The sequence below is a fragment of the Odocoileus virginianus genome, chromosome 5 (assembly GCF_023699985.2).
Source record: "Odocoileus virginianus isolate 20LAN1187 ecotype Illinois chromosome 5, Ovbor_1.2, whole genome shotgun sequence".
NCBI classification, from domain to species: Eukaryota; Metazoa; Chordata; class Mammalia; order Artiodactyla; family Cervidae; genus Odocoileus; species Odocoileus virginianus.
The window spans coordinates 72,941,186-73,071,278 of record NC_069678.1 but is presented as its reverse complement, the minus strand read 5'-3'; the positions used below and the strand labels follow the sequence as shown (position 1 = coordinate 73,071,278).

The 130,093-nt window shown below is 42.5% G+C and overlaps 3 protein-coding genes, 1 long non-coding RNA gene and 2 other non-coding genes across 13 annotated transcripts; 3 read left to right on the top strand and 3 right to left on the bottom strand.

The window, feature by feature from the left end:
- Positions 1-12,747: 12,747 nt before the first annotated feature.
- On the bottom strand, positions 12,748-23,896 carry LDLRAD1 (low density lipoprotein receptor class A domain containing 1). The gene is made up of 6 exons (XM_020871453.2): positions 23,781-23,896; positions 23,219-23,273; positions 20,397-20,525; positions 18,169-18,306; positions 15,906-16,034; positions 12,748-14,479 (listed from the first exon to the last, which is right to left on the bottom strand). Exons 1-6 carry the CDS (start codon positions 23,799-23,801, stop codon positions 14,331-14,333), a joined length of 621 nt encoding a protein of 206 aa, XP_020727112.2. The 5' UTR covers positions 23,802-23,896; the 3' UTR covers positions 12,748-14,330.
- A 7,866-nt stretch (positions 23,897-31,762) lies between these two features.
- On the bottom strand, positions 31,763-55,949 carry TMEM59 (transmembrane protein 59). 4 transcript variants are annotated; one of them, XM_020871428.2, is made up of 9 exons: positions 55,611-55,949; positions 51,957-51,989; positions 50,865-50,970; positions 49,254-49,348; positions 46,254-46,406; positions 44,127-44,208; positions 42,980-43,064; positions 40,502-40,610; positions 31,763-32,408 (listed from the first exon to the last, which is right to left on the bottom strand). In XM_020871428.2, exons 1-9 carry the CDS (start codon positions 55,797-55,799, stop codon positions 32,253-32,255), a joined length of 1,008 nt encoding a protein of 335 aa, XP_020727087.1. In that variant the 5' UTR covers positions 55,800-55,949; the 3' UTR covers positions 31,763-32,252. The 4 variants fall into 4 exon arrangements, with proteins under 4 accessions (XP_020727087.1, XP_020727088.1, XP_020727089.1 ...); XM_020871429.2 differs by having other exon boundaries at positions 42,980-43,061; positions 55,611-55,948; XM_020871430.2 differs by lacking the exon at positions 51,957-51,989 and having other exon boundaries at positions 55,611-55,941.
- Positions 48,073-48,144, bottom strand: TRNAY-GUA (transfer RNA tyrosine (anticodon GUA)). The gene has a single exon. It is a non-coding gene; the product is annotated as a tRNA-Tyr (tRNA).
- TCEANC2 (transcription elongation factor A N-terminal and central domain containing 2) lies at positions 54,842-99,180 on the top strand. 5 transcript variants are annotated; one of them, XM_070468130.1, is made up of 5 exons: positions 54,842-54,989; positions 56,930-57,073; positions 73,521-73,662; positions 90,614-90,807; positions 98,145-99,180. In XM_070468130.1, exons 2-5 carry the CDS (start codon positions 56,972-56,974, stop codon positions 98,331-98,333), a joined length of 627 nt encoding a protein of 208 aa, XP_070324231.1. In that variant the 5' UTR covers positions 54,842-54,989; positions 56,930-56,971; the 3' UTR covers positions 98,334-99,180. The 5 variants fall into 5 exon arrangements, with proteins under 5 accessions (XP_070324231.1, XP_020727095.1, XP_020727092.1 ...); XM_020871436.2 differs by lacking the exon at positions 54,842-54,989 and adding an exon at positions 56,188-56,318; XM_020871433.2 differs by lacking the exon at positions 54,842-54,989 and adding an exon at positions 56,188-56,364.
- LOC139035229 (uncharacterized) lies at positions 69,589-71,151 on the top strand. Its single transcript, XR_011487860.1, has 2 exons — positions 69,589-70,547; positions 70,611-71,151. It is a non-coding gene; the product is annotated as an uncharacterized lncRNA (long non-coding RNA).
- On the top strand, positions 75,582-75,712 carry LOC139035362 (small nucleolar RNA SNORA42/SNORA80 family). The gene has a single exon (XR_011488025.1). It is a non-coding gene; the product is annotated as a small nucleolar RNA SNORA42/SNORA80 family (small nucleolar RNA).
- Positions 99,181-130,093: the final 30,913 nt, after the last annotated feature.

Here is a 130,093-nt window from a genome sequence, read left to right as displayed (position 1 = left end):
TTGGATTAGATGACTTTCAAAGTCCTTTCCAGGCTTGGAAATCTCAAACACTTAGGTTTCCCTGGTCGTCTCAAAGAATTCTGTGAAATGATCAAAAAGACAAGTTTGGTTCATACATATATATTTTTAAATCAAGTCACATAATGCTCATGAGGTTAGGAACAGAAAGGGATAACAAGATAAAACATCCAGCAAGTGTACATCTTGGGAGGAAAATTGCTGACTTAAGAGTTTGGATTAGCGTTCACTGAAGTTCCCAGAGATCACTCAAGTGAAGTCGCTCAGTCACGTCCGACTCCTTGCGACCCGTGGACTGTAGCCTACCAGGCTCCTATGTCCATAGGATTTTCCAGGCAAGAGTACTGGAGTTGGTTGCCATCACTCAAGGAGCCTGTAGGGGAAGAAAAAAAGGCAGGGATCTCCCTGGTAGTCCAGTGGTTAAGACTTTACCTTCCAATGCAGGGGGTACAGATTACATCCCTGGTTGAGGAGTTAAGATCTCATATGCCTTGTGGCCAAAAAACCAGAACATAAAACAGAAGCAATATTGTAACAAATTCAGTAAAGACTTTAAAAATGATCCACATTAAAAAAATATCTTGAAAAAAGTGCAGATAACCTCCACCCCTCCATTCTGATTCTGGAAAGTGAATTTGCCCCAGGAGCATGCATTTTAATTAATCAGCACATTCACACCCCTCCCAAGACTCTGATGTGGCAGATCCCAGGACTCCTTTTTGAGACACTGAATGAAGATGATGGGATGAGGGTAACAATGATCTTCTAAGTAAAGTGCTCTGAATTTCAGTGTGCTTAGAAGATGGGAAACTAGTCTCAGAGATGTGAGGGGGTGGTCCTTTTTTGGGAAAGTCAAGATGTAATCTCAGATTGATTCTCAGGTTCAGTATTTCCCCACAGCAGAGTACAGGTCAAAAGGGAGAATTTTGTAGGCCTTAATCTCATTCATTCCCATCTGAAAAGAATAGGAGTTTTGAGTCATTGCCTAAGTCTCCCAACCTATAAAATGAAACAATGATGGTTGGATCTTGTCTTCTCAGTGAATGAGGTAGGACAAATCTGGAGGTATAGACCTCTGGCTTGGTGGGGCTGAAAAACTCTGGTAAAGTATCTCCCTCTGCCTTACTCAAAGGGTTCAGAAAGCAGTCACAATGCAATAATGAGCCCAGCTTTTCTTTCCTGCCTGAAACAACCAAAAAAGCAGGCAGAATATATGAAACAACAGTTTAGAAATACTGGCAATAAAGGACAGTGACTCCCAAGAGACAGGATACAACATGAGCCCTAGGATTGCTCCAGCTTACTGCCTAGAGAGATTTCCTAGACTGCAGCAGAGGGACAGGGAATCCAGGCAGAGCCTAACATAATCCATGAATTGAGGAGTTAGAGCTTAGAGTTCAGGAAAAAAACAAGACAGCTAGAGTTCACAGGACAGAGCAGCAGAGAGGAGAAAGCCACAGACACAGAGAACTCGAGATGGGCAGAGAGTGCCCCTCAAGAATTCCAGAGAGGACCAATCAGCACTTGCCTGTAAGGAAACTACTTCAGGCCAGAGAAAGAACCACCCAGAAGGATTAGAGGAAGCAGTACTTGATGGCCACACAGGACTAGGAATAGTAGATTATTCACAGTATTGAATTCAGAAAATTCTTACCTCCGTAGTGGAGAATAACTAGTCCCAGATAGTAATTAGCCAAGATGAAACATGGCTCTGGGCTTCCTTGATGGCTCTGACTGTAAAGAATCTGCCTGCAGTGCAAGAGACCTGGGTTCACTCCCTGAGTTGGGAAGATCCCCTGGTGGAGGAAATGGCAACCCTTTTGAGTATTCTTGCCTGGAGAATCCCATGGACAGAGGACCCTGGCGGGTTACAGTCCATAGAGTCACAAAGAGTTGAATATGACTGAAGCGACTTAGCGTGCACTCATGCAAACATGGCTGTAGTCCTGCGCAGTAAGTCTTAAAAGCAAGACCTTAAAGAATCAAGTGTTATGAGTAACTTAACAACATTTCAGAGCCACATCAAGAATACAGGAAATCAAAAAAAAAAAAAAAAGAATACAGGAAATAAAAAAATGTAACACTCAACAAACTAAAATTCACAATGTCTAGCATCCAATAAAAATTTAGCAGGTAGAGTCTAAAAATAAACCCTCAATTTACAGTTAATTGATTTTTGACAGGTGCCAAAATAATTCAATGGGGAAAGGATAGTCTTTTCTACAAATGGTGCCAGGCATCTTGATAGCCACAAGCAAAGAATAAAATTAGACCCTTTCCTCATACCAAATACAAAATTTATCTAAGAATGGATCATAGACCTAAACGTAAGGGTTAAAACTATAAAACTCTTGGGAGAAGGTATAGGCATAAATCTTCATGACTTTGGGTTAGGCAAAGTCTCTTCAGATGTGACACCAAAAGCACAACTGACCAAAAATGAAAATTAAAGACGAAAAGTTAGACTACATCCAAGCTAAAATCTTCTATGCTTCCGTGGACAGCAGTGAAAAGACATACTACAGAATGGCAGAAAATATTTGCAAAGCATGTATTTGATAAGGTCTTTAGTATCCAGAATATATAAAGAATTCTTACAACTCAACAGTAAAATAAATTACTAAAAAATGGCAAAGTAGCTGAGTAGACATTTCTCCAAATAAGATAGGCAGATAGCCAATAAACACATTAAAATATGTTCAACATAATCAGTTATCAGGGAAATGCAAATCAAAATCACAATCCACATGAGTTGCCACTTCACACCCACTAGGATGGTTACAATAAGAAAGGGACAATACCAAGTGTTGGTGAGGAGGTGGAGAAATTGGAACCCTTGTACATACACTACTGGTGGGAATGTACTATGGTACAACCACTGTAGAAAACAGTCTGGCACGTCCTCAGAAGATTAAACATATTTATGACCCAGCGTAAATATGTTTAAAGATTAAACATATGCCCAGGTTAAACATATGACCAGCCGTCCCACTCCTAGAGAAATTGAAATGTTCATACAAAATCGTACGTAAATGTTCACAGTAGCTCAAAAGTAGAAACAACCCAAATGTCCATCAACCAAGGAACTGATAAATAGAATGTGATATATATATATATATATATATATATATATATATATATATATATATTCACATACTGGAGTATTACTCAGCAATAAAAAGGAATAAAGTACTGATACATACTATGAAATGGATGAACTTCAAAAATATGTAAGTGAAAGAAATTAGCCACCAAAAAACCCCCACATTTTGTATGATTTCATTTATATGGAATGCCCCAAATAGGCAAATCTACAGAGACAGAGTAGTGGTTGCTTAGGGAGAGAGGCTGGGTAGAAAAGACAGCCAATGGATACGAGGGTTCTTTTGTGGGTGATGAAAATGTTTTAAAAGTGATTATAGTGATGGTTACACAACTCTATGAATAAAGATTATTGCACATTTTAAAGTAGTGAGTTGAATGATATGTAAATTATACCACAATATAGTTGTTCAGTTCAGTTCAGTCGCTCAGTCATGTCTGACTCTGCAACCCCATGAATCGCAGCACGCCAGGCCTCCCTGTCCATCACCAACTCCCAGAGTTTACGCAAACTCATGTCCATCGAGTTGGTGATGCCATCCAGCCATCTCATCCTCTGTCGTCCCCTCCTCCTCAATCCCTCCCAGCATCAAGGTCTTTTCCAATGTAGTATATGAAAAGTAAAATTATCGGGCATGAAAAGAAAGAAAATATAATGGGGTTGTAAAGAGTCAGGCACGACTGACACAGCCATAGTGAGAAGAAAAATCTATCTAAATTCACCCAGAACTGACAGATGTTAGAATCATCAGAGAGGGACATTAAAAGTAATTGTGTTCTATGTGTCAAAAGAGTTAAGTAGAGACATGGAGGATACAGGAAAGACCCAAATCAAACATATCCTTGTAATGAAAACAACATTGTATAAAATGAGAATTATTGACATTAATGGTAGGTTAAAATGGCCTGAAATGAGAAGAAATAAAAGGCATCCAGATTAAAAAGAAAGAAAACTGTCTTTATTCACAGACGATATGATTTCAAGTATTATTGTAAAGCAACCAGAATCAAGATAATGTGGTATTGGTACTGACAGTCAATGGAACAAATAGATCACAAGTATATGAATCACCATATTTTAACAGAGATGCAAGGACAAATGAAGGGCTTCCCTGGTGGTTTAGTCAGTAAAGAATCCACCTGCAATGTAGGAGGTTACCTGCAATGCAGGGGATTACCTACAATTCAGGAGACTGCTTGCAGTGCAGGAGATTGCTTGCAATGCAGGAGACTGCCTGCAGTTTAGGAAACCTGGGTTCGATCCTTGGGTTGAGAAGATCCCTTGGAGAAGGGAATGGCAATCCACTCCAGTATTTCTGCCTGGGAAATCCCGTGAACAGAGGAGCCTGGTGGGCTACAGTCCACGGGGTCACATGAGTCAAACACAACTTAGCGACTAAACCACCACCAAGGACAGTCAAATAGAGAAAGGACTGTCTTTTCAACAAATGGTGCTGGAACAATTGGATTCCATGTGCGAATACAAAACAAAAATAATATGGATTCATTATTTGCACCATATACAAAATTTAACTCAAAGTTAATTGTAGACCTAATTATAAAACTAAAACACTGAGGTTGCCTCAGAACTGGAGAAGACAGGCTTTCAGCTCTGTGAAAGAGCTTTGAAAGTACTCATGGACTTCCCAGGAGACTCTTCTTCCAGATGTGATTCAACGTGGAGGATGAGTCGTTGGAAACTCCTGGATTCTTTTTTTAGGCTTTAAAAATGGCTTTACTGAACAAGTCTAATTGCTCAGTTTATTTGCCAGAATTTCACCAGCGGTTAAGAGAATTCACTATTATTCAATTCAAAGTGATATTTTGAAGTTTAACCAATGAATGTCTAAGTTATAAATCCTTGCAAAGAATTGTTTTACTTCAGACCTTCAGGATGAAACCAAATTGAACTTGAATCGTTTTGTGTCAATGGCTTTTCAAAGAAAGAGTATCTTTTTCTCCTTGTGGAGAAATCGGCTTAGACACTACTGAAATTTATCTAAACAAAAGAATGGAGCTTTTTTATCATTCCATTATGAAATGGAGTTTTTCTTAGAAAGAAAAAAGCCCTAAAATTATAAACACTCTAGAAGAACACATGGTATAAAATCTTTGTGACCTGCATTAGGTAATTATTTCTTAAACACAACAACTGGAAGCATGATCCATAAAAGAAAAAATTTGACAAATTGGACTTTTATCAAAATAAAAAAATTGGCTGTTTGAAAGACACTGTTAAGGGAATGAAAAGACAAGCCATAGACTGGAAGAAGTATTTGCAAATGATAATCTAATAGAGAGTGTGTGTTCCAAGTATATAAAGAACTTTCAAAACCCAGTAATGGGGTTTCCCCGTTGGCTCAGTGGTAAAGAGTCCACCAGTGCAGGAGACATGGGTTTGATCCCTGGTCTGGGAAGATCCCATGCTGTGGAGGGGCTAGGTCCATTCACCACAACTACTGAGCCTGTGCTCTAGAGCCCAGGAACTGTTACTGAGCCCATGTCCCACAACTACTGAAGTCTGCACGCCTTGGAGCCTGTGCTCCACAAGGGGAGAAGCCACGGCAATGAGAAACCCTAGCACCTCAACAAAGGGTGGCCCCTGCTCATTGCAAGTAGAGAGAAAGTCCGTACAACAACGAATACCCAGCACAGCCAAAATAAATTAAAAATTTTTTAAAAAACCCTATAATTAAAAAACAAGCAATTAGAAACTGTTTGAACAAACTTTTCACCAATGGAGATATATGGCTGGCAAATAAGCACATGAAAAGATACTCAACATCATTAGTCATTAGGGAAATACAAAGTAAAATCACACTGAGATGCTGCTAGGACTCCCTGGTGGGCCAGTGGTTAAGACTCCATGCCTGTGCTACAGGAGGCACTGGCTTATCCCTGGTCAGGGACTAAGATCTTGCAGGTCCAGTAGCACAGCCAAAAACCCCACAAACCAAACAAATAACAGCAAAACAATGAGATGTTACCACCTATCCATTAGAACAGCTAAAATTAAATAGAGACCCATCTTACCAAGTGTAGGTAAGAATATGATACAACCACATTGGAAAACAAACTGTTTCATAAGCAGTTAAACATACACCTACCACATCCAGCCATTCTGTTTTCCAAGATAAATGAAAGTAGATGTCCATATGAAGATTTATACAAAAATGTTCAGGGCAGCTTCATTTGTAATAGCCCAAACTGAGACTAGCCTAAAACCTATTAGCAAATGAATGGATAAATGGAGAGTGCATCTCTTAAGCCTGGAATTCACGAATGATGGTATATCCATACAATGGAATACTACTCAGCAATAGAAAGCAGTGACTATGGGCATGCTGCAACGTGGATGAATCTCATAAGAACTATTCTGAGTGAAAGAAGCCAGAGAGACCAAAAAAAAATTATATTCAGTATGATTTCCCTTACATAACATTCTAGAAAAGTGCAAACTAACCTATACTGATGGAAAATCAGTTCAGCTAAGTTCAGTCGCTCAGTTGTGTCCAACTCTTTGTGACCCCATGAACCGCAGCACGCCAGGCCTCCCTGTCCATCACCAACTGCCAGAGTTTACCCAAACTCATGTCCATTGAGTCGGTGATGCCATCCAACCATCTCATCCTCTGTCGTCCCCTTCTTCTCCTGCCCTCAATCTTTCCCAGCATCAGGGTATTTTCAAATGAATCAGCTCTTCGCATCAGGTGGCCAAAGTATTGGAGTTTCAGCTTCATCATCAGTCCTTCCAATGAATACTCAGGATTGATTTCCTTTAGGAGGGACTGGTTGGATCTCCTTGCAGTCCAAGGGGCTCTCAAGAGTCTTCTCCAACACCACAGTTCAAAAGCATCAATTCTTCGGTGCTCAGCTTTCTTTATAGTCCAATTCTCACACCCATACATGACCACTGGAAAAACCATAGCCTTGATTAGACAGACCTTTGTTGACAAAGGAATGTCTCTGCTTTTTAATATGCTGTCTAGGTTGGTCATAACTTTGCTTCCAAGGAGTAAGCATCTTTTAATTTCATGGCTGCAGTCACCATCCACAGTGATTTTGGAGCCCAGAAAAATAAAGTCAGCCACTGTTTCCACTGTTTCCCCATCTATTTGCCATGAAGTGGTGGGACCGGATGCCATGATCTTAGTTTTCTGAATGTTGAGCTTTAAGCCAACTTTTTCACTCTCCTCTTTCACTTTCATCAAGAGGTTCTTTAGTTCTTCTTCACTTTCTGCCATCAGGGTGGTGTCATCTGCATATCTGAGGTTATTGATATTTCTCCTGGCAACCTTGATTCCAGCTTGTGCTTCTTCCAGCCCAGTGTTTCTCATGATGTACTCTGCAGTGGTTGTCTAAATATGGAAGTGGGGATCAGGGTGGGGTGAGAGTGAAGGATTACCAAGGGGCACAAGGACTCTTGAGGGTGGTGGACATGTTCACGATGGACATGAAATTATGTGATAGTTTCATGGATATATATGTGTGCTAAAACTTATGAAAGTGTACATTTTAAATATGTATAGCTTACTGTTTGTCAATCATACTTCAATAAACCTGTTTGTTTTTTTTTAAAAAAAGAACTTGATTGTCCGGTTGTTAAGAATCCACCTTGCAATGCAGTGGACACAGGTTTGTTCCCTGGTCAGGGAACTAAGTTCCCACAAGCCATGAAGCAACTCAGCCTGTATGTCTCAACTGCTGAGACTTGTGCCACAAGCAGAGAGTCCATGAGCCACAGTGAAAGATCCTCCATGCCACAGCTGACCCAACGAAGCCAAAGAAAATAAAAAAACTCACTGAACTACACACTTAAGATCTGCGTATTTCACTAAATGTAAATATAACTATAAATGTGTGTTTTGTTTTTTAAATAACTTTTTTAAAAAAGAGAAATCACTTTTTTTGGAAGAGAAATTGCTCTTTTTAGAAGAGAAATCGCTTCTGCCTGGCCTGGAATTGCTGGGTGGCCCTCAGAATCCCAGAGACGGCTACCAGGCAGTGCCAGTTTGGGCTGGTCCCCTCCCTCTCTACCTCTTCAGGAAGCAGTGTCTTCCTACCAGAAATCTGGCTGGACTCTGAGCTCCTTACCACCTCTGATGCATGTGGTTCAGTGAATCTAAGGATGAATGGAGAGCCCCAGTCAAACAGTGATGGCAGAAGGTTAAACCAGGTCAGATTTCCAGTCCAGACTCTGTGGCGAAGCCTGAGTCATTTTAAATTCCATTCATCTATCCCTGCGTATTTGCACAGAGAAGAACCTGTTGTACTTAACGTACTGATCTTGGAGCTGGGGCCAGGGAGGCTGGGACATGGCAAATATTGACGCTGGCTGCCTGAGTTCTCTCTGCAGGCTGTGGCATTAAATCCCCTGCTCTGCTGATGTGAACCAAGGGAGGGGCCTGGCTGATCACCCTGGGCTCTGCGTCTTCCTGGACTAGCTTATGGAATGCTGTTTGGGAGGTTGCTACAGCACCTGCTTCTTTCTGAAAAGAAGAACCAACAAACCAGAAAAGAACAAACACCATTCTTCTGCCAGCACCAGCCACCTCCTGTTGATAGGCTGCCTCCCCTGGCGTAGGCTCCAGCTTTCTCTTCTAGGGAGTCCTGGCTAAGAAAGAGTGAGCCATCAAGGAGTGGGGGTAGTAAGCTCTGGGCTTGGGCCCATCAAGGTTTGATCCTGGCACCACCTTTTTAAAAACTGTGTGGTCTTAGTCCAGCAACTTCATCTGTCTTAGCCCCTGTGAAGTACGAATACCAAGCCAGGTTCCTTTATAAGGAGAAAATAAAATGAGGTACAAGAGCTAACACATAGAAGCTTGCAATAGTGCTTGGCATGTACTAAATGCTCACCAAATATTGCTAATATTTGTAGACAGGGACTGTTGCCTGCCATCCCAATAAACAAAGAATGGTGCCTACTATACATACCACTTTTGTAAAGATCAAGCCATTAGCCATTGCAGCCTCCCACCAATGGTGCGCCATGAGGGGAATCCAGAATGGAGAAAACCAGGAAATAAAATACTCTGTGCTTTGGATACTGGTCCGAGATAGTTATAATGCATATGTAAAGAATGATTTCGGTGAACCCAGAGTCTTGTATCTTCCCATGAATAGAAAAGTGCCAAAATCATTCATTTGAGATGTGTGTTCTTTGTGATTAGCAGTAATCTTTTGATGTTCAACTACCTGTGTGTGTTTGTCTTCCCAGCAAGAAAGAAAAACAAACCTGTATATCCTGGCTCCTCCTTTATCTCTTCAGAGTGGTTCCTCAGACCTGTCTGAGAGGCTGTCTCCTGGACTATAGTTTTCAGTAAGGTCCCTGAGTAAAACTTAACTTGCAACTTTTAGTTGTTTATTTTCCTTCTGTCGACATGCTCATTAAAGGCCCTGCCCTTTCTTCTGCTGAAAGCTTTACTGTTTCCCAGGGGAATTCACCTTTTGGCTTTCCCTCTCCCCTTCCTGCCTGCAAAGTAGTCTGGTCATGACATCCATGTACAAAGGAAAGCCTTCTGAGGAGAGCCTCTCTTCCAGAAAAAGGAAGCAAATGTGGGTTTTTTTTCTGCTGAAAACCTCTGCCAGCACCCTGCATGTTCAGGGTCAAGTTCACCCCTCCTGCTCTTCTTTACACTCCAGCCACGAGGGACTGCTTCTCATGCCCATGGGCTCCCTCCTTGCAATGGCAGCCTGCAGCTCTTCAGCCTGGTCTGCCCCGTCTCTGGCTCCTCCATGGCCCTGCTCAGGAGTCTCTGCCACTGGAAGCTTCCCAGACCTCCTGAAACTTAGCATGAAACAGCCAACCACCATAGCTAAGTGTCCAGACTCCTGGTGTTGTCAAACCCAAGTCCACGTGCCCAAGGCACAGGAAGGCCAGATGAATGGAAGTATCAGAGTTTAGAGCAAAGAAAGGTTTATTGGATGGCCAAGCAAGAACAGGCAGCTCAGGCTCAAAAGACCCGAACTCCCCAATGGCTTTCAGGGGAGCATTTTGTTTTTACATGGGAGCATTTTTAAAGGCGACATTTGGGGATGCAGGCTCCAGGATTCCTGATTTTCTTTTCTTTGATTGGTTGAGAAGTAACAGTGTGGTGTTTCAGGAATGTTAACCATCCACCCTCTGGTTCTGAACAACCCGGGGGTCTAGTGCTTGTGCTCGGCCTGTGGTCACCAGCCTCCATCTGACTTTGGGGGTCTTAGTTGCTACAGAACAACTCGAAGATAGGCATCAGATTGTTATGTTTATTCTTTGAGAAGGAAGTAGGACTCTGTTTTATCCCTGAACTATTATTACTTTTCTTTCTTAACTTTTCTTATTTTCTTGTTATTTTTGTTTAACTGTTGTTCCTTTGTTTTGATATTCTTCCCATCCCTAGTTATTAATAGTAACTGCTCGAGTCTGCTCTTTGTAACTCGGGAAAGACCTAGGAGACCAAGTGAGAAATGAGGGGGTGAGGCACGGAAAGGCTTTTGTTCTGGGAGACCCCGCAGGATTCTCAGTTGCCCTGCCTCTGCGCTCACCAGTCATGAGTCTTCAACAAGCTGCCTGGCCTCTCTAAACCTCGCATAATCACTGTACCACCCTCGGAGCCTTGCTGCAGGATGAGAGGTGAAGTTTTTAGCACAGTGCCTGGTTAGTAGTGAGCACTCAGCAAGAGTCAACCGTGTGCACCTAGAAAGCTGGCTTTTGGTCTCCCCCTGCTACTGACATGCTGAATGGACTCAGGCAAGTTGGTCTCAGCTTTGGTTTCTTCATCCTATAAACTGAAACATCTTAACCCCACGGGCCAGTTAGGGAACAGTTGACTGAAACCATCCACCTTGCCCAGACACAATGATAACTTTGCTCATGTGTTGTCTCACAACAGGAGGTCCCATCAATAAGGACCCTGAGTCAGACCAAATATGGGCCAAACACAACCGCTAAATTAACCCCATTACCACAATACAACTGGAGCCATGTGGCAGAGCAGTTCTCCTGGGTTCCCTATTGCTCTCCATCCTGGGGCCCCTTCACAATAAAGTTTTGCTATGTCAGTTTGTGTGTCTTCTCGGACAACTCATTTCTGAGTGTTAGGCAGGAGCCCACTTTCAGGCCCTGGGAAGGGGCCCCCCTTCCTGTAAAGGCCCTTGGATGGGCTTGATTGGGAGCGGAGGGTAAAATGTGCAACTGAGTGCCTCTGAGCATTTTTCTGAGAAACTGCAGCCCACTGAAGAAGCTCAAGACTGAATGAGCACTGAGGTCTCCCCGTCTCTCTGCCACAGGGGCCAACCTTTGCACCACCAGCCCCTGGCGGGAACGGGGCCTCTCCGGCAACTGAAACACCGAGGCTGACTGGTATTGAAACAGGAGGGAAGGAGTCAGCGCACAACCTTTAAAAGCATGGCAAAGCCCTTGAGGATACAACATAGACTGATTAGAACTGTTAGGTCCAATTTGGCAGAAGATTTGACTTCCAGTGGATCTCACTGTACACTCACATTAGCATGTGCTGAATGATGTACCCACAGGCGCCATGACAGTTCCAAGGTTAACCATAAAGGGTCAAAAGGTGGATGGTGGGCCAATTCCTGGAAAGCTCCCCTTTCCCAAAATAGTTGGAATAATCCTCCCATTCATTAGCCTATGAAATTACCCATCCCATAAAAACTAACCACCCAGTGTTTCAGGTCCTTCACCTTCTGAGATGGCCCATGCTCTGTGTGTGGAGTGTGTTTCTCCCGGGGCCACTCTCACCTTTTGCGATGGACCGCATTCTATCTGTAGAATATGTATCTCTCTAAATAAGTCCACTTCTTACCTATCCCTGAATTCTTTCTGCAAAGAGACCTAAAGAACCTGAGCTTCATTAAGTCCTGAGACCAGGCATGTGACCTCAATTAAAAGACAGTGGGTTCAAGTCCCAACCTGGGTTTTGGCTGAGTATGAGCCCTAATCTAAGTTGTGTGGTCTCAGTGGGAGCTAGCATAGGCTTCTGTTCCCATGGCCTCTCCCCAGTGACCTTGTTTTCAACTCTAATGCTCCGGGTATCAGGAACATGTTGGCCTGTGAATGCTGGGAATGAACTGCTGGACCTTTTCTTGTTCCTCATGTTATTCTTAGTCGCTCAGTTGTGTCTGATTCGTTGTTACCCCATGGTTTATAGCCTGCCTGGCACTCTGTCCAAGTGATTTTTCATTTCTTCCTCCTCAGGGGTCAGTCAGTTCCTCTGGATCAGTCTTAGGAACCGAGGATGCCCCGAGCATGCTGGCTGTGCCCCATTTGTGCTGCCCTTGGAAAGAAACTCAGCCAAAGGTGCCAGATCCCAGGGCTGGGCCTCGCTCGGGCGGGATCTCTGAGGCGTCCTGTTTCACGAGCCGGCCCTCAGGTCACCTGAGTCAGAAACATAGTTACATCCTGGCTCTCCAAGTCCCCTCCTTGGTGCCCTCAGCCCAGCACTTCCTGCCGTCCCACCCATCCTTCCAGTGTGAGACGCCTCCTCCGTGACACCTTCTTCTCCTCCAGTGCTGTCTGTTCCCCTCTGGGTGCCTGGCACTGGGCTTGGCACAGAACAAGCACACAGAGACTGTTCAGTAAGCAAATGAATTGACTCAGGTGGCAATAAAGAAACTGGAGCTCATCTGTCTCTCAGATGCCCATTTTTAATTCAAAACTCACAGGAGACTGATACATGCTGCTGCTGCTGCTGCTGCTGCTAAGTCGCTTCAGTCGTGTCTGACTTTTTGTGACCCCATACACGGCAGCCCACCAGGCTCCCCTGTTCCAGGGATTCTCCAGGCAAGAACACTGGAGTGGGTTGCCATTTCCTTCTCCAATGCAGGAAAGTGAAAAGTGAAAGTGAAGTCGCTCAGTCATGTCCAACTCATAGCAACCCTATGGACTGCAACCCACCAGGCTCCTCTGTCCATGGGATTTTCCATGCAAGAACTCTGGAGTGGGTTGCCATTGCCTTCTCCAATATAGGAAAGTGAAAAGTGAAAGTGAAGCTGCTCAGCTGTGCCTGACTCATAGCAACCCCATAGATTGCAGCCCACCAGTCTCCATCCAATGGATTTTCCAGGCGAGAACACTGGAATGGGTTGCCATTGCCTTCTCTGAGACTGATACCTAGAATTGATTATATTAATTTCTAACAGGGATATGTATGTCTCCATCAACAGGAACCCTCTTATTAGCCAGATTCCAAGTCCATGTTTCAGAATAAGGGTGGGACACTTTCTGACCCTCAAGCTACATTTTTAAACCCAGAGACTCTGCCTTTACCCCGGTCAAGATAGGGTCACATTGGTAGCAGAAACGACTTTGGGGTTGGGACACCATGGACCGTGTTTGAGTCCCACCTCTGAGCCTGACTTTGCTGTACGATCCTGGGGGCCACAGTTTCCTCATCTGTTTAATGGATATATCCATCCATGCCTGCCTGGGTGTTGTAAAACTGGAATATATGCCAAGAAACAGCTGGTTCACTCAGGCTTTGGGACTGAAATACAATCCCTACTTGAAGGAACCTGGGCTGTTTGGTTGGGCAGGTGGTCTTGGGGTGAGGGTGGAAGTCGTTCAGAGGAGAGGGGATGGAAGGGGTTGAGGAGGGACTCCTCAAGCTGTTCTTCCTATAGCTCAGAGCCTCCTGGGGATGGTTTCCTTGTGGCAGGGTGACAAATACCCTGCCTCATGTACATCTCATGTGATCCATCAGTGGGCCCCACTAGGAGTATTGAGCTGGGAAAAACACTGAGGCTATATCCAAACCTAGCAACATGTGCCTTAGGTACCATAGGGGCAGGAAGTGGCATATATATTATATATGTGCCATCCAGAAGGGCTAAACTTCTCAGCTTGGTGTTCAAGCCCAAAACTTATTTTTTCTCCAAGGAGTGACAAGGTCAATATCTATAAGCCTGTCTTGGAGCAAAGGAGCAGATTTCCTCTGTGTGTCACCAGAGGCAGGCCTCAAATCATAGAAGCAGATTTCCCTCATCTTTGTTAGGAGTTGGCTAATATGGTAATGAGCCCCCCATCCCTGGAAGAATTCAAGCAGAGGTTGAAAAACTTGAAAGCAGGAGAGGCAATTCCTATTCAGAGACAATGGTGTATAGATTCCTCTATGTAATCTCAAAGACTCCTTTCTGCTCTTGGATTCATAACACATGTGAAGGGTTATCAATACCATTCCAGCCGGCATTCCACTCTGGCCTGGGTGACTCAGTCAAGGGCCAGGACAGGAGTACTCATCGGACCAGTCGGAGCAATGCTGCACATGATCCCGGCAGAGGCTCCTGGGGATACAGCTGCAGTATTTGAAGACAGTCGAGGGGCAGGGCCACCACCCAGGGCCGCAGGGCGGGCAGGTAGTCACTGGGAAGACAGAAGAACAACTGGAATGCCCCATGTACCAGGGCACTCCTTAGCCCTGCAACTGGCCATAGCCCCCACAGCCCCACTCTGTCTGACACAGGTTGACTGTATTCCTTATTTCCTGCAGAAGAGAGGATCTAGACTCCCCAACTCAGCTCAGAGCCTCCTGGGGTGGCTTCCTTGTGGCAGGGTGACAGGTACCCTGTCTCATGTGCATCTCATGTGATCCATCAGTAGGCCCCACTAGGATTATTGAGCTGGGAAAAACACTGAGGCTGTATTCAAGCCTAGCAGTATCTGCTGTAGGTACCAAAGCACCAGGAAGTGGCATATATATCGTATATGTGCCATCCAGAAGAGATAAACTTCTGTGTGACTTTATGTGTGACCTCAAGCAAGTCTCTCAACCTGTCTGAGCCTCAGTTTCCTCATCTGCTCAAGGTTGTTACTAAGAAAGATAGGCCAAGTGCCAGGCCCACAGTCAGTTTTCAAATATTATTGGGTGCATGTCATCTCCCATCCTCCTCTCTCACCCTAAATTTGGTCCCACCAGCCCACTTATGACTCCCTGAGGGAACCTTGCAGGCCTCCCTCCTTTACCCTGGACCCTGGGTCTCCAGCATCCCCTGCTGCACACCCAGCGTCTACCTGGTGAAACCCTGTCCATTTTTTAAGGCCTGTTTGATTACAGCCTCTTCTGAGAAATCTCCCTTGATGATTTCTTCTCCCCTTCTCCCCAACAAAAACCTCTCCAGGACTCCTGGCACTACCTTTGGTCACTAGCATGATGTAAGTCCTGGGGATAGGACATATGTTTGACCCCTGGCTGTCTCCCAGCAGGACCTGGCACCAGGCCAGCCCCCCACCCAACAGTGCTCAGAACATATTAGTGGGTTGAATGCCAGGGAAGAGATTGGGAGCAAACTCTGGGGCAGTGAAAGAACTCAAATCTTAGAGTTGGGAGACCTGGGTTTATACCCAAGCTCCCTCTTTATCACTCATTTTACTAAGTCACTTCTCCCCTCCAGCCTCAGTTTACCTACATGTAAATGGGGGCCAGTGATTCCTGCCCTGCTTTTCCTCACAGGATTGTTGGGTGGTGCAGAGGAGATGAGGGAAGCCCAGGTTCAAACCCCAGTTGGGCCATGTACATACTCTTCTTGTGACTGCCCTCTGGGCTCCCTGGCTTCCTCATTTGAGACCTTGAAAGTAAGTTTCCCACCACAGAAGAATAACCCTCCAGAAGGAACCACTTGTAGTGGTAATGAACACCCTGCCACTTGAGGCATTTAGGCAGAAGTGGAAAACTTCTTCCTAGAATGCCAATAGGGGACGCAGGGGGAACCTCAGAGATTCTCTGGCTAACTTCTGCCCTCTGGCTGCTGCCTGGCCAATTGCCCAGCCCAGCCTGTGCCCAGACCCCCACCTGGGCTCAGTTCATCTGAGCAGTCCCCACAGTTGTTGATCCCGTCACACATTTGGTCTGAGTAGATCCAGGAAGCAGGGTCTCCGCAGTGAGCCACGAGAAAGCCAGGGAGGCTCCGGGGCACAGTTCCTGCAGAGGGAGAGGTGAGGCAGGAGCAAGTCCACATTTGGCTGCCGTTCAGGTACATTCAGGCTGCAGGTGTCTCACGGCTAAATGGAGGGGGATTGTCCTGACCACCCTGGCAGCTGGTAAACCCGGGGTCACTGAGCATCCAGGAAGGGCACAAGGAGAAGGTCTCCTGGGGAGGAGGTCAGTCAAGGGGAGATGCGGGTTCTTGCCCTGTTTATCCAACAGGATGCCCAGAGCTGCTTCTCCCTTCCTCACTCCTACTCAGCTCTTGCTCCTTCCCATCCACACCATGTCTTACTCTGCTCCTCCCTCCAGAAATGTCCTTCTCGACACCTGTCCAGAACCATCCCACCTGCAAGTCCAGGTTCAAGTTCCTTCACCTCCAGGAAGCTTCCTCCACTGGAACACAACAAGAATAAATGTGGGGTTTCCCTGATGGCTAACCAGTAAAGAAATCACCTGCCAATGCAGGAGACATGGATTCAATCCCTGATCTGGGAAGATTTTACATCCCATGGAGCAACTATGCCTGTGAGCCACAACTATTGAGCCGGTGCTCTAGAGTCCAAGAGCCACAGCTACTGAGCCCATGTGCTGCAACTACTGAAGCCCCTGCACTTAGAATCCATGCTCCACAGCAAGAGAAACCACTGCAATGAAAAGTCCGAGCACTGCAACTAGAGAGTAGCTTCTGCTCTTTGCAATTAGAGAGTAGCTTCTGCTCTTTGCAACTAGAAGAAAGCCATACCAGCAGTGAAGACCCAACACAGCCATAAAGAAATAAAATAAATAATTTTTAAAAAGAACAAATGTGAAGTCTTGCACTTGGGTCCCGGAATTCAGGGGATGTGGGTTCACATGTTTTGTGAGAGGGAATCAGAGAACCCTTCTTGAAAGTGAGTTCTGTGTTAGAGAGCAGTGTGACAGGGCTACCAAAAATTAACACTAACTCAGGCCACATCACTAGAGATATAACCCAGACTTAGGAGGGGAAAAGTCTTTGTTCCTTGGACTGGCCAGAGCCAGCCAGAAGTGTCACAGATGCTTCTGAAGCTAGTACAAGGAGAGGGACATGGCAGTTGGTTTGTGTTCTGTGGATGCTGGTGGAGTGGGAAAGACCAATCACAACAGGGTGACTGGGAGTTCAAAGGGTAGTTCAGGGAAGAGTAGACTCATGTGAGACAACAAAGCAATCTCCAATCCACGCAGTGCCACCATCACGGGAAACAGATTGACATGTGGATCTTGGAGGGCAGGGGTTGATGAGGGGTTAGAGTTGGAACTAGTCAAGGGTGCTATTGGGAGGTAGCCCTAAACTCTGTACATCCCCATGGGAAAACCAGAGTGATAGGAGCAGCTGCCTCAAGCTGTAGTGAGCTTCTATCCTGGGAGTGTGCAAGCAGAGGATGGATGGCAGAGGGGATTGGGGCATGAGATGGAAAATGGGCTAGATGAATTTAAGATCTCTTCTGGTCTTGAGGGCTCATGATGCAATGACCCTCCCCTCATAAGCTACCCCACCCCACCCACTGTAACTCACCAATCTCTTTTCCTCCTCTGTGGCAACTGCCACGCTCCTCTCTCTTGAGAACTGTCAGGTCTAAGGTCTGGGATTAGACCTTCTCATTCATTCCTTGGTTGATTCACTAATTTCATCATTTATTCAACACATCATTCCAGATACTTCTCTGTGCAGAGCCCTGTGCCAGGCCCTGGGCCCCAAGATCAAGCAGACTAGGTTTGCCTCAGAGGAGTTCACAGTCTGATGGGGGTGGCAAACATGCCAGATGAGACTGAAATCAAGGCGACTGGGGCTGGGACACAGGTAAGCACAGGGGCTATGAGAACCCAGTAAAGGGAACGTCATCTAGTTTGGGAGTCAGAGAAGGCTTCGTAGAGGAGGTAACGCTTGAACTCTGCCATGAGGGTTGCATAAAATTTCTCCAGGCCCAGAATGGAGGCATTCCCTTGGTGGGCATATGTGTGTGCGTGTGACTGGGACAGGGTGGGAGAAGCAAAGGCATAGAAGCATGCAAAGGTGCCTGGTACGTTCAGGGTGGTCGAGCTTCAGTCTGGCTGCAGGGAGAGCTGGAGTTGGGGGCAATTCCCGAGGGGCCCTGGCGTAGGTACTCACGGCACAAGGCCTCCTCCTCGTCCTCGCCGTGGGCACAGGTCCGGACGCCGTCACAGACCCTGCTGGCCGGGATGCAGCTGCTCCTGTCGTTGCACAGGAAGCCTGTCCTATTCATCTGCGTCACGCAGGCCTGGGCCCCTGGGTGGGCAGGGCAAGCCCCGGAAGGGTCAAGGGTGGTATTCACAAGGGCATCACCAAGTTCTCCCCCCTGAGCCCCACCTGAGCTGGAGCGAGGGGCTGGGGCCACGGGGAGGACACTGAACTTGGCATTGAAGATGGTGTGCACGCCCCAGTTCAACCACTGTGTGACTGTGCTGGCTGTGTGACTATGGGCGTGTGACCTGACCTCTCTGCACCTCAGGTTCCTTGTCTGCAAAGTGGGGAGCATGGCACACACCCCGTGGGGCTGCTGGGGAGATTACATAAAAGCCTCTGTGTGCGTAACCCTAGAGAGAGTGCAGAGAAAATCATGGTTCCCATGTCTATTGAACAACCACCTCGCGGGAAGCTCCCCGGGACAGGCCTAGGGTCAGGGACGCGGTTCTCACGGCAGGGCTCCTGGTGCAGGTGAGGGTGTCAGAGGCAACATCCGGGGCCAGCTAGCGACCCTTATGCCACAGTCCTTATGTCTGGGACAGCTTGACAGGCTGCAAACACCTTCCCATTTTTATTCTGTTGTTTCCCTGAATCCTCATGCAATGTGTCATCGTTAGCCTCATTTTATAGATAAGAAAAGTAAGACTCGGTGAGGTTCAAGAGGCCTGGCCACACAGCTAATAACCAGGCTGCTGCCTCTGTCTTTCCTGAGGTCGGGCTGCCTCTGCAGTGCCCAGGAGTGGTGGGGACCATCTGAGCGTCTGTCCCTTGGAGAGTCTTCCCTCTGTCCCACTTCGTGGAGCACCCAGCCCTGGGGCTGCTCCGAAGAATTAGGGGAGAAAAAGAAACTGACAGAGGAGCTGGGAGGTCCAACTTTGCAGGCTGTGCACGCACACACACATGTGTGCAGGTTGGAGGTGGGGGCGAGTTTATGTGGGTTGCATCTCATCTCCTGGAATAGCCTCAGCTGGTGTGAGGGGCTGGCTCTCAGAGACACATTGTAACACACACCCAACTGCTCACAGACATACACGCTTGGACATACTTGAGCAAACACAGACATGCACACACAAGGGCAAACACACACACAGATATGTTCCTGCACATAAAAGCATGTGCACACACACAGATGCTTACACACATGTACACACAGGCACACAGGTGCATGCATGGAGGCAACTCTGCATGTGTTCACATCTACCCGCAGTGTCCATGCACAGGCACGAGGATGCCGTGGATTCTACCTCTACACTCACTGTGTCCCCTTAGCACCTCCTGCTAGGCAACGGACATCTCTCAGAAAGGTAGGTCTGGTGACATTCCACCCCTGGCTTAATTCCTTCCCATGGCTCTCTAGATGGTGACCTCCTTCCCCAGTGCAGCCTTCGAGGCGCTGGGCCCTGGGCCCCTGGCCCTACCTGCTGCCCTGTCCATCGAGTCCACTGACCTTCTCCTCATATTTCCTCCCACCCCAAGGGCTCCACACATGCTGTTCCCTGTGCCTGGATGCTTTTCCCGCCACCCCCTCCACCAACCAGTCCTGCTTTCCCTTCATGCTTCAGTGCCTTTAACTTCTCAAGGTGCCCATCCTGACCCCTGAACTGGCCAGAGCCTTGCTCCTGACTCTCAGAGCTCCCACTAAGCCTGCCTTAAAGTGCTTATTGGTTAACCTCCTTGTCACTCTGCAAACTGTTAGCTCCATGAAGTCATGTTTTGTGTTGGTGCTCACTGCTGAAGCCCTGGCCTCAGGGCTGCACTGGACAGGTCCCTGTCCTTTGTGGTGGAGACAGACACACAGGACAACATCACTCTGGGTGATAGGGCCTGGGGGAGAAGAAGTGTGAGAGTAATGGGAGCTGAAACAAGGCTCCTAAACAAGGCAGGCAGGGGAAGACTTCCTGGAGGAGGTGGCATCATAGCTGGGTCCACTTCAATAGCTCAGGCTACAGATGTGCAGATGGAAGCTTAGAGATGTGCGCATGTCAGGGTCAGTGTATATCTGTACATGCGCCCTAAGGAACTGTTCAAAAGTCACTTTGTGGAGAAGCCAGGCAGGATCAGTTTCCCCCATCACTCTGTGCTCCCTCTACCCTCCCAACAAATCTGACCCACTCTCTCTTGCCCACCCTGACCTGGCGTGCGAGATGGGGGTCCAAGGATGGCGACCAGGGTGATCAGAGCTGCAAGAGTTGTCAGCAGGAGCATCAGGAAGGCTGAGAGGCAGGCCCCTCGGCGTGAGTAGCAGCAAGGGCTGCAGTCCGCTGTGTGGGGTGGGAAACCAGTGATGAAGCAGCCAGTGCCGGGGCCCAGGGATCCCCCACCCTGAACCCTACAAGTGATCCCTCTTCACTGGGGTGCTGGGGTAGGACAGGCTTCCCTGGAGGAGGGCACTCCCAAGCCCACTGAGATGCTCTCGGCTCTGCCGGTGGACTCACCCCAGCAAACACCTGGCCCTGGCCTACATCCAGGTGAGTGGCAGTCAGGACGAGGGTCCCAGGTCTCTGCTCCACCCCCTAACCCTAACCTTGTGTCCTTCCATGAGTCTGTCTCCTCAGGAGATAGGGAAGGAGACATGTACACCTGCTTACTAAGTTCCTGCCACAGGGCAGAAACCAAAGCAGGCCCTTCATAGCCATTATTTTCATTATTCAAGACTACCTTTATTTTACAGATGAGGAAACCGAAGCTCAGAGAAGGAAAAGTCCAGGCCCCCTTGTGTGGAGCTGTTACATCAGTCCACATCTATCTGCTGCCAAAATTGGTGCTCTTTCCACGATGTCAACTGATTGTTCATTCTGGAACCTGCCAGGATGCTGGTTGGAATCCCAGCTCCAACACTTTTCAGCTGGGCCACACTGAAAAGCCACTTTATTCTCTGTGCCTGCTTTCCTCATGTGGGAAATGGGGCTCTAATGCCTACATTAGAGTTGTCGAGAGGATTAAGCTAGGTACTGGATCAGAACAGGGTTGGTGCATAGTAAGTGCTATAAAGGTTCTAGCTACTATTTGTCTTTACTGAGCATCTGCTGTGTGCCAATCTGGAAATGACGGTGACGCCTTTAACTGACTTTGCTCCTGAATTTTTCTGGCTTGTGAAATAATGAAAGAGAATTGTATTGGGGACCTACTAAGTTCCCTGGTGGCTCAGATGGTAAAGAATCTGCCTGCAACATGGGAGACCTAGGTTCAATCCCTGGGTCAGGAAGATCCCCTGGAGAAGGAAATGGCAACCCACTCCAGTAATCCTGCATGGAGGATCCTGGCAGGCTACAGTCCATGGGGCTGCAAAGGGTTGAACATGGCTGAGCGACTAACACCCTGCTCTGTAGAGGACGTAAAAGCAATCACAGCTCTGATCCTTGCCTCCAAAAGCTTGTCGTTCACTTAGAAGACAAGGTCTGGACACGTTAAAAGGAGAGCGTGAGCACTCCTCTGTCCCCCAGGGACTATTATCTGAGGGAAGGGGCAGGAGCATGTGTCTCCAGAGGTCAGCCCAGCAGCAGGCACACAATAGGTGCTTTGTGAGTGTTCTGACCTAGAGATCCAGGGAAGAACCCAGTTCAGGCCAGTTCAGGTCACTTCCACACGGTCCACTGACATTTTCAGAGCAGCCTGCTCTGTGCTGGTCCATCAGTCAGACCTGTACCTGTACCCCAGCAGCTCACACAGCCAGGTGACCAGTGTGGTGAAGGAGGTGTCCTGGGTGTGTAAAGGAGGATGGCATTTCCATGGGCGGGTGAGGGGAAGGTGCAAGGAGAAGGCGGGACAGGTAGAGGGTGCAGGAGGGTAGAGGTCCTGATGGCATGTGGGGGACAGCAAGTGTGGCTGAAGCCCGGGGTGGGTGTACCTTGGGAAGGGAGACATAGAAGGAGATGCAGCATAAATCTGAAGCCCACATTCCCTGCAGCGTTGGTTGGTGGCTCCCTTGTAAACTCGGGTAACCAGGGAGACAGCGAGAAGGCTGGCAAGGAGAAGCGTCCTGGTAGGTCGGCCAAGCAGCTGCTTCTCAAATATTTGCGCAGCACAGGCTGGGCAGGAGGGGTCACAGGAGCGTCTCGGGGTCCACGGCCAGGTGAAGTTTGCACTTCAAAGCCTGAAAGCCCTTAAGTGCTGACCCCCCTGGGGACAGATGGGAAAAGGAGGCCATTTTCCCACACCAGGCCCTTCATGAAGCAGGCTTGAAATAAATGAGCGCCAGCATGTAGCAAAAAAGATTCTGGGGCTGTGCAAGCTGAGGGACCCTAATTCGAACTTGAACCCTGCCTCACATCCCCCATCTGTGCGGGATCCCAGTTTGGCTGAACCACCCGACCTCACGTCACCTCAGCTGCCTCGTCTGCTATTGCACCTAAGAGGAGACCCCCTTGGAGCTGACCATTGGGTATAGAAGAGGCCCCATGGTGCTGGGCACACAATAGGGCCTTGATCCTTGATAGTTATTAGTAGTAGCTACCTCTCTGGGTCTGTCCCCTCAGTGGTCAAATGAGAGTCAAGATTGGACACATAGCAGGTGCTCAATAAAAGTGTTCTCTTCTTCTTTATTCCACGGAAGTAAAGCACACTGTCCTGGTCACTTGGTGAGCCAGCAGCCGAGAGCAGGTACTCAGTAAATGTGAGATCCCTCCCACCTTATCCCTCAGAGGTAAAGAGACCCACCTGGGTCACCCTTTGAGTCAGGGACTGGACTCTAGAGCTCTTTCCTCTATGGGTTTTGAGGGGCACTGTATGTCTGTGAGGTGGGCAGCACACAGTTCGTGCTCACATATGCTTATGCATTTAGCAAATGGCCGTCAGTACGGATGGCCAGGACCCTGGGAATGGATGACATCAACAACAGGGCAGAGGTCTGAGAGACAGAGGGAGCCTTAGGGAGCTGCTTTTGTGTCTCCATAGCAACAGCCCAGCATCAAGGGAGTATAGGGGAGGGGCTGGCCCCAGGCCCCCCAGCCTTTACCTTCCCCTCCAGGGAGGGCTTTGCTTCCAGCAGCAGCATTGCCATTGGCATCCCCCTGCCCAAGAGAACAGAATGTGGGGTGGGCTGAGATGAGGGGAGGTCCAGCCTCAGGGAGCTAGACTGAAAAGTTTTTCAGAAGCGTCACCAAGAGCCTTGGGGAGAAACCCTGGCCCTCCACTCGGATGCCCCACACTCCTGTCTCCTTCACGTTCCCACACATCTGCCTGTACTATGCCCTTTGCCTGGAAAGCCTTTTCCTCCACTGCCCATTTGGCAAACATTCACCCTTCAAACCAGCTCAGGGGTACCCCCTTGGACAAGCTCCTTCAGGCACCCGCCTTAATGTCGATCGTTCCATCCCTGGCCTCCTGGCCCCTCCCAGCTCCCACTACCTGAACCATGTACCTGGTTCACCTGTTGTGTCTCCCTACAACCTGGTAGAGAGCCTCCGGGGTGGCGGGGGACCCGAGTCACCTCAGTGTCTCCCCTCTTGACTGCCCACCCTTAGCCCAGGATTTGCACACCCACCCCAGGTCAGGAGCCATCTCAGGGCAGCTCTTACCTGAGGGAAGATCTTGTTCATGTCTGTGGCTCCCAGCTCCAGTCTCCGGGCCCTAGGCAGTGCAGAAAACTAGGCAGGTTCCTGGCCTGTCACCAGGGGCAGCCAGGAGGTGGGATGACAGGAGGCCTCTCCTGGCCGCACCCTCCCTGTGGGCAGGCTCCTCCCAGGCTGCCTCCCAAGAAGAGGAAAGGGCAGGAGGGCCCTGCTCTGACCTGGCCTCTTCCCACTCTGCAGACTGACAGCCACGCTCCAACGCCAGAATTCTCTATGTTACAGAAGAGCCTGAGGTTCAGAGAGCGAGGAACTGCCTTGAATCACACGGTATGGGGTTGAGAGGGAAGTTGAACCCAGGAATTTTTCAGTGTGTGATTTTTCTCCACATCAATGATGAGATGGAGGATCTCAGGTCTCCCCCGGCTGCATGAAGATCCAGGCAGAAAGACCCAGAATTAAGGTTCCAGTGGCTAAAGAGCACGGGTCACATTTTCATTGATGTTTGTCCAATGAAATACATAATCTATATGGAAAGAATATGTATTTTCCACTAAAATGGTAGGTCACTTAACCTGAGTTTCAGCTTTCTCATCTGTCTCTCTAAACTTCTTTTCCCCTCATTCCTCAAGAAAGGTGGTGCCCCTGTAGATGGATCTCTTTGTCCTCCCCACTCAATGCCCAACACTGTACCAGACCCACTCAGTCCACTTGCTCTAATGTCTCCCTTCTTCCCCCTCTCTTTCCCTGAAAAACAAAATTTAAAAACGTATGAAAATACAAAAAACTTGGAAGAATAAGGTAACAAATAAATAATGTAACAAACAAACGTTTGTGTGTTTAGTTGTTCAGTCGTGTTTGACTCTTTGCCACCACATGGACTCAAGCCCGCCAGCCTCCTCTGTCCATGGAATTCTCCAGGCAAGAATACTGGAGTGGGTTGCCATGCCCTCCTCCAGAGGATCTTCCTGGCCCAGGGATCAAACCCAGGTTTCTCGCATTGCAGGCAGATTCTTGACCATCTGAGCCACCGGGGAAGCCCACCTTCCAGAGGTAAGAAATGTTAAAATTTAGTCATCTTTCCATCAAGTATAGCAAAACTGTCAGTCAGTCAGTTCAGTCACTCAGTCATGTCCTACTCTTTGCAACCCCATGAACCACAGCACACCAGGCCTCCCTGTCCATCATCAACTCCCAGAGTCCACCCAAACCCATGTCCATCGAGTCGGTGATGCCATCCAACCATCTCATCCTCTGTCGTCCCCTTCTCCTCCTGTCCCCAATCCTTCCTGGCATTAGGGTCTTTTCCAATGAGTCAGCTCTTCGCATCAGGTGGCCAAAGTATTGGAGTTTCAGCTTCAACATCAGTCCTTCCAATGAACACCCAAGACTGATCTCCTTTAGGATGGACTGATTGGATCTCCTTGCAGTCCAAGGGATTCTCAAGAGTCTTCTCCAACACCACAGGTAGTCCTCTTTTTTTACCCAGTTGTATTATTCCTTCTCTCCCTCCCCAGAGCCAACCAGTTTCCTGAACATGCCGTGTATGCTTCCAGTGGCTAGGTTTTATCCACTCTCTAGAAATATACATACACATACATCTAGAATCACACTGCTGCTGCTGCTAAGTTGCTTCAGTCGTGTCCGGCTCTGTGCGACCCCATAGGCAGCAGCCCACCAGGCTCCGCCATCCCTGGGATTTTCCAGGCAAGAACACTGGAGTGGGTTGGCATTGCCTTCTCCAGAATCACACTGCAGGGGCCCCCCAACTTCATCAGATATTGCCCAACCACTCTTCCAGGAGGCTGTACTGGTTTGCACCCCCATTAGCAGTGACGAGAGTTTGTCTCCTCAGTCTTGAAAGTGTCAGACATTCTGACATCCATCTTCCTCTGGTGGGTGTGAAATGGTGTCTCACTTTGGTCTAGTTTGCGTTTCTCTAGTAACTCCTACGGCCACCACCAATTGCTAACATTTATTGACCATTTGCTTTGTCACATGCTGCACTGTATGTGTTACGTATGTTAACCCACTTAGTCCTCCCAACTACAAGTGATGGAGGCTGTTACTATCTCCATTTCACAGATAAGGAAATTGAGGCACAGAAACATTGTTACTTGCCCAAGGTTCACAGTTGAAAGGAGGCATAGCTGCATTATAGACATGGGTGTCTGAAAATTTCACACAGTACCTCTACCTATCCCCTCACTTCTCAAAAGTATGGTCCTCGGACCAGCAGGACCTCATCATCTGTGAGAGATGGAATCTCATCTAGGCCCACCAAGCCAGAACCTGCATTTTAACAAGAGCTTTAGGAGGTTCAAATGCATATTCAATTTGAAAAGCCCTGCCCCAGCCCATGCTGTTATGTTGCCCTCTTAAAATGTATTGGTCATGTGGATTTCTTCCCTGGTGAAAGGCTTTTTCCTACCTGTTGTCCATTTTTCTATAGGTGGCTTATCTTTTTCTTATTGACTTATGGGTTTCTTTATGCTGAATTTGAATCCTTTGTGGCATGGATCAAACACATCTCTCCCAGTAGTAGCTTGTCACTTGCTTAGAGTGATTTCTGCTGGCTCCATCCACCTTTCTAAATCCATCTTTCTTGTCCAGAACCAGGCAATAATCTCATTCCATGAAGCCTTCTCCAACTCTCCCCCCGTTCTCAGATCTGCCTTTCCTTATACTCCTCAAGGTCTAGGGCTCTATCTGACCTCGGCTATGGCTGGCGGAGATCCTCTGCCCATAAGATCAGCAAATCTCAGCTTGTCAGACAAACCTGGGCTTTTATTCTGATTCTGCCAAATTAATACCTACCTAATTTAAGGCGGCAAGTCACAGTCTCTCTGTTTCCTGATCTGGAGAATGGAGATAAGAATACTTACCTCAGAATTTTGTGGTTAGAACAAAGTAAGTGTGCATACGTGAAGGTGTTCTGCACCCTGGGAGAGTACAATATTGTTTCTGAATGGCTTGTTTATATATACAAAGAGATCTGCTTGAGGGCAGGGACTACTTTGTAGTCCAGGGTGCAGCTCAGGGTTGGTCAATAGTAAGTGGGCAGCACAACTAGATTGACCCCGGCACCTGTCACATCGACTTCAGACCTGCCTAGAGGTGAGGCTCAATCCCTGCTTCAGCATCTATCACTGTGCCTTCCGCAACTCTGAGAGTCCTGGCTGCATGCCTTTCCTCACTGAGACTCTGTTTCCTCAATTCTAACATGGAGATGGTAAACCCCATCCTGCTTTCCCAGAAGGATGCTGTAAAGACACATTTAAAGGTGACAGTGAGAGTACTCTAAAGGGCTTTGCAAAAGTCACGGGGAGTCAATATACAAACTTCTTCATGAAATATCTAAGTAGACAGTTTTACAAAATAGCATTATAATATTTCTCAGTGCAGCTGAACCAAATTTTATTTGGCACATCCATACTTAAGCATTATGAAATTTTCAGATGTGAGGCTCCAATAATGACTGCATGATGGTATCTCTTAAGGTAACATTTTCAAGAGTTTTTGTTGAAAACTTTCATTTCTAATCAGTTGCTGATTTCTTTCCACCCAAGCCTTCAATTATTGCTACAATGTTGCAAAACAAGTCAAGTATACAAAACATTCGTAATAGTAAAATAAGCCCAAATCATTTAGAAGTGAACAAACAAATAAAAATATTATACTCTCAAAATAACAAAGTAAAATTACTCAACCCCCAAACCAGAGATTCAGTAACTTGGAAGAGAAAAAAAGTTAAATATTTTCACTAACTTCTAACTGAAACATAGCATGTCCTTTAATTATGAACAGTCAACGATTGATAGTACTGTGAGTAGTTCCTGTGACTTTATCACCAATAGAAATCAGACATTTATATGTTATAATTGTTGCAGAGATTTAAAAATAAAATTTGAAATTGCTTTGAAATTCCAGTAGTTTTAGAACCACCGCTAGGCCTTATTTTATGTGTTAATAAAGAAGTACATAATCGAAAATTTTTGAAAATAACTTAATTGTATGTTAATATGATTAGTTTTCTTTGCAATCCTTTATGCTTGGTTTTATGCATGTGAAAACATTATTCTGAGGAAAGTCAGTCCATAGACTTCACCAGATTATCCAAAAGGTCCATGGCATGAAAAAGGTCAAGAACACCTGCTCTAAACAGATAATTCATTAACATCACAGGAAGAGAATACTTAATAGTGACATATGTAAAGTTGACTTCAACAATTATACATTTCAGAGAAGGTATACAAACAACACTTCAGAGTTTAATTATTGCAAAGAGTCAGAAAATCTATACTAATTGAACAATCTAGCTTCTCACAGAAGGCTGCGTTTCCCACTAACTCAATCTTTTGTCTCTGTACATACTGTAGGGTAAGGGAACTAGAGAAGGCGAGGTTCAGAAAAAGGAGGAGACTGGCACTTTATAGGAACAGATCACCTTTAATGAGGTGAGAAGGGGCAGCAGTCAGATTAGCGAGCAGCTGCACTCACCTAAGAAAAGAGTAAGTATATATAGGCATATATGTGGAAATATACTGTCTTAAGGGGGCGTGTTCTCCAAGATTGTTCGGAGTAGTTCTCTGTTAAACGTCTGGGGTAAGGAATTCTGGAGATCGACCAGAGGCTGGACCGGCTGGGAGCTGGGTGTAATCAACCTTAAAGTACATTTTTTTTCCTTTGGGTGAGAGAGTTTTTTGTTTTGTATAGAATGGTGGGGAGGACCGGGAAGGGAGTTTTAACTCCTGGCTTTTTTTTTTAAACTCCAGGCTATTTTGAGCCAGGCAACTTTCCTTCACATACCTCCACCCTTAGACTCTAGTCTAGAAGTAGAAAGAAAGATAAAAAAGGTAGCTTCTACTGATGATACTCAAATGCAAACATAACCTACTCTGCAACTGGTAATGTGGAAGCAAGGACTCAGGAACACTCTGGGTTAGTAGAAGCTGGGCTGGCAAACCTAGAATTTGAGGACAGTAATAAGTAGACCAAGCATTGTGGTTTAAAATGTCAGCCCAATGTAAAAAAAAAAAAAAAAGTTAGCCCAACGTGAAGTCTTGTAAGAAACTTATGAGTCCATGGGACAGCCTTCCAGTTTGCTTGGCAATACTCAGATTGTGCCTATGACCCAATGAGTAGGCTTACCATCCAAACAATAATGTGGAGCAACAGAGAGCCTTATACTTGAGAGCTCAAAAATATTAATATATGTCAAAGAAAATGAAATAGGGTTATTGGGCATTAAAAAAAAAAAAAAAACCACACAAACAAAAATACCAACCCTGGGAAGCAAATGGAATTTCCCATTTCTCTGTGGCTGGATAAACACAAAATTTAATAGATCCTGGAGGTAACTACAGAGCTAAGACATTGCTGTCCTCTCAGATGACCCTCTAGTCTATCAGGCGCACTGTTGTCAAGTGCATTGTTCTAAAGCACTGCTGCTCTCATGCTTAAAACCTATGCTTGCCATCTTGCTCAGGACCAGGTCCAGGTTTACTAAGGTCCTTTATTTTGTGGCCTGTCTAGCTCCATCTGTTGCTATGTTTTTGCATGTGCTATCTCAGGCTGCTAAACCATTTGCAGTTCCCCACCTGTTGCCTCTAGATGTGAGCATAGAGCTATCCTCACTGGTACACTGCTCCCTGTATTTTGTCTGGCTTTCCTTTTCCCTCTAGGTTTAAGCATGGGTATCACTGAAGCTAGGAGTCCTCCCATAGTACTTCATGCTTATCTGGTCACATCACATTAATAACAGTTTGTCTCCTTCTTTAAAATCTGAGCAACCAGAGTTGGGTACCGGGTCTTTGTTGTTGCAGTTCCATCATCCAGCATAAGGCCTGACACTCAGGCTCTCAAGTGGTTGTTGAATGGTTAAACTGTGGATCTCTAATAGGATATCTTGGCAAAATCACTGCCACGGTGTGGTGACAATGGGGACATAGCTGAGAATTTTATACATTGTTCCAAAGGTTGGTGGGAGGGCTAACTAGCTTTATTTAAAAAGGTCTACAAATTTCTGTATTAATGATTCCCCTCGTGTGATCCTAAGATACATAAGAGCCCACAAAAATTATAAAGGGAACTATTTTATGTATTTAAAAATATCACAGTGGAAATGGCACATTTACCTAAAATAAAGCCAGACTAATAATGAGATAAAGTTGTTTGCTTTTGGCTGAGTCAAAGTACCAGGTTTCAACATGCTAATAAGCAGCTCAGATTAACAGATGATACATCATAAGGATTTCTAAAATCAACAGACCAGATAATCTGGTAATTTCTGATTTACAAAAAATATACCATATTGAGAGGGTATCCATGAAGTTTTGTGAAAAGATTGGGAATCTTTGGCCTAGATCATTCATTAGGATTACTACCATCTTTGTAATCATCCGAATCAGCGTATCTCTTAGATCAGGGACCTGAACCAAGTTCTTCTGGCAGGATTGAACCAGAGACACCAAGGATTTTGATAATTTGCATAGGAACAAAGGCAAGCTTCTCAAGATGTTATGTGGTAGGAAAGAAGGTTATACCTAAGGGAAACTATAAGTACACTTGGGTCCACTGAAAGGGCTAAACTGTTACTTTAGGAAAGGGGGCCAGTTTTGTTGCTTTTGTTGGAATTTTCAAGTCAAATATTTTAATGCTGTATACATTTGGGGGAAGGGGTGGTAATTTTTCTTTTTTTAAAAATGTTTTTGAAAATGTCTGGTTAATCATGCTAAAATAAAAAGGATGCAAATATTTGAGTGCCTACTAAATAGAGGAATGATTGGGTATTTCTACATACAAGGAACTGTCTCATAAACAGAAGGGGAAAATCTGTCTAAACTTGGATCAATACTTTCAAGAGGAATGACGGTGTCTCGGGGTACTTCATTCAGGAAGCAAAGAGAAGGAAAACCAAGGGACGGTGGAAGAATATAGGATAGTCATATAGTTGCTCTCTTGTTCAGTTTATCTTTTGTATTGTTTTGTTTTGTTTTGATAAGGGAGGACTTTCCTAATTGTAGGCTGACTCCTACAAATCTGCAGCATTTTGAACATATCCCTGTTTTCTTCACCTGATGCACTACAATTAAACCTGTGTCTGATTAATGAACATACGTGTGTGCCATAAGTGGTAAATAAGACAACTGGGCTTTTTTTTCCCCTAAGGTAAATCCAGTCCATTTCTTGTGTTTTTATAATTGTATTCTCATACAAAATAAGAAAGAGACAATGACTGCTTGGCAACCCCTGAGTAATTTCCTCTTTTCCCCATTTGAATGTGTTCACATACTTTCTAACGCTCTATCTACCAAATCTAGACAACCTACTATTTAGAAAACCAAAACCTATTATCTTGTGACCAAAGCCTTACTTGGTTAATTGTGTTTTCTTTTGACTCAGAGAAAGCTAACGACTAGGCTGAAGGTAAGTTAGTGACTCACTCTTCAGTCAATTGGCACTATTGCAGTTGCCAGTAATGCCCACGTGAGTGAAAAAATAATGGTTTGCAAAGTCATTTAAGATTTCATGGTATAATGACACTGAATCACTTTAAGACTGTAGTATATTATGTTACCTGATGCCATTCTTATTTTTGTACCTGTATTATTGATAATAATAATAATAAAGGAATGATAATAACAACCATTTTCTACAAAGTTGAATCTAAACTTAGTCCTGCATCACTAGAGTCAAAGTCTTACTGTCAAAATGAAGTTTTCTCTGAAAATATCTTTAACATACTTGACATGCTTTATAACAGAGAAAAATAGTTCTTTGGAAAGATCCATCCAACAGAAAAATCTATAGTCTGTGCAAAATAACATAAAATACACTTGTGAGAAGATCATTTTTGCTTTCATTTGCTTCCTGATCATATAGCAATAAACAGACACAGAACATTTCCTGTTTATTTTCTGGGTTGGGCAGTGGAGAAAGGGAAAATCTGGAAAATCAGCTACATTATTAACTCAAATTTCAGCACATAATTATTCAAAGAAAATTTTAATGATTTCAGTTCCATACAACTGAAAATGTAGTGTATTAAAGGGTATTTTCTACTAAACTTCAAATTACAAGTTGTCGGCCATTTCTGAGCAACAGCATCATTTCCTACTGAGTATTCAGCTTATTAACTAAGGTGAGTGACATGGCAGGTGGTGGGGAAGAACAATGATCAGCTCACAGAATTTGGCTAAGAAAGGAAACAAACAAAAACAATGCAAATAATAATTAAAATAGCTACAGATATTAGTAAAATAAAAATACAATCCCAAATAGCCATCTCTTAAATTACTAGAAAAAAATTAAAGGTAAAGTTACAGCAAATACAGTCTTTACAGATTTGGGTAACTTTATTTGCATTTAATAGTGATTTTTAAGCCCTATATCCAATGAAACCATTTTAAAAAGCTCTATGAGGAATGGAAATTTAGATGTCTATTCCACTTTTCTTAAAAAAAAAAAAAAAGAAGAAGCTTAAATTTCTGAATGAGCAAGATTCACTTTTGCAGGTAGAGGCCCTGCTTCTTCATGATCTTCAGCTTTAGATCTAACAACCACAAGAGAAGAAGCTGGATATCTGTTTAGCTTTTGTTCATTCATAAATTCCAAGTCACCATAGATACTCAGCTTCTGCAAAAGGAAAAAAAAAAATCAATCAATGAACATTAGCAATTTGGATAATTAGGAACCTCTCCAAGTAAGGTTTTAAATAGCAATTTAATATGTTAAGATTTGGTTTAAAAAAAAAAAAAAGGAAGAAGATTATAGATATGTGATTCAATTCCCAGTGGATAGTCAAATAAAAATTTTCCATATGTCCTGACTTAAAATACTTACAAATTAACAACTGAGTATCAGGAAAAATTGCTCAGGTTTAAATGGAGTAAGTGTGGTCATACCACACCTGGTATTGATTCTGGAGCATGGATTACAGATGCTTGATGCCTTGAGTGATCAATTCCTTTGAGATCTTATCTCTCCAACCAAGTGGTCAAATGATTTGGAGTAAGTTCCTCTGCTATTAAATGTTCTAAATTAACATATATGGAAAATGGTATGTACGATTTTAAGTCTGTGAGTAGAACAAAAAATATACACGAAATAGTTTAACATTGACAGAAAGGTCTTCATAAACATATAAAAGTTCAAATTGTTACTAACATATGCAAAAAGATACTAAAATGAAAGAATGAAAGCATAAACAGCATCAGGGCAATGTCATAAAACTCACTGAAGTATAATGGAAATGTCTAATATCTTTTGAAAGTACGTCTATTTAGATACAGGTTAACCTTCTAAAGGTAGAAAAAGAAAAGTTTTTACTAAGAGGTGGGGTAGATTTTGTTGTTAATGCATGTGGCAATAAATCTCTGATTCTGTGAGCTAAAAACTGAAGTGCTGACATTATTGACAGGGCAACTAACTGTATTAAAAAGATGGGGACTTCTGTGCTGGTCTAGTGGCTACGACTGCACTCCCAAAGCAAGGAGCCCAGGTTTGATCCCTGGTCAGGGAACTAGATCCTACATGCTGTAACCAACAGTTCGCAAGCCACAACTAGAAGATCCCATATGTTACAACTAAGACCCAGTGCAATAAATAAATAAGTAAAAAACAAACATGTATTTTAAAAAAACAGAACCATATACAAGTATATTAATGTTGAAAAGATGCTTTTAGTAGGTGCTGAATAAAGAGCACCCTCGAAGTTTAAGTATCTACAATATCAATATGTACAACAATATAGAGTGTAATGCTCAGTGAAAGAGGCCAGTCACAAGAGACCAGACATATGGATTGTCTATGGCTGGTAAAGATGCTTGGAGGAAATGGGGAGTGACTACTAGTATGAGTTTCCTTTCTGGGGTGATGAAAATGTTCTAAAGGTGATTGTCATGATGGCTGCCTACTTGAACACATTTCTGACGTGGTCTACTGTCTACTGTTTCAAGGTAACAATAATCCTTCAACAAGGAAGTGGCCCAGTACTTGACACTTTTCCAGTTAAGAGAAAATTTTCAAGACAAATTCAATGGTTGATGGATTGGACATGGATCTGATATAGTGAGGCCTCCTTAAAATCCAAATTAATAATTTGGGTTTTATTTGGGTGATAATTTGCTCTGAGGAACAATAAAAGAAAAACTTTCACAATTCTACTTAACATTTAAAAGCCTTGAAAAACACTACTTAACATTTAAAAGCCTTGAAACAGTGACAGAAACTGTTTAAATGATTTCAAACATCTGTATGGAAGAAGCTATCTAAAAGAACAAAGAGAGTAAAATTTGTGCAGAGAATGGATGGGAGCATATGGATAACCTCTAACCAGTACGTTTAGTGATTTTGTGGCTACTCTGTATTCTCAAGTGAAAATGAAAGTGGTCGCTGAGTTGTGTCTGACTTTGCGACCCCATGAACTGTAGCCCACCAGACTCCTCCGTCCATGGAATTTTCCAGGCAAGAATACTGGAGTGGGTTGCCATTTCCTTCTCCAAATTATCAAACAAATACAAAGGTACAAAAAAGGTATTTTCAAATGTGTTAACTTGTAAAGTTTACTGCCCAAGTATCTTTTATGAAAAAAATTACTTAAGGAGGTATTTTGAAAGTAAAGAGGAATCTAAGGAAGAAAGAAACATACAAGAAACAGTGGCAACTGAGCTGACTTTTATGGGAAGAAAGCCAGAACAAAACAAAAAAACAAACATTCCGTTAAGCAGAGAGATTTGGAAGATTCTCCTGGGAACACTTTTAAGTAATTCAGGTTTATAATTTGCTTTCATGTGACTCTAATCACCACTGTACTTGGTTCTATTTTGAATACCTACATAATCATAATATTATAAATATGGATTTTAAATTTTCAGATCAACCAATAGCAGAGTCTGAAAGCATATATACAGAAGAATGAATTTATTTTATTTCTCAAGGATTTAACTAATGAAAATTGAGAGTTAAAAGTATAGGAAGAAAGTGAAAAGCAGTAGTAAGGAGTCAATAGAAATTTATAAAGCATTCACTAAAGGTATGCAAAATAATAATACACATTATAAAAACTAGGAAGTGAAGAGATTTAAGTGAGAGACAGTGTAAGGGAACTAAACTCCTCATCTATAGTAGAAGGACGTCAGATAAAAAGCAAAAAATAAAAAATTTTAAAAAGGCAACTGCATGGAAAAATGTTTTAAAACTACTGACTGGTTTATCTGAGAATTGAGGAAGAGGAAATCAATTTTATTAGTCGCTCACTGTTAATTGACTACTCAGTCGTGTCTGACTTTTTGTGACCCCCCTGGACTGTGGCCCGCGAGGCTCCTCTGTCCATGGAATTTTCCAGGTAAGAATACTCAAGTGGGTAGCCATTCCCTTCTCCAGGGGATCTTCCTGATCGAGGAATCAAACCCAGGTCTCTGGCATTGCAGGAGGATTCTTTACCGTCTGAGCCACCAGGGAAGCCCCTTATGTCACATGTATTACTTCTAAAACTTAAATTTAAATACTAAATATGTATTTGGGCTTTAGGCCTGGCTTTTCACTAACCAGTTAAGCAATCTTAGGCAAGTTATTATACATAAATCTTTTCCTAGACTCAATTTTTTTTCTTTCTTTCTTAAATTATGAAAGTAAGATAATACATTTATAGAAGACTTGGAAAATACAAAGTTATGTATAGTTCCACTATATATTACAATTATTTTTTAAGTAGATAGATTAAGATTTTTATCTGGAGTTTCAGTATCAAATTCTCAAAAATTAATAGAACGAGTAGAAAAGTAGAAGGATATAGTAGACCTGAAAAGCAACTATGAGCCAATTCATCATAATTAAGGTTTATAACAGTTTTCACACAGTAGAACACAAATTCCATTCAAGTTCTCATAGATATAAACCAGGAGACCCTGGAACATACGCAGAGGAATAAAACAAAGGGCAAAAATTTCATGGTCTAAAGGTATTAAAATCTTACAGTCTGTTCTCTTATCACAGTGGAATTATGGTAGAAATCAGTATCAAAAGATATCTGAAAATAAGTCACGTATTTTCAAGTGCAAAGTGATATTTACCAAGAGAGATCTCAGACTTAGCCATCAAAAGCCCAAGTTAAAAGACTGAAAAAACTGCAGAGAAGCAAGCATTTAAATGAGAAATAAATATCAAAATGAGAAATTAGTATTAAAGATACTTTTAAAACACCATGTATTTGGAAATTAAACGTCCCTTTTAAATGATGGATGTACCTAAGAAGCCATAACAAGGAAAGTTAGAAAATATTTGTAACAGAATAAAAATGAAAATTCTGACTTTATCAGAGTTTGTTGTATGCAGCTTTAGCTGCGCAATGCAACTAGATACAAGGTGGAATCTTGAATAACGTAAGAAAACAAGTAATGGATTCTAGCATAAAATTTTGTGAAATCTGAACAAAATCTGCACTTTAGTTAATAATAGTATATCACATGTTAATTTCCTATTTTGTGCTTTGTTTTGTTTTACAACACAGTATTTCTTTATATTCTCAAATTGGATTAGAAATTTCAAGCCTCAATTTTAAAAAATCACTAAGATAATAATAAGCTTTCTAGTCTTTAAGCAATATATTATATACCAGAATAAATGGAACTATATCAAAGTTTTGAGTGAATATAAGTTAGAAATTTAGCGTTCTATTCATACGCAGACAAGTGGAATCAAAATGTCATACATTTTTTAGCTAGGCAAAAATCCATAGGTTTTCTAAAATATATATATTATACAAACTATTTTTATATGTATGTATAAAAAAACTTACTGCATTTAATAAAGGCTTGAGAAAGAACAAAAATCCACAAAACTAAATTTCTTAACAGAATTTAGATTAAAAAGCTATGGCAGTTCTGACATTTATATAGTTTTTTGATTGTCTCTCTTGAGACTTAAAGATCCAAAACAGCAAGATTCTTGGTCTTTTTTTTTTAAAGACAAAGAAAATAATGTTTATTATAGTTTAAAACATGTTTCATTCTACTCGAGTCTTGAAACCTTTAACATTTAACTTTGTTCATCCTGATCTTATTCTTTATTGTCTAATTTCTTGAACAGGGCCTGGCACACTGGATGTTAACCAGTAAGTATGTGTGATTTACTAACGTAAATATTATTTGGAGTCTTCTAAAAGTTTTAACTGACCATGTGAAATCAGATGATCATGGGTTTGGCAAATAAAAAAGGAAACAAACAGATAATAAGATAACAGAGGCAGCATTTACATGATTACTTGTTGCTTCGGTACTTTTCTGAGGCTGCCTGATCTCTAGAAAGGAATATCCAATACTGCTGAACCCTGTTTTTATAAGTCAGGTTTGACCTGCCTGACAAGGATCACTGTGAATGACAACTCTTTACTATCTTAAATAGGTAGTTAAACAAGAGAAAGGCATTATTATTTCATGATGTTTCCCCAAAAAATGACATCTTAAATGTGAAAGAACAGGGGGGAAAAGTGGAGAAATAAGGATCAAAATCTTTATAAGTCAAGTTACTCAAAATGATACTGCATTAAGATCAACCAATGCCCACTCTTTCTGGCACTATTATTAAATAATGTATGATGACTATTTACTATGCAAAAGAGGCTAAAGATAAGTTATTTCAGAATTTTCCTAAATAAGAAGAGCAAAGCTGTTCATAAGTTTCCAAGACTACATTTCTGGCCTTTATTACAGACATTTTAAGCTTTATTTGTAGTGACTGAAAAGGAAGCTTTTAATATTTCATGTTTGAGTTCAAGATACCAGGTCTATGCTGAAGACAGACATATTCTCTCCGCAGGTTTCTGATTTCTTATAAACACACAGGATTATATATGCAAACTATATTAACAAAATATAAATAGTATTGTTCTCTGCTTATACAGGTTAAAATGCACTCTCATGTTACTATGGAGAGGGGTCAGAAGTAATTTATGTTCCAAAAATAAAATCAATGAAAAGGTTTTATGAAAGTAAATTTTAAAGTAGGTGACTTAAGTTCTCAGCTATTTTTACAGTAAATTAAGGAGAAAATATCAGAAAAGGAATATCTACATTGCAATATTTTAAAAACATTAATATGTATTGATATAGTTCAGTAAAAAGAAATCCACTAAAATGGCAATACAAAATAGTTCTGGATGAGTGATTTTTTTTCTGCTTTTTTTCCCCTGCTTCTTTATATATAACTTTATAAATTCTATGTCAAATATATAGAATTTTTATAATTAAAAATAAAGTTGAAAAAACATTACTTACTTAGCTAGTGTGGTTTCAAATACAAAGTAAAGCCTAAAAGCAGTGAATACAAACAGCTGTCTTTGATACATTTTTCTTGAAAATGTATCTTAGAAAAGTATATGTTCTTTGAGGGTGTCACCATATTCTTGATTGTTAAGGACAAGAAGAAGAGTTCTAGAGAGGGTCAAAGTGACACCCATATGCAGATATCAGGAGGGAATGTAATAACTGCTAATATGACTCCATATGTGGTTCTAATGCTTTAGGCTTCATGATCCAGGGGTGTGGGGGGCATATGTGGAAACAGTGAGATGCTCTACAAATAACCTGGAAATAAGGGGAGAGAACTTCTCACAGAATTAAAACTATACAATCAAGACAAAATTTATCACAGCAGAGACAACATCTAAAAGAAGAAAGCTCAAAAGTCATCTGAAAAGGAGGGATGGATTCCCAGGTCTGTAAGATGTCATCAAACACCAATGAGAGGCATTGCTATGTCTAAATAACACCAGAAGATGTCAACTCTGTAAGTCAAGTAAGGAGATTAAGAGAGGAAGAACTATGAAATGTCCATCTAGGAACTGTTTTAGTAAGCGTTTGAGCATCCTGGCTCAAAAACATAAACCATGTGGTACTGGTGGTGTTCAAATTCCTAGTGTCAAAGAGGTTACACAGATGAGCTCCTGATAGGAGTCACATTATCAATTTCCCTAGTGATGGAGGGTAAAACAAAAATTTATTACTACAGGTTTGTAGCTTTGCTGCCATGAGGATTTAGAGTCATGGGGCAGTTCAAAAGTAAGTTAACAGGCAAAGGCAATCCTATATAAGATGTCTAACTTCTGCTTTATCAAGAACAAAAAAAATGATTAAAATATCGACATCAGAACTAAACAGGAACACAAGTAGGTAATAAACAAAGAGGATGTTCAGATGGTATCATAAACAGATGAGTTCTTTAGAAATTTACCCACCCTCTGATATTTCCACAATTCAAGGCAACCCTGTCTAACTTTATCCATTTGTTTAAAAACTGTCCACTTTTCTCTCTCTGCTAATCCCTATCATTCTTCAAAGTTCAGGTCAAGACCCTCATGACCTATCCTGACAATCCAACACATACTCTCTGCTTTCCTTAACACTTCATATATTTATTATTTGTACCACTTAAATAGTTGATCAGCTGGAGGAAAGATAGTATATAGGAAAAGACATAGGAGGTGCACAGTCAAAAGACAGGAGCTTAATTCCAGGCTCAAAACTTTCATAGCTGTGCAACCCCAGGAAAGTTATCTAAACTTCACAGGCTTATTTACTCATCTACAAAATGAATAATAAAACCTGCTGTAGAGTTGTGCTGGACATGTAAGATTCATGAAAACTTTGTAAATTTTGAACAACTATATAAATATCAGTTATCAACATTATCCTATCCCAATTCTGTGTGCCTATATCCCATATGGTCTTAATAAAAAGATGAAAAATATTATCTGAATCATTATTCATGTGTAAATCTTATAGCATATCTTTATAGTCTGTGAACATAAGAGTACTGTTCAAGCATCATGCTTGGGACATGCTAACTACTTAGTATCAGATTCTATTTTAATTTCCCTCCTTTCTTCTTTTCACTCTTTTTCTACTGGAATTTGAAGGCACATAAGAACTGAAGTTTACTTCAGTTGGATGTGATGTCAATAGAATTTATTATCTTATGTTTAGTTACATAAATAATTTTTCTTCCTTTAAAGCTAAGTTGAATCATTAAATTAGAGGCTTTTTCTGAAACAAAAGTCCTTTGCCTCATGATTCCTGGGCCAGTTAAATTTTAATTAACAAGAAAGTCAAGATAGTGTTCCATCTCTCTCAGAGTATAGCAAAACACATTACTCAAAATCAAACACTTCAGCCTTGATGCTTCTAAAGCAACAATTATTCCTTAACATTTGTGGCAATGTTAAATTTAAAATTTGAAGTAGTTCCACAAGACTTCTTTCTTATATATCACCTTAGAAACAGGTCAATGGGTTTTTTTCAGTCTCTAAGGCTTACAAGGGGATGCCCTGGCAGTCTAGTAGTTGGGACTCTGTGCTTCTACTGCAGGGGGCAAAAGTTTGATCCTTGGTTGGGGAAATAGGACCCCTCAAGCCATGTGGCATGGCCAAAAATAAATAAATAAATAAAAATTACCAAAAAAAGACCTAGGGAGAAGAGAGACATTGAACTCAAGTCAGCCAGTGTACACTGGTCACTACAGTAGTTAGCACAACAGAAAATTGGGAAGTGATGCTTATGCTGCAAATCTGTAATTCTCATGTGTGCCAACCCCCATGTGTGTGATTAAAGCCGCCAAATTTTCTCTTATTCTATTAGCAGAAAGGTTTTGCTTTTCTAGTTAAACAAAACATTTAAAAAAGGAAATGACATGGCTCAGTCTTCAGATGGCCTAAGGGTTAGAATTAAATTTACCTCAGAGGGCACATACTGCTCCACAGCTGTAGCGACAGTTGCACAGCAGATCCAGAGCAACACCATCACAGAGAGGACAAGAGTCATGGTTAAAATCCACCCAGAGTTACTGGGGAAAAAAAAATCAATGGTTTTGTTAAAATTGCATAACGTTAAAAACAGAAGGTTCTTAACAATTAAAAGCAATCAATTTTGTATACTTAGTTTAATACTACAAAATTTTATGTGTACTACCCTTAAAACTATTTAAAAAAAAATACAGAAGAAAATATTATAATAGCTATTATATTAGGGTAATATAATGTCCTTTCCTCCATTTCTCAAACTTCTATAACATGGCTATATAACTTTTATAAATTAAAAAAATCAGACATATTGGCTTTCTGTTAAATATATAAAATTAAAGCAAATTACTGTTAAGGATTTTTTAAAATTACTAAATGAGATAAAGCAAATCAAAGTGTTTTGTAAACTGTATACTGCTACACAAATATATATATTTTTGCAAGGTATTATGATAACACTTGCTCTAAGAAAACCCAATACCAAAAAGAATTAATGTACAGAATAGGTAAATTATGAAACAATAACTTGTTTTATAAAAGGACTCACAACAGGCTTCCAGAAGTTAACTTCTCTATTACATTTCAAATATTTAACTTGCCGCAATTTACTTGAATTTCAATTTACAAGAGTATATCTATTATGAGGCATTCTGTATTTATCACGGCATATCTTAAAAAAAGATAGTTATATTTTTCTTATGATTAAAATATCTCAGTGTAGAAGGCTAGTTACAAGAATTAGTAACTGGAGTTTTTTCCATTATTGACCTTTGTTTGCCAAACTATAAGATTCAAAGAAAAAGCTACTCTTAAAACGTTAGATTTAAAAGAACAACATATAATGACAAAATGTTAAAGGGCAGTAAGGCATCAGTAAGATGCTAGGTAGTGTAGTATTAAGGATAAACTGTAGGGAATTCCTTGATGGCCTAACAGTTAGGACTCATTGCTCTTACTGCTGGGGCCTTGGATTCGATCCCTGGTCGGGGAACTAAGATCCTATAAGTGATAAGTCTAGTGACGTGACCACAAAGGAAAAAAAGAATAAACAGTAACTTAAGATTAGGCAATGACTTAGGTTTCATAAAACTTATCAAACTGCAACAAAAATCCAAAACACTGAATGAGAGAAAAAGTCCCCATTTTGGTACAAAATCAAAAGCAGGTTTAGAAGGAAAAGGAAGGGAAAATTTGAAGTTCAGTTCTTATTTTCTTACCCAGTCTTTAAAATAAAAAGTATCTGATATCTGATTAAAACCTGTCAAGAAACGATTTCTACTCTAAGAAATTACAGGAAGCATGCAGTGTGGACTACTGAAGTGTTACATTTGAGACACAGCCCACTTGTTCACCTCTCTACTCAAGTGCTTGACCTGGTATCTGACATGGGTAGATAACCATCACTAAGTGCTACTGTCCCTTTTTATGGCAAGGGGCTGCAGGTGGTTGTAGGGGGAAGGCTCATATCAGAACTCCTTGGAGGAGTAGAAGGTTGCATACTTTGATAGAACCCTCCTCACTCTAGAAGTCTTCATATTTCTTCCCAAGAGGGCACAAGGTATCCATTACCCTCACCAGTCCACTTTCCCTTGCCACCCTTAAGAATCTTTGGCATGGAGATGACACTCAGTATAAAACACAAAGCCCTCCTTAATCTATAGCCCTTACCCACCTCCCCTAGCCCCCTGTCTGGCCATGGAGATATAAAAATGAAAATCCAACCCTCAAACCATTCAAATACAAAGTCATCCCTTGGTACTCCCAGGGCAATGGTTCCAGGACTGCAACCCCCTCCTACACCAAAATCTGAGGGTGATCAATTCCTTTTTATAAGTGGCATAGATTTCCACATAACCTATACACATCTTCCTATACACTTTAAATAATCTCTAGATTACTTATAATACCTAATAAAATGCAAATGCTATATAAATACAGTTGATCCTTGAACAACTTAAGTTTGAACTATGTGGGAGAGTTTATTTTTATTTTTAAATATTTTGTTTTTTAATTGAAAAAAATTCATGTGAATTTTTTTTCAATAAATATACAGTTGGCCCTCCAACTAAATTAATTAAAGCTTAACTGAGATGTCTGAAGAAGTGCATATTGTAACATAAATCAAAGACCCCCAATGAGAACAAGAGTGTTTCTGTACTGCTGAAAAAAAACCCTTGGGTTTTATTAAAGTAGAGTGAATATCACCTTTTATTTTTTTTTTGAGTATCACCTTTTAAATAAACCAAAATATCCAAAAGTACAGTTTTTGTAGGGAAAAGATGAAAATAAAAGTTGTTTTTTTTTTTTTACTTTTGAGTAGTTAATATAACTTTAAAATAATAAAAAGGACTGCATCTCTCTGATACAAGCCAGATTTTATCTTCTGTATACATAAGTGAAGATAAATACATACAGAGACAGGCATCTTAAAAAGCCATCACTTTCTCCATCTTCAAGATAGTTCCTATGTGCTTGTGAACTTCTCATTTGCAGATCTGCTGAAATAATAAGGTACAAGTTAATGATATCCTATATTCCAAAAGGGGGTCTCAAATGACTGCTTCTATATATACACACTGTACCCAGTTATTTCTGTAAATGTAATCTGGCATATTTATAATGAATGCAAGTTTCTCTGGCACATTAAAAACCAACTGGATACTATACAACATTATGAATTTCCTAATTTATTTTCAAATTTTTATTGACATTGATGCTTTCCATGTCTGAATGTAATAATACAATGGTTTGTTTAAATCTAAAGTTAAAGATGGGGTTTTCCTGGTGGTCTAATAGTTAAGAATCCGCCTGCCAAGGCAGGGCACAAGAGTTCGATCCCTGCTTCAGCAAGATCCTATATGTGGCAACTAAGCCCATGCACCACAACTACTGAGTCAGCAGTCTAAAGCCTGGGGGGCATAAAATAAATAAATCTTTAAAAAAATAAAAGATACAGTTAAAAGATTATTTTGGTGGGTGAATGATGACAGCACACTGTGTGCTGTCATCATTCACCCACCAAAATAATTAGAAAGTTAATAAAATCAGTATCTAAAATAAGGAATGAGTTAATACATTTAAAAAGGTAAGCCATAGTTTTAGCTTGATGTTTTATATTTCTGTGAGTTTAAATCCACTTCTAGCATAGAAATAAAGAGAGAATAAAAACATATTTTCAGGGTAGTTTCACTATTTGGTTAGTTTATTGGAAGATACCAGGACATCTCCTTAGTTCATATTCAAAACATCCTTAAAGGAAAACGAAATGTTTTCAGAATAGTGATTCTCAAAGTGTGATCCCCAGACCAGCCAACAGAACCCAGCAATCTGTTAGAAATGCAAATTCTCATGTCTTATCCCAGATAGAGTAAATTGGAAACTTTGGAGGCGGGGCTCAGAAATGCTTTTAATAAGCTCTCCAGACCATAATTCATAATAAAGTTTGAGGACCACAGTTTTAAGTTATTTATTCACCTTCCAACAATCATACAACCAGTTCTACCACCATCAGATCAGACTGCTAATGTTTTTAATCCTAGGCTACTTAAAATAAAACTTACAGGACATTTTGCTTAGTGACGATTCTTTCAAATTTGTAGGCTCCTGCTCCAACTGTGGTGCATATTGGATTTCTGGTTTAGACTAAAACGATAAGAAAGCAATTAGGTCGTTTGTACTTCATCTCTATAGACATTCAAATTGAGAAAAAGTAATAGAAGTATGGTATAAAAAATAAAACACAGTAACTATAATATATTTTAATTGCTTGTGCTAAGCACTAGATCCAGTGTCTTGCAAAGAAACAGATTTCCATCATTGTCAAGAATAGTCAGTTTAATTTCCTGACAACATTAAAAAAAGAAAAAAATAGATTACAACATAGTGCATTAAGTATCATACCCGATAAAAAATGAGTTCTAATTCTGGTTGATCAGGAGTAACTTGGCAGACTGCCAGAATTTCTGGTTAAACACATCTCTATTTTTTCTCATCTAAAACATTCTATTCTTTTCTATGTATGAGTAACTCATAAATTTTAGCTCAATACTCCGTACTTTAGGGCTTCCCTGGTGGCTCAGCAGTAAAGAATCCGTCTATCAATGCAGGAGATGTGGGTTCGATCCCTGAGTTGGTTGGGAAGATCCTCTGGAGAAGGAAATGGCAACCCACTCCAGTATTCTTGCCTGGGAAATCCCATGGGCAGAAGAACATGGCCGGCTACGGTCCATGGTGTCGCAGAGCCGGAAACAACTAAGCAACCAAAAACATGGCAAACAACTCCATACTTTACATCTTCATGTAGCTCTGATGCTCTGGAGTAGGGGGTTTCTCCATCATAATCATTCTTAAGTTGACACAAAGAGAAAAACAGTTAACCATACATCTAATCAGGAATGAAGGACTCCACTCTTAAGAGTCAACTTAAGTAGCTTTAGGAAACAGAACTTATTCATGAACTTAGGAGAAAATTCCTTCTGTGTTTCACATATTACCAAATCACAGGGTACCCAAGACTCAGGATGATGCTAAAACTCACATACTAGGCTTACAGTAAGCCACTCACTTGGCAATGATAATTAAAAGGTTTACTTTATTTCCTGAGAAAGCATCATAACATAATTCGTTGGCTGGTAAACTTGAGGAACTTAACCACCAAATTAAAAAGAAGACAGCATGGTAGGGTGGTATATGAGCCTTGGAGCTAAAATAACCCAGGTTTGACACCTAATTCTGTTACTTCTGGCAGTGTGACCTTATACAAGTTAACCTCGCAGTTTCCTCATCAATAAAGCAGCTGTAATGCAACTTCATGAAGTTGTTTGGAGAGCTGAGACAATATATATAAATGTCTAGTACACATGAACCTTCACCAAACAGCAGCTATAATTATCAAACCCCATGATAAACAATGAACTGGGAGAAAAGTTCTCTCTCTAGAAGGCAGCATGCTTCTTCAACAAGCTCTCTTATCAGAGTTAAGAGGAAAAGCACTATTAATAACTAAAAATTATGTCCCATTGCTTTTCTCTCATATCCATATGTGGTAAAATACACACCATTATTCATATTCAAACTACATTAATTTTTCTTATCTCTTATATCTACTGCTGCTGCTGAGTCACTTCAGTTGTGTCCAACTCTGTGCGACCCCATAGATGGCAGCCCACCAGGCTCCCCTGTCCCTGGGATTCTCCAGGCAAGAACACTGGAGTGGGTTGCCATTTCCTTCTCCAATGCATGAAAGTGAAGTCACTCAGTCGTGTCCAACTCTCAGCAACCCCACGGACTGCAGCCTACCAGGCTCCTCCATCCATGGGATTTTCCAGGCAAGAGTACTGGGGTGGGGTGCCATTGCCTTCTCCGCTCTTATATCTATAGGTTTCATTTTATCAATTAACCACTCTAAAATTTAGAAGACTCAGAGATCTTGTTAGATACAGATCAATAGGCTTTAAATAGATTTCCAATGAGCAGAGGGAGGAGTAAATCACATTGGGTCCTGATGCCCAATGTAGGTTTTATTTATTTATTTATATCCAATGTAGATTTTAATGCAGCTAAAAAGTAATTATTATTTGATAAAAAATATTTGTAAGGGACTAAGTATGTGATTCTATGCTAAGATATTCACTTAAAATATATACATTACTACTGCTAGTATTTAAATGAATCTATGAAGTTATCACCTGGAATATAACTATTTTTCCATCATCAGCTTGAAGATAAAAAGTCCACGAAGAGGTTATGAAGCTCTGTGCAGAGTCCACCATATCACTCCAGAATGATCTTACCAGAGTTAGAGGGAACAGTAGATGCATTTTTGGCATCAGGGACATGAGCTTAAAAAAAAAAAGATTAAATCAAGGTGAAGTATATTATTTTTTATATACACATATACAAAAGAACAATATAATCAAATCCTTATTTGGACAGAGTATAAAACAAGTGATTCCATTATCATCATTAGCATCAGAGTAAACTCTTCATTATCTATGCAATTAACCATGAGAAGCTTAAAGTCCTAGGATCCTTTAATGTACCACCTAATACAATATAAGCTACCTGTCACATCTATGAAAATAACAGGCTTTTGAATTAGGTCCAAAAATGCAGAGAATCTTAATTCTTCTCTTTTGATTAAATAAGGATTAACAAGGCCTCAAGAGGTAGAAGGGGAAGGGACAAATCTTTAATATCTTCATGTAAAAGGAACCATCCCGTAACACACACCAATGGAAAAAAGGAAGGTAAAAAATCAATCCAAGGAATATATGCATAAAATGTGAGATATCTGATAACAGGGCAGAGTGAGGGAAATATTTATGGGCTGACTACATACAGTAAACTACTGATGAGATTTTTACATTAACTGGTATCATCTCCCCTTCAATTCTGACTATTGACTAATTCAACAGCAGTGAGCCCCTCTAGAGAATAAGCATGAGACACCATTCACTGAACTCTAGGGATAGTTTTGGTTCTGGCTATATTTCAAAAGAAAGACAGTATGGGGTTATTAAGAGAGAAGAGCTTTTGGAATCAGAAGAGATTTGTATTCGTGATCTTATTTTTCCACTGAAAAGCTGTGAAATCATTCATTGATTAGTTCACTAAATAAGCATTCATTGAGATTATAAATTTTAAGAATCAGAAGCCATGTGTGTTTTATTTATCCACATATGTCTGTGTTTCATCTATGCAGGACAGAGGTGAAACACAGGGTGATACATGTGTATGGGGAAAAGCATCTAACCCGAATTGGGGTGAGAGGTGGTTAAGAAGGCTTCACAAAGGACATGATACTTGCCCTGAGTCAAAGGATTCACTAGGCAGATACAGAATAGAAGAAACAAGATATAAAGTCACGATGAACATATTACAAACATTAAGAACTTCTCAATTAAGAAAAAGGGAAATAAAAATGGGTCTTAGAAATTAGAAAATATGTTTAAAGTTACTTGTAAGAGAAACAGAAATTAAAACTGTAATGAAAGTAGTACACTGCTAAGGGCTGGCAGGAGGAGGAAAGGACAGTGACTGCTAATGGGTAAGAGATTTCTTTTTTTGATAATGAAAACGCTATGGAAGTAGTAATGATGGTTGCACAGTCTGGAATAGACTAAAAACTACTGCATTGAATACTTCAGAAGAATGATTTTTATAGTATGAATTATATCTCAATTTTAAAACTGGATAGAAACTCCACACAAGGCAATTTTGCTCTATTTCTCAAAATAAAAATGCATATACTTAACTCAGCAATTGTATTCCTATGACTTTATTCTCGAAATATAAATGTGAAAAATACGCATTATATGTAAATCTAAAAAATCAGAAACAACCCTACATGTCCATAAACAAGTGAAGTGAAAGTGAAAGTGAAGTCGCTCAGCTGTGTCCTACTCTGTGCGACCCCATAGACTGTAGCCTACCAGGCTCCTCCGTCCATGGGATTCTCCAGGCAAGAATACTGGAGTGGGCTGCCATTTCCTTCTCCAGGGGATCTTCCCAACCCAGGGATTGAACCCGGGTCTCCCGCATTACAGGCAGACGCTTTAACCTCTGAGCCACCAGGGAAGCCCCCATAAACAAGAGACTACTTAAATAAATGATACATCCATATAATGAAATAAACATGTAGTGGAAAAAAATGAGTAGACAGTCTTTAACTATACTTGTATTTTAGAAAAGAATACATGTATTCTTGTATAGTATAAAACACCTCTGCATTGGTAACCCTGGCCACATTAATGGAGGAAAATGGAGTGGCTAAGAGATACAGGGGTAGGAAACTTTTCACTATACAACTGATCTTTGAACAATGGCAGGGGTTAGGGGTGCTGAAATCTGTGAATATACACAGATTATAGTTGGTCTCCCATATTTGTGATTCAGCATCTGAGAATTCAACCAATTGTAGATCATGTAGTGCAGTATAATATTAAGAAAAAAAAATTAAGTGTAAATGGTCCTGCAGTTAAAATCCACATTTTTCAAGGGTCAACTGTATGTGTGTGTATATATATACATATTTTTTTCTCTTTTACCTTTTGAGTTTTGTACCATGTGGTTGTATTTCCTATGCCAAAGTTAATAAAACTCAAAAACTTTTCCCTGAATGTTTGGATAGAGTATGAGGGGTAGAAATTCTAAGAGATGATACAGAAGAGGTAATCAGAAGCCAGGCTGTGATAAATGGTTTGGACTTAAATCTGTATATAATCGGAAGCTACTGAAGTATATAAGATAGAAGAATCATGGCATGAGACTTCCATTTAGAAAATAAATATGCAGACACAGACTAAATGATAGACTAGAACGGGCTGATGTGGGAAAACAGATTGGCAGCTAATTTAGTAATACAGATGAGAAAAGATGCTGATCTAAGGTAATGGCAGGTAGGGTAAAAGGAACTCTCCCATTTCTCTGAGCCTCAGTTTTTTCATATGCAGAATGGGGATAATATTGTCACCGGACCAAGAGAGAAAACAAAATGAGATTATGGGTGTGAACATACCTCTTAACATTAAAGCATTATACAAAAATAACTGACTTTTCTATTTGCAAAAATAATTTGCTTGCTGACGACTAATCATAATACTGAAATAGGATCATGTGAACAATATACATTTCAATACAAAGTGCAATCTAAGCAGGCATTTCTGAAGGGCAGTATTGTTTCGTACTTGTTCTTGTCTCAATTCTGCGTATGGCAGCTGATTCTGGCAACCAAGATGGCAAGCATATTGCTCATCAGATTGGGAATATGCTTCTGTACATGCTGGAAGAGAAAAACAGTAAATTACAAGAAAAAAAGAGAAGGAGAGAAAGAAAAGGGATAGAACAGAAAGTAAGGAATTTGGCATTTTATAAAGCAATTTATTATACTTAAAAAGTATTTCATTAATATGAATTTTCACATCTGGCAATAACAGCAAATGTTTTATTTTACTAAAATCCCATATCTTCTGCCTCCCACAAGTCAAATGTTTCAGGAATAGATGTATTAATTACACACTCAGGCTCTGGCTATATGATGACGTTCATATGAGGTGAACCTCATACCTAAGGTTTGCAGAAAAGGAAAAACACTGAATTGGCAACCTGAAATTCTGGCTCCATCCATCTGTTGGCTGTGTATGTGACCTAGGTAGAGCTATTTAACCTCTCTGACTATTGATTTTTATTATGTCTAAAACAGAATTAATACCACCTACTTTATGGGGTTGAACAAAATGATATACTTTAGTAATTTATACAAATATATGATATTACTGTTAAGAACTGGATCACTGAGTTCAGCAGCAAGGGTATTCACAAGGCAAAGAAAAATAAAACAATCAGTCTAACATCCTAAATTCTGAGAAAACTGAACTTTGAAAATGTTCTGCAGCAAGATTCCAAACTTGGAATTAGTCTCTACCACATATATGCTCTTCATTTAGTTTACTAGTGCCATTTCTTTCCTGTGATATAACACTTTACACCACAATTTTATTTTTCTTTCCACCCAGTCATGCATTTGTAGTATACTTCTCAAAGGTACCAGATAATAAACTGAACAGTATTATGCACATATAAAGATGGCCAGTTAGGAGACTGAGCCATAAAAAAAGAGGTTATGATATCACACAGGGTAGATGGAAATAGTGGCATAGTGATAGGGAGAAAGCTACCTCACTGCACTGAATAAACAGTGTAAGGTAATGAATGAAGAAAATTCCATTATAGTTTTTAAAAAGCCAAATATCAATTTTGTCCTGATTACAGGTTTCTTTTATTAAACACATTGCTTTGGGCAAAAGGTAAGAATAGTGGCTTAAGAGATGACAAAGACTCTAGTTACTTCTTTTATTGGCATGACTCACAAAGAATACACTATTAAATACTGAGTCAAAGGCCTGATTCAGTAAAAAAAAAACAAACTTGGGAGCTAAGTCAACTAGCCTATGATTGAAAGGCTTAGGAAAATTATACTATCCACTGAAAGGATAGTGATGAATTATGAGAAGGGTAATCACTATTACATTTGTCTAAACCAAATACTTGGTTAAACAAAGGTGTTCCTATCTATAGTACAAAATAAATACTGTCTCAACAAATAGATGAAATTTAAAGCCCATGAAATTTCTAGCAGCAGCTCCTAGAAGTTCAACTTTATAATAATTAAAATATGCTTGATGATTAGTTTAAATAGTATGCTTGTCATTTTCCAAGGAAAATACGTAAAAGCATAACACAACTCAAAGAAAACACCAATGTTATATACTGCTGATGTCATTAGCATAGCATCTTACCAGATTCACATTCCAATTTGGTCCGATTTAAATCAATTCCATCATCCACAAACTGACAAATTGAAAACAGCCTGCAACCTCTCTGACATGCGTACAACTCCTCTTCCTAGGGAGGTCAAGAACAGGAAGGATTAACAAAAAAAATAGTATTTTTCCCTTATGGGGGAAAAAAGTCAAAAAGAAAGCAAAGTTAGTAGGGTTTATTATAAATTGTCCAATAAAAGTTTTATAACTGAAAGAAAAATGATAGAAGTCAGGTAATACTTAAGGCTATATAGTCTGCCGCATAAAGAAGTTTTAATTTCTTACTTTAACAGTGATATCCAAAACAAATAATAAGTGATATCAAGAAATCGAGTGCATAAAAACATCACCCTTTTCCTACATCCATGGTCATATTTTTTTGGGGAAAAGTTGAAAATAAAAATAACAGTGACATAATCAGAACTTTAATAGAGGGAAAAATGAGAAAACAAGTACTTTAGGACCAATGGTGTACTTCTGCCACATAAATATTTATACAAATCATCAGGCCTATCAGGAAAAATATCATGACTAGTTTTACATAGCATAAAGGCCCCCACAAAGTGAGGTACACATTTAGAAAAATGCTTAAATGAAAGGATTTTTTAAAACTCAGTTTACCTGAACTGAAAACAGAAACAAAGGCAACATGTGACATATGGAAAAGGCCACTGGAATCAGCCAGGCTTAGATTAAAACCTTTCAGGTCAGCATGCACATTACTTTACCTATCTACTGATAAATGTCAAAAAGGAAATAAAAGCTATAAATTACTTCTAAACCCCTCAACAATGCTGGAAGACAGCTATTCCTAGTGCAGTGCCCGGAACATTGAAGGTGCTCAATAAATGGTAGTAGTGTTAATCATAATAATACATTTTAAAAACAGAAAACAACAGTTGTAGGCATCATAGTATTTGTGTGAGCACTCAAGAGAAGATTCTTCATTGCTGGAAAATGTGAACAGCTCAGTAAGACTAATGATAATGTCTTCAACAGGCTTTCCTGTGGTGAAATGTATAGTATTTGAAACAACCCAGTATATGTGGGGAAGCCCCCTCAACTTACTGTGTGATCCACTGTGTACAAACTGGCAGGCACCTAATAAGGAAGGAAACAGCATGTGCATATACCAGTTAGCAACCAATGGAATACAAAGTTATGCATTTCTTTCCAGCAGGATTAGTAAAATCTGTGCAGCAGCAACAATCTGTTAAAAGGAGATGGCTGCAGTCTAGTATTTATTGTTGTTCAGTCACCAAGTCATGTCAGACTCTTCACGACCCCCTGGACTATAGCACACCAGGCTTCCCTGTCCCTCACCATCTCCTGGAGTTTGCCCAAGTTCATGTCTGTTGAATCAGTGATGCCATACAACCATTTCATCCTAATTGTCTAATATTAAACAATCTTTATTATACAACTTTGAAGGTAGTGCATTTCTGGATGTCAGTTCTAGCTGCATTTATTGTTACAGTGAAATTGAAGGAGTTTTAACCATTAAAGTAAATTTTATACCTGAGTAGCTTTTATAAGACAGTAGAATTCTCTCATGTCTTTGGAGCACCACATACTTCCTACTATGGCACGGAGAAGTATGAGCTCATTAGTATGAGCTATACTGCAAGCCATTTTACTTTCAGATATGTTTTCTTTTATTAAACCAATCCAATAAGCCCTCCAGTACGATTTTCAGAAGAGAGTGTAGCATGGTAAAAGAGTCTAGGTTCAGGAATTAACCCTGGTTAGTCACTCAGCCTCATCATTTATTCTGCACAACCTTAGGCAAGGGCCTTAATCTCTTTCAGCCTCAATTGCCTTAGTTGTAGAACACTGACAATACTTACATGTCAATCCTGAAATATGATGAGGATTTTGTATTTTATTTACATATTATTTTATATCCATAGCATCATTAATATTATGCTATATGATCTAATAAACAGATATGACATTAATAATATATTTTGTGAGTACCCACAATGTACCAGGTATGGTGTTAACACTTAATATCATAGGACACCTGGCACAGAGCAGGCACTCAACTGGTAGCAATTAAGTCATATCCTTGTTCTAAATAAATGTTTCATGTTTCATACAATGTTTCATGCCCTATGCATCCAAAATTACTGGCAAGCTTATATAAAATATACCTTCTCTAATTTAGACCAAATCCTCCTTAAAGGAACCCTACTATCTATAGAGTTTACACGCATTTTCTTATCCTGAGCTAAGTCAAGCTAACTATTCTCTTATTCAGCATTAATATACTGCACATACCAAACGCCTTATGACATCTGACAAAGGAAAAAACTGTTGCCATGTGTTAGGTACTGTGCTAAGAGCACCATGTATATTATCTTTAATCCTCACACTTACTCCGCAAGGTGTAAGGATTTTTTTTTTTTTACAGTTGACAAAATGAAGTCTGAGAAGTGATTATCAAGGACACACAGGTATGTAAACTGTAAAGCTGGGAATGAAACAAGGTTTGTAAGGTTCCAGAGCCCACACTCTTAAAAATGACCAGGCTGACTCTAATTACCTTTAGTATTAACAGGACTTATGCCTCCTGTATTTGGACCCAGACAAGTTACACAATTCTACCTCTGAGGAAGGTGAAAGGATGAAATATGATAATTTTTAAGTACCTACTACAAACAAGTAAAGTACCAAGCTTTCTTGCAACAAATAATTTTGAAAGAGTCATTAAAAAGAGATTTCTATTTGCCAGTCACAAATACCAGACCAAGAGAGGCTTTAGGAGCTTGTAAACTTAAATAATGTAACACCCACTGCTTTTTTCCAAACCATAAAGCACAATAATTTGACAGAGGACCAAAGGACATCAGTAAAATAATTAAATATCTTTAATCTACAACTTTATTAATAGAAAGCAGTACAGTGTAGCCAGTTTTAGGATTGAATTCCTGCTACTCCACTACTTCTTGGTTATGTGACCTAGGTCAAGCCACTGAACATTTCAGAGCCTTGACTTCCTCAGCTGAAAAGCCCAACTTGGCAGGGTGAGAATTAGGGATAATGGAGGTAGATCTCCCATCATACTGGCTAATAAGACAGCAGGCAGTTTATAAACTTTAAGTCCAGGACAGGAAACCAGGTGATTTAGAATTCCTGGGGAGAATAGTTCTACTGAAAAAGTAAGAAAGATTTATAGATATCACATCAATTGTTAGAAAGTAGTGGATATTATAAAAGTACTCAGAGGTTCCAGAAATGTCTAACCTTTTAAATTGCTTATTCTACAGCATATGTACTCAAGTAACTACAAATATGCTAGGAAAATCTCAAAAAAAGGGCGGGGGTGGGGGGTGGGAGGTGTGTGGGAGGGAAGGCCAGTACATCCAAACACTATAAAGATACAAAATAAATCACTGCCCAATTCCAGGCCAAATCATTATTAATTTCCTCATACAATCCTCTTACTTATGAGCGATTTTATAAAAAGAGAAGAAAATAATGTATTCAGGAACACTACACATTGATTTAAAAGTCTAGAAGCCAGAATTCCTCATTTTTCTCTCTCTTGATTGCTAACGATATATTTGTCTCTGATAATTTGATAATACCCTCTCCCACACTTTTTCTTGAAGACTGATAATCCTCAAGCAGTGTAAAACCCAGCAGTAAACAGATATATGGGCAGAAATAGCATTTAGAACTTTTCATTTCAAAAGCCTGAAAGCACTTGCCAATAAGGAACATCCTAAACTTTTTCTCCTAGTCACTTGGTAGTTTGAGAGAGCAAAGAGGCCTAGCCACATGGTTAAGCACATAGCACAGGGAAGACAAAGCAAAAACAAGGGCAGAAAGACCAGCGCAAGCTGTTATAAAGTCAGTGGTGTGGGGGGCGGGGCTTACACCCAAATCACATATTTGGAAGGGTGGGGGACAAACCACGCAATTTAGGATGCTCAGTCAACAGTTCTTAAGCTGCAAAAATAACTTGAGAAGTGGAATGGAATTAAAGGAAAGGCTGCACCCAGGGGCGGACAAGGAGGGGAGGAAGGGTCACTCTCTTCGTAATATGTGATCCGCTGCGAGGGCCAGTCTCATTTCTTTCCCACTCTCCACCGAAAGGTAAGTTCTCTGAATGTAGAAACCTGACTGCTTTTTCTCTAAGCCGTCCCAGTCCCAGTGTCAGCACCTAGCACAGTTACTTAACACAGGCGGAAAGCTCTTGCTGAGTGTCTCCCCACTCCTTAATACATTTCATACTATGGTGGAATTATCTACTTGTCTGACTCCAGGTACAGACTGCAGGCTTCCAGCCCAGAGAGGCGCTAAGGGAAGAGGGGGTTAGGAACTAACCTTTTAGTGGACTGGCGTATCTGCAACTTTCCCCCCTCCGCCCCGCCATGCCTGTAAAGTGAGGACCCTGCATTAATCATCTGGATCCTCCTTCCCCTCCGAGCGTTCTTCTTCCCCGCCTTCCCCGCAAAACCCCAGAAAAAAAGGGGTCGTGTCTTGCTTATTTTTCTGTCCCCGGCCTATTACAGGATAGGCGCGGCACAAACTTCCGGTAATTACAGCAGGAGCGGGATGCGGGTAGGATTAGGGAAGAAAACAGGAGCCACATAGATGGGAGACAAAGGTTGAAGGGTGGATTCAACATCAGGCTCCCAGAAATGACAGAGGTGCGGGAGAGCGGAAAGATGGGCGGCCAGGGAAGGGCTGTAGCCCGGTTCGGACGGGCCCTACCTTGGGGTAGGTGTGCAAGGGATACGTCAACTGACAGGCCCGGTGACAAGACGCCGTATCACCCAAGACCGAGTCAAACGCTTCAGCCGAAGCGGTTCCCGAGCCTCCGGCCAGAGCCATGGCCAGCAGCAGCAGCGGCGAGATCCCCAGTTGGGCCCTGAGCCATAGTCTCCCCTTCGGCACCGCCATTTTGTTTGCCTCTGTCACAGCAGCACAGCTTGTTGCTGTTTTCTTTTCAAGGTTCCTCCTCCTTCCGGGACCAGCCCCTTCCCCGCCCCGCGGGCCGCTGCTTCCGCCTCTGTAGTCTTCACAGCTCCGCCCTGACCCGTCCGAAACTGCCGCCTCCCGCCCCACCTCTAAGAACTCCGAGGTTGGCGAGAGGAAGTGGATCCAAACATCGCGAGTACTAGAGCGAAACGACTCCTCCCTCTGCGAGGCATGCTGGGGCATGTAGTTCTCTTCAAGCGGGAGGCACCCAGTGGTTGGGGAACTTGGTCTCGGGGAACTACCAGCTGCCCTAGGCGCTCCCGAGCCTGCCCATTCGCGGTGTATTCTGGGGAATGTGGTTTGGCTCACCCCGCCGCCCCCTCCCCCCAACCACCGTTGGCTGGCCTCGTACTTCAGCTGGCTGGCGGAGCTTTTGCCGAGAAAGTGCCAACCCTGAAAGGTGTTCAGACCCCCTAAGGCCCAGGCTTGGGCCCTCAGAGGGTGCGTGCTGGAGAGGCCCAGCTGTTTGGCAGGGCTGCTTTTCCTGGTGGGTCTCACGTGCCATCGTTAGCCTTCCCCTTTCTGGGCTCCTGAGTGCTGAAGGCAGAGGAAGGTGGTGTTTCCCGTTGCTATGGGATTAGAGCAGGACAGTCTTTAGGGTCCTTTGACCGTGGAGCATTTCCTGGAGATGAGGACCCTGCTGAGATCTGGAGGAGGTTGTTGGATATTGGTTACAACGGGAACCCTTGGGGTTGTGGCTATGGTACGGTAGTTGTTAAGAGAGCTTCACTGAACCTGGGGGAAAGCGAACCCAACCACAACACAACCTAAGATGGAAGAGGCTTTATAAGTCACCAGGTTCAACGCCTGGCCCTCTCCTGGTAGCCTCTTTACAGGTGCACTTCGGAAAGCTAGTCACCTCTTAATTCAGGAAGTAGACCGATCATTGTATACAATTTTCAGGTTTTAGGAAAATGTTTCTTTTTTAAGAGGAAACCTTCTTTTAAATTCCACCCAAGGGTTCTAATAATTCAAGAATGCTTCCAGAGTGTGGGAGCACACATCACTGAAGTTTTGATGACATTCTAGAACCTGCCCTCTTTGTTGAGCAGAACACGGTACAAGCACGTGAAGGTAGTTGGAGTCCCCTAGGAATGGATAAATTCGTCATTCGAACACCCAGAATCCAGAATAGTCCTCAGAAGAAAGATCCTGGAGGAAAGATTTACAAGCAGGCCACCATTGAATCTCTGAAGGTGAGAGGGGATCCGGGAGTGGAGAAAATGTGCAAAGGACTTGGGATGGCAAGGAGGTCTGGAGTTCTACTATGGAAGACCTTTGAGTTCCTTATTTCTGTGCTTTTTCCCCACTGTGTTCCTGACCACTCCAAATTTGTTTCCCCCATACTCTACCAATTTCTGGACCTTTGTTACACCCATCTAATTACTTTAGCTTTGTGGTATGTTTCACTAACTGGTAGGATACATCCTCTTAAATTATTCTTCTTTTGCAAGATGTTCTTGTCTATTAAATGGAATGTTCGTGTACCAAATATGATTCGTGTACCCTGTACAAACTCAGTAAGACTGGGTGATGATACCACCCCTCATCATATTGACCGGAACTGTATCACGTGGCCTTCACAGCCACAGCTGAGACTGAAAAAGAGACTGTTAAACTGGACTCTTTGCAACCTCAAACTGTCTGACTTATGTTGACAAGGAAGAGGCAAGGCATCATGAATACGGTATAGACAACCAACAGTGAATCAATGAATGTAAGAACCCAATTAATGGTAGTTACTGCTTCACTTAATAGTGAAGGACAGGGGAGTCTGGCGTGCTGCCGTTCATGGGGTTGCAAGGAATTGGCCACGGGTTAGCGACTGAACAACAAGAAGTTTCTTCACTAAAAACAAGCAGAAAACTGCTTGCAATTATTTCTCTTTGTCTTCTTGAGCCTCTCTTAATTTATGCACTTCTTCTTTCTGATTTCCTTTATTGCTTCCTCTTTTCTCCATTAGACTGCTAATGTTTGTGCTTTGCAGAGCTTTGTCACATTTTATGTATTTGGCCAGGGTAATCTTACTCATCTTGAGGCTTGCCGTGCTGATGACTGCCAAACTTGCACCTCTGGCCTAGGTCTCTGAAGAGAATGGGATCAGGGGCTAGAGAAAAATTTACAAAGACTGTGATAATGTGGGGGGGCCTTCTGAGTACTTGACTTAAGTACTCCTGACTTAAGTACTCCGTTGGGCTTTTAGATATACCACACGTTTATCAGACCCAGATTAGGAAGTGGTATAGGGAAGTGTAAACAAAAACCCTGGGTTTTCGGCCTCTTGTGCAGTTGGGTGATCTTTAGCAAGTCATTTTCTAAACTGGGATCTCATTTTGTCCTTATCTAGGAAATGTGGTGGTTGACCTATGTCATTATGTCAGGGTTTCTTCAAACAAACACTCTTGTCCTTTCGGGCAAGATGATTCTTCCTCATTTGACACTGTCCTGTGAATTTTACAAAGTTGAGTATCTCTGGCCCTCGGACACTAAATGCCTGTAACACCTCCCATTGTGATGACCAAAAATGCCCTCACGTGTTTACAAGTAGGCCGTAGTTAAGACCTACTAAGCTCAAGATGATCTTAAAATCTCCCCTAGTTTTGCAGTTTTGTGAATTCCTAGAACACATTCAAGTGTTTCAACTGTTTGCTCAGAGTATCCAGGAATAATTGTAGACTGTATATTGTATACAGTCACTACTGTATATAATTCTCAGAGACAGTGGTGGACAGGACTGTGGTATCAGACTGTCTGGAAGAAAAAAAGGGATAGTAGTAATTGACCTACATGTACACTCAACATACAAACACCCAGATTCTAATATGCCTTCACTTCTCCCTTCTGCCCTTGGTGTCCCCCTGTGGGCCCCAGTTGAGAATCACTGTGTGTGATGATGAGAATAAGTCATGTGAAGATTGTGGAGTCAGAATAAACAACAGGCATATGAAGTAACATTCTCCTTCGGTGCAATGGCTTTTCTTCCAAAACTTCTCCCATATTTATTTTATCCATATACCAAGTAACTGGGACTAGAAATTTGGAAACCACCCTTAATTCTTCCTTATATCCAATTTTCAATTTTGTCTGCTAAAAATCCTTTCTGCCCTTACATCTTTCTCTTTAAATTTCAAAATCTTTTTGAATTTAGAGCAGTTCTGTAGTCTGTTAACTTTCTCTCCCTGACTTTGGCATCCCCTATCATTCCAACCTCCACACTTAAGTCAGAGAAATAAGGCTTAAAAAAAAAACAAAAAACTACTCAGGTCACCTCCTTACCAAAGGAAACCCTTCCCTCAGTGGTTTCAAATTACCTTTCGATAAAGACATTTCTTTACATGACACCAAAGGCCCTCTGTGACCTGGTACCTGCCTGCCCTGCTACTCTTCTTATTTACCTTCCGTCCAGTGTCAGCTATTCACAGTTTCTCAAAGATGTGTTCTTTCATACCTCTGTATCTTTGCATTTGCTGTTCTGTTTTCCTTGAATGGCTTTTTTCTCTTGTCTTAGAGGCAGTATGGTGTAGTAATTAACACAGACTCTGGAGCCAAACTGCCCATGTTAAAATTCCAACTCTGCCACTTAAACTACCTGTGTGACCTTGGGCAAGTTATCCTCTCTGTGTCTTTCCTTATCTGTAAAATGGGATTAATAATAATATCTATTTAATAAATGAAGTGTGAAGTGAAAGTCATTATTTTATTATATAATAACCTACATGGAATTCTTCAGGCCAGAATACTGGAGTGGGTACCCATTCCCTTCTCCAGGGGATCTTCCCAACCCAGGGATCGAACCCAGGTCTCCCGCATTTCAGGTGGATTCTTTACCAGCTAAGCCACCAGGGAAGCCCAAATAAATAGATAAGCAACTAGGATATACTGTATAGCACAGGGAATTCTAGCCATTATTTTATAATAACCTAAAATAAGCCTCTTATCCTTCTCTATCAAAGGGCAGACAGAATGAAAATCAATTCCACAGAAAACTAACCAATCTGATCACAAGGACCACAGCCTTGTCTAACTCAATGAAGCTATGAGTCATGCCGTGTAGGGCCACCCAGGATGGGCCGGTCATGGTGGAGAGTTCTGACAAAATGTGGTCCACTGGAGAAGGGAATGGCCAACCACTTCAGAATTCTTGCCTTGAGAACCCCATGAACAGTATGAAAAGGCAAAAAGATAGGACTTTGAGAGATGAACTCTCCAGGACTGTAGGTGCCCAATATGCTACTGGAGATCAGTAGAGAAATAACTCCAGAAAGAATGGAGAGATGGAGCCAAAGTAAAAACAACTCCCAGTTGTGCATGTGACTGGTGATGGAAGTAAAGTCCAATGCTGTAAAGAGCAATATTGCATAGGAACCTGGAATGTTAGGTCCATGGATCAAGGCAAATTGGAAGTGGGTCAAACAGGAGATGGCAAGAGTGAACATAAACATTTTAGGAATCAGCAAACTAAAATGGACTGGGATGGGTGAATTTAACTCAGGTGACCATTATGTCTACTACTGTGGGCAAAAATCCCTTAGAAGAAATGAAGTAGCCATAATAGTCAACGAAAGAGTCTGAAATGCAGTACTCAGATGCAATCTCAAAAATGACAGACTGATCACTCTCTGTTTCCAAGGCAAACCATTCAGTGTCACAGTAATCCAAGTCTATGCCCCGACCAGTAATGCTCAAGAAGCTGAAGTTGAATGGTTCTATGAAGACCTACAAGACCTTCTAGAATTAACACCCAAAAAAGATGTCTTTTCATCATAGGGGACTGGAATGCACAAATAGGAAGTCAGGAGATACCTGGAGTAACAGGCAAATTTGGCCTTGGAGTACAAAGTGAAGCAGGGCAAAGGCTAACAGAGTTTTGCTGAGAGAATGCACTGGTCATAGCAAACACTCTCTTTCAACAACACAAGAGAAGACTCTACACATGGACATCACCAGATGGTCAATACCGAAATCAGATTGATTATATTCTTTGCCTCCAAAGTTGGAGAAGCTCTCTACAGTCAGCAAAAACAAGACCAGGAGCCGACTGTGGCTCAGATCATGAACTTATTGCCAAATTCGAACTTAAATGGAAGAAAATAGGAAAAACCACTAGATCATTCGGGTATGAGCTAAATCAAATCCCTTAGGATTATACAGTGGAAGTGACAAATAGATTCAAGGGATTAGATTTTGATAGAGTGCCTGAAGAACAATGGATGGAGGTTCGTGACATTGTACAGGAGGCAGGGATCAAGACCATCCCCAAGAAAAAGAAATGCAAAAAGGCAAAATGGTTGTCTGGGGAGGCCTTACAAATAGCTGAGGAAAGAAGAGAAGCGAAAGGCAAAGGAGAAAAGGAAAGATATACCCATTTGAATGCAGAGTTCCGAAGAATAGCAAGGGGAGAATAAGAAAGACTTCCTCAGTGATCAGTGCAAAGAAATGAGAAAAACAATAGAATGGGAAAGACTAGAGATCTCTTCAAGAAAATTAGAGATGCCAAGGGAACATTTCATACAAAGATGGGCACAATAAAGGACAGAAATGGAATGGACCTAACAGAAGCAGAAGGTATTAAGAAGAGATGGCAAGAATACACAGAAGAACTATACAGAAAAGATCTTCATGACCCAGATAACCACAATGATGTGATCACTCACCTAGAGCCAGACATCCTGGAATGTAAAGTCAAGTGGGCCTTAGGAAGCATCACTATGAACAAAACTAGTGGAGGTGATGGAATTCCAATTGAGCTATTTGAAATCCTCAGAGATGATGCTGTGAAAATGCTGCACTCAATATGCCAGCAAATCTGGAAAACTCAGCAGTGGCACAGGACTGGAAAAGGTCAGTATTCATTCCAATCCCAGAGAAAGGCAATGTCAAAGAATGCTCAAACTACTGCACATTTGCACTCATCTCACATGCTAGCACAGTAATGCTGAAAATTCTCCAAGGCAGGCTTCAAGAATACGTGAACGGTGAACTTCCAGATGTTCAAGCAGGATTTGGAAAAGGCAGAGGAACCAGAGTTCAAATTGCCAACATCTGTTGGATCATCGAAAAAGCAAGAGAGTTCCAGAAAAACATCTGCTTTGTTGACTACACCAAAGCCTTTGACTGTGGATCACAGCAAACTGTGGAAAATTCTTCGAGAGATGGGAATACCAGATCACCTGACCTGCCTCCTGAGAAGTCTGTATGCAGGTCAAGAAGCAACAGTTAGAATTGGATGTGGAGCAACAGACTGGTTCCAAATCGGGAAAGGAGTATGTCAAGACTGTATATTGTCACCCTGCTTATTTAGCTTATATGCATACTATATCATGTGAAATGCTGGGCTGGATGAAGCACATGCTGGAATCAAGATTGCCAGGAGAAATATCAGTAACCTCAGATATGCAGATGACACCACCCTTATGGCAGAAAGGGAAGAAGAACTAAAGAGCCTCTTGATGAAAGTGAAAGAGGAGCATGAAAAAGTTGGCTTAAAACTCAGCATTCAGAAAACTAAGATCATGGCATCTGGTCCCATCCCTTCATGGCAAATAGATGGGGAAACAATGGAAACAGTGACAGACTTTATTTTTTTTGGGCTCCAAAATCACTGCAGATGGTGTCTGCAGCCATGAAATTAAAAGACACTTGCTCCTTGGAAGAAAAGTTATGAGCAATTCAGACAGCATATTAAAAAGCATATTAAAAAGTAATGAGAAGTCTTTTCCAACAAAGGTCCATCTAGTCAAAGCTATGGTTTTTCTAGCAGTCATGTATGGATGTGAGAGTTGGACTGTAAACAAATCTGAGCACCGAAGAATTGATGATTTTGAACTGTGGTGTTGGAGAAGACTCTTGAGAGTCCCTTGGACTGCAAGGAGATCCAACCAGTCAGTCGTAAAGGAAATCATTCCTGAGGGAAAGACTGATGCTGAAGCTGAAACTCCAATACTTTGGCCACCTGATGTGAAGAACTGACTCATTGGAAAAGACCCTGATGCTGGGAAATATTGAAGGCAGGAGGAGAAGGGGATGACAGAAGATGAAATGGCTGGATGGCATCACTAACTTGATGGACATGAGTTTGAGTAAGCTCCAGGAGTTGGTGATGGACAGGGAGGCCTGGCGTGCTGCAGTCCATGGGGTCACAAAGAGTCGGACGCAACTGAACTGATGTGAAAATTGCTTAGTCGTGTCCGACTGTTTGCGACCCCATGAATTGTACAGTCCTTGGAATTCTCCAGGTCAGAATACCAGAGTGGGTAGCCTTTCCCTTCTCCAGGGAATCTTCCCAACCCAGGAATCAAACCCAGGTCTCCGGTGTTGCAGGCAGATTCTTTACCAGTTGAACCACAAGAGAAGCCCAAGTATACTGGAGTGGGTAGCCGATCCCTTCTCCAGCGAAGTTTCCTGACCCAGGAATCGAAAGGGGGTCTCCTGCATTGCAGGTGAATTCTTTACCAACTGAGCTATCAGGGAAGCCCCATCTACTTAATAAGCTCGTTGCCAAGTTTGAATGAATCAATACATATAAAGTGCTTGGAGCAGAACCTGGCTAGTACTAAGTACTATGTAAGTGTTTGTTGTTATCAGCTGCTTTATGAAATCCTTTGTCCCCATGACCTAGTCAAGAGTCTCCTCTATTGTAAGGTCTTTCCTAGCCACCCTCTCTCCCCCCAACCCTCTGTCCCCCAAATACAGAACCAATCTAATGACTCCCTTCTCTAAGCTATCCCTTTTCTTAACATGCCCCATTAGCACACTTCCTGTACTTGTGCTATGTAAAAGGTGTTTTTCTTTTTTTAATTGGAGGATAATTACTTTACAGTATTGTGATGGAAACGTGTTCCTTTACATGCGTGTGTCCTGGTATACTCTCAGTGTCTGTAAAGACTACGTGTTAATGTTTTTGTGGCCTCAGTAGCTGTCATGGGACTGGGCATATAGAAGGCCGTAGTGCATGTTTCTGAATGACCAAATGAGCTAAAACTCTAAAAGCCTGGACGTGGTGTATGAGCCCTTTTCTGTTCTGTTGTGTCTGAGGTGCCATCTCCTTATCTCTTACTGCTCCCCTTTCTCAGGAATGCATTCCAGCCACACCTCACTTCTTGCTCTTCTTTTTCTAAGCTCCTCTCTTTCATGTCTCCAGGGCTTTGACTTGATGCTGATCCCCTTTCCTGAATCTTTTACAGAGTGAATTCCTACTCATTTGTCAACCCACTCAAGTGAATCTTAGATTATAAGCTTCATAAATACAGGGACCTTGGACATTTTATTTACGTCTACCCCTGGACCTAAGATGTTGTTCGGCACGTATTAAGTCATTAGTAAATACTTGTTTAAAAAGTGAATGCTGAAATGCTTTCTGGGGAATTAATCTTTCTCTCTTTGATATTCTCTTAGCACTTGGTGCAAATATCTGTTTTAATTAGCACTTACCTTACTATATTGTAATTGCCCAGTTACCTGTAGTTTCCCCAGTCTATCATGAACTATTCGGACTGGGATTGCAGTATCTGTGTTCTGATTCTGCTCTAAGCCCTAACACAGGGCCTGCTATATTGTATGTAAAAATTTATTGAGTAAACAATAATCATTATTATTTGGGGATGTTCTTGCTGGGTCTGGATAGTAAGCTACTCCACAAATGCTATTGTGAAACAGCTTTATACTCAGTTCTATGCTAGGTACGCTAGAACATAAGAAAAATTTAAGATAACAGTATGAGCCTTTATAGGACTTCTTCTTAGAACATCATAAGAAATTAATAAGTAATGATACAAAATCATATGTGCTCCATTACAAAATTGTTGTTTAGACAATAGGGGTCAAGAGTTAGGAGAGAGCTTAGCGTCTTGTTTTAGGGGTTTAGAGCACCTTGAAAAGATGGAAAGATTTGGCTAGGTAGAGGGAAGTTAGCAACATCCAGCCATTCAGTACGTTGTACCTACTGTTCTCTTTCCTTTGTGCATGCATGCATGCTTGCTTTCCTGTGTGCACAGTACAAATTAAAAACAAGTTAGATTTGAATTCTAGAGAGTTAGCTAGATCCACGTTTTGCCAAGTGACTCTTCCCACACACCACCGTTAATGTTTTAATGCTAAGAATTTGCTGAATGGTCAAGCCTCAATTTCCTTATCAGTAACATCAGAAATAATATTTCACCTGCAGGGTTGTTATGAGGGCTAAATAAATAAATGCATGTTGAAAGGGCTAAGCATTGTGCCTGGCACAAAATAAACACTATTAAGTAGTTCTCTCTTTTCTTATATGGAAATAAAAGAGGCTTGTGTAGTAAACCTAGAGCTGAGAGTGATGGTGGTGATGGTGATGATGATAGTAATGATTACTGCCTATATTTATTGAGCCCATTTCTATGGGCCAGGCATTGTGCTAAGTGCTTTACATAATAATAACTCTAAATTTGAATAATAGCTCTGTGAAATGGATGCTTTTATCATTTATATTTTACAGATGAAAAAAATACAAGGCACAGAGAGATTAAGTAGCTTGTCCAAAGTCATGAAGCTCAGTGGTAGAGCTGGGATTTGAACTAGACAATCTGGTTTCACAGTCTGCCTCCTATAGGGAGAACTAAAAAAAACTTGGAGGTTTCTGAATGCCAGCAAAGGAGGTATAAAAATCTTGGGATATTAGGACCATTGTACTTCTGTTATCAGCATATTAGAAGTAATTTTGCCATAGCCTTATCACATTCAATGAAAGTGCTACTCAATAGAGCTCATGTGGTGTGCATTTGAATAGTAAAGGTTAATTTGGTTAATCTCTTACTCCCTAAGGGAAAGTGATTTCTTCTGTTGGTTGCAATAGGAGATTTTTTAAATTGAAAGATTCTGAAATATGCCTATTATTTTAGGTTCTGCACTTAAGAATGCTCTGTAAGTCTTCACACCCCTTGTAGGATTGACTAGCCAATATTGTCCCTGCCCCCACCAGTGGAATGTTGCCCATGTCATTGCTTATGAGCGAAGCATTTTCCCTCATTGGTTTTATCAGACCTTATATTTCAGCCATCCACAACTATAGGACCAAATGGGATTTTGGAAGCACCTTTTCTTTCTGGCAGTAACCGTTCCACTACTCATAGTAGCTTTCCCATTGATATTTCATGTCTACTTCCCTTTTTTCCTCTAAATATTTCAGATAAGAACTTGTTGCATCTATTTTGGGGCTCATATTTGGACAGACTTAGAGAAACATTCTTTGTAAGTATGTGAAATTCTTCTCTGGAACTAATTGCTATATTTTTCTATTTTTTCTCTAATATTTCAGATCTGAAGACTTAGTAATACTTAGTCCTTGAGGGTAGAAATAACTGTTCAGTGACATCTGCTGATTCCCTGGAGAAGGAAATAGCAACCCACTCCAGTACTCTTGCCTAGAAAATTCCATGGATGGAGGAGCCTGGTGGGCCACAGTCCATGGGGTCACAAAGAGTCGGACACGACTAAGCGACTTCACTTCTTCTTCTTATATCTACTGTGCATTGGGGATAGAGAAATAAGAAATTGTTCTGGCCCTCAACTTGTTCATAGTCTAGTGGAGAAGACAGTTTTGTAGATAACTATTTGCAGAAAGCACATATGCAGTAATTGATGTCTTTGCAGATTCCATGGGAGTTTGGTTAAATGTGGTTAGAGAGAGGCAAGAAAGTCTTTGTATAGTAGTTGATTCTTTAATGTCTTTAAGAATAAACAGATGTTTATCATGTGGCTCAGGCAGAGAAAGAGCATCCCAGGCAGAGGATGTCAAATACTGTGATTTATTTAGGCAGTTTCAAATTGTTTGATGTATGTTGAGCCAATGGTGAGGCCCTGAAAAGGATGTCAGGAGCCAGGTCATATAACGCCTTTTATGCCATGCTAAAGAGCTTAAACATCTATAGTTCCATATGTTGAAATAATCTGATGTGGAACCCCCAGCCTCATTCCAGCCATGTAGAAATGCTCAATAAAAAATCTCCAATACAGGAATTACCCTGGCAGTACAGCGATTAAGACGCTATTGCAGGGGCCCGGGTTTGATCCCTGGTTAGGAACTAAGATCGCGTGTGCCACATTGTGTGACCAAAAAAAAAAAAAAACAAAACCAACAGCAAAAAAGTCTCCAGAACAGAGCTAAGCTTGAAAAGGAAAAAGAGAAACCCTCAGGTGCCAGGAAGAGAGAGGAAATCCAAATGCAGAGCTATAAGTGGGAGTTGAAGGTACAGACATACCTTAGAGATATTTCAGGTTTGGTTCCAGACCACTGCAATAAAGCAAATTTTTTTGGTTTCCCAGTTAATATAAAAGTTATATTTGAACTATACTGTATAATCTGTTAAGTGTACAATAGCATTATGTCTAAAAACATGTACATGTCTTAATTTTAAAATATTTTATTGCTAAAAAATGCTAACCATCATCTGAGCCTTCAGTGAGTTGAAATCTTTTTGCTGGGTCTTGCCTTTTGGAGGGTCTTGCCTAGATGTTTCTGACTGTTGTCTGATGAGGATGGTGGTTGCTAAAGGTTATAGTGGCTGCGGCAGTTTCTTAAAACAGTGAAGTTTGCCATACCAATTGACCCTTCCTTTCATGAATGATTTCTCTATAGTGTGCAATGCTGTTTGATAGCATTTTACTCACAGTAGAACTTTCAAAATTGAAGTCAATCCTACCAGACTCTGCTGCTGCTTTATCAGCTAAGTTTAGGTAATACTTTATATCCTTCCTTGTCATTTCAACAGACTTCACAGCATCTTCACCAGGAGTAGATTCCATCTCAAGAAACTTTCTTTCCTTGTCCATAAGCAGTAACTCATCAAAGTTTAATCATAGGATTGCAGCAATTCAGTCATATCCTCAACTTCACTCATAATTCTAGTTCTCTTGCACTTTCCACCACATCTGCAGTTACTTCTTCCACTGAAGTTTAGAACCCCTCAAAGTCATCCGTGAAGTTTGGAATCAACTTTATCCAAACTCCAGTTAATGTTGATATTTTGACTTAACCTCATGAATCATGAATATTCTTAATTGCATCTGGAATGATGAATTCTTTCCAGAAGATTTTCAATTTACTTTGCCACCAGAAAAATCACTATCTATGGTAGCTATAGCCTTACGAAATGTATCTCTAATGTATTTCTCTATGTATGTATCCTAGAAGTATATTTCTAGGTCTTGAAAGTCAAAATTAGTCCTTGCAACATAATGGATGTTGTTAGCAGGCATGAAAACAACATTAGTTTCATTGTACATCTCTGTCAGAGCTCTTGAGTGAACAGGTCCATTAGTCAATGAGTAGTGATATTTTGAAAAGAATCTTTTTTTTGACAGTGGGCCTAAACTATTCGGTAAATCATGCTGTAAACAAGTGTGCTGTCATCTAGGCTTTGTTACATTCATAGAGCCCAGGAAGGGTAATTTGCATAATTAAGGGCCCAAAGATTTTCAAAATGACAAGTGAGCATTGGCTTCTACGTTAAGTTGCCAGTTGCATTAGTCCCTAACAAGAGAGTCAACCAGTCCTTTGAAACTTTGAAGTTAGGCATTGACTTCTCCTCTCTAGCTATGCAAGTTCTAGATGTCATCTTCTTCCAGTATGAGGCTATTCTATCTACATTGAAAATCTGTTGTTTAGTGTAGTCACCTTCATTAATTATCTTAAATAGATCCTCTGGATAGCTTGCTGCAGCTTCTACCTTAGCACTTGCTGCTTTACTTTGCACTTGTATGTTATGGAAACTTCTTCCCCTAAACCTCATCAACCAACCTCTGCTAGCTTCAAACTTTTCTTCTGCAGTTTTCTCACCTCCCAGCCTTCATAGACTTGAAGAGCATTAGGGCCTTGCTCCAGATTAGGCTTTGGCTTATGGGAATGTTGTAGTTAGTTTGATCTATGCAAACCACTTAAATGTTATCAGCATTAAGTCTGTTCTGCTTTCTTATCATTTTTGTGTTCACTGGAGTAGCACTTTTAATTTCCACCAGGAACTTTTCCTTTGCCTTTATGACTTGGTTAACTAGTTAATGCAAAACACCTAGCTTTTGGCCTGTCTTGGTTTTCAACATACTTTCCTTACTAAGCTTAATCATTTCTAGCTTTTGATTTTAAATGAGAGTCAAGCTACTCTTCCTTTCACTTGAACACTTAGAGGCCATCGTAGGGCTGTTAATTAACCTAATTTCAATGTTGCTGTGTCTCAGGGAATAGGAAAGCCCAAGGAGCAGACAGAAATGGGGAAATGACTGGTTGGTGGAGCACTTAAAATATTTATCAGACAAGTTTGCTGTCTTATATGGGCATGGCTTATGGCACCCCCCAAAACAATTACAATAGTAACATCAAAGATCATTGATCACAGGTCATAACAAATATAATAATAATGGAAAAAGTTTGAAACGTTGCAGGAATTACCAAAATATGACAGACACGAAGTGAGCTGTGTTGGAATAAATAGCATCTGTAGGCTTGCTTGATGCAGGGTTGCCACAAACCTTCAATTTGTTTAAAAAAAAAAAGCACTATCTGCAAAATGCAATTAAGTGAAGTGCAATAAAACAAGGTATGCTTCTATATAGTTTTATGGAAACCAGGCACAGAGTTTGGGGGCTGGATTTTAGGGCCACTATGAGGATTGCAGATAAAGGAGCTGGAAATCAACATAGGGCTACCATATTTTTGAAAAGGGATCGGGTGGAGAGGGAGGTGGGAGGGGGGCCCGGGATGGGGAATACATGTAAATCCATGGCTAATTCATTTCAATGTATGACAAAAACCACTGCAATGATGTAAAGTAATTAGCCTCCAACTAATAAAAATAAATGGAAAAAATAAATAAATAAAAAAAAAAAAAAAAGAAAAATGAGCTAGAAAAATTCCATCCACCAATCTAAGGAATCAGCATGAGGATTATATCATCTCAGGGTTTGGGTTCAAAAAAAGTTGACCCCATAATAAATTAGAACCTCACGCTTATGACTCTGTGTGTGTGTGTGTGTGTGTGTGTGTGTGTGTGTGTATTTAACTTCATACCACCTACAAAGCTGAAAAATTAACATGAAAACTGGTCCAGAACCAGGGAAATCCAAGGACCTTGGCAAAGGCAAAGGTGAAATTTCCTTGTTAAGACTCTTCTAAACCTAGAGTACATAGGATTCCCTTGGAAAACATTAAAAATGTATTCATGGTCAAAACTTACAAAACTTATAGTAAAGTAAATTACCAGGAGGGAGAATGAACAGGTAGATTTAAGTCATAGAATTTCTACTCCAGGAAACATAGGTAACAGTCTGAAAGAGATCTTAAATGTGTTAAAAATATTCACAGAGATAAAGAAAGGAATAGAAATTGTAAGAATAGGATAGTATGGAAAAAATGGGCAGATTTAGAGGAAAAAACCAGAATTTTTCCAATGAAAAAACATATTTGTTGACAAGCACATTGGACAGGTTAAAAGTAAAGTCATAGCTATGGAGAGAAATGCTGAATTGAAAGCTGAAAAAAGTGAAAGTATTAATCACTCAGTCCTATCTGACTCTTTGCGACCCCATGGACTGTAGCCCGCCAGACTCCCTGGCCATGAAATTCTCCAGGCAAAAATACTGGAGTAGCCATTCTCTTTTCCAGGGGGTCTTCTCAACCCAGGGATTGAACCTGGGTCTCCTGCATTGCAGGTAGATTCTTTTTTTTTTTTTTTTTCTCTCCGCACCGGACCCCGGTCCCGACACGCGGTGCAGGTAGATTCTTTACCATCTAAGCTACCAGAGAAGCCCAAATTGAAAGCTAGATCTGAGGAAATCACTGGAATGCATCCCAGAGAAATAGAAATATGGCAGAAATGTTAAGAGACTTGAAGGACAGGCCAAGAGACCATGTATATTTCTAATAGGAGTTTTCCGTAATGTAGAGACTTGGTATAGATTTCATTGATTATCTTAAAAATTGTAGGGACAAGACACTAAAATGATAGAATGTGTAACTTCTAAGCCTTGAAAGAAAAAACAAGATTAAAGAAAACTCAGGCTGTTAAATAAAGGATAAGAAGAAAAAAGGCAAAGAGAAAGTATGTCCAGTATATCAGTAATCATGATAAATGCAAATGGATTAAACATGCCTGTTAAAAGATAGAAATTTTCAGATTGGATGGGGAAGGAGGAGCAAAATAAAGCAGCCGTAAGCTAGTAAATCATGACCCAGAAAAGTTGAAGGATAGAAGACATATGAATATATAATAGGCAGGAGTTCACTGAAGCAGTGTTTATAATAGGAAAAATATAAGGGGGAAAAAGACCTAAATATGCATTAGGGGAATCAATTTTAATATTCTGAGATATTTTATATAAAAATAATGGAGTAATATTCAATACTATCAAAATGGATCAACTGGGTTTATACGTATCAGTATGGGTAAGTCAAACTATATTGAGTGAGAAGTGCAAGTTGCATAATATGATATTTATATCTACTTCCTACTGAAAATATCCCTTACCTGGCTTCATTTATTTGTGTTTCATGCCATTTAACACCAATGTTATTTTATATTATAACAGGTCATGGAAAAGTACTCTGTCTCAATTTTGGTTAGGGCTCCTAAAGACTGAACACAAAGTGTGCATGTATGCATGCTAAGTCGCTTCAGTCATGTCTGACTCTTTACCACCCAATGGACTGTAATCTACCAAGTTCCTGTGTCCATAGGATTCTCCAGGCAAGAACACTGGAGTGGATTGTCATGCCCTCCTCCAGGGGATCTTCCCGACCCAGGGATCGAACCCATGTCTCTTATGTCTCCCGCACTGGCAGATGGGTTCTTTACTGCTAGCATCACCTGGGAAACCTTGAGCACAAAACAATATGTATAAAATGGTGTTCCCAAAAGTTACTTAGACTGTCTGTGCAGAACTTGTGAAGGCAGTATGTGAAGACCAGTTTTGGAATCCTATCTTAGGTAATAAAGAAAGTTGAAGGTAAAGAAAGAAAGGAATAAAAATTCCTTTGGATAAAATGGGACGGCTGTGGTATTTTCTTTTGGAGAACTTGACCTCAGTTCCTGGAGTTGGTAGACAGAGACCAGACCTGTGCTCGGGAAAAGTCTAAAACCAGAGGGTTTTTACTGATGCCACTGAAAGGGAAGTGGTTGCATTCAGAAGGCTGTTATGCTCAGAGTTTTTCAGGGCAAAGATGTGGGCATAGCAGAGAAAATACTGGCTAACCTGGAGTTGAATTAAAGGGACTTGGTTCATAAGGATCCTTAGAAGGGTAATGGGACCCCTACAGAGAATGTATGAAGCTGGTTGCCAGAAACTGGAGACTTAGGGTAGACCTGTATGTGGCTGGCTGGAAAAGACCTTGCCAGTGCTGTGGGAATACTACAGGTGAGATCTCAACCATGGGAGCTCTCCATGGAACCACAAAAACAACTCATGAGAGAGAGTCAGCTTTTGACTATCTGCCAAGTATAGAGAGTACTGAAACCTGGTGAGCATAGCATCACAACCAAAAGTAAGGCTTTTCCTGACTGTTACTGTTCCTCCTTTTCCCAGTTTCAAACCTGGAAGGATCAGAGACCAAAGCAAACAAACAGCTAGGGAAGGAGGAGAAGCAGAGATGGGGAAATGGAGAAGTCCCCAGACATCCCCTTCTCCCAGCACAGGCAGCTAGGCTAGACCCTGCCCAGGGAGGTAACTGAGACTTTTTTGGGTTTTTTTTTTTTTTTTTTTATTGAATTACCACATGCATGTAGAAAAGTAGACAAATCCAGAGTGTATATCTTAAAAGATTTTCACAGAACACACTTGTGTCACCAGTATCCAGATCAAGAAACAGGACATGTACCAGAAGCCCATGTGCCCCTTCCCAGATAAAAGCAACTTTATTTTTTGTCTCCCAGTTTATTTTTAAAAATTACTAGTGGAAATAATTTTAAGTGCAACATAGTACAAAGACGTTACTCATCCCTTTCACCTGGATTCCTTAATTGTTAATATTTTACACTTAATGGAAAGATTCGTGTCAGCTTTAAGATGGTAGTTCTTTCTAGAAATGGAAGGAAGGGATTAAAGGGTGAAGGGTGTAAGGAGACTTGAACTTTACAGTGTTTATTGTTTTATGTGAAATGGCAAAATGTAACTCATTATAAGTGGTGAGTTACTCTAACTTTTTGTGTTTGAAGTTTTAAAAAATTCTTCATACAAGAGAAGATTTGAGTTTTACCATCTAGGACGTAGGGAGCTTTTGAAGTGTGCTTTTTATTGTTGAAATAGCTATGTCTTTATGACTTCTCTGCTCTCTGTCCTCCACTATGGATTAAGACACTTAAGTGAGCTATAGGGTTGGTTCACCTCAGCATCATTTTTCTTTTCTTCTCCTCCTTTTCGCATCTCAGTACTAAGTGCCCAGTGGTGTCTGACATGGTAAGATTAAAACTTGCACTTTTCCTAATAGATGTAACTCTCTTCCTGATTTGCAGTAAGCAGGGGCTGCTTTTAAGCAATTACCCATCATTTGGGGCCATCATAGATACTGTGCTTTGGTTCAGGTCTTAATCAATAATTCATATGTCAGTAGGAGCCCCATTAGTTCAGGTGAAGGCAGATGTCTTTCTAATCAAAATGTTCCATTTTCCAAATGACTTTTCTTTTTCCCAGAGAGTTGTGGTTATAGAAGACATAAAAAGATGGAAAACTATGTTGGAGCTTCCTGATCAAAGCAAAGAGAATATAGTTGAAGTCTTACGAGAATTAAAGAAGAAAATACCTTCCAGAGAAGTGTTAAAGTCAACAAAGATAGGTATGTTCCTTCTGAATTTTACGAGAAGTGCTTCCGTTTTATCTCTTTCTTTCTTTCCTCCCTCTCGCAAACATTGTTATCTATCATATCAGTACTTCTCAAACTATCTGTGGTGAGAGACCATTGTTTAAAAAATTCTCCATTGATTGTAGACTAATACTTTAATAGTATAATAAAAATTATCAGGTAAATGAAATTAAAATATGCGAAGTGAAAGCCCTGTTCTTTAAAAAAATTAGATTCAACAGATGTGGAAGTACTTTGTCAGACTACTATAAAAGTTTCTAAATGCTTACTTCAGTTTCTGTACTTTTTGCATGATCTGGCATGATCTGTGGGTAATGTTTTGAGTGTGCTTGATGCTGGGTGTGCAGAAATGAAGAAGACATGATTGTGACCTCAAGGAGTTTAGGGTTTGGTGGAGAAACCAGCAAGTAGATAAATGTAAGTAGTAAAATAGTTTAGATTAAAAGTAAAAACATATGAATAATGTCTGTGGTACCATTCTGATCTGTGCAAGGTGTGTGCTGGCACAGAGAACAGAGTAGTCTTACATCTGGGGAATTCAGAAAAAACTCCATAGAAGTGGCAACAGGTCACTTAAATCTTGGCTTTTCTGTCTTGAGTAGAAGTAACTTCCAAAGCATGGTTTGTAAAAGCAAAATGATAGCAACTTTTGCTGCTACGTCACTTATTACAGCATTGGAGTTATCTTAAGAGGTAAGTCAGGAACTGCATCGAATTACCATTTTAGTACAGTACACAACTCTGAATAATATGCAAGGGAGGCCACCATGTGTTCCTCAAGCTGCTCCCAAGTCCCCAGGGAGCCCAGGGTAGTCACTCACAGCTGCTGTTCTTGCCCTCGCCCGTGCAGCCACTGCCTTCTCTGCCTCCCCTTGACCTCTTGTTCATGAGAAGCAGGAGAGAGAGTAGCTTCAGACTGGCGCTAACAGCTGGCAAGAGCTGTGTGAAATCCCCCAGAGGTTCCCCCAAGAGTCTTGAGAGTTGCACCCCTGTAATATAAACCAGAATCTGAGAAAATTAGATGCTTAAAGAACATAAAACCCTATCATTATAGCCAAGGAGATTCTCCCATCTGCTGCTGGATTTTCTCTTTATAGGTTGTGGTCACTAGAGGGCAATAAGACCATTCATATGAGCAGATAAGGTATTTCCACCAGTAGAGGGTACTAGTGGTTAATATTTTATGACATGTGCATGTACATATGTGTATATATATGTTCATATTTAGGCACACCACAAATACACTTATAATCAGATCTTAAATGTCAACATAATAGACTGGAATTATCCTATAAATACAGAACAGATGACAGTTTTAAAAATCATTTCTGCTTGTCCTTTGAGTACAGTTGCAAGTATGCTAAGTGCAATTATGAGTATGCTTTCAAGAATGGGTGTGTCTGATGTTCAGAGATTTCAATTCAAGGATCATAATGAAACCACAACAAGGGAGTATGACTTAGGAGGACCTGGAAACCATCCAACATTTGAGTCTTGACCTTATCCCAAGCGTTGCCTAAACCTGAGGTTGTGTGGAATATAAGGGTTCCTCGGTTCCTTTGTAGTTAGGTTAGTTGCTAGCCTGAAGATTCATTTGTATCATTGCCTGAGAATGTTTACTTTCTCCCACCTTTAGAGTCCTTCCTGTCCCTGTCCCATGGGATTTCTGTGAGTGCTCTGATGATGAGAAGTTAGCCCAAGGAGCACACGTGTTGAGTAGAGAAGATGTTAAAGAATGTGTCAGGCAGGGCTGTGTCATGTGAGCTGTACAGAGAGAACATGGTGCATGCAGAGACTAAAAGAAGTCTGGTATATTTGAAATCTAATCAGTTAGAGAGTCTGGATCAGATGGAAAAGGCTCTCTGTAAGTCATTTGAAACTATTTGGTCTTAGGATGGGTTTGGATTTATGGCAGGTTGGCCCCCTGGGCCTCTCCTAGCATCCTGTGACAGAGTAAACCGGCCCCAAACCATTGCCTGGCCTCTGTCTGTAGGCTGCAGGCACTGAAGTGGGTTGCACAGTGGGGGGAGAAAAAAAACTGTTTAGTCTTAACATGTGTATTAGTTACCTCTCCCTGTGTACAAATTACCCCCAAGTTTATCAGCTTAAGTATTTGTTATCTCACACAGGTTTTCTGAGGGTCAGGAATATGGGAGCTGTTTGTCTGAGTGTTTCTGACTCATGGTCTCTTAAGAAGTTACAATCAAGCTGTTGGCTGGGGCTGTAGTCATCTGAAAGCTTGAGCAGGGCTTGAAGATCTGCTCCTAATGGCTCACTTAGCATGGGAGACAACTACTCATGGGTTATGAATACCAAGAGGTGAGGATCAGTGGGGCTGTCTTGTAGACTGGCTATCACAGCATGTGTTTCTTTAAATTTCACCTAGATATATTCTTCTTCCTGGACCTGCAGATTTATGTTCATTTGTAGGAAGTTTTACAGCGGTTATCTCTTCAAAAGCACCTCCTTTTCATTGTCTATTTCTTCATTCTGGGATTCTACAATTAGAAATAGGTTAGATCTTTAATTTTCCATGTTCTTTAGCTCATATGTCTCCTTGTTTCTCATAAAATTCTGGGCAATTTCTTCAGAGATATGTCTTCCAAGTCACTAATTCTCCTTTCAGTTGACTCTGATTTGCTGTCTCACCCATTCATTGAGTTCTTTCTTTCTGAAACCATTTTTTTTATTTTTGCAAGCTTTCTTTCTTCCCAAAATCTGTTTCTTTTAAATGTTACTTGTACATACTTGTGATTGTGCCTTTTATTTCTGCAAACATATAGTGTATAGTTCTTCTGTAGTCATCTGACTATTCTTTGTTGTCCTTAGGGTTTAACTCTATTGTTTATTGTTTCTGTTGACTCTCCTGGTGTTTGCCTTTCCCTGTGCTTGTTGATTTTTCTTTTTTTTCCGGCTGTGCTATGAGTCTTGTAGGATCTTAGTTCCCCAGCCAGGGATTGAGCATAGGCCCTCAGCAATGAAAGCACAGAGGCCTAACCATTGAACTGCCAGAGAATTCCTTGCTTGTTGATTTTTAATTGTGAGCTCATTATTTTCTTTCAATCTGTGGGAATTCTGTGGGGCTAAACTGGAAACATTTCTCTGTAGAGGGGATTAGCTTCTTTTTTTGTTTGTGCCAGTAGTCAAGGACCACTTCTGACCTGATATGCTTTAGCACACCACTCAAGTTATCAAGCACTCCCAGCTTGGAATCAGAGTCCCAGCATTAGCTCTCTCATTTCACCACTGACCCAAAGCAAAGTATTTCAGTAGTGTTGCTATTAGCATCAGCCCTTAGGATAACCCTATGCCTTTAGCCTCCACTTATTTTTTTTGAGATGATTTTTATCCAGAATCAAATTCTATTGCAGTGAAAGTGTAGTTTTAGTCCACTATAAAGCCTCAGATCCTAAAGATAATAAGTGGTTGTTATCAAAAGATTTTTGAATTCTTATTTGCAGCTTAGAAATACTGTCTCTGCATAGGGGAAGAGTGTTTGAGAAAAGCAAACTTGAAAGCAGGAAGCCCAGTTAGGAAGCTACTAAAACATCTAGATGAGAAATTAGGGTAGCCTGGGAGGGGTTGTAATCATGAGGATGGAGAAACATGGTTGGAATCAAGAGGCATAAATGCATTAAAGTCCAGTGAACCTAGAAGTTGATTGGATGTCAGGGAATGAAGAGAAAAGAGTGAAGACTAAGGCCCAGATTTCTGATACAGACAAATAGGTGTATGGCAGCACTACTCATTTGGATAGGAAACAGCATGTTTGGAGGTGGGGGGAATGGTAAGTTCAGCTTTGGACTCACTGTGTTTGACATATTGTGGGACATCCAAGAGGAAATATCCAACAGAATGTTGGACATATAAGGCTAGAGCTAAGGAGGGACTATAAATATATACTTGAGAGTCACCATCAGCATGTAGTGAGAAAGCAAGGCAATTGCCCAGGAAGAGTTTGTAGGAGAAGCAAAGAGCCAAATCCCAAATCCTGAAGCCCACCGGCAGGCAAGAGGCTTGTGGGCGATGGGGAAGGTGTGGCTCGGGAAACAGGAGAGAATGTTGCTGTGGAGTGAGAAAGAGGGCTTCTGAGACGGGATTCGTCAGCACTGTCCATCGTTGTCAGAGGGCCAAAGAAACTAATTCTAAAGTTGCATGTTGGCTTTTGCAAAGTAAGGTCATTAATGATTTTGCTAAGGACAGTTTCAAAGGCATGGTTAAGGGCAGAAGCTTGAGTGAAGAGGAGGTAAGGGAATGAACTGTGAAAATAGACAACTCTTTCAAGAAGTTTGGTATTGAAAGAGAGAGGTGGCAATATCAGAAAGGAATGTGGGATTGAAAAAAGTTCTAATTTTAAAAATAGAGAAGTCAACCTGTTGAGCAACAGGTTCATAGGGAGGCCTTAATCAGGGAGAATGGACCAGACTTTGCAGGAATTGACTGTGGAAATGAGAATGCCAAGATGCCTCTCGTAGCCTCTTTACTGGCACTTGCTTTCTGCCTTCACATACACTTAAATCTTCTCCTTTAATTCTCTGCCATCTTTTCCAGATACCTTGTTTCTCTTCTTCTTTATATAGTTAGATTCCTTTAAATATGATTAATAATCGCAACTCCCATTTCTGGCTTTTCCACTCTTTCATTCTGTGCTGGCTTCACCCATAACCACTATTCTTCTCTCTTGGGACACAAGTGATTTCATTCTGTCCAAATCCAATAGTCTTGTCTCAGTTCTCATCTTCCCAGAACCATGAATTTGAGACCATTGATTACTTTTTTCTGTTAACATAAATGACACTAACTTGTTGCTAATTCTTTATCTATTTTATAAATGTTTATTTCCTTGAAGTCCCTATCTGAGTTTGTAGTTGCTTATTTAATTATTTACTTTGTTTTTTTATTTTCAGTAACTCTGTGCCAGCAGGACCATGCTGGTTTTTTTTTTTTTTTTTTTGTATATTTTATTCACCAGCGTATTTTAAGCATTAATGTGGCATATGCTCAGGATACATTCATCAAATGAATGAAAATGACAAAGTCAAACAAGGTTTTCTCCATGGTATTTGTAGCTTTCTGTATTCCTGTTTCTTGCCTTTCTCTGTTTCTTCCATCTTTGTTCCCTGTCCTCTCAGAGGGGACTGTTCCATAAAGCTCAGAGACCTCAGTCTTTGGCTCTGCTTTAGAGCACTTAGCCAGAGAGTCTGTTCACTTCTTCAGCTTAACTGAGGCCTTAATTCAGACAGCTCCTGGATATGCATCTCCTGTCCTGATCCATTTCTGAATCTTAGATTTTTAGAATTACTGTTCCAGTTTACATTACTACCATTTACAATAACATCTTGTTTTCATTTGCTGTATAGAATGGATTGTTTTCTATTGGCTTATTGTCATTCTGTCCCTTTTGTGTGAATTTGTGTTTTGTGTCTGTTGAGATCTTATAGTTTTTGTTATCTGTATTTGAGCTTTATAAATGTCAATGTCATAAACGTCTAAATCCATTTAGCTACTTCAATTTATAAACAAGGAAATTCAGACTCAGACAGATGAAGTGACTTATCCAGGGCCACATCGTGGGTTAGCACTGGCGATGTAATGAGAACCCAGGTCTCTTGGGGCAGTGTTCTTTCTTGGTTAGCAGACTGCCATTGTGCCCTGAATCCCAGCCATATGTGCCTTTATTTTATTGGACTGTCTCTATGGGTTCTGCCATCTGCTCAAGCTCACCTCTTTTAAATCAGAATTTAGTGCCTTTTCTTGTGTACATCATATGGGAGTTTTCTCCTAGTATTTTCATTTTAGTCAGTGTTTGCTCTGACATAAACTCTCTAGGAGCAATAGGCAGTTAGAGAGATGGAGAACTGATACTCAGATGAGAGATATTTAGACTAAAAATCTGTATTTGGAACACATTTGCCTGGAGGCATTTGCTTAAAATCATTTAAGTGGATGAATTCTTTGAGTGAAAGAAAAGATTAAAGGGCTGAAGGATTGAAACGAAAACATCCATGGAAGGAAAAGGGGAAGAGGAAGAGGAGCTGCTGAAGAAGCGGATGGAGTGTAACTAGAGGAAGCGAGCCGGGGCCATGCAGTGACACGTGGACTAAGGAGAGTGTTTTAAGAGACAAGGAAAGTGAGTGGCCTCACTGCTCTCCAGTGGTCTTTGGAAGTTGAGGGCTCACTGGGCAAAAGCCTTTGGAGCTACCTCTTAATGGGGCCTCTGTGACTGGAATACCTTTTTTTAAAGGAAACCACTGGGCAGGAGGTGGCAAGTAAATGGCTGACAAGGCGGTGTAGTGAGGCCTTGCACCCTGCCTGGGAGGCAAGCAGGCGCTACTTCTGCAGTACTGTGGATATAAGTAATCTGCGAAAGGTTTTAGGTCAATCATATTGATCTGATTTTCATTTATAATTGATTAACAACAAAAAAAAAAACCTATACTTGTAAAATGCCTTCCACTCTATATGACTTCCCTGGAGGAGGAAATGGCAACCCACTGCAGTATTCTTGCCTGGAGAATCCCATGGACAGAGGAGCCTGGCGAGCTACAGTCCATGGGGTCACAGAGTTGGACACGACTGACTGACTAACACTATGACTTCATTTGATCCATATAACAATTCTATAGGGTAAATATTACTATTTTCTCATTTTACAAATGAGAATACTGAGGCTTAGAGAGTTTGAAGTAACTTGCCCCAGTTCAGGAAACAAAATAAGCTACAAAGCTAAGAGGGACTTAGGCCATGTCTTGCCACCTCCTGAAACCCAAAGATGTACCTTGGCAAGCCTGTACTGGGCCTTTAAGGCCCAGATGAAACATAATCTTCTTTGTGAAGCAAAAGTGTTTGTTGAATGAATAAATGAGTTAGTGAGTGAATGAATGAGTGGGTATGTGATTTGACTTGCCCAAGTTCACAGGGTAACTTAGTGGGAAGGTACTTTCCAATGGCCTTCCATTCTCAGGTTGTTCTGTAGGTTCACATTGCTTTAGCAATCCCAAACTACCGAGAAGCTCCTGTATTCATTATCTATGAACAGTGCCATAACAAACTGCCAGAAAATTGTTGTTGCTATTGTTGTTCAGTTGCCAAGTCATGTCCAACTCTGCGAACCATGAACTGTAGCACGCCAGGCTTCCCTGTCCTTCACTATCTCCCAGAGTCTGCTCAAACTCAAGTCCATTGTGTCGATGATGCCATCCAACCATCTCATCCTCTGTCACCCCCTTCTCCTCCTGCCCTCAACCTTTCCCAGCCTCAGAGTCTTTTCCAGTGAGTCAGCTGCTAGCATCCGGTGGCCAAAGTATTGGAGCTTCAGCTTCAGCATCAGTCCTTCCAGTGAATATTCAAGGTTGATTTTCTTTAGGATTGAGTAGTTTGACCTTGCTGTCTGAGGGACTCTCAAGAGTCTCCCAGCACCACTATTCCAAAGCCAGAAAATTAATGATTTAAACAACAGATTTATTATCTTGCATTTCTGAATGTTAGCCCTTCAGTACAGGTCTCAGCTGAAATCACGGTGTCAGTAGGTCTGCATTCCTCCTGGAGACTCTAGGGGAGAACTGGTTTCATTGCCTTTTCCAGTTTCTAGAAGCCACCTGCTTTCTGTGGCTTGTGATTCCCTTCCTCCATCTCCAAAGCTGGCAATGGTAGGTTGGATTTTTCTCACACCTCATCTCTCTGACCCACTCTTCTTCTCTTCTGACTTTAAGAACTTATGTGATTAGATTGGGCCCACCTAGGTAATCCAGACTCATCTCCTCATTTTGGGGTCCTTAACTTTAATCACGCCTTTTTCCATAAGGCAGCATATTTACAGGTTCTGAGGTTTAGGGCATGGATATCTTTGGGAACATTATTTTGCCTATCACAGTGCTCCAATTACATTGTGCTCTTTCAGCTTCTCTGCTCTTGTTCACTCCACTGCTTGTCAAGACTTAGGACAAGAACTGCCTCTTGCATGGTATTCCCTGGCCCATTTGCCAGCCAGATTGACTTCTTTGTCCTTTTGGCTCTCCTTTGGGTTCCCCTTTCAATACTGTCTTAGAACTTGTGACACTTTGGTGCATTTGTTTTTGTTTAGATGTCTTCTTCTTTGCTTAGACCTCTGTGGGGCTCCTTGAATAAAGAGCTATGTCTTGTTCAACATTCTATCGCAAGGTCTAGCACAGGGCCTGGTACTTACTAAGTATTTGATAATGTTTGTTAAGTGAGCAAAAGACCACTTCCTGCAGGGAATTTGTCTTAACAATGTGCTGGGATGCAGAAACCCCATACTCTTCAACCCAGGGGACTTGACCTAGATCATAAGACCAGCCAGTGGCACTGCTTGCTTTAAAGCATAAACTTCATGGAGCAAATAATGACTTTTTGCAGATCATTAACTTCCTTGATGTAGCTACTGACCAACTTGTGACCTTGGGGAAAGGTCATGGAGCCTCATTTTTTCATCTGAATCAGGAGGAGGTAGGACTGTGTGATCACTGGAGGCAACAGTATAGGTTTAATACTCGAGCTCTGGAGCCAGACTGCCGACGTTTGAAACTTGGCCTTGCTGCTTGTTTGCTGTGTGCTGTGCAAGCTCCTTAACCTCCTAGTTCCTCAGGTTCTCTACCTGTCAAACGGCATCATCATAGCACCTGCCTCATAGGGTTGTTCTGAGAATTCATTGACTTAAATGTAAAGTGTTCAGTGCAGAGGCTGACTGTCATTATTCTTATCATGAAATTCACTTTCTGATCTAAAGTTTCATTTTGCCTTGTTTTTTATAGAAGGCAGTTCCTTAGACCTCCCTCTTCTCTTTTCCCGCCCCAGACTGAATGCCTTCCCTGCGGTCACTCTTGCCTCTGTCACCCTCTTGCTGGCAAATCTTGCATCCCCCATTCTCCTTATAGCGCTGCCCTGCTTGGTGTGTTTCCCTGGCGTTGGGAGAGCCTTCTGACCAGTCTGGGTGGGGCTGCTGTGGGGGACACTGTGGAGTATACTGCCCCCTGTGGGCCAGGAGCAGTGATCACTTGTCCTGGCCTGACAGCCCAAGTCTTCTGCCATTTGGCCATCTCTCAGGACCTGTGCTCTTCTGATTTGGGAATATCAAGAAGGTGAACAACATTATCTCAGCGGAGCTTTATTGATCACTCCCTGTATGCCAGTCCCTAATGACAGAGGAGGACAGGGTGTTGGGTTAAGTGTGCAGACTCTAGGGTCAGGCGGCTGTGCTCAGATTCTGGCTTCCACGCTTACTAGCTGTGAGGCCAGGGCAGGTTGCTTTGCTGAGCTTCAGTTTCTCATTTGTAAAAAGAGATATAACAATAGTATTCAATTCATTGTTTAGTTATTTAAAAATGAGATAATTCCTATAAAATTTGGAGTAGTAAGCAGGAAGCATTCTTAGCAGTGGGTAAGAATTAGAACCTTTTCATTCAGTACTTTACAGTATAGTTCCATTATTTTGTTTGCAATTGTGTGATTTTTCCCAATCAGCTGCATCCATATTCAGATGTTACTACAAAGCCAATTTGAAAGCCAAATGTAAACTTTTTTTTTTTTTAATAACTGATTCAGTTCAACAAACATTTCTTGATTGATTTGTGGTAGACACTGTGCTGGGAGCTGGGAATGTATTTTGGAGTAAGGAGTCAGGTGTGGGGTTCTGCCCCCAAGATGTTTACATCAAGCTTAGAGGGGAAAATGAGCATTTAACCTTTCTAGGCAGAGAAAGCTGTGAACTACAGTACAGAAATGTCAGAAGGCCAGACAGCCTGACCCCAAACAAGGGCATGCACACTGTTCTCTATGACTAGAACTTTGTACCTGGGTGGCAAGGTGTAGGAAGGTTGAGACTGAGGGGAGGGAGGAAAGAGAGAGACAGTAAGAGATATGGCCAAAGAGGTTCCAGGTCATTGAGGGCTTGAATCTATACTGAGAAATTAATTTGAAGACAGAGGAGAAAACCATTGAAGGGCTTCCAGTAAGGGAATGATGTGATCAAATTGTGTTTTTAACAGGTTAATTTAACTTTAATGTGGAGGATGAATTGGAGAAAGCCAGTCTGGAGACAAAAATTGGTTAGTAAGTCATTGCAGTAAACCGGTGAAGAGGTGATGAGGACCTGAATCAGGGCAGCAGTGAGATTAAAGCGGGAAGTGAGAAAAAGGAAAAGTTATAGGAAATGTTAAGGAGATAAAATGGTGGGTGAGTAGCTCTGCCATGGAATACAGGAGGAGGGACTGAGGGGGAAGTGATGAGTTCCACTTTCCATTTTAGAAATGTTGAGCTAGAGGTGGCTTGCAAAATAAGCAAATGGAGCTGTCCAGCAGGGGCTGGATACATGGGTCTTGAGCTCAGTGAGAGCCTTTGGAAGTCATCTGCTTGCAGATGGTAGTTGGGCCCCAGGAGTGGGTAAGATTACTCAGGAAAAACAGTTGAAGAAAGAAGAGAAGAGGCCAAGGACAATGCCCCAGCTAGGCTGCAGTGGTAATTAAAGGTTTGGCAAGGCACATACCAGCAGAATAGATGGAGAAGGAAGAGGAGAACCATTAACAGGTGGCACCTCAAAAAGCATTGGAAGAGACTATTTCAGAAGGAAGAAGGCAGCAGTGTCAGATGCCACAGAGTGATAAAGTAACATCATGATAAAAAGGTTCAGTGGACAAGTAGAAGCACACTCTTTTTGAGGGACTTCTACATCTTCATTTCTCGTGGAGAAAGCTGGATCAACAGTGCCTGTTTTGGGAAGAGAAAAGGATAAAGTGGGGAACACATGAAGGGAAAGATCTCTATTCCAAAGAAGCTCAAATGCACCTGTAGTATAGCATTTACCATGCTTTTTTAGGATTCCTTACAGGTTGAGCCAGCCCATGAGATTGTGAGCTGAACTACATAGATACACACAGTCCCACTACTCAGAAGAGACCCTTGTAAATAATTTCATTATAGATTTTTTTAGACTCTTTCTCTGCATGTGAGCAAATATATGTATTTATGTGTGTGTGTGTATACAAATGTAATTTTAAAAATAAATATTGACTTATACTATGCAGGCTCTTCTGAGAACCTGAATAAAGTAATCATTTTTCCATGTTAATACATATAGAGCTATTGCAGTCTTTAGTGGCTGCAAAGTATTCATTGTTCAATCGCTCAGTCATGTCTGACTCTTGGTGACCCCATCTCCAGGCTTACCTGTCGATCACCATCTCCTGGAGCTTGCTCAAACGCATGTCCATTGAGTCGATGATGCCATCCAACCATCTGTTCTCTGTCTTCCCCTTCTCCTCCTGCCTTCAGTCTTTCCCAGCATCAGGGTCTTTTTTTTTACTGAGCCGGCTCTTCCCAACAGATAGCCAAAGTATGGAGCTTCAGCATCAGTCCTTCCAAAGAATATTCAGGATTGATTTCCTTTAGGATTGACTCATTTGATCTCTTTGCAGTCCAGGAGACTCAGAAGTCTTCTCCAGCACAACAGTTCAAAAGCATCAATTCTTTGGCACTCAGGCTTCTTTATGGCCTTAACTCTCACATCCATACATGACTACTGGAAAAACCATAGCTTTGACTATACGGACCTTTGTTGGCAAAGTAATGTCTCTGCTTTTTAATATGCTGTCAAGGTTTGTCATAGCTTTTCTTCCAAGGCGCAAGCGTCTTAATTTCATGGCTACAGTTACCGTCTGCAGTGATTTTGGAGCCCAAGAAAATAGTCTCACTGTTTCCATTGTTTCCCCATCTATTTGTCATGAAGTGATGGGACTGTATGCCATGATGTTAGTTTTTTGAATGTTGTTTTAAGCCAGATTTTTAACTCTTTTTAACTCTCCTCTTTCACCTTCATTCAGAGGCTGTTTGCTTTCTCCCATAAAGATAGTGCCATATGTATGCATATCTGAGGTTATTAATATTTCTCCCGGCAATCTTGATTCCAGCTTGTGCTTTATCCAGCCTGGAATTTTTCTCATGCTGTAACTCTGCATGTTAGTTAAATAAGTAGGTTGACAATATATAGCCTTGATGTACTCCTTTCAGTTAACAAATTGGACCCTTAATGGTGAGCTTGTAGGTTGTTTTTAGCTTATTGCTGCTGTACACAGTACTGTAATGAATATTGTTATACATGAATCTAATTTGCACATATTGGAAGAGTTGTGTGTAGGTTAAATTTCAGAGTCTGTGTCTCACTCATCTGTATCTACAGCACCAGGCAGTTAGTAGGTTCTCAACATAAGTATTAAAATGCCCTGGGGCTTCCCTGAAAGCTCAGTAGTAAAGAATCTGCCAGCCAATGCAGGACACACAGGTTCAATCCCCGATTTGGAAAGATTCTACATAATGTGGAACAGCTGAGCCCGTGCGCCACAACTACTGAGCCTGCGCGCTAGAGCCTGGGAGCCGCCACTGCTGAGCCCACTTTCTGCAGTTACTGAAGCCTGTGCACCATAGCTAGGGAGTAGCCCCTGCTTGCCGCAACCAGAGAAAAGCCCACACCGCAGTGAAGACCCAGCACAGCCAAACATAAAATTATAAAATGCTCTGAATTTAGGTCTTTGAGGTCCTGCAGTGTATCATTTATCTTGGTATTTTTAGCATCCACAAGTGACCAACAGCACAAAAAATTGTTTTCTGAATGAATAATCTCCAGGATATGTAGAACTCTACCTCGAAAAGAACAAAGTGTTGAATAGTGACTTCCAACTTTTAAATGCCATGTGTTTCAGAAGCACTTCACTAAGCATCACCAGCTAGGAAGCACCTTGAGCCATTTCTAAGGAGGGCTCTGCATTCCTCCCCTTCCCCTTCCTCTGTGTGTTGAGTGTTGATGTACTTCTTTCCCTGGGCAGTAGAAAGACTGGGTAAAAATTCTTAACAGATAATTGGGTAGAGAGAGAAGTTAAAGACTCTTGCTTTCCCTTAAAAGTTACATTTTGTTCTCACCTCCAGGATGCTACTCTCAGAACCTTTAAAGCAGGGGCAGTTTCTCATTCAGCCCCACATGACTAGTGCCTAGTGTAGTTCCTCATACAAAGAGCAGGCCTTCAGTTGACATGTGGGAAGTAAATAAATCAAGCAAGTGTTGAACTATGCAGTTGGCATGATCTGAGAAATTTTCTAAATGTTTTGACCATCTTCCCAAATTTGAATTCTCCATTTTCTTCTGTTCATTGATGCCTCTTTTATTATATATCAAATTTTTTGTACAATAGGATTTATTCCTGAGTGTCGTTTTTTTAATTCGTAGATCCATCCATCTATTTTTTGGTGCCAGTCCATATAATTTTAGTGGCTTTATAATATGTTCTAGTATCTTATAAGTCTAGTTATACCTCAGAATTCTCTTTTTCAAAATAGTATTTTATACTCTTGTTTTTCTAAAATAAGTCTAAAATTCTGAAGCTATCACAGCATTGTTAATCAGCTATCAGTTCAGTTCGGTCACTCAGTTGTGTCCGACTCTTTGCAACCCCATGAACCGTAACACGCCAGGCCTTCCTGTCCATCACCAACTGCTGGAGTCTACCCAAACCCATGTGCATTGAGTCGGTGATGCCTTCCAACCATCTCATCCTCTGTCGTCCCATTCTCCTCCTGCCCTCAGTCTTTCCCAGTATCAGAGTCTTTTTCCAGTGAGTCAGCTCTTTACATCAGGTGGCCAAAGTATTGGAGTTTCAGCTTCATCATCAGTCCTTCCAATGAACAGCCAGGACTGATCTGCTTTAGGATGGATTGATTGGATCTCCTTGCAGTCCAAGGAACTCCCAAGTCTTCTCCAACACCGCAGTTCAAAAGCATCAATTCTTCTGCACTCAGCTTTCTTTATAGTCTAACTATCACATCCATACATGACTACTGGAAAAACCATAGCCTTGACTAGACAGGCCTTTGTGGACAAAGTAATATCTCTGCTTTTTAATATGCTGTCTAGGTTGGTCATAACTTTGCTTCCAAGGAGTAAGCATCTTTTAATTTCATGCCTGCAGTCACCATCTGCAGTGATTTGGAGCCAAAAAAAAATAAAATCAGCCACTGTTTCCACTGTTTCCCCATCTATTGGGACTGGATGCCATGATCTTAGTTTTCTGAATGTTGAGCTTTAAGCCAACTTTTTCACTCTCCTCTTTCACTTTCATCAAGAGGCTCTTTAGTTCTTCTTCACTTGCCATAAGGGTGGTGTCATCTGCATATCTGAGTTTATTGCTGTTTCCCCTGGCAATCTTGATTCTAGCTTGTGCTTCCTCCAGCCCAGCATTTCTCATGATGTACTCTGCATATAAGTTAAATAAGCAGGGTGACAATATACAGCCTTGACATACTCCTTTTCCAATTTGGAACCAGTCTGTTGTTCCATGTCCAGTTCTAACTATTGCTTCCTGACCTGCATACAGGTTTCTCAAGAGGCCTACTACTCAGATATAAAATAAAAAATTAATAAAATGAGTGTAAAGCTATTTGGATGTATTCCAATAAAAGCAACCTATTGAGATTTTTTATCATAGTTACATTAAAACTACAAATTAATTTTTATATTGACATCTCTGTACTAGTCTTTCTATCAAATTTTCTGTTGTGTATTTTAGTAAGAGCATATGTATTTCTTCATATGGGTTTCTCATTCTTCAACATTTACCAAACAGCCATTCTCCTGACCCCCACTTCCTGCCATTGTATTTTCTGCTGGAGATACAAAGATGAATGTGTCATAGCTCATGCCCTCAAGGAGCTCACTTTGGTGGCAAGAGAGATAACTGATCAGATAATTATGACTAATTATTATAGTTATTGTGGTGAACAGAAGTTCAAGATGCTAAGGAAGCACAGAGGAGAGTTACCAACCAAGATTGGGGGTTATTAAGCCTTCTGGATGAGAGGACTCCTGAACTAGAGGCAGAATAGAAGTTAACCAGATAAAGAAAGAAGAAAGCGTACTCTAGGCAGACAAAATGCTCTTTGGAGTGTATGTTCAAAAGTAAAGCGGTGAGAAAATTATTGAAGTGTCTTAGGAACTGCAGTAGCTGGAATATCACATGACAGTGTGCTGATAGCTGGAAACAAAACTGGGAAGGAGATGGGAGAGTGGCGGATTGTGAAGGTACTTGTGTGACGAGAGAGAAGAATTTGGGTATGGGATTGAAAGATTTAGGTGGGGGAGTGTACTGGTCAGATTAATGTTTTAGAAAACATATCCCTGAAAGAGAAAATAATGAAGTTAAATAAAGGTCACTCTGGCTGCATTGTGGTGGATGGCATTCAGGGTTCCGAACTTCAGCTGACAGGCCAGCAGGCTGCTGGAGTCATCTGGAGACGACCTGCCCTAAAGCAAGGGCCGTGGTGATGGAGGTGGCATTTAGGAGTGGTTCCAAGCTACAAAGGAGAGAGGCATGTACACAAGCAGCAAGCGTGGGCACATGTAGCCCCCTCTTGTTAATATGTTGCTAAGTGGTTTATGGTTTTCACTAGTTTAAGCATGATTTCCCCCCTATTATATTCTGTTTATGGCTAACATAAAAAAGCTATTGATTTTTTAAAAAAACACACCTATCTTGATATTCTTACACTTCCTAATTCTAAGTACTTACTTGATTTTTTTGGCTTTTCTATGTGTTTATTTCTAAGTATTTTTGCTATGGTATTTTTTTACCTTTTCCCTCTTTTTCCATTTTTATTATGAAAATCTCAGACAGTCACAAAAAATAAAGACAATAATACAGACTCACATGGGCCTTTCACCTATATTTGATTCATTATTCACCTACTATTAAAATTTGGTCCTATTCTCTTTATCTTTCCCTTTCCCGTGTTCTTGTGCTGTTACTGAAGTATTTTAAAGCAAAATCTCAGACCTTTTGTCGTTTTAGTATGTCATACTATGTCACCTTTTGTCATACTTCAGTGTGCATCTCTAAAAAATATGTTTTCTTACATAACCACAGTGCTATTATCATACTTAACAAAATCAGCAGTAGTTCCTTGGCATAATTTAATAACTAATGTATATGCATATTCCTTGTTTATCTCAAAATGTATTTTGATTGGCTTATTCCATTCAGGATTTGGATTGCACATCACATTTGATAGTTTGAACTCAAAAACTCTTACTCTTTAACAGTCCATAACCTTACTCCCTTTTATAAAAAAATGCCATTGACAGTTGAAGAAACCAGGTCTGTTGTCATGCTAAATGCCTCACATTCTGGATTTGTCTCTTGTGCTATAATTTAACTTACTCCTCTGACTCCCGTATTTTCTATTAACTGGAGGTTAACTTTGAATGACGAGTTAGTTCGGTTATGGTTCATTTTTTCCTCAGAAAGAGAGTGCAAGACTACTTTGTAGGTAGGTCTGTGAAGTGCTGCCTCTCTCTGATAATCCCACTCAGGGACACTAAGATTGATCAGTGGAGGTGATGTCAGCTCATCCTTCCATTGTAAATTTCCCCATCAATTTTTCATTGACTGAGTTCATCCACTATTGATTGTCACCCAAATAAATTATTTCATGGCGAGCCACAAAAAATTGTTTAAATACTCTCAATTTTATCGCATTTATTAGCTGAATAAAGAACATTTTATCAATAACTGGGACTGTTTGGTTGTCCTAAAATATAACATGTACTGAAAAGACAAGATAAATGCTTAATTCATTTTCTTTTATTGCAAGTTTTGGATTAAGGAGTTGGTACCTTAGCTGTTCCATTTTAAGTATCTATTGATCATGCTTCTGTTTTATGACTTATTGTATTAGCTAACCCAGTGGTTCTTCCCTAGTGATTATCTCATTATCTCAGCCTTTGAGAAACAGGTCTTCATTTGCACAGGAGCCTCTACATCCTTAGGTATGTGAATGACTTGCTAAGTGCCACACATCAGTCTTTCCAGTCCTATACTTCTCAGAAGACAGAACAATGTTTCATTTGGTTTCTGTTTTCTTGTTCTAGATCATGCTGTGAACAAGATGCGTCAACACTCAGATTCAGAAGTGGCTTGTCTTGCCAGAGAAGTTTACACTGAGTGGAGAACTTTCATAGAAAAACATGTCAATAGACCTTCCATAGAAGTCCGAAGTGATGCCAAAACTGAATCATTTAGAAAAAATGCCCAGAAATTACTCTCAGAAGCCTTGGAATTAGAGGTAATGTCTTGGTTGGAATGTGATTATTAGATATTCTTGGTTAAATAACCGTCACATTTTCACAATGAACTTTCATACTCTTTAGGGCCATAACTTTATTCTAACTTTTTTTCTTAAAGATTCTGGATTTGTAAACATTCTGGGAGACAGTATTATATAAGGAGTGCAGGCATTGGAACTAGCAAGACATGGATTAAAACACTGGCTTTAGTATGTACTGGTTGTGACACCTTAGGCAAGTCTCTTAACATTTCAAAGACTTGATTTTTTAATCTGTAAAGTGAAGATTATAATTCCTACTACCTAAAATTTTTGGAAAGATTAAATGAACAATATATACAAAGGAATAGTATAGTGCCTGGTGGTTAGAAGTCACTTGATGAATGTTGGTTCTTTCCTATTTTTGAAATCCTTTCTGTAACAAATACCATATGATACCATCTATATATGGAACCTAAAATATGACACAAATGAACTTATTTATAAAACAGAAACACCCACAGAAATAAAAAACAGACTTACGATTACCAAAGGGGAAAGAAATTAGGAGATGGATAAACTAGGCGTTTGGGATTAGCAGATACAAACCACTATGTGTACAGAGTAGATTAACAACAAGGACCTAGTGTATAGCACCAAGAACTGTATTCAATATCCTATAATAAACAGTAATGGAAAAGAACATATATATATATATACACACACATATACATACATATACACATATATATAATTGAATCACTTTGCTGTATACCAGAAACTGGCACAACACTATAAATCAACTATACTTCAATAAAAATAAATAAATAAATAAAATTCTTTCCCACTGAAGCAAAAATTCTGAGATGGACTCTTAGGAATATCAGTAGCACAATAAATAGCTGTTTTTCTAAAAGACTCTACTACATTTTTTGTCAGCACTCTACCTTTAGTTCTAATGCTTATAATCAATTGACTAGACATCATCTCTATTATCTTTGTGACCAGCAGTTAGATGGTGTTAGTGGTTTGAGGTACAAATACCGGAAGAGAAATTTTTGTTCATTAGCAATAATATTAATCATCATCATCAAATGAATCTTACATTCAATTAGTATTCTGGGAACGTCAGACATATAACATTGATATTTTTTCCTCCTCTCAGGGTACCCCTAATAAAGTATCCTTAAAGAATGATTTAATAATATTAACAAAAAGAAGCAATTCAGAAGTCTGATTTAAATAGTAGACTAGATCTGTCACTATATTCTCTAAAAAAATATTTTAACCTTTCTATCTCAATTATGCATCCACAAAAGAAAGGCAGATGGATTTGTATATATTATTTACTTTATTTAAAAATAAAATTTTGAGTTTTTAATACAAATGTGATGGAAAAATACAGAAAGGAAAAATAAAGTCACCATTGAACCTACTATCCAGACACAATCTTATTAACATTTAGTGCATTTCCTGTTGCTAAATGATTATAGCTTTTTCAAAAAATAATGGTCAAGTTATGATTATCCAAGATTTATTAAGAGTCTGTTATGTTATGTGCCAGCTGTCCTGTAAAGTATTTTTATTGATTATTTAAATGACATTGCACAACCTTGACAATTATTTATTTTTATATTATATTTAATCTTGATCAGTATCAGTATCATCTTGTATATAGTTTTCTATTATTTTTATCTATCTCTATTTTTTGCATTTTTAACTTTTAATGTTTATTTGATGATTCAGTGAATTAATATACTGTAAGTTTGTTTAACTTTTCCTAAAGAAGCATTAATATGAACATTAAGCCCTTGGAAGAGAGAAAAAAATATGAAGATCGTAAGTCTAATTTTCCAGAGTCATTGATTAGCCAACAAGACTTGGTATTTGATATTTTAAGAGAAGTTTATTTTTCAAATAAACCAAAATTATTGCAGAAACATAGAGTGTGGATATATAATATGTAGTTAATGTAGTGGTAAATACCAGTTCCCTATGGTATCTTTTTAAGTAAATGATAATAACGAAGCTATGCTTGTAAGGATTAATGAGCAGTTTGCCTGCTATATTAAACTCCATAATAATTATCCTTTTAGTTTATCCATTAATTATCCTTTAAATGGCACATCAAGTGGTAAGCATTCAAGTGTTACAAAGCAAAGTTAAAAAAGTGATACATTTGTTAGTGCTTTCCAATATAATTGGAAAAAATATCAGATTAAGCATAGTTGAATGATTTTGCTCCCAAAGAGTAAATTTTAAAAACTAGAAGTGTTCATCTTACTGTCTTCCTTGGCCAAAGAAAGTCCATCTCTTTTCCTTGCATAAACAGCACTTTATAGTATTTTTATATATAATTTCATACATCAGAAAAGATAAATACAAACACTTTTACATAAAGTTAACTCTTAACACCCATCATCATCTGAAACATTTTCATATTAGGGTAAATCAATGAACCATCTAATCCAGTATCTGGTCTTTGACAGTAAATAATGTTGAGTGCATTCAAATCAGACATCAGATCTCCATAAATGTATTTTATCAGGCAGTAGTAAACCATTGGGTAAGTTATTGGCCCAGTGACTTAAAAGCTTTTGCAATTTGATTTTAGCATGTGTCTTTTTTTTCAAATCTACTTATTATATTTTTATAGAAAGTAATGTTTCCATGATATTTGTTTTGGTCTAAGTAGTGAAAGCCACAGAAGAGGAATATATACACACAGCCCCAAAGTGCATCTATTACTCTACAGATCTTGCTTTCCAGATTCATGGATTGTTTCCTTGTTCTTGGAATAATGGAATAGATGAATAAAAACTCCATTGTTGAGACCCACGCTCCATTCCCCTTTACTTTCTCCCTTCTAGATCTTCTTTGTTCTTCCCTATATTTTAGATCTTTCCTCATATGAACGTCCCCTGTGGTGTCATTCTCTTACTTCCCCTTCCTCATTATCCACTCCCCTTCCTACCTCACGGCCTGTGATCATTTTCCTATTATGCCATTAAAAAAAATGAATCTGATTCTCAAAGTGAGCCTGTTATCGTTAAGAGTTATGAAGCACTGGCTGGTTGGCCCAGTTGGTTGTCAGATGGTGCTAATGAGACCCAGGTCAGGCATACATCCCCATATGGGACTGTTAGTTTTTTCTTTGCTTAATGGCCTCAGACTGCACCTCTGGTTTTGACCAACTCTTTAATAAATGTATTCAAGTGGTCAAAAAGGAGTGTGGGTATATATGTACAAGTTCAATCATGCTATTGGAAAACTCATACAAAGTTTCCTTTAGTGGATATTCAATTCCCTGTGTTTAGTTCTGCTACTACTAGTGCCAGTGGAGAATGTTAACACAGATGAGCTGCAGTCCTCATCCTAAGAAAGTTTACTGTCTCCTGACTAAGAGCCCGCAGATGACTAAAGTATGAGGCAAGATGAAATACGTCTGAAATAGTGGTACTAGGAAGAGGTGTAAACACACAAAGGACAGAACAGTGAAATCTGATGGGGAAATCTGGGAAAAGTCTATGCAAAAGATAGCAGTTGAACTAGCCTTAGAATGGTTGGAATTTGCTCACTAGAAAATACATATAAAATAGAAACATATTTTATCTGCTATGTATAGGATGTTACTGACAGAGCAGAAAAGGAGGAAGGTATACCTGGGGAAAGAGGAAATTCATTTAGTAAATATTTACTGAGCGCTTAATATGTGCCAGTACCTATGCTAGGGATGGGGAATTTAGAAATGGATCCAGCATGGTATCAGCCCTGGAGGCACTCACAATCTTCTGAGGGAAATAGACAAATAAAACTTATAATACAGTGTGGGAAGTTCTGCACTTCAGGTAAACACACTAAGAAGAGTTTCTTACCTTGCTTTTAAAAAGCTTATAGTCATGGCAGACATCACTGATTGATTATGGCACCATTTCTTCTGAGTCCAAAATCCTTGACATAAGACAGCTCGGGGTGGATGTGTTTTATATCTTCTCTCAGTTTGTCCATGATTGGACAACTGAATAACATATTCATCCCACAGGTACAAATACATAAGGAAGGCATATCAGATTTTCTATCTCTGGGAAATTGACCTAGGAAACACCAAGAAACAGCAATGTAAATTTTGAAACAGAAGGAATCTTGGAGGAGTTTCAAGGAAGCAGAAGCTGTGGATAGAGAGATGTACAACAGGAGGAGAGAATAAGGCAGTTAGAACTGATAGTAAGGCAAATGAAAAGGAGCAAAAATATGTGAAAAAGAGATCAGGCAGATCATGAGAGACCCAGAGAAAGGATATGGTCCATAAATAAATCTCCCTAAGTTTCTCACAGCATTCTTGTTCCCATTCATACATGTACCCCATAGCAAAATCCCTTTTTCTCAAGGTCTTAGTAAGACTCTGGTCCTTTCACCTAAAGTTGTTATTGTTCAGCCACTAAGTCGTGTTTGACTCTTTGCAACCCCATGAACTACAGCACGCCAGGCTTCTCTGTCCTTCACTGTCTCCCTGAGTTTGCTCAAATTCACGTCCATCAAGTTGGTGATGCCATCCAACCATCTCATCCTATGTCGTCCCCTTTTTGCATTCAATCTTTCCCAGCATCAGAGTCTTTTCCATGAGTCAGCTCTTTGCATCAGGTGACCTAAGTATTGGAGCTTCAGCTTCAATGCTTCACCCAAAGGGGCTTACCTAAATTACCAGGTTAGGACCCACAGGAAAGACTCTCAGCTTGGGTAGGTTTGGAAGGTCCAAAGGCATTATAAGATAGGAATTTTTCACTTTGTGCAGTAAACACATTATACACAAGGATACATGATGAATCACTTTCCTTTATGGTTTACATTTTAACATTACAAATGTTTTTCCTCATGTCTTCATTCTAACTGGGCTTCATTTAACAAGAGGCATCCTTGAGAATTGTTAGCTGCTTGCTTCTTATTCCCATCACATCACTGGGATAACACCTGTCCTGCTGCCCCATGGTTTTCTGTGTATATGCCTTTCCTTTCTAGGTGTGACTTCTTAAGGGTAGGGTGTCAGGTCTTTTCTTTTTGGGTGTCTCAAATATCTAGATCAGACTGTGCTCAGTAGTAACTCAACAGCTATTTGTTGAATGAAGTATGAATAAGTATTCAGTTCTGTGAATTTCAAGGTACTCTCAGGTTCTTTATATATATATATACTGTAATACAATGGAATGGCCATGATTTATTTTTGCAAAGGCACACATACCCTTCTTCCCCGAACAACCACTCCCCTCAAAATGAAGGAAAAAAACAGACTTTTTTCTTGCCTGTTATATTAAGGGAATCTCGAAACAGTCAGTGAGTAACCATCCTCACACTGGGATGAGGAACCCCACATTGGGGTGAGGAGCCTCTCTTGCAAATGTTGCTGGACAAATGTTGGGCAGACGGCCAGCCACCCTTACCACCTTGTAAAGTAGTCTGGTACCAGGGCTGCCTCAGGCTGGGGGCTAGTTCAGCGCCCACCCAGGAGTCCGTGAACGCTCAAGGAGTCTGGGTTTTAGAGAGCTGTGGCACCAAGCCAGCTCACTCCAGCACCATCCTTGGAGATGATCAGCCAGTCATCAGGACCACAAACATCCCTGAGCATCTTTCATCTGTTACAGATGAGCAGACATCTGGGCCTGGATGTCTATCTTCTCTCTCTGTCTCTCTCAGTCCTGTTCTGCGCCCCTGCTTAGTTCTCATTTTCTCCAGGTTTCTGCATTCATTTTGGTCTGTTGGTCTCTCTTTTTTGTTAGGACACTTTTAATTAAATGTCAGGTGATCCTTTTTTAATGTTGGTGCATTTTTTCCTTAAACTTGCCCTTTTTGAAGTATAAGTACAGTACATATATGTACAACTCATTGAATTTATCACCAAGCAAACGGCCACGCCACCTGGCCTGATCCTACTCATTCTCCAGGTCGCAGGTCAAGCACTCACTCCTTCCTAGGCCGGGTCCCTTTGCTGTGTCTCAGTGCCCCAGAGCTTGCTTCTGTTCCGTCTGCTAGCACTCACTACGCTTCCAGTGCCTGCTTCTGTCTGTCTCCAGCTGGCCCGTGCTCTCTGTGAAGTCAAGAGCTGTATTGACATTGCTCACTGCTCTTTTCTCAGCCCAAGCACATAGTAAGTGCTGAGGAATTATGAGTATATGGTCAGGTAGGAGGGAAAGAGTGAAGGAAAAAAAGCTAATGAGAGAAAAATTTGTTTCCTGTTTTCAAGGAATTCATTCTCAGGGAAGACAAGACCATTCTATTGTGAAAATGTCTATGCGGAGCTCAGGACATTATGGCAGCCCCGAGAAGAACTTGTAGTCCTTTAAACTAGGTTTGATTTTTTTGCTTTTTGTGTTTTAGCTACACATACAAATAGGAATGCGTTTCTTGGGAAATTGTGTCTTGCTGAAGGAGCAAGTACCTGTGCAGAGGTGTAGAAGTGTGTGAAAGCAACTGAGCATGCTCAGGCTGGGCTGGAGTCAGGACCAGGAAGGCAAAGAGAGCGATGCACCTGGAAAGGAAGGAAGTGAGGGGGTCCCTGACCAGCAGCCCAGTCTGGCCTAGATCCGGATCATGTGGACAAAGTCCCAGACCTGTCCTTCTTTATCAGGCCTGTGACTTCAGGAGGGCTTGGACCTGAGCCACACACCCCAGCATAGCCACAGATCCTGTCCTATAGGCTCTTTTCTGCTTAGCTGACCCTGCCGAGGTCTCTCCAAACTCACATGGTCTCTCAGGAGGATATGGGAGCAGTGAGTATGGTAAAAGGGAAGAAACATGAGTGTTCGAGTCAGAATCCCAACTTCTCTTAATAGTTGTAAGATCTGGAGCATTTCTTTACCTTTGAACCTGTTTCCTCATCTGTAAAAAGAGAATAGGAGTTGTTAAGTGTGAGAAGTGATTTATAAACTGCTTAACACACATTTAGGATCCAGACCCAGTATTTAAAAATACTATAAGGGGTTAAAAAGCACTTTCAAGCAAACAAACAAAAAGTATAAACTCTTATACTGATTTATTATCCTTGGTCTTTGTTTCCTGGTTGGTAAAGTACAGGGCCCAGGGCCCAGAACCCATTGCTTGGTTCAAGTCAGTTTCCTGTTATAATGGCAAATATTACCACCCGGCAGGGGTTGTGAATGAGGTCCCTGTCACAAAGCACATGGCCTTGTTCCTTAATTGCCAGGGTGGAATTAATTTGCTCTTCCTGTTTCTCTTGTGACAGGAAGTAGATGTCCTTGAATTTCAGTTGATTAATGGAGGCCTCTGAGCAAAGTGCTCCAGCCTGTCTTGCTTTTAATCTTTATGCAATGCAAGGCCCTAATTTGATAATTTTTCTGTTTTTTTAGATGGATCACCTACTGGTTGAAAATATTGAACGGGAAACGTTTCATCTCTGCTCCCGCCTCATTAATGGGCCATACCGGCGGACGGTGAGAGCCCTGGTCTTCACATTAAAGCATCGAGCTGAAATCCGGGAGCAGGTGAAGAACGGCATGCTGCCAGTCGGCACGTTTGTACAGACCCACAAAAAGTGACCTGAGGGTGGTTCCAACACTGGGCTGGGCAGAAAGGAAAATGGGCCTCTCTCTGCCATTCAAAGATTCTTTTGAGTTTGGGCGATGGTTGATGCTGGCTGTGCTAAATTTTCCCATGGTGCCATTCCTTCAGACAGAGGATGCAGAGCCCTGGAGACAGGCCTGCAGGAAATGCTTCATTAGCTGGAGTGCGCTGGGGCTGCCTAACAGGACGAGCGCTCGCTGTCACTGGGAAGCGCAGTACGGTTGCCGTCACCCAACACAGTGAAAGGGTGACGGATTTCACTGTGAGCATGCCAAGGACACCTCTAAACTTCCCCCGCGTCAGGCAGGTGAAGTTACTGCTTTATTTCACCACCCTGCAGGTAACTGAGACTCAATTACCGCGGCTGCTCACTCGGTTCCGTCCCCCCGAGTTTAGATAGCTCCAGCGCCTCTCAGAACTCCCCGTCTGTTCTCTTTGCTCTGCCCCGGGGGTGAGCCTGCCGGAGCCGCCCGCTACCCCTTCTTTCCAGGACCGACTTATCTGAACATTTCAGCTCTCCCTGGAAGACCTTCCGCGCATTGGTCTCCAGAGCCCCCCTGCTGGGGTTTCTAATGAGGAGCTGGCCTGAAGCATGCCCACTCCTTGGAGTTTATTTGAATATGCTGGCTGCCTCGGTTTAGGGCTCTGTAGAAGATACATAATGAAATTGCTCTTGAAATGAATTACTGTAAGAGGAAAAATTATATACATATGTTTTTTAAAACAAAGTACTTGTATATAGGCTTGCTTAAACAATTATGGAAATGATACTTGCTTTTTTAAAAAAATAATAAACTGGGACTTTTTTCCCCTAAAACCAAAGGTATGGCTTTTTCATTGAAAAATGTTTTGATTTGAGAAAGAGTATAGTTGGTGAAAATAAAGAATGATCAGACAGGAATTTAGGGAGATAGAATGAGACCCAAAAAAGACTTTTTAGGTTAGGGGATATTGGAGCATGTTTGTAATCTGAAAAGAAGGAGCCAGTAGAAAGGAAGAAGTTTGGGGAATTCACTGGTGGTCCAGTGGTTAGGACTCTCTGCTTCCATTGCATGGGTCCCGGATTCCCTGGTCAGGGAACCATAAGGTCCTGCAAGCCTTGGGGCTTGGGCCAAAAAAAAAGATTTAAAATCCAGAAAAGAGATAGATTAAAAAAGCAAGGACACTCTCTCTCTCTCTCATACAAACAATTTTTTTCTGATATTCTTGATAGTGAGTTGCATACATCGAAGATCTTTATCACAAATGACCAGTAAACAATAAACGATGCTGAACCTCAAAAATATTCAAGAAAATGCAAAATAAAGCAATAATACATTGCCATTTTCACCAATAAAGCTGGAAAACATTTAAAATTAAAATGCCAACTTCTGTTGAAGATGTGGAGAAATGGTCCCTTTTTACACTGATGGTTCACATCCCTCTTGGAAAATAATCTGTCAATATTTACTCATATTTAAGACATGTGTACACACTGACCCAGCAGAGAAGTTTCCTAAAGAAACACATAATCCATGCAAGGATATTGTGTGCAACTTTATTGTGGGAGGAGGAAGACTGACAGTGAGCAGTCAGTCATTGAAAAGAAGGTATGACTTCTGCATCCACTGACCTGAAGGATTGACCAAAAAATAAGTGGTGGGGGGTGGGGGGGGTGAGAATTTACAGAGAAATGTCTTTAATAAGAATTCAGTTTTATAAAAAGTAAACAAAAGAATCCTATATATGAATATATGTCTTTGTACAGGATTATATGAGCAGTGTATGAAAGGGTGTGTATCAGACTATTTCCATTGGCTGCCTTGGGGAGGAGAGGGGAGCCAGAAATGGCATGAAAGGAAATAGGAGATGGGGAAGAAAAAAGTCTGTAGCAAAATGAAATATGCCAATGTAATGATGTTGAATGTATTTGTATGATTTTATATGTACTTGTGTTTATATTTTTGCTGTTATAGTGGATTAAGCTTATCAGAGATTTGTTTATTTTAGAAACTTTTTTTTCAAAACAAGGACAGAAAGAAAGGGCCTAACATTGTCTACCTTCTAAGTGCTCAATCCTTTTCCTAAGATAATTTATTAGCATTTACATTGATCTTTATACGGTTTAAAAAAGCCTGTTGAATCATCTCGTCTATTACTAGGTTTTGTTTCAGTTTTTTTAGATTTCTTCTTTTATTTGGCAGCCATTTGCTGAGCACCTATTCCATGGTGCCTTGTGGATACCTAGCAGGAGCTACAGATGAGACCCTGAGGCTTACCAAGCAGAAGTATCTTGTTCAGTTTCCCACTGCTAGTAATTCTGGGAGACTGAATAATAATTGCTCAGCACTGTGCTGGACATTTTTTAAAATACCCAATTAAAGATGAGAAAAGTAAGGCTCATAGTAATTTCATAACTTACTTAAGGTCACACAGATAGTGAATAGCAGATCTAAGACTCAAAACTCAGGGGATTTGCCTATATATAGCTTCCCTGGTTGATTTCATCCACTCTCATGGTTGCAAGCATCTTTTACATGCTGATGGCAATTCCAGTTTGTATCTTCAGCCCATCCCTGTCTCCCAAATGTCAACCCCTAGATTTCCATGATTGAATTTGAAGGGTCTTTTGAGCATCAAGTGAAAGAAGGTATTTGGACTGATGCCATGCAGGAACTGGTTAGTATTTTGGATAAGTGGCTGTGTAGAACAGAAGCTGGAGCAGGGAGACCGACCAGTAGTAGGAAGCTTCATTTATAAACAGCCAAAGGGTTCTGCTAACTTAGGAGCCCAGAGTAAGTTGAAGACAAATTGCTCTATGGCTGAAAGGCTTTGGTGGTGATAGTTGGAAAGTAAAATGATTGCAGAGATGTGCTTTGGAGATCTGGAAAGCAGGCTGTGTTATTTGTGGCTGTTTTCTCCTTGATGCATGTGCAGAATTTCCATGAACACTAATGGAGCTATTCTGAGTGTTTGCCGAAGGGAAGGAAGCTTGCTGACATCCATCCAAGCTTGCCCACCCACTAAGAAGCACCTCTGAGCTCCAGCCTCTTGAAAATGAAAGGGTCAGCTTGTGAAATGGGGTGAGAGAAGTTCTTGGGACCTCTGAGTTGCCTGTAAGTCTAGGCATGAATATGTCTTCTAAGTGTGTTCAGTTGCTAGAGAAAATTTGGGTGAGTAAATACTCTTAGAATCTGCTCCAGCGGCTTATTGATCCTTTTCTTGTGGTTGTTAAATTGGAGGTCCTGGTCTTTGGAGTAGGGAGCTTGTCTGTTCATTCATTCACTGAACAAATGTTGCCCACCTCCTCTGTTCCAGGGACTAGACTGGCACTAGGGAAACTGCAGTAATTGAGATACAGTTTCTACCCTTCAGGAATTCTTAGTCTGGTGGGGAGACAAACACATAGGAAAATAATTACAGTATAGCATATTAAGTGCTTACTGTAGATATTTATTTACAATGTGGAGAGAGTAGAGAAAGTGTTGATTAACACTATTCTAAGGGAAAGGAAGTCTTCACACAGAGTTCTTAGCAGAGGGGTCAGTATGTGTGCAAAAGCACAGATGTATAAAGTGCATGGCTTGTTTCAGTAAAGGCAAATCAAAAGGGTGGGAGAAGCTTAAGGGTCTTAGGAACGGAGCGAAATTGGGCAAAAAGTAGAGAGGGTCCTGGAGGCCTTGTGAAGGAGTTTGGACTTTGGCCTTCAGATCATGGGAAGGCATGAGAAGTTTCTGAGAAAGTGAAAGACCTAATAAGATGTGTGTTTTAAAAAGACAAAGATATTCCTGTATAAACAGGTACATAAGAAAAAAATTTAATGATTAAAAAAAAAAAAACAATTTAAGGCAAAGGAAAGAAACACTAGAGATTCAGTAAATTAGAGATTTCTTTTTTTTTTTTTTGACCAATGAAGTTTAGAGTTGATGATACTCCCTAATGATATCTGAGTCCCAAGTTTGAAAAATGGCAGGAAGCTCAGATAATTCATTTACTGTGTTCAGTGGTGAAGGAACAGGCAGCTGGCCTTTTTTCATTTATAGAATATCAGGGTTTTAAACTTGTGCCTGTCAGCCTTGGTTTTCTTTTTCTACAGCCTCAGGCCTCAGAGCCTCACTCTGAGAGTTGTAATGTGTTTTGGATGCGTTTATCACAGCCAGATGGGCTGAGGGCTCAGTTTGTTACTGCCCATTATTGCTATCAAAGGGAGTCCATCCAGAAAACAAGGCTTTGGAGCTTCGATTAGTTTGGTGACGCTGCCTCAGTTTCAGATGAGAGATGATTTGATTGGATGACTTTGTATTTTCTTTTTAAATCAACCAAAATGATACAATTGTTGTCAGGAATAGGCTTACCCATAAGTTAAGGAGGTTGGTTTCAAGATCCCAGATGACCAGGATGTCCAATCACATGCTAATTTTTCATCTTGTTAAAATCTTTGATTTAGGGAATTTCCTGACTGTCCGGTGGTTAGGACTCAATACTTCCACTGCTCAAGGCTTGGGTTTTATCCCTGGTTGGGGAACTAAGATCCTACAAGTCGAGCAGCATGGCCTGCCCAAAAAGAAAAAAACCTTTGATTCAGTGCATATTTATTGAGTTCTCATGTGCCAAGTCTGAGAATCACAGGGATAACTAAGATATAGCAACCATTTTTAAAAAAGCAAACAATTATGAATTACAGGAATTCAAAGAAGAGGAACTAAGCCAATAAACATATTAGAAAATGCTCCACCTAACTGGTCATCAGGGAATGGCAAAGATTAATGCCATCCTTAAAGACCTAAACTTTGCAGGAATAGTGTTCTCTTTATCTCTCTGTTTAATTCACTGGTCTGTCCCCTACAAAAATCAGATGTACCTTGGAAGGTGACAGTGAACCACAGCAAGATCAGCCAAGTGGTAGTTCTAATGGCGGATGTGGTGTCTTTCCTGGAGTACATTAATCTGTTCTCCAGTACATAGTATGTAGCCACTGATGTGAATGTTTTTCTTTTCTTTCCATATCAGAAAGAAAGATCAGACGCCATATTCACTTGGAACAGACAGAAGTATACATTTACAGCCTTGCTGCAGGGCTGTTAACGCTCATGCTGTCTTATAATCTAGTCTTGAAAAACCTGTACCAGCTAGGTATCTTGCAGAACATCACACATATCTATTGTACTAAACCCGTCAGCTAATTGAAATAGATGAGCAAGAAACAGCAAGTATACTGGAAACCTTAGTGAGACACACACATTGCAGAGAGTGGGAGAAAGCACTACCAAGACTCAGAAGCCTGATGTTGTTGCTAAGTTGTGTCCGACTCTGTGACACCCATGGTCTGCAGCACACCGGGCTTCTCTGTCCAACATCTCCTGGTGCTTGCTCAAATTCATGTCTATTGAGTTGGTGATCCTATCTAACCATCTCGTCCTTTGCTGCCCTCTTCTCTTTTTGCCCTCAGTCTTTCCCAGCATCAGGATCTTTTCCGATGAATCAGCTCTTCATATCAGGTGGCCAAAGTATTGGAGGTTCAGTTTCAGCATGAGTCCTTCCAATGAATATTCAGGGTTGATTTCCTTTAGGATTGACTCGTTTGATCTCCTTGCTGTCCAAGGGACTCTCAAGAGTCTTCTTCAGAACCACAGTTTGAAAGCATCAGTTCTTCAGTGCTCAATGGTCCAACTCTCGCATCCATACATGACTACTGGGAAAATCATAGCTTTGACTAGATGGACCTTTGTTGGCAAAATGATGTCTCTGCTTTTTGGTATGCTGTCTAGATTTGTCATAGCTTTTCTTCCAAGGAGCAAGCATCTTTTAATTTTGTGGCTGCATCCACCATCCACAGTGACTTTGGAGCCCAAGAAAGTAAAATCTGCCTCTGTTTCCACTTTTTCCGCTTCTATTTGCCATGAAGTGATAGGACCGGAAGCTATGATCTTAGTTTTTCGAATGTTGAATTTTAAGCCAGCTGTTTCACTGTCCTCTTTCACCCGCATCAAGAGACTCTTTAGTTCCTCTTCACTTTCTGCCATTAAAGTGGTATCATCTGCATATCTGACATATCAGTGAAATTTTTAGGGGCCAGTCATTGGGGATTTGCCAGACACATTCCATTCAAAGTAAAAGACAAAAGTGTTGTATCTACTCCTCCATTATGAAGGAAGCACAATGCCTCTTTGGGTTTTGGAGGCAGCCTAGGTATGTGCCCCATACCTAGGAATACATACTGTTTCCTCCCATATACCCTCCCATATATCAGATAACACAGAGGCTGCCTATTTGGGTTTTTTTTTTTTTAATTTTATATATGTAATTTTATTTATTTATTTTTTTGGCTGTGTTGGGTCTTCACTGCTGCACAGGCTTTTCTCTAATTGCAGGGAGTGGGAGCTACTCTCTAGCTGTGGTGCATGAACTTCTCATTAAAGTGACTTCTTTTGTTCTAGGGCACGTGGGCTCAGTAGTGGTGGCCCCTGGGCTCTAGAGCACAGGGTTAATAGTTGCAGTTCACGGGTTTAGTTGCTCCACGGCATGTGGGATCCTCCCAGACCAGGGATCCAACCCAAGTCTCCTGCACTGATTGGCAGATTCTTCACCTGAGCCAGGGAAGCCCCCAAGGCTGCCTGTTTAGATCAGGACCCAGAGTTTAGATCGGGACTCAGCAGCAGGTCCAGGCTGTAAGACAAGTAGCTTTGCTGTGTGGACCATGTGATCTGGCAGGACCCATGGTATCTGAGGCAGCTGCAGTGGGGAAAGATGCCGGTGGAGTTTATGACAAGGCCTAGCAGGAGAATCACCATCTAGACCCCTGGGGTTCTGGAGCAGGGCCCTGTCATCTCTAGCCAGGCATGACACACTTCTCAAAATACAGCTCTGATTTGCTCCCAGGTTAGATCGTCCGACCACGCATCATCAAGTTGACCACACAGCCAGAGCTGCTCATCGTGAGCTGGATTCTATCAGATCCACCGAGTCGGAAGGTCAGACAAGGCCTGCAGTAATTCATCATGAGACAGATGTGGTACAGCTGGGATTGGTCACAGGCAGAAGGCAGCCACATGAACAGGTGGCCCAGACACCTTGTCACCCCCCACCTTTGTACCAGTGTCTCTTCCTCTGCTCACCTACGGCTGCCTGGAGAGCTCCTTTTATCCAGCTGAAGGAGGAAAAAAAGCCAAAATTTGTTTATGAGTGGGTAGGCTCAGTACGTGTGAGCAAGCCAAAAATAGACTGCTGCTGCACTGCAGGCCTCACTAGGGGTGTCCTTGAAAGACAGTATAGGAGAAAATAATTCCAGTGGGCAGGGCTTTGAATAGCACACACAGTCATCCACTCTGTGGAAAGAAAAGGGGCCCAAGGATGGAGTATTACTGGATCTCATGGGTAGCAGTGCATAGTTTGGCTGCTTGGTTGGGGGTCTGGAAGGATAAGATTAGAAAGCCAGAGACAAGGATACCTGGGCTAGAGGCATATGAATGGACCTATGGAAATGGGCACCAAGTGTGAAGGTCATTGGATTCTGTGTTAACACCAACCAGACGGCGGGAGAAACATTAAACAACCATGTATATGCAGACAGCCTATAAGACCATCCCAGAGTTGGCAATAGGGGTGTCAATAAACAGTAACCATGATGGCATGGAGAGAGGGAGTGTATTAGCCATTAGCATGGGTTCCCACTCACCAAGACTCATCCAGCTATTTCTGATACTAAGTGTTTAAGTTACCAGTAACAAAACCCCACTTTCAATCTTAGATATGTCTCCTTCCTTGAGAAAAATAGCCACTTGACAACTTGATTATGTTAAACCCCTTCTACCCTGGAAAGAGCTGCGATTCATCCTTCCTGAAATAGACATATATCCTAGGTATCTTTGTAGGGCTTCATCCTGCACAATTCTGCAAGGATTAAAGGATGTTTAAGCTACTGGCGTGGGATCCAGCATGACTCTACATCAGTAGGCACATGGCCATGGAGGCAACTCATCCCTCCACATACTGCTCTGTCCTTAAGCTGCCAGTTTGGAACTGTCTGTAGAAGGCACGGCTGAGCCACCAGCTCAGAAACAATACTCTGTGAGGACAGGACGCCATCCTCCTAGAAGCAGTATATCAAAGACCATTACACAGTGCTTTGTCTCCAACAGGGAGAATAAATACATGGGTCCAGGAACCAAGGACAAAAGCAGGAGTGGTCTCACACTTCGCATCACTCCCCACAACTCTGGCATCTGCAAAGTTGGAGGTCTGGTTCCCAAAGAGGCAACACTTCAGCTGGGGAAACATCAAGATGACTGTTGAACTTTTCACTGTGTCTGACACCCAGGAACTTTGAGATCCTGGTTTCCAGGGACCAGCAGGCAAGAAGCAGAGTCACCATTCTTTCAGCATAATTAACCCTGATCATCAGGAAGTGGTAAGGCCGCTGGTAAGCACTGGAGAGCAGAGAGGTTTATCTTTCACACCCAGCTAATCCGTTTGGAAATCCCTTGGCATTCCCTTGGCCGATTGTTTAGTCGCTCAGTCATGTCCGACTCTTTTTGTGACCCCATGGACTGTAGCCCACCAGGCTTCTCTGTCCATGGGATTTCCCAGGCGAAAATACTGGAGCGGGTAGCCATTTCCTTCTCCAGGGGATCCTTTCCCAATCCTTACAGTAAATAGACAGTGCAGGAGCCATGGCCTGAGAAGGATCAGGTGACCACAGGCCCTCAGGCTGGAGGGTAAGATCACGCCACCACGTAGGTCACTGAGCCCACAAGAGGTGCTAGCTGAGGGTAAGGGGAACTGAGAACAGGTAACAGTCTTCTGTGGAGGTGAGTATCAGTTGCAGACCAGTCACAGTGGTGAGGGCGGCCGTTTGTCTCACTTGCTTTTCTCTGTAAGTTTCCCCCAGGAAAAGAGGCCCACCAGAATCCTGGAAGAGATGCTCCCAGAACTTAAATGAAGAAGTGGGGCTGGATGGCACAAAGTGTGGGCTCTAGAGGATGCTGTCCTGTGTTGACCAGACCTTCTCCCTAAGACTGACACCCCCATTCCCCCTCAGCTAGCAGCCCTTGCTGGGAATTCCCTCAGCTGAGAAGAGTTACCTCCCCCAGGGCAGGTTGATTCAAGGTTATTAAGGCTTATTTCCACTGTCCCCATTCAGCACAACTCTGAAGGACCGGAGCTTCGCGGCTCTGTGGCACCAGCTGAGCTCTTACGCATCCCCCAACTGATCTCCGCCTAATCGCACCCCTTTCCCTCCCTCCACCCGAGGGCAACCCCTAATACACTTCCTGTGTGTTCATCTCCATCCTCCCCAGACTCTACTCAAAGGTGACGGGAATCGACCCCACCTCCTGGAGAAGGGTGCAATATCTACATATGTTATTTGGAATTCTTCCTGAGGAAGACTTGCCCATTCTGCCCTAGTTATTATTTATTTTATGTAAGTATGGACTCATATTTGTTTTACGCTTTGGGTTGTAATCCAATCTGGGTTTTTTTCACAGTGAATATCAACTCATGTATAAGGCAGAAAACACAGGCAACCATACTGGATGAAAAATAAGTTCTGTGACTGGTGAGATTTCTTCCTCCAAAGCACTTCATGATTGCCTTTGAATTGGATAGTCATTGGCTTGTTGCTGTTCAACAGCTTTAGACAAGCTAGTTCAACTCTTCATGACTCAATTTCTGCATCTGCATAAGGGAATGTTTGATGAGATGGAGTCAGAGGTCAAGAAAGAGACAATTTTATATGTTTATAGGTGCACAGGTATTTTGTTACCTATTAGTAGACTGAAGTTCTTAATGGCAAGGGTTATCTTCTCTTATTTATGTTGGAAAATGAACCCAGAGCTAATAGCCTTTGAGAACACTGTGTAAACATAATTAATATTTATATCCCCTATCATAATGCCATATAGTTCTCCTTCCCAGCTCTTTTAAGTGGGATTTGGTTTTCCTCTTCTTCCTCATCTTTCTCTCCAGTGGCTGAAATCCACCCAGGCCCTGGCATCCGAGGCCCCGCCCTACAGGCGTCTGCTGGCCCCTTTGGCCTCATGCTGTGCCTCTCATCTACCTGGAACTGTGGCCACACTGATATCCTTGTCACCCAACAAAATTCCTTCCTGACCACTTCTCTCCTCTAGCCAGGCCCTGTTATCGGTCACCGAGATGAACCAGTTAGGGGCTCACAGTCCAATGGAAGGACTGAATCACTGATCCATAGCAGTCTGACATGCTAGAGTAATGAGTAGAAGACTGTGGGAGTATCGTGGAATGGGGGCCAACTCTGCCTATTGAGTGTCTCAGTCTGGAGACAATCAGAAAGGCTTTGCAAAGATGCTAATGTTGGAGCTGGACCGTTTATTGTTGTTTTTTTTTTTTTTTTGCCCTTGCCACGCAGCTTTCAGAATCTCAGTTCTCTGATTAGGGATTAAAGTGCAGAGTTCTAACTGCTGGACTGCCAGGGAATTCCCTGGAGCTGGGCTTTGATGGATGTATAGGAGTTTACCAGGTAGTGAATGGGATAAGTGATATTCTAGGTCCAAGGAAAGGTAGTGCAAGCCAGAGAAATGTCAGAGAACAGGGAACAATAATAAGTGTCATGTGTTTTTGTTTAGTCGCTGTCATATCTGACTTTTGTGACTCCATAGCCTGTAGCCCTCTATCCGTGGAATTTCTCAGACAAAAATACTGGAGTGGATTGCTACTCCCTTCTGCAGGGAATCTTCCTGACCCAGGGATCAAACTCGAATCTTCTACATTGGCAGGCGGATTCTTTACCACTGAGCCACCAGGGAAGCCCAAGTGTCTTGTGGCAGGAGGCAAAGTTCATGAAGAGGAAGAAAGCCTGGAGTGAGACTGGAGAATGAGGCGGGGGCCATTCTATGAAGGGCCTGAATTCTGAAATCTATGTGCAAGAGTCCCACCCCCTCCTGCCTGAGGCAGAGAGCAAGGCTCCTCGAGGAGGCACTGAATGTTGGTTTACTTCAGAGCCAGGAAATGAACACATGGCCCCTGGGAGAGTCACTCCAGAGGTCAGCAGCCTACATGGCCATCGGGGACATGACTGGAGGCCAGCCCACCAGGGAAAGTGCCCATAGCATTGTACTTGAGTTGATCAAATATCAGGATTTTTAAAGGGTGTTATTTTGGAGAGGCTGTGTAGCACAGGAGAATCAAAATATTAATAAAACCCCAGCCGTCACGGAGGGAGCTCCTGAGGTGTGTTAGACACTGTGCTAGGTAGACTACCCTCTGGATCTTGTTCACATTGCTACCCTCAAAGGGAACCCCGATCCTTACTTCTCTCCCATCCCCAGTTGCCAGAGCTGCATACCTGTCTCCTGGGAGCAGTCTTGCACCTCCTGCCATGGATTCTCCACCCAGCATCCAGTGTGACATCTAAAAGTACTGCAGGTCGTGCCACTCCAAACCCTCCTGTGCTTCCCCTCACACAGTCCTTCCACAGCCCACAGGGTGCCCCGTGTCCTGACCTCTGCCACCGGTGGGCTCCATCTCGTTTCCTACCCCGGCTCCAGTGCTCGATTTCTGTCCTCAAACTCGCTGACGGTGGCCCTTCCTTGGGGGATTTGCTTCTGTTCCCTCTGCCTGGCACACTCTGATGGGCCAGGGTGATTCACCTTCTCAACAAGGTCTCCCCTCACCCTCTTATTAGGCCACTTTCTGACACATGAGGGCTTTTTTTTCTGCATGGAATTTAACCCCATCTGAATTTACCTTAGTCACTTATTTATTTACTTGTGTTTTTGTTTTTGCCTCTCCTATCAGAGTGCATGCTTCATGGGAGCACCTGCAACCTTGTCTTGTTTTCTCTCCTCTGGGTCCCCAGTGCCTGGCCCAGGGCTTGGCCCCCAGCAGGGTTTTGTATGTATGTGCAAGGTAACCAGGACCTCCAGGCTGGCCCACGCGGGCCCATGAAGCCCAGCCATGGGCTCCTTGCTCCCTGGGAAGAGCTCCTCCCAAGCAGAACTGACAGATGGTGTGGAGCCCAGAGCAGAGGCGCCGCTTTTATTAGTGAGTTGCTTTAGCTGGGAATAGGATTAGCATAAATACCATCCCAGGCAAGTGGATAAGGCAAAGCTCTGTTAGTTACATCAGATTTTGTTTCCCTGCTACATCCAGAACAGTCCTTTTCCAGGGTGAGTCCAATTCATGGCCGAAGGTGCTGCTCAGAGAGGCCTGGTGGGGTGGGCATGGAAGTCCACACGGAATCCTTCTTAGTCCCCTCCTCGCTCAGTCCCCTGTCCACACTGACCTCCAGAGTGAGCTCTCATGCCTAAAATCCAACCCTACTGCGCCTCGAAGAAAGCCTTTTGCTGGCTCCCGCTGTGTCTGGACGAAGGACAAACGCCTTACGATGATGAAGATGAAGACGTGATGGTGGGAGGTACCACATAATTCTCTCAAAATCCTCCCAATGGCCCTGCAAGGCAGACCACTCTCACCGTCCTCATTTGTCAATTGAAAATCTGATGGCTCAGAGAGGTTCCACGACTTGCTCAAGGTTACTCTGCCAGCGAATGATAGAGACAGGTGCCAAGCCCAGGCCTGTGGACCAATGGTTTGACACACATTCAAGGCCAGCCTCCTACTCCAGTGAGGCTGCCATGATCCTCCAGGGGCCCAGGTGTTAGCTTAACCTTTCTTAGCAAGAAGCCCAGTCGAAGCCAAGTATTTTCCCCCTGAAACTCCATGAAACTCTAGATAAGAAGCACCCCTTGTTCTAGCCTCCTCCTTTTCAGCTCCATCAAGGTTTTCATCTTTGCAAGAGGGAGTCATTTTCTTCAAAGAAAGAGTTCATAATAACTTTATACTAATATGTATAATAACTATAAGGCTAAGAGTTATGGGGCGTTATATGTCAAGACTGTGCCAAGTATTTTATATGCATTATCTCACTTTTTGAAATTCTATTAATATATCTGAAAATGAACCCTCTACACATGATTAAAACAAAACAAGAGATTACAAAAGGTATATGGTAAGCAGTAAGCCTTCCTCTCTCCTCTGCATCCCTGTCTCCCACTTCCCCTCCCAGAGGCTACCCTGTACCACCCAGGTCCTTGGCTATCCTGAGAGCCTGTGAATGACTATCTCATTTAACCCTCTCAACAGTCCTTGGAAGTAGATGTTATTATTCTTATATGCCATATCAGGAAACAAGTTCAGAGACAGGAAGTCACTTAACGTCACACAGCTTCAATTGGCAGAGCTGGGACTTCTCAGATGGACTGCCTCTAACCCTGTGCAACTTCAACCCCAGGCCTCTCTGCCTCCCACAAGAAGAAAACTGGGCAGCTGCGCTAGAGCCGTCCACTGGGCAGTCAGCAGGATGGCCTCTCTGACAGGCTTTTGCCCCACTTACCGGTCTTGCGGCAAAAGATTCCGATTTGAACCTCAGTGAAATGACAAGCCATGCCCTGTCAGACCCTCGAGGTCATTGACCAGTGCTCGAGACCTCAAGTACCGCTAGCCTTCAGCGCTTGCTGTTTCCCGTCTCCTGGTACCTTCGTGCCCTTGCTTTGCCCTCTGGCTCTGCCGAGCTGACAGCATAACGAAGGTCACATGGGACACTCAAAGAGCACAGCTGGGCACTGGAATCCCCAGCTTGTGCTCAGCTCTGCCCCGGCCTGTAGGGCTGGGGGGATCACCTCACCTTTCTCACCTTGGTGTCTTCACTTGTAAGCTGAATAAAAGTGAAGTCGCTCAGTCGTATCCAACTCTTTGCCACCCCATGGACCGTAGCCCGTCAACCTCCTCCATCCGTGGGATTTTCCAGGCAAGAATATTGGAATGGTTTGCCATTTCCTTCTCCAGGGGATCTTCCCAACCCAGGGATTAAACCCGGGTCTCCCACACTGCAGGAAGACTCTTTGCTGTCTGAGCCGCCAGGGAAGCCCAAAATGAATAATTACATCTAACTTAACAGGTTTGAGGACCCTCAGCTGAGGTGATAAAAGCCACCTGGCAGTGGCAAGGCCTCAAGCAAATACTATTCCTTTTAATAACAATAAAAGTTGGAGGCAATCTGGTAGTCTCTAGATGAAAACAGCTGGCTACTCTCACAACAGCTGTCTGTTTCTTTCTTTCCATGCCTCCCACCAAACTGCATCTGTCAGATCTGCTACAATTTATACAATCGTTTTTGTCTCTTGTCTTATTAGTCCTCGCCCAGGCCCTAAGAGGCAGAATGCAGCAGGAATGATCACCCCCAATCTTTGTTATTGCTGTTCAGTCGCTAAGTTGTGTCTGATTCTTCCTGACTCCATGGACTGCAGGATTCTAGGCTCCTCTGTCCCACTATCCCAATTTGCTCAAATTCATGTCCACTGAGTCGGTGATGCTATCTAACAGTCTCATCCTCTGTCACCTCCTTCCCCTTTTGCCTTCAATCTTTCAGCATCAGGGTGTTTTTGCAAAGAATCAGCTCTTCACATCAGGTGGCCAAAGTATTAGAGTTTCGGTTTCAGCATGGGTCCTTCCAATGAATACTCAGGGATGATTTTCCTTTAGGATTGACTAGTTTGATCTCCTTGCTATCCAAGGGACTCTCAAGAGTCTTCTCCAGAACCACAATTCAAAAGCATCAATTCTTCAACACTCAGCCTTCTTTATGCTCCAACTCTCACATCAGTACATGACTACCTGAAAAACTTTGACTAGACAGACCTTTGTTAGCAAAATGATGTCTCTGCTTTTTAATATGCTGTCTGGGTTTGTCATAGCTTTCCTTTTCAAGGAGCAAGAGTCTTTTAATTTCATGGCTGCAGTCACCATCCACAATGATTTTGGAGCACAAGGGAGGAAAATATGTCACTGCTTTTGGTTTTTCCCCTTCTATTTGCCATGAAGTGATTGAGACCGAATGCCATGTTCTTAGTTTTGGAAAACTAAGGTTCCAAGAGGGGCAGTGCCTTGCCCAAGGTCACAGAGTTAGTGAGAGGTGGGTCCTCATACCTGGTTGTGTCACTGCTCTGCCCCCCCCCCCACAGGAGACAGCCCTTGTTTCTTAGCTTGGCACCCGAGCTCACTGGGATCAGGCCCCAGCTTCCTATGTTCATTTCTCAGCACACCCCATTATCTACCAAGTGTATCGTCGTTCCTCAAAATGCAATGACTGTTCTCAGCCCCTTGTCTTTCACCCGATGCTCCCACTGCCAGACTCCCTGGTGGACTCCTGCCATCATTTTCAATTCCTCCTATAGTCCCCGTGATAGGTGCCTGACACAGTCCGTTTTCACTGTTGTTGTCTTGACTGCTCTGTGGACCATTTTGCAGTGTGATCCAGGGCCCCGACTCTGAAGCCAAACTGCCTGGGTTTAAATCCTGGCTCAGCCACCAACAAGCTGAGTGATGCTAGATGAGTTACTTAATATCTCTGTGCTATATATTCTCAACTGTCTCCTGAGGGTACCTTCTGGCACTGTTGTGAGGAGTAAATAATACATGTGAAACAATAATCACAGGGCTGACACAGAATTCGCACTCAATATTCGTTCTCATTGTTATCGTCTTTTATGGGTATTCAGTAACACCTACTCTCTCCCAGCCCCTGTGCTGAGCACACCAAGCTGACTGAGACGCAGTATCTGGCTGCAGAATCCAGGGGAGGAAAGAGACATGTAGACACTCCATGACAAAGCATTCATTCTGATCGAGTCGCTGTTCAGCTTAAACCACCCTGTGCCCAGTGTTCAAGGGCTCCGAGGAGCAAACAGCATTCTGCGGCCATTCCCTCCCGGCCAGGGGTGGCCTGGGTCCTCGTGCCCCACACCCTGTGGACTGTCTAATCCACAGGGAATGGTTTTGTCAGCTCCCTTTCTCTCCATGTTAACCCCAGAGACAGGAAAGAGCCAGCCGCAGTACAATTTATCTCCCAGGGGCTGCTTCCTCAGCTGAGATTTACGGCTGTGCTTGTCACTGTGACCCTGCAGGCTCAATTACAGATCTGCTTCTAGGCTAGACGGGGGGGCAGGAACCTGCCTAGATTTGCTGAATGGCCCCAAGGGAGAGCCACCGGCCCTGTCAAGTCTGGGACCTCAGAGAGCTTGGGGCTCACCCAGGTGCTCAGCTCGTCACCCGTGAAGAAACTGAAGCCAGAAATGGGGGGTTACTCCAGGCTGCCCTTGGGAAAATGGGCCCAGTGTGAAGTGGAGCGCAGCCTCCTGAATATCATCAAGGGAGCTTATTTTACTGTCCATGAGTGTATTACTTCATTATTACTCAAATAGCTTTCTTTTTTTAAAAATAACACAAGTTTAATTTTTATTGCTTCTTTTTACTTTAAAAAAAAATATTTATTTGACTCCATTGAGTCTTAGTTGCAGCATTCGGGTTTCTCTCTTGTTGTGGTATGTGGGCACCAGAGCTTGAAGGCTCATTACTTGCAGCACTCAGATTTAGTTGCAAGGTGGCATGTGGGGTTTTAATTCCCCCACCTGGGATCGAACCCACATTCCCAGTATTGGAAAGTGGGTTCTTAAGCCCTGGACCACCAGGGAAATCTCTAGCTATCTTTTTATATAATTAAAACATTTACTATGGAGCCATGCTTTGAAACTTAAACCTAAAGCAAAACATCTCTGTGCTTCCATAAACAATGGCGTAGTCTGTCTACACAAATACATTAAGAAGGTATTGGATGCAGCCTAAATACTGCTCACCTGTGATTACAAAATGGAGTCTGATTGTTATCCAAAGGACGATGATCCTGAGCCTCACTCTGCATACGTGGGAGCTTATCTCTCTCAAAGGGTCCCCCAGGTGTTGCTAGGAATTCCCAGGAGTAGCCACAAGCCAGCCTGTCGATGGCAGTCACCGTATTTGCCTGTTCTTCCTCTCCTGCTTAGGGCTCCATCTTCATCAGTATCCTTAACTAGGGACACCCTTGGAAGGAGTCCACTGCTGTCACTGTTGATGCTGCTGTCATGGGGACGGTGTCAGGGCTTAAAAGCGCCCCACACTGCCTTTGCTCTGGCTGTGATAACCACTGGGGCCAAGTCCCTGGGTTCAGGTTCCTTGACACCCAGTCCTACCAAGTGCAAGGAGTGGACCCCCTTGTGGACTGAAATCTTGTCATCTAGGAGTCCTGGGTCAGGCTGCCCCCCTCTGAACCTGAGGCATCTCAACAGAGACATAGAGGTGATAACATCTACTTGGAAGGCTTATTGGGAGAATTACATGAGGTCAATATACATGAAGGCTGGCACATATCAGGCATTCAATAAATAGCAGTTACTGTTATTATTGCTTCCCTGATAGCTCAGTTGGTAAAGAATCCACCTGCAATGGAGGAGACCCTGGTTCAATTCCTGGGTCAGGAAGATCTGCTGGAAAAGGGATAGGCTACTCACTCCAGTATTCCTGGGCTTCCCTTGAGGTTCAGCTGGTAAAGAATCTGCCTGCAATGCAGGAGACCTAGGTTCGATCCCTGGGTTGGGAAGATCCCCTGGAGAAGGGAAAGGCTACCCACTCCAGTATTCTAGCCTGGAGAATTCCATGGACTATAGAGTCCATGGGGTCACAAAGAGTCTGACACGATTGAGTGACTTTCACTTTCACCATTATCATTATTATTATTACACTGTCTGTGGCTGGGTTTCCCCAGGAACAGTCCCTGAAATAAGGATTTGAGACAAGAGGGAGCACCTGCAGGCATGTTGGAAGGTGAGACAAGGAAAGGAAAGAAGTGGAGGATGTTATCAAATGTTTCTTTTAAAAAATTTTTTCTTATTTTAATTTATTTATTTTTGGTTGTGTGGGTCTTCTTTGCTCTGAAGGCTTTTCTCTAGTTGTGGCGAGTGGCGGCTACTCTCTAGTGGTATGCAGGCTTCTCACTGTACTGGCTTCTCTTGTTGCGGAGCACGGGCTCTAGGGCTCTTGGGCTTCAGTAGCTGTGGCACACAGGCTCAGTAGTTGCAACTCCTGGACTCCAGAACACAGGCTCAATAGCTGTGGTGCATGGGCTTAGTTGCCCTGCAGCATGAGGTATCTTCCCAGATCAGGGATCGAACCCATGTCTCTTGCATTGGTGAGTGGATTCTTTACCACTGAGCCACCCAAAAAGGCCCTCAAATAAGTTTCTGATAATCAAGGATTCCACCAAGGAATTCTGGATGATGACATAGAATGTGTCTCAAAGCTGTCCCAGTCAAGGGGCGAGGGAGCTAGAGAGTGTATCAGCCCCTTGTTGGCTGGGATCTGCTGTGGTGTGCTGTGTCCGCATTGGTCTCAATATGGCAGTTTGAAGCCCTAGAATGTCAGGGCATGAGGTGGTCAAGTGAATCCATGGTAGAGATGAGAAACAGCCCTGGAGAAGAGAAACCCTAGCCCGAGGTCACTCAGTGAAGCAGACGGAAGTCAGATCCAAAGCTCTGGGTGTCTAGATCTCCCACCACCCATGTGGGCATCACCTCTGGGCTAGCAGGGAGTTGTGTGTGTGTGTGTGTGTGTGTGTGTGTGTGTGTGTGTGTGTGTAGGGGGTGTCCTGTGAGCCATCTGCATGCAATGTCAGCCCTCCCTCTAACTTTCAGTGTTCCTGGGGTCTCTCAGCCTCTCCCAGATACCTTTCCTCTTCCCATCTGATGTGCCTGGGGCTTATGAAAAACCTCAGCTTCAGAGAAAGGAGAAGAAAACTATTACAGAACCCTGGAAATGCTGGTCGAGCAGCCAGAAGCTTCTGGTTCTCCCTTCTCCACATAAATACTTCTGAGGGCCACTTATAGACAGGGGACCCCAGGGACTTCCCTGGCGGGCCAGTGGTTAAGAATCCATCTTGCAACGCAGGGGATGTGGGTTTGCTCTCTGGTCAGGCAACTAAGGTACCACATGCCACGAAGCAACTAAACCTTCACTGCCACAACTAGAGAGTCCTTGCCCAGCAACGGAGATTCCCCATGCTACAACTAAGACTCAATGCAGCCAAATATTTAAAAAAACAAAAAACAAGGGACCCATTAGTGTTCCCTGAGATAAACCCTTCCCTATGCAGAGCAAAGGGACCTGTGAAGTGAGGAGGTGCTGGGGAGGCTCTGGGAGGTGGGGGTGCAGCTAGTGAGGATGTATACTAGTCACTGCAGATTCTCCAGGAGCGGCCATTCAAATGCCTGAGAGGGAAGGGACTCAGCCAAGTCACTCAGTCAGATCCTGGCTTCCTGACCAGAGCCTAGGCTGACCGATGGGACCTTGTAGCTCACCCTCTCTGCTCCAAGCTCCTCTCCTGGAAGGCCTCTCAGGATTGCCCCAACTCTGCACCACTGCAAATTTGTGTCATTTGCCTGGGTCATCAGTGCTTTCCTCTTTCCCAGATAGAAGTCAAGGTCTTTGGTTCTTACCCAAAATAATGGCTGCAACATTGGCACTGCAGACCATTTCATCTTTGAAACGCATTCCTCTCGATTTTTCCAACATCACACTCTTCTGGTTTCTCCTCTTAGGTCTCTCAGGCCTCTGTGGATTGTTTCATTCATTCAATGAGGATTTATGTGGCTACTTGTTTGTGTCAGTCATTGCGCTTGGGCCTGGTTACTCAGTGGTGAGCCAGATGGTCAGGATGGGCAGGAACTGCCTTCCAGAATCCTCAGGGTCCTGTTCTGAGCCTCCTCCCACCTGCCACCTCCCTACTCCCTCCTGATAATCTCAGCTACAAACTGATGACTGTCAAACCCCAGTCTTCTGCCCAGACTTTTTATTGAGTTCCAGATCCACATAGATCCACATCTCTAACCCCTTGGAGAGTATTTGCATCTGATGGTCCACAAGCAACTCAAATTTGCAAGGTCCAAACCAAGTTCATAATCTCCTGAAACTTCTCTTCCCCTATAGCTTGTCTCATGAGCAATGAACTAGGGAGACATTTTTCACTCCTCCCTCTAGCACTTAGAACCATCTGCCTTCTAAATCAATCCAGCCTTTCTGTCTTCGCATGTCAGTGACCGACGCTTGCATCACTAACACAGCCTCCAGAGCATCTTCCTCATCCAGACTTGTCCCCTCCAAACAACTGCATGGACTTAGCTAGAGGGATCAAAAGTAAACCCAAACAGCCCAAAGGTTCATCAATAGATAAACAGATAAACAATTTGTGGTATCTACAGTTGGTCCTCTATATCCACAGGTCCTACATCTATGGATTCAACCAACTGTGAATCCAGAATATTCAGGAAAATATTGCAGAAAGTTCCAAAAAACAAAACTTGAATTTGGCAAGGGCTGGCAACAATTTACATGGTACTCACATTATATTAACAACTATGTACTTTGTATTAGATATTATAAGTAATCTAGAAATGATTTAAAGTATACTGGAAGATGTGCCATTTTATACCATGTAAGGGACTTGAGCATCTGTGCATTTTGATATCCACAAGGGTCATGGAACAGTCCCCACAGATAACAAAGGGCAACTGTACATACAGTGGGATTTATTCATCCATCTAAAGGAATGAGGGTTTCCCTGGTGGCTCAGGCAGTAAAAAAATCTGCCAGCAATGCAAGACCTGGGTTTGATCCCTGGGTTGGGAAGATCCCCTGCAGAAGGAAATGGCTACCCACTCCAGTATTCTTGCCTGGAAAATCCACATGGACAGAGGAGCCTGGCAGGCTACTAGTCCATGAGGTCACAAAGAGTTGGGCACGACTGAGTGACTTAGCACAGCACAGCATGTAAAGGAATGAAGTACTGGTAGATGGTATAACACTGATGAACCTCAAAAATATTAAGTAAGGGGAAAGAAACCAGACATAGAAGGTTTCATATTGTATGGTTCTATAAATGAAATGTCCAGAATAGGTAAGTCCATAAAGACAGAATGCAGATTGATTGTTGAGAGAGGGTGAGAGGAGGAAGAATGGGAAGAAACTGCTTAACAGGTAAGGGATTTTACTTTGGAGTCATGAAAATGTTTTGGAATTGGTTGTTGGCTGAACAACATTGTGAATGTACTTAATGCCACAGAATTGTTTGCTTTAAAATGGCTGATTTTATATTATGTGAATTTCACTCAGTAAATTATTTTTTTTTAATACCTACTTATACCCATTAGGATGCCTAATATCAAAAAAGCAAAATAACAAGTGCTGGCAAGGATGTAGATAAATTGGAACCTTGTGCATTGTCAGTGGGGGTGTAAAACAGTACAGCTGCTGTGGAAAACAATATGGTGGTTTCTCAAAAACTTAAAAATAGCATTACTTTATGACACAGCAATTTTACATCTGGGCACATATCCAAAAGAATTGAAAGCAGGGTCTCCAAAAGATATTTGCACACCCATGTTCAAAGCAGCATGATTTACAATAGCCAAAAGGTAGAAGCAACCACATGTTCATAGAAGGGTGAATAAATACAGTGTGGCAGATACTGAATAATAGAATATTATTCAGCCTTAAAGAAACAAGGAAATTCTACAGACGTTACATGGATGAGCCTTGAGGACATTGATTGAAATAAGCAAACACTGTATGATTCCACTTATATGAGGTAGTTAGAGTGGTCAAAACCACACAGACAAGAAGCAGAATGGTGATTGCCAGGAGCTGGTGGGGAGGGGAGAATGGGGAGATCTTGTTGAATGGGTGGGGTTTCAGATTTAAAAGATGAAAGGAGAGAGGGCAATTGTTGGTGGTGTTGGCTACACAACAGTGTGAATGTATCGTTTATTTATTTTTTAATCCGAGTATAGTTGCTTTACAATGTTGTGTTAGTTTCTGCTATACAACAGTGTGAATCAGCTATATGTATATCTATCCCCTCCATCTCGAACCTCCTTCCCACCCTAACCCTCCATTCCATGCCTCTAGGTTATCAGCAAGCACAGAGCTGAGCTCCCTGTGTATATTTTTAAAAATACTTTATTTTTATAGGCTTTTAAAATTATTTATTTGGCTGCACAAGGTCTTAGTTGCAGTACAAAAACTCTTAGTTGTGGCATGTGGGGTCTAGTTCCCTGACCAGGGATCGAATCCCAGGACCCTACACTGGGAGCACAGAGTCTCAGCCACTGGACCACCACAGAAAGTCCACAACAATGTGAGTGTATTTAATACCACTGAACTGCACACCTGAAAATGACTAAGATGGTAAGTTTTATGTTATGTGTATTTTACCACAATAAAAAAAAATTTTTTTAAGTAAATCTGACCTTGTCAGTATCTTTTCAATCCCCTGTAAATGCCCCATTGTTCTTAGGATTAAGTTCCAGCTCCACAGTCTGGGACCCAAGGCTGTCTATGATCACGCTCCCCACCCACTTCCCAGGCCTCATGTCATGCTCCTCCCCACATACATTCTTTATTCCACACACTAGTTACAGTCTGTCACACCAGCCAACCATTATCTCTAATGCTCTGGGCCCCCTGCATACACTATTCCTTCTACCTGGACACTTTCTCCCACTTCTCTAGGCTCACACTTCATCCTTTAAACTATGTTGAGGAGTCTTTTCTCTAAGAAACCTTTTTTTCCCCTCTCCTGTCCCTGGTCCAGGGCCTCTGGGCTTCCCTCCATCATATGATACTCATGTCACAGTACCATCCATTTATGTGTCTGTCTTCCCCTGCCTCCCAGACTTTGTGTTGCAGGCAAATCTTTACGAGGTTCTGTGGATCTCTGTGCATGAGTCAGCAAAGAAGAAAGGAGGAATATTAGCATGGAGATGACTGAGGTGGTAAGCTCTCAGCCTAGGTGTGTGAGCCAGACAAGAACACGGGAAGTAGAGATGAAGGGCAGTTTGTACAGAGGAGGGAGTGGTCCTGCCCTGACACTGAGCCCTGGAAGCTTCTTGGAGGCATGGGCATTTGAGAAGGCGGAACTTCTACAGAGATGGAGGCCTTCAAGGAGCGTGGGTAAAAGCATGGAGAGCGTGGAGATGGGAACCTGCTTGGCACGGACAAGGGGCGGAGAACAGCCAGTCATCTTAGGGCAGTGATGCTTCGTAAAACTTTCAGAGCCACAGAAGCCTTACAGATGAAGTCATGTGAGGACCCAACGCACAAAACATGCAAGTAGATATGGTCTGGCTGAAGTAGACTTAAGTGGTCTGAGAGCCCAATTCTGTCCCAACCACAACACATCATCTTCTCAGCCACCACCCCCATCACCACACACACCATTACCTCAACCACCACATACACCATTCCCACCACCACACACACCATTACCTCAACCACCACACATGCCATCTTTACCACCACACACACCATTACCTCAACCACCACACACACCATCCCCACCACCACACACACCATATTACCTCAACCACTACACCTACCATCCTCACCACCACACACACCATTCCCACCACCACACACACCATTATCTCAACCACCACCCACATCACCCCCCCAACCACACACACCATTACCTCAACCACCACACACACCATCCCCACCACCACACACCCCATTATCTCAACCACCACACACATCAGCCCCCCAACCACACGCACCATCATCTCAACCACCACACACATCACCCCCCCAACCACACACACCATTACCTCAACCACCACACACACCATCCCCACCACCACACACCCCCTTATCTCAACCTCCACCCACATCACCCTCACCACCACACACACCATTACCTCAACCACCACCCACATCACCCCCACCACCACATACACCATTACCTCAACCACCATACATACCATCCCCACCACCACACACACCATTACCTCAACCACCACACACATCACCCTCACCACCACACACACCATTACCTCAGCCACCACACATACCATCCTCACCACAAACACCATCCCCACCACCACACATCATCATCACAACTATCTCACATGCACAAATACCACCATACACACAGCATTCACACACACACACACACACACACTCCCCATTATACACATATCATCTTTCTCTACAGAACATAGTTAGAAAACCAGCAGCACAGTGGGTACAGGTAGAGCAATGGATATAAGTATCAATCCGAGAATGATGGCAGCTGGTCATCAGGGCCTTGTGGGCAAGGTTGAGGGGCTCCAACTTCATCCTGAGGACAATGGGGAGCATTGGAGGGGCCTGGGCTGGAAGATCCCCAGGTGAAATAGAGGGCCCTCCAGTCAGGGCCCAGACAGACCCTGAAAGACAGAAATGGGACCTTCACCATCCCTCCTGTGCAGGGTAGGTGAGGAGTGTCCCCAGACCAGCACGGCAAGAATTCTCAGGACCTAGAAACTGGAACAGAGTCCAAACCAACATTCTTACTCATTTTTAAGCCATGCCCAAACCCCGTGGTCTGTCCACAGTCTAGAGGAACTCAGGGCAATGGCTGGAGGCAGGGAGGCCAGGAGAGGTTGCCAATGACAGGGTAGCGGCAGTGGGGATGAGAGAGACAGGAACACACTGGAGAGATGGGGACACGTGCGTTGATTGGCTGGATGTGGGAAGTGAGGAAAGGGAAGGATCAAAGATGAGCCCAGGTATCTGTCAGAGTGACTCTCTGAGATAGAAACACAGGAAGGGAAGAGGCTCAGGGAACATGATGACTCCCTTCGAGGCTTGTGGGGTGGTTGTCCTGTGGAGCAGCGTGGAGCTGTCATCTAGAGCAGAGGACAGGGACTGAACCCAGGAGACAGGCCTGGGTGGAGACCCAGACTGGGAGTCACCAAATACCATGGAGATGGTGACAAAACTCCCAGGACAGACAAGATTGCCCAAGACCCTGCTGGGTGAGGGCACAGAAGCCTCCTTAGATCCTTCAGACTAAGCTAGTGGAGATTGCCTCCACTGCACTGGCTGTTGCCCCTTTGACATACTTGCCCATCTGGGGGACTAACAAGTACAGTTCGCCCGAGTCTTCCCTGATTTTAGGACTGAAAGTCTCATGTCCTAGGGAGCCCCTCGGTTCCAGCAAGCCAAGTCAAGCTGGGACAATTGGTCACCTTTCACACATATCAGTTTTAAGGATTTGGTCAGTGTCTGTCTTTCCCAGCAACGGTAATAGGACTTAAGATTAAGGGGGAGGTGAAGGGTGCCAGGAGGATTCAGGGCCATGTCTGGGATGTTGGAGGAAACCTTCCAGGAGACGTTTAAAGTCTTTTTTTCTGCTGGGAAATTGGCACTACCAGGATGCAGTGGTTCAGGCCGGCTCCAGGGTGGTTTGGCCTGCCAGATCCCTCAGACCATGTTTCCCCGTCACATTTCATCCTCCCCAGGGAGATCATCAGCTTCCCTGGGATGCCACGGAGCCCACCTTGCGGCCCCACAAGGTGGCGCTGTGCCCAACGCCAACCCAGACCTCTGCCAGGTGGGTGGGCAGAAGGGCCTCCAAAGCATCTTTCCAACCCTTTGGGCTGGCCCCCCTCCCCTCCCCAGGCCTCAGGTCCCGAGGAACTGTCTGGAGGAGGAAGACACCCACAGTGCACACAAAGGCTCTCACCAGGCACGCACACACTCTCCTGCCCACACAGGCCCCCCAAAACCCTAAACCCGATAGCTCTGGGGGAACAGGCTCGGTAGAACCAGGAGGGACCTCAGGGATCACAACTCCCAGTCCAGTCCCTTCTAGACAGAGTACACACACATGCACACACAAACATAGGAACACCCCTTTACGTGAGCACATGCACAGAGCCACCTCCTGCAGTCCAACGCCCCTCCTCTTGCTTTCCTCTCAACCTCCCTTCCTCCATGACCCCCTCACAGCCCTTTGGTGGGGATCAAAGGAGACACTGGAAGAGACGGGGTTTCACAGGGCCGAGCAGGTTGGGCACACATGAGAGGCAGTGGGTGTACTGTTAGACACACACGTATGTTTCCGAACAAACCTGCACGTGCAGCAACATGCAGCCCCTCGCCCCTGTGCCCCCAGCCATACTCATCGGAGCTCTTGTGTGGCTGCACGTGTGAAAGCCAGTGCAGGGACGCACGCACACCAAGTCACCTGCTGTTCAGAACTGCAGGCCTGGTCTGGACACCCCGCATCCAGTGGGCCCCTTCCTTCCAGGGTTCCCTTCGGCTTTGAAATGGAGCTGGCAAAGAGGACCAGTGTCCAGGCGGGGTTTCCCCAAACCTTCAGACTAGCCCCCATCCAGCCCTCCATCAGCTCTGGATGGACATGTGCTCTTGTGACCTGTCCCCACAGCTAGCCCTAGTTCCGGCTCCTCTCCACTGGCTGCGTGGCTCAGGCAAGGCCTTCCCCTCTCTGGTCCCCACTCTGCTCCTTGTAGCTGGGTGGCCCTCTGTCAGACCTCAAAGCAGCTTGGGGGTCCCAGTGAGAAACTTGGACAGTGAGGGACACGCTGGTCTGGAGGGTCCCACCCACATAAATCAGAACTCCCTTTCTGCCTCTGACTCTGGGTGACTAGGGCATCCTGAGGAACCTCTCCAAGAGTGACACAGTTAGTAAGGAGCCTGGCACAGGGCCTGCTACACCACAGGCAGACCGGAAGTCTTTATTTCCTTCATTTTGTGTTGGGGATTGTATTGACAGGGTCAGTTGTAAAGAAAGCATTTCCACAACCCTGACAGAGCTGGAGGTGCCTAAGGACAGGGAGTTGCAACGGAGGAGAAGGGAGTGAGAGGCTCAGAGTCCACCTGACTCCTTCCCAGCCGCCTTCCCTAGGCCTGGAACAAGGCCCCGCCAGGTGTAAGTGAACCCAGGGAGGAGTGGGTGCCCAAGAGCACGGGCCTGTGGCCTGGATGTCCATGCTGTGTGCTTCTATATTTTGTATGTGTGTACATGTGTGTGTATACATGTGTGCATACATGTGTGTGTGCAGGAGGACATCTCTCCACGTGCCTGAGAAAGTAAAAGTGTTAGTCACTCAGTTGTGTCCAACTCTTTGTGACCCCCTGGACTGTAGCCCACCAGGCTCCTCTATCCATGGAATTCTCCAAGCAAGAATACTGGAGAGGGTAGCCATTCCCTCCTCCAGGGTATCTTCCCGACGCAGGAATCGAACCTGGGTCTCCTACATTACAGGCGGATTCTTTACCATCTAGCCATAGAGAGCGCGGGCAAACTCTCTCAGATGAGCCTGTGGCTTAGGTTTGAAGTCCAGAGACACTTCTGGGCTTTGAGATTTTGCTCTGGTTACTTCACCTCTCTGTGCCTCTGGCTCCTCATGTATAAAATAGATTATGAGAATAATAAAACTTAAAAGCTAGCACAGGCAATGGATTAAAGAGAGGATACATGTAGGAAGCAGTTAGCCAAGCACCTGGTAGCACACAGTTGATATTCAAAACACTGTTGGCTGCTATTTCATATGCAACCAGCACTGTGGGCTCATTCATTTATTCATCTTTATTCATTCACTGACTATATCTCTGTGCCAGCCCAGGCTTGTGCTAGAGGACAAGGACACAGAGATGAACTGGATAGGGTCCTTGACCTCCGAAACTTCCAGAATGATGGAGGAGACAGATCTGAACGCTGACGATGACAGCAAAGCAGATGTTGACAGAGGCAGCTGGGAGAGAGAGGAAGGGTGAAAGGGGCCCCTGGGATGAAGGAGAACCACCTTCTTGGCCCCACATCCCCTGTACACCAGCCCTCTTGGAATATTCCCTGTTTGGGACCATCCTCCAGGTTTCCTACCTCCAGGCCTTTGCTCATGCTGTTTCCTCTGCCCAGAAAGCCTTCCTCCCATTCTACCTGGTGACTGTGGTGCATCTTTGAAGGACCCAGCCCCAGTGGCACCTCCTCTGTCCCACTTAGACCAACTGGCTCCTGGCTTTACCCACCACACTCATCAAAATCTAGCCACCTGGTTGATGTGGGGTCAGCGTGCACAGCCTCCTGCAGTTGCTTGTTTCTAACCTTAGCTCCATCAGTAACTCTCAGTGTGACCTTGAGCACATCACTTTACTTCTCAGGCCTCAGGTTCCCCCTCTGCAAAATGGGCAACACCTCCTTCTTAGGACAGGTGTGAAGATCAAAGAACAGAATGTTTGGGGAAAGCAGTTTGCAAACTGTAAAATGCTGGGCACTCATCCAGAGGAGTTTTTATATTTAAACAGCTTCCTTGAGCCAAAAGGTGTGTACACCCCACAGGCTCGGGCTGTGAATACCTGGAGCTCAGGTGTGGGGCAGTTTCTGTTTGGGGTTTGTTTGTGTTTGAATTCAAAGACAGGGAAACTCCCTAGCCCAGGTGATGCGGGTGGGGCCTTGTCAACAGAGTTGCCAGGGGAATCCCGGGGATTGGGGGCCCTGATCACCCCCCTCAGGTAGAAACTCACCCCTCAGGAAGGAGGAAGGGCCATGAGATTGTACTGCAGGGACAGAGTGTCCCTTGAAGTCAGGTGGCCTGGGTGTGATTCCCCTGGGTGAACATAGGCCAGTCGCCTTCTGTCCAGGCTTCAGCTATAAAGTCAGTGCACAGGATTTATGATTCGGGGAGCCTGACGTGGCCGTCCTAGATCCCCCAGGCCTTGGCCCTGCTGTGTGGGAAGAATCTCAACAGCCAGGCTTTGTCCCCACCTGCGCTTCTGGCCTATGACCTCCACTCTTTGTCATCTCCACCTCCACTCCCACCTGGTGGACCTGGGGATCCCCAGTCTTTAATCTCTAGCCATGTCCTGCCTGAAGAGCCCTTCCTCCCCTTCCCCCCCTTTCCCTTCACCTGTTCAGGGCCTCCGCATTCGCCAGGACCCTGCCCAGGACCACCGCCTCCCGGGGACTCGCCCTGCTTCCGGGCAGCGCTGAGGCTCCTCTACTGGTCCTCGTGCTCACCCGCTGCTCGTGTCACTGTCGCTTTAGGAGCAGGTTACCCACAGCATTCACATCACCTTGTTTCCCCAACACCCTTAAGTTCAGGATCAGGTACTCAAAGGCATGAAAGAATACCCCTGAAGGGGATATTCTTGGCATAAACATCAGGAAGACCATCTGGGAGATTCCATGTGGTTCTGATTTTGTGGAAAGAGCCCCTAGAAAGAGCTGAATTCAAGTTCCCTCTCCACCACTTACCAGCAGGTGGTTGTTGGTAAACTCCTCAGCCTGGCTGAGCCTCAGCTTCCTCATACGTAAAGTGGGGTGGTCGTACAGATTAGAGTGGGTGGGGTACCTGCATGCCTGGGGACTCAGTGAGCGGGAGCAGTTATACTGTTATATTTCCATTTCTGCGGCAAGACCAAAGGAGATGATGTCAGGCTCTTTGCAGCGTAGCCCCAGAGCTGCAGCCAGGCATGCCCAGGTGGAGCCAGGGAGCTGAGATGGCCGGAGCAGCCTTCCTAGAGCCTGGGTGGGCTTGGAGGAAGCCAGCAGAGGGCAGTGAGCCCACTGATTTTCTGGGAAGGAGCCAGTCAGAGCCTCACTGACTTCAGAGGGGAATGTGGAGCAGCCATGGGAAGCCCTAGGCTCAGTTTCCGGGGCATCTGGGCCTGGCTTCAGGCACCATGCATTCCAGGCCTTCAGGGACAAAACAGCAAGCCAGGGTGGCCACAGGTTTCTGGAAGGCTTCATTGGGAGCAGACTTTGACCAGGCACCCGTGATGGGGCAGCAGTTTGTCAGGGCCTCTCTGGGACCTCGGGAATCCCAAATCATCTTGTAGCTTCAGGCCGGGACTGGTAAATATTTGGACTGTGCCCCAAAGTGCTAGCGCTGCCAGACTCAAATCAGACCCCTGATTGGAAGCCTGGCTCCACCGCTAACTAGTGATATGACTGTAGGTGGGATACCCACCTTCTCTGCCCAAGCTCGTCTCCTGTGAGGCCTAAACAAGCTGATCCACGTGACGTGTGTAGAACAATTCATGCTATCAGCATCAGCCTTTTTTCAATGGGAGCTATAAGCTCTGACCTCAAGCAAGTTACTCAACTTCTCAGCACCTCAGTTTCCTCGTCTGTGAAATGGGCCTCATAACAGTACTCATGCTCCACAGCATTATTATGAGGATTAAAGGAACTAGCTTATGCGAAGTGCTTAGATTCTCAGAAGAACACCAGGCACAAAGTGTTTAATATTAATATCCGAAATGTATTTTGGGGACTTCCCTGGTGGTCCAGGGCATAAGAATCTGCCTTGAATGCAGGGGACATGGATTTGATCCCTGATCCAGGAAGATCCCACATGCCTTGGAATAACAGCCTGTGAGCTGCAACTACTGAGCCTGGTGAGCTCCAGAGCCCGTGTACCACAACGAGAGAGAATCTGTACAAAAGATCCTGCATGATGCAGTGAAGATTCCATGTGCTGCAACTAAGACCTGACGCAGCCAAACAAATATTTTTTTTTAAGTTCCTTTCTGTCCATAAAAAAAAAATTTCTTTTTAATAATAAAATATTTTTTGTTACAGCTACAAATGTGAGTTACGGTTGTAACTTGTTTTTCTTATTAACTCGCCTCATCTGCTCTCCTGTTAGGTCTGGGATCTGCAGATAGACCTAGTGCCTGGGTTTGAATGCTGCCTCCACTGTTTCTTTGAATAAAGAATAATCATAGTTACTGTTTAGAAATTTAAAGGAGAAAGTAAATACAAAAAAAAATCTAGAAAAATGCCTGGCATAAACTTCAAAAAAAATGCTTCTACCACTATTCCCAATCTACAGATGAAGAAATTGAGCTTTGGAGAGGTTATGGCAGAGCCAAGCTGAGACCCCTACACCCAAGTTCAATATCTGACACCATCTCTGCCTCATTTCTCTCTAGACCCCAGTGCCTTGGTCCAGTTCCGGGCTTGTGGTGGGTGCTGGAGTAGTGTCTCTTAAGGAGACGCAGAGAACCAATGGGTCGACAGACCAAGGTTACTTGGCCAGGAAGTGGCAGAAACAGACATGAACTTAGCTCATGAGCTCACTGTGCCAAGCTGGTTTACTCCCCAACAGTGTGCGTGATACAAACAGTTCAAGAGCCTTTCCACATGGTGGGCTGTATCCCAGGAGAAGGCATCAATGGCAGCCAAGAGCGGCCACATGCCCTCTTGGTCCAGTGGGCTTCATTCTGAAGCCAAGGACACAGGGACTGCTTCCATCGCTGTCTTGAGAGAAGCAGCTGCCAGCAACCACCTCCTGAATGACCCAGTATGGGGTGCGCTCCCTTGTTTTTTCAGTCCTCATAGTGGCCTCACAAGTAAGGTCCTTCCTTCCCCATTCCGCACATAAAGAAACTGAGGTTCAGAGAAGTTAAACAACCTGCCCAAGGTTGCATAGAGTCAGAGAAAGAGCTGGAAGTGAACCCAGGTCTGCCTGACCTACAGGCCAGAAGAGGTGTTTCGAGGATCAGCACAGCCATTTGCAAGGGCTCCCTCATCAATAACATTGGCCCTGCAGGCCCAGGCTGGCTGGAGGAGCCAAAGCTCTGGGCTGGGGGAGGCACATTTCAAGGCCACATGCCAATAGGGAGGGACCTGGGGTCTAAGCCTGGCTTTCTCCGCAGACCCTTACCCTCTGAAAAGGGGAAGTGGTAGGTGAGCAGGAAAGCTGTACCATGTTTCCCATGCCGACACTTCCAGGGCTGGGGCGCACTGGCTAATGGGTGTCATTTCAGCCCTTTCATTTCTGGAGACACTGTGCTGTCATAAAGACTGTCATTTCCTGTGGCTCACGCAGGATAAATCAGTGTGCTGGCTGCCCGGAGGGCTGGGAATGGCAGTATCTGGGCATGTTTGTGAAGACAAAACCATCCTCTCTTTCTCTGCCAGTCTAGTCCTTTCCCAAGTGGGCACAGCCTTCGTGTTTGAGACTGTTCACCTGAGGTCTCAAGAGGCTCCAGCTTGCTACATAGTCCCCCAGCTCAGAGATGCACTGTCTCTCTTAGCCTAGTTTCAACATAACATAGCCACGTGACC

What these genes read in the sequence shown, in the direction of transcription:
- LDLRAD1 (XM_020871453.2), bottom strand. Translation starts at nt 23,801, where the DNA reads ATGAACAAGATCTTCCCTCAG. An exon ending in ACCCCCATCTCGCACGCCAG is followed by an intron (nt 18,307 to 20,396) that starts GTCAGGGTGGGC and finishes CTGCCCACCCAG; the next exon opens with GGGCCCAGGCCTGCGTGACG. An exon ending in CTCAGATGAACTGAGCCCAG is followed by an intron (nt 14,480 to 15,905) that starts GTGGGGGTCTGG and finishes CTGTCTTCCCAG; the next exon opens with TGACTACCTGCCCGCCCTGC.
- TMEM59 (XM_020871428.2), bottom strand. Translation starts at nt 55,799, where the DNA reads ATGGCGGTGCCGAAGGGGAGACTATGGCTCAGGGCCCAACTGGGGATC. An exon ending in GAAAAATAGTTATATTCCAG is followed by an intron (nt 44,209 to 46,253) that starts GTGATAACTTCA and finishes TTATCGTTTTAG; the next exon opens with TCTAAACCAGAAATCCAATA. An exon ending in GTCACTAAGCAAAATGTCCT is followed by an intron (nt 43,065 to 44,126) that starts GTAAGTTTTATT and finishes TTATTATTTCAG; the next exon opens with CAGATCTGCAAATGAGAAGT.
- TCEANC2 (XM_020871432.2), top strand. Translation starts at nt 56,506, where the DNA reads ATGAGGACCCTGCTGAGATCTGGAGGAGGTTGTTGGATATTGGTTACA. An exon ending in CCACCATTGAATCTCTGAAG is followed by an intron (nt 57,074 to 73,520) that starts GTGAGAGGGGAT and finishes TCTTTTTCCCAG; the next exon opens with AGAGTTGTGGTTATAGAAGA. An exon ending in GTTAAAGTCAACAAAGATAG is followed by an intron (nt 73,663 to 90,613) that starts GTATGTTCCTTC and finishes TTCTTGTTCTAG; the next exon opens with ATCATGCTGTGAACAAGATG.